The 144,179-nt window shown below is 34.4% G+C and overlaps 6 protein-coding genes and 1 long non-coding RNA gene across 16 annotated transcripts; 5 read left to right on the top strand and 2 right to left on the bottom strand.

The window, feature by feature from the left end:
- Nucleotides 1-17,325: 17,325 nt before the first annotated feature.
- Nucleotides 17,326-23,481, top strand: LOC147403925 (phosphoglycerate mutase-like protein 1). 3 transcript variants are annotated; one of them, XM_086439713.1, is made up of 10 exons: nt 17,326-17,425; nt 18,188-18,249; nt 18,665-18,772; nt 18,909-18,988; nt 19,646-19,808; nt 21,949-22,023; nt 22,174-22,262; nt 22,578-22,697; nt 22,857-22,901; nt 22,994-23,481. In XM_086439713.1, the coding sequence occupies exons 2-10, from the start codon at nt 18,190-18,192 to the stop codon at nt 23,115-23,117; spliced, it is 864 nt and encodes a 287-aa protein (XP_086295839.1). In that variant the 5' UTR covers nt 17,326-17,425; nt 18,188-18,189; the 3' UTR covers nt 23,118-23,481. The 3 variants fall into 3 exon arrangements, with proteins under 3 accessions (XP_086295839.1, XP_086295837.1, XP_086295838.1); XM_086439711.1 differs by lacking the exon at nt 17,326-17,425 and adding an exon at nt 17,467-17,485; XM_086439712.1 differs by lacking the exon at nt 17,326-17,425 and adding an exon at nt 17,552-17,694 and having other exon boundaries at nt 18,139-18,249.
- A 1,411-nt stretch (nt 23,482-24,892) lies between these two features.
- LOC147403924 (putative beta-D-xylosidase 6) lies at nt 24,893-29,418 on the top strand. Its single transcript, XM_086439710.1, has 6 exons — nt 24,893-26,287; nt 26,970-27,136; nt 27,251-27,348; nt 27,439-27,789; nt 28,253-28,669; nt 28,747-29,418. Exons 1-6 carry the CDS (start codon nt 25,379-25,381, stop codon nt 29,340-29,342), a joined length of 2,538 nt encoding a protein of 845 aa, XP_086295836.1. The 5' UTR covers nt 24,893-25,378; the 3' UTR covers nt 29,343-29,418.
- A 6,774-nt stretch (nt 29,419-36,192) lies between these two features.
- LOC147403923 (Octicosapeptide/Phox/Bem1p family protein) lies at nt 36,193-37,982 on the top strand. The gene has a single exon (XM_086439709.1). The coding sequence runs from the start codon at nt 36,360-36,362 to the stop codon at nt 37,803-37,805; it is 1,446 nt and encodes a 481-aa protein (XP_086295835.1). The 5' UTR covers nt 36,193-36,359; the 3' UTR covers nt 37,806-37,982.
- Nucleotides 37,983-43,468: 5,486 nt separating this feature from the next.
- LOC147403922 (DNA polymerase V family) lies at nt 43,469-53,582 on the bottom strand. The gene is made up of 9 exons (XM_086439708.1): nt 53,426-53,582; nt 52,410-53,135; nt 51,371-51,496; nt 51,060-51,257; nt 49,960-50,187; nt 48,740-49,864; nt 47,917-48,210; nt 45,256-45,691; nt 43,469-44,506 (listed from the first exon to the last, which is right to left on the bottom strand). Exons 2-9 carry the CDS (start codon nt 53,091-53,093, stop codon nt 43,665-43,667), a joined length of 3,933 nt encoding a protein of 1,310 aa, XP_086295834.1. The 5' UTR covers nt 53,094-53,135; nt 53,426-53,582; the 3' UTR covers nt 43,469-43,664.
- A 7,051-nt stretch (nt 53,583-60,633) lies between these two features.
- LOC147403921 (nodulation receptor kinase-like) lies at nt 60,634-73,379 on the top strand. The gene is made up of 13 exons (XM_086437586.1): nt 60,634-61,196; nt 62,430-62,908; nt 63,828-63,978; nt 64,339-64,410; nt 65,545-65,616; nt 65,701-65,775; nt 65,877-66,058; nt 70,207-70,433; nt 70,793-70,919; nt 70,998-71,066; nt 71,344-71,533; nt 71,725-71,857; nt 72,805-73,379. Exons 1-13 carry the CDS (start codon nt 60,634-60,636, stop codon nt 73,141-73,143), a joined length of 2,679 nt encoding a protein of 892 aa, XP_086293712.1. The 3' UTR covers nt 73,144-73,379.
- Nucleotides 73,380-87,878: 14,499 nt separating this feature from the next.
- Nucleotides 87,879-122,496, top strand: LOC147403920 (uncharacterized). 7 transcript variants are annotated; one of them, XR_015177656.1, is made up of 6 exons: nt 87,879-88,241; nt 88,687-88,745; nt 90,020-90,078; nt 101,679-101,796; nt 102,515-102,905; nt 120,414-122,496. It is a non-coding gene; the product is annotated as an uncharacterized LOC147403920 (long non-coding RNA). The 7 variants fall into 7 exon arrangements; XR_015177654.1 differs by having other exon boundaries at nt 87,880-88,241; nt 102,151-102,905; XR_015177657.1 differs by having other exon boundaries at nt 87,884-88,241; nt 101,679-102,604; nt 102,739-102,905.
- On the bottom strand, nt 101,917-142,535 carry LOC147403919 (MADS-box transcription factor 23-like). Of its 2 annotated transcripts, none has more exons than XM_086439706.1 (9): nt 142,324-142,535; nt 141,917-142,188; nt 119,554-119,632; nt 109,117-109,178; nt 102,784-102,883; nt 102,639-102,680; nt 102,461-102,544; nt 102,146-102,306; nt 101,917-102,056 (listed from the first exon to the last, which is right to left on the bottom strand). In XM_086439706.1, exons 2-9 carry the CDS (start codon nt 142,096-142,098, stop codon nt 102,041-102,043), a joined length of 726 nt encoding a protein of 241 aa, XP_086295832.1. In that variant the 5' UTR covers nt 142,099-142,188; nt 142,324-142,535; the 3' UTR covers nt 101,917-102,040. The 2 variants fall into 2 exon arrangements, with proteins under 2 accessions (XP_086295832.1, XP_086295831.1); XM_086439705.1 differs by having other exon boundaries at nt 101,923-102,059.
- Nucleotides 142,536-144,179: the final 1,644 nt, after the last annotated feature.

Genomic DNA, 144,179 nt, shown 5'->3' with positions numbered 1-144,179 from the left:
TCAATTCAGCTAATTCAAATAAATAAATAAATAATTCAAGAAAATTCAGAGAATATACAATGTATGGATTTCTTACCAAAACCCATCATCATCTTCAATCCCCCTAAAATTTATATCTTATTCTTGATATTTGAACGTAGAAGAAAGTAAAATTTTTTAAAAGTGAAGGATAAAAACATTATCAAATTCTATGATTAATTCTTTGATTTACTCTATCATTCACTTATTCGAAGAATTTTATGAATTATTTGAAAATTCGGGAGAATTTTGTAACTAAGAACCCGACTGATCCGAATCTTTAAAGGAAAAAAAATTAAAATAAAACAGAAAAAAAGGGGAAAAAAAAGAAAAAGAAAACCTACGCATGTGACAGCTAGACCTAGTTGACCTAAGATCTACGGTAGTCGAGAAGGAGGAGTACTGTAACATGTTTTCTTCATGAATGATGACAAGACCACGAGAATACGGGGCTCAAACCCAAAACCGCGGCTGTCACCAACCAACTCTTACCCGACAATAGCGGTTTTTCTAAATTAAAAAGGCGGATTTCCGTACACAACCCACAGTTCTTTTCATAAACCGCTTTTCAATCAGCTTTGTCTGTGTTTGTTAGAAATAGGGTTAAAAGTGTTTCTGTTCAAATCTGTCTTTTTCTTTTCTTTATAGAAGAACACAGTCACACACAATCACAGAGAGAGAGAGAGAGAGACAGAGAGAGAGAGAGAGAGAGAGAGAGATTAGGGTTTAGAGGCTGTGAATAATTTGACACGTGAGAGAAGAGCGAATATTATCGACGTTTACGGTAGATAAGCATGCATGCTGTCTTGTCTTTTAAGTTTGGACGGTTGAGTTTTAACCTTAGAAACAGAATTACTCTCTCTCTCTCTCTCTCTCAAAACCCTAACTTCACTCTCCTCACGTACGCAGACACACAACATACATGTGATCTGATGAATCAAATCCAGTTGTACGTCCAGATGAGCGACGTATGAACTAGGGTAAGAGTCGGGAAATTTGCAACAACAATGAAAGTGAAAGACAAGATGTTTTGAAACTTAAATTTAAAAAAATATATATGAAAATGAGTCTATTTATTTATTTTTGATAAAATTACGTAAAACTTTAAATTTTTAATGGTTTATTTACTTATGCAATTATACAAATAATGGTGAAAAGAGTGCGGGCATTGCACGTGCCCCGAGACTAGTCCCCGGACAAGACCATGATTTATGAATTGGACAAAGCACAAATATGGGTCCAGTCCATTGTCTATAAGGATACACGATTATCAAAAGAAAACATGAATAAATTGGTTATATAACCCATATTCAATTTGGATTGGCCAATTTATATTTGTTAAAATTTTTAAAATTTAAAATTTCCTAAACTACTTAAATTTATTTTTATGAAGGTTAACTATTCGAACCGATTTTATCATAGATTCTTATCTATCCACCGTTTTTTAAAACATTGATTGGAGCCTCAATGGAGTCCTTGAAAAGACTAGAGTTGTGACAATGTTACATGATTGCTTAGTATGAAGATAGTGGAGAAAAAAAATTGAAGATGTGGGTTAATAAAATATGTGTAATGATAAATTTATGGATATTTTCCTTGTGTATCCCAAGGAAGAAACCTATGGCTTTGTGCACATGCCACGTCAGATGAGTCATGAATTTTAAGTATCTATTTTCGAGTCAATTAATCACGCCTCATAAAAGATATAGCTCTTGGTATAATTGAATGGCCAAAAACTACTCATCTCAATATTTGAATAGACTAATGATAAGATGATGCGCTGACACAAACACGGTTTGCACGTGGTTGACATGGCAAGTGCACATAACCGTAGTTCTTTTTCCTTGTGTATCCGAAGAAAAAGATTTATGGTTCTATCCACTTCCATGTCAACCGCGTACAGGCCGCTTACATGATTGCGCCTCATTTTATCACGACTTATTTGAATAAGTCAGAAATGATGAAGTTTAACAAGACTGTTTCCTACATTATTGTTTAATTTTCTTTTATTTTTAAATGTAACAAATTTGTTGCTTGAGATCATCAAATCACATTGACTTGACATGTTGCAACTTGCCAAATCAAACTCGTCAGCTAAAAACTGCACTAAGTCCGGTAAGAGATTCGATCCAATTATTCAGTTATGTAAAGTAATTATTTTATCCTATTTAAAATATTTACAAATTTAATATATTCTTATTTGACTCATTCAAATAGACTCACAAGTTATCGACTTCTTGGACATTAAGGTGAGTCAAGTTTTCGAGCTTTAAAACTATGGTTGAACCTGCTTAGGCGGGACTTGATGACAAGTGGGTCCTGATCCCTTACATGTGCGCACGTGCTCATATAGTATTTCTTCTTGCTTTCCAGCTTGAAAACTTTTATATGCTTAGGGTTTAGGGTTTGGAGTTAATTGAATAATTTATACACAGGTATGCCTTAATTAGAATTTGCATATCTTGTGAAGATTGCACTGTAACCTAACCACGGCCTCTGAAGCAACAAGGCATGTTCATGATGTTATATTCAAAATGTAAAGAAATGTGACTTCAACTTGGGTGGGAAGGTTAGGCTTCATATGTCTTAATCTTCTCAATGATTGTAGGCTATATATAATCTTTTCTAAAGAAAATGTCTCCTAAAATAAAAGGAAACAAAACAACCACAACAACTGCAAAATCCCATCCAAATTATGGTTCGGGTCTTTATTAGGTCTATTGATAGAGATCGATCATTTATTATCAAAAGCCTTATTTAATTTCTCTATCTACTCAGTTGTCCATGGCACCTCCTCAAAAAATAGAAAAAAAGGAGAGACTATGATAAATTGACTTGCAAAAACTGACGCTCTCGACGTGACAGTGCACAAAACCATAGATTTTTTTCCTTGTGTGATCCGAGGAAAAAGACCTATGGTTTTGTACACTGCCACGCCAAAAGCGTAAGTTTTGCCCGTTAGTTTATAAATCCTGACTCAAAAGAAAAACTAGGTAGCACATGGAACATATTTTCTAATAGGATGAGATCAATCCACAATAATGGGTTAAGTAAAGAAAAGGCAAGGTAGCAGTGAAAGAAAAAGTTTCAAATCACAAGCAATTCCTTTTCCAACATTTCTATCTTTATTTTTTTGATGGGTAATCTGGATTTGCATCATTAACATTTCTATTCTAAGTTATTCAAAATTAAATCTAATTTTGTGAGTGTGGAACCCTAGATCTACTGATGTATATGATGGAAAAAACAAGAAAAAAAAATCGAGAAACAAAAGATTTACGAGATCCGACATGATTGGCTACGCCCATAGACAATGATGTGATTCTTTCACTATTAATTTCATGAACACCATGTTTTAAAACCTCTCAATCTCACTTCCTCTAAGAAAATTTAAAATCCCTCTAATAAATATCCTGAAACTAGTTGACTATGAATTTATAACTCATACAAAAGATGAATTTTTCCTAGGGAAAAAGTTATAAAACTGAAGGAAAAAAAATTACCCCAAAAGACAAGGTAGGATCTTGGAATCACTCGTGGTGAACAGTTCCCACCAAGATCTTAATTCAAGACATCTAATCCAAAAAATGTACCCATAATCTTCCAAACTATACTTAATTGGAAAGGAATCACAACCAACCCATTATCTTTCCCAAGTTTGCTCGTTTGATCCAAGCTTACCTACCAATAAAATTTAAAACAAGCATAATCTTCTCAACGATATTATCTCTATTGAAAAATATATGATAAGAGAAAATTTAAACTTAATCTTTTAAAGATTATAAATTAATAGTGAGAAAGAACACAACAATATATGAAAGGTCATTATGTCTTCAAAGATCCTACTTGCTAAACAAATTTGTACTTAATTTATCCAAGATTCACAAAATTTCTTAAACATGTCTCCTAAATTTTAGCTTTGTAATCCAATACAAAGATACTAATGTGAATCATGTGAAGATATCATAATGTTAAACATTTACATAAGATATTTGAACTCGGCTTATATAGATGTGAACAACTAGTAAATTGCTCGTTAAGCCTGATTGCGTGTGATTATACATTGGGTTTTTAGTCAAACTAAGGTGGGGGCACTATGAACAATTGAAAATTAAAATAATGTTGAGATTTAGGGTTGATTAGGGAGCTATTATAAGTTTTGTGGTTGATTTTAAGCGAGGTTAGCTTAGAAAAAAATATAATTAATGTATTCCCACCTGTGACCTGTCTGGCAAAGGTAACTAAATGAAGCATCACAACCACATATGTGACGCGATTAGGTGATAGTCGGTTTGACGATGGCGTGTTCAAGTTCTTTTTTCTTTTAATTTCTATTTTGTTAAGGTAGATTTCAAACTTCAAAGTCCATTTCTTCTTCTTTGCTTTCAAGTGGTGTCATAGAGGTTATGAAATTTTCTTGTCCAACTCTTAAGACTTCTATAGAATGCTAAGATCATTCGTGAGAGAATGATGTGGATAGAGGTAGTTAGAAAAGATAATTGTGGATATGATTCAAGATAAGGTAGAAATGATGCATGGCAGGATAACTAGACTTTGGCAAACCCATGTAATTTCTATATGAATAATAATGCTGAAGTGGCCTCATGATTGGACCTCATATGGCACAGCCTGACATGAAAGTGTATGGGAACCATATATACTTTTCTCGAGATACAAGTGAAATAGCATCTATGATTTCTATCAACTTTCACGTCAAGATGTGCGATATGAGATTGAATCTTGAGGTCACCTCAGCACGACGCTTTCTATTTAACCATTGTTTACTACTTTTTTATTAACCATTGTAATTTCTATATTAACCAGTGTTTACTACGCTTTATCACATGATTTATAATGTGATGTAGACTGACGGAAGATCGTTATATATTATCTTATTTTTGGGAACCTTGTTCAACTAGTTATCCAACATTTATTGTTAGAAACATCTATTTTTATTAGTGTTGTTTAGTGTATAGTACATTTCACATGATTTATAGTGCTTCATATTTTGTGCCTAGTATTCTATTGGTGTGATTATATTGGAGAGCTGGTATTGGCACCCCAACTTTTACTCATTACACCCTAATTTCTTAAATTATTTGTTACACCCCAATTAAAAATTAAAACACATTATTCAAACATTACTAAGATTTGGATCAAGTTATTAATCAATATTACAAAACATTATAACATTCATTCAAATAATTTCAGTGGTGGTTTACAATTAGGATTAGGGCTCACATAAAATCCTAAACCTAAAAAATAGATATCTAAAAAAACAAGAGAGAGAGAGAGAGAGAGAAAATTGGCACCCCAACTTTTACTTATTTTCGGCCATTCACTTTTTTTCAAATTGGAGTGTAATAAGTAAAAGTTGGGGTGCCAATAGCAGCTGTGGTATATTGCTAGAAGGTACTATACTTTTGGAGTAACTTTTTACTCAATTTTATAAAATTTCATAATATTTTTTTCCTCTTAGGAGCAATTTCATCCTTTTTACAATCTATTTATTCATAGAAAACTCATTTTAGGCACAAAATAAATGCCTAGTGGGAGATAAATTGTAATTACCTTCTTTCAGACTTGTAAAATGAGGGGCTTCTCCCTCTCTTGTACATTATTTGCATTCTAATACACACATACCATTTAGCAATATATATATATAATTTTTTTTTCTACACTATATATAAACTACAAAATATGACCCAATTTATTATTTGGGCTTTAGCATGCATGTCATTTATTTCTAAGGTGTTTCTTGATCTACCCAATAAATCAAGCAACCCACCTCCACACACCATTAAAAAAATGAAAAAGAATCTTTTCTAAGAATATTTTGTGGCTAAGCATAAGATGTCAAGGTACTGTTGCAGGCCATGCCCTAGAAGGAAGGGCAGTAGCAAACATGTTTCAAATCACGATCAATTCTTTTTTCAACGATTCAAATCATTTAGACTTACACGCACCTAATCTAACAATAATCTTCAAAAAAAAGTTATAACTAATTGAAACTAAACCATAACCTATCCATTATATTTCCTAAATTTGTGGGTTCAATCGGTGCTTACCTACCAATAAAAATGAAAACAAGCATAATTTTCTTTAACACGCCTCCAATTTAGGAACTAGATTTTTTCAAATCTCGAGGGTAGAGTGAAAGTTAAAAAAAAATCAAAATCAAAATCTTTAAAGCTTAAATACGATATAGATTTCTTCTAAATAATTTCGATAAAGTTTCTCCTAAAAATTGGACTTGTGAAAAAACTTTACTTATATAAACATACCTGTATAATCAAAATACATATATCCAACTGCATTCTAATTATCATATTATAGCAAATATATATCATTCAAAAAAATTATAATTATAATTACAACCCAAAAGTGTACATATATCAAATACACATCTCACATCAATTGATAGTTATCCACGTCATAAACACTAACTCACACTCTCTAAACATATATATATATATAAAAGAATACACAACACATATGATACTAATATATATATAATATATATATATATATATTATATATATATATATATATAAGAAAATCTAAAAATATACAAAAATAGTTCTACTAAACTCTAATCTTAATAAAAATAGTGTGCATCATCCTGATCCTACGATCCCTCTAAATAATGTTTTCCATCAGAAATAGACATCTCGATAGATGAGATATCTAAAATATTTTGTTGGTAAGATGAGTAATAGGAAAATTACTCAATAGTAATCTTACATTTTAAATTAATAGTCCTAACATGAATGAATAAATAAACTAATCTATTATAAATAATGCATATTTTTAAATAAGTAAACAAAAATAAATAACACTCAAAATAGACTAATCTTTAATAAAATAGTAACAAAATACCTCCATCTTATAATAATATAAAAAAATATAAACATGTCATAAAAATATCAATCCTGATGATACATTTGATAAAAATGACGAGATATATGGTTGATACAAAAGTATCGATCTGTATATTGATGTTTTGGTACTTAATTAGTGTAGACCTCACCATTAGTTCTGATTTTATGGTCAGTCTAATAATTTATCATAATTGGTTAATCGTATTTTTCAATTCAGATTAACCATTGATCCCTAATGAAAATCAATCATTTAACTATTATAGACTGTAAATGATTGTTTGACAAGTCAACTTCATCGTATTTACGTAGTATGCATGTGTCTTCAATCAATCTAGTTATCCACAATCATTTTTACATTATAATTTATTATTTTTTAATAAATATGAGATATGAATTTCTCGAATAATAGGTACAATGATATTCTCAAGTGGTATCTCATACTATCAAAGAGAATATCAAACTCTTATTATTCTGAATTAATTGATTACTTCTAGAAAGAGCTACTGATTAATCTTATAGGCATTTAATAGATAACAAAAATTATAATTATATTTTTTTAAAATTTATATAAAATAAATTTACAAATGTGACGACATTCTTAGGTATTCTTGAATTATAAACATGTAGCAATATATTGAAAACAGTAAACATGTAAGTACATCATCTCACGATTATCATCTTAATTGCATCTCATGCTTTATTACACAGTGCTTAAAAGACTTTAAACTTAAAAATTCCTCGATACAAGTACATGCAGTCGAGAATCTCATTCTCGATTCTAACCAATTGAGAATCTCATTATCGATTCTAAGTAATCGAAAATTTCATTCTCATTTTAAATTTAAACTTAAAAATTTTATTTTTTTAATAGATTATCACTCAATGAAAATACATTTTCAAAATAAGACGTCTTAACAATTTTTATTTGTTAAATAAATTTATTCTTTTAATACACTCACCCAAATTCATTTATTTTTATTTCACAATATTAAAATATCAAAGAAAAGATATAAAACAAATTATTTTACAATTCGATGTATGAATTTTAAATTTAAATCGTAATAAATTTAAAATTAACTATCAAAAAGTAAATAAAATAGATTTCATTAAAAACTATACGACGTATTTGAAATTATAAGTTTTCTACCTTCACAACTAAATTTTACGCATCCCTACGATATAAAAATAATTTTTCTAACTAATTTTTTCAATGATTCGACAATATATTTTGGTGATTAAGTAGATCTTGACTTCGTAGATATTTTATTTTTTAGATCTAGATTTTAATTCATATCTAAAACACGTTTAAATCTCGATCAAATGTAACGTACACAAATCCACTATCAAAATTCACTCATCTCTGTTTCTATTTCTCTCTCGTGAGAAATGAATGACTATCAAATAAGATTTTAATATATAATAATATTTATATTGATATTAATTACACCTCACCCATTTAACACTTTGCTAATTTTAAATCAATCCCTCTTATATAAATAATTATATTTAAATATAATTTTTATTAAAATGATTTATTTTAATATTTTAATAATATAAAATTAATATTTTTTTCATATATATATATATATTTTTTTCGTTATGTTTGTTACATTATACCAATTTGAATTGTATATCTCAAAATTTTAAAATTCTTTACCGATCTTTTTATTGACCAAAATACCATTTACGCCCTAAGTTTTCTTAAACAAATTAATATTTTCATAACTTATCATATTAAATTTGGATTTAAGTGTGTTTACAGTCTATATTATTTTTTTCGATACTTTTGAATTCAACGATAACATATGTTTAACCAAAAGAGCTTCATATAAAATTTTAAGTTTTATCTACTTTGATTAAATATTTTAATTCTTCGATCATAATCATGATAAGTTTTTTCGAATTGTACATTTCATTTATCTAATTCCCCTTCTAGAAAATTCTTATTTTAGATTGATAGTATCACAATTTAATTTTAATATTTTTATTCTAAATTAAATAGGAAAATAAGTCAATATAACTGACTTAATTCATCGATATACATAATAAAATTTCATGGCATTACATTCTTAATGATGCAAGCTCTAAAATAATAGAAAAATTAATCTTAATCTTTTCAAAGATTGTAAATTTATAGTATAAAAGAATTAATATGATGACATTTCATCATAAAAAAATATTTACTTAATTTTCCCAAGATTAAATTCATAATGTTAGTAGATATTTGTACTAAAATAAAGTAGTCTTGAACTCCCATTAGACTTTAAACCTACAATAATTTTCTTGAACATGTCTCCGAAAGCTAGTCATTTTTATAATCCAATTTAAAGATATTGTGAACACGATATAATGTTAAACATCAATTTATGATAGTTGAACTTGGTTCATACAGATGTAAACACTTAGACCTTGCTTGCTACAACTGATAGCGAGTGATTATACATTGGGTTTTGGTCTAACTATGGTGGGGGCACAATGAACAATTAGAAAATGAAAAATAATTTTGAAATCTAGGGTTGATTAATTAAGGAGCAATTTTCAAGCTTAGTGGTTGATTTCAAGGGGAGTTATAGCAGAAAAAATATATATGTAAAGTAGTCTCATATGTTCGGCTTGCGATACTAACTATTGTGGGAGCATCACGACAATAAAACGTGATGCGGTTAGGTGATGGTCGGTTTGACGATGGCATGCTCATGGTACATTGCCTGATAAATTTTATTAATTAGATTCAATGAGCTGTCTAATATTATTAAAAGTACCTAATAATATTCATTGAAGGGAGTTCATAGATTGTTTAGAGTATATTTCTATAATTTGTTTGGATTTCACTAATTAATTCAAATTGAATTATCAATATTGAAAAAAGATTTTTAAAAAATAATTAATTGTATGGGTTTTTATTTTAAGTATAATTAATTTTATTGGAAATCTCTTTCCTTCTCTAGAGGCTTATGTTCTTGGTGTTCATATCATGAGTACAAGTGATATCATCAAGATTACATGTTCTGTTATTTTATTTTTCCTCTCAAACTGAGATCATAAATGGTGAAATAGGATTTAAGTCATCGGCCTCAATAGTAGGATAAGGTGTTGTACATTGGAGAACTAGACATTGGAAAATTCCTATAGAAATTTCAAATTAACCATTGGTTACTACCTTCAATAGAGCAATCTATATTGTGATGTAGACCATCAGAATATAGAAAAGATTTCCTTATCCAATATTTGGACATTTTTTCAACTATTTATCCTAAATTTTTACTATTTTAAACATCTTAATTCTTCTTAGTGTTGAATTAGACTACACTCCAAAGTTTTTGGTTGCCAAACCCTTAAATTGTTGTCTACTAAAAGCAACCCTTTATGTTTTTATCCAAATTCTGGTAACGTTCATACTTCTTTGTTCCTTCTTATGCAGACTCAAACAAATTAAATTAACAATAACATACTAGATTTAAAAAATCATACTTTATTACAAATCTAATTAAGTTCAATGTCAAAGCCTAGTTATCTAAAAACTTGTAGGTTTTATAGTGGATTTGTTTTCAGCGAAAAGTGACATTACTTAGCCAAATTCTATGAATTTTCATGATTCATGAATGAACCTTTCTAGCAAGCATAGTAAGACACTAATATATATATATATATATATATATATATATATATATATATATATATATAATATTGACTAAAAAATCATTGGCCATTGCCTTTAAAATCATATAGTTTTAATCAACTAGAAGCAAGAAACCCTAGACTTATATATGTGTCCCTTAGATCATAAACAATTTGAATGATTGCAGAGAAAATGTTTTCTTGAGTAAATCAACTTCTCGAAAAAAATTAACTTTTTCGGAAATGCTTTTTTGGGTGAGGAAAATATAAAAAAGAAATGGGACTGGTTTTAGTTTTTCAGTCTTGTTAATGTGTGTCCGAAAGTACAATGAATACAATTTGGAAATTGGATTTTATACTGAAAATGCCCTTAAAAAATTATTTTTGCCAAAATATCCTTGAATTCTACTTTCCAAAGTGTATTTATTGCACCTTAATAAGTTCCCTAAGGCACACGTTAACTAAACCCTTAGATTTTTGGGGGGATGGGGTAATCACGAGAGAATAATGTGTGCCCTTAGTGCCTTGAGGGCACACGTAAAAGTGCAATAAATACACTTTGGAAATTGGAATCTTAAGGTATTTTGGTAAAAAAATAACTTTTGTGAGGGCATTTTTAATACAAAATCCAATTTTCAAAGTGTATTTATTGCACTTTAACGTGTGCGGGCACACCTTAACAAGACCCCTACTATTATAACGAGAGAAGCACTGTAGAAGTGGTTCAACATTAAAACTTGAGTAGCCATAAATGTTCCCACTTTTATATTTAAAGTTAATATAATTAGGGTCATTTTTGTAATTTAAAAAAAAATCCAAGAAAATTGCAACCTACGGGCTGTACAATGTATGCTACTTATTTCTCAAAATTACAAAACTAACCTTTTACAATGTAATCTTCGAAAATCCTTTAATCAACATTTTAAATTACAAATAAACCCCTATGATACATGTGCATTTGCACATTCCACCTTCTAGTTCTCTATAACGAGAAAATCATTTTCCTAAGGGATAGGTTAGAGAATATTTCTGAGCCAAGATATTAAAATTGTTTTCTTAGAGAAGATTATTTCTTCAAAAAATGTCATAAATCTGCAAATCGTATAGGATAATAGGTCTTAAGTGCAATTACACTCTGTGGGCTGGATTAATGGGTCATGTTTTGGTGGGCTCATATCAAGAAGCCCCAAATGTCTGTGTTTGTGTGTTGGTGGCACAAGGCGTCGTTCCTTACTCCTTGAGCAAGAAACCCAATACATGTCCTTGATTCCTAGAATTTCTATAAGGATTTTGTTAACGTGTGCCCTTAGGGCACAATAACTACACTTTGGAAATTGGATTTTGTACCGAAAATGCCCTTAAAAATTTTATATTTTACTAAAATATCCTCAGATTCCAATTTCCAAAGTGTATTTATTGCATTTTAACATGTGCCCTTAGGGCACACGTTAACAAGACCCCAAAACATGGGCTTTCTAAGAAAATGTTTTTTCGATCATTGATTGCATTTAGGAAAATGTCAAAAAGGAAGTTGTTTTACTTTCAGGAAAAGATAGGAAAATTGTTTTCTCTGATAAGATTATTTCTTCAAAAAAAAATGCTCAATCATACTTCTTTAAATCACATTTTTCCAGAAAAACCATTTTTATTTGCAATGATAGAGAGCAGAGACCTGCACTGAAATTAAACTTTCTTGTGGGCCAGTGATTGTCTTCTATTGTGTTAATGGGTTAGATTTGAATGGGTTATACAAAGAAGGCCAAAATTCTTGCTATGGCCCGGTAAACTAGACTTCTTTAGGCCAAAAGGCCTTGATCCTTCCTCCCATGCCAATCAGAGCCCAAATACATTAGGACCATGACCAATCAATTATTTTTCAATGGGTTTTTAATGGGCTGGGCTAAGCCCATTCCATTAGTGCTTTGAGTTTGTTTTGGCTTTAAATCTTTGAAAATTGTATAGGTCTCGATTATTCTTTGAGTTTCTTAACGAAATTATGTTATTTTGAAGAAATTGAATTTTTATACATGAATTTCTTTGATTTCAAATATTTTTATTTTTATTTTTTCCATCAAATGGATGAAGAGCCTTGGATTTGGGATCTTTAGGTGCAAAAATCTCTGGCCTTTGCCAGTTGAATGATTCTATTGAGACACCAACTTTTTCTTATAAGACACTAAAGTTGGAATTGAATGGTTTCAATGGGTGAGATCATAGTCTTTTTTGTTTTCTTTTTTTTCATCATCTCATCGATGACTAAAAACCAGTGAAAGAGAGAACGATAGATGACTGAAAGGCAGAAATAGAAGTGGAAACATATAGTGGGAAAGTGATAGAAAGTAGGGCAAGGTGATAAAGATTTATTTTTGGAATTTTCTTCTTTGACATCAACTCTTGGCAACGCGGGAGCCAGAATTTTTGGTCAATGAGAGCTAAGTGATAACGATGGTTGACTGATAATCTTGGTTTATTTCTACGTGAATGTTGATTTCATAATAATAGAAGACGGTTGACCAATAATCTCCGTAAGAGTAACAAAAGATTCCCACTAAAATGTAAATGACTTGTAAAAAAACAAAAAACAAAAAACACTTGGCTTAGATTTACTATTTCAAAATTTTATTTTCTTCAACATTAAATTTCCAAAATTAAGAAAGGCTTTTTAGGGTTTTTTTCTTTTTTTCTTTTCTTTGAAGATGCTAGATTTTGGCAAGAAACTCAAAGACATCATTTTTTTTTTTTTAATGTTCCCCAAAATTTTCCTGACCTTTTAACGAATTTTTTAAATTAATTGAATTAAATATCCTTCTAATAACTACCAAATCTGAACTTATTAATTTGTTTATTTATACTAAATAGCGGTTGAAGGTGAGGTTCCCAAGTCATTGTTCGTTAGCTTGGGAATATGAGGCCAATGGATGCGTGTCATCAGTTTGCAAAAATTAATAAATGGAACATCTCTAATATCGATCAAAACATGGCCGGCTAAATAACCAATTCTTTCTTTAACGTTCAATGGGATCTCTACAAGGGATGCAAATTTAGGGGTATCACTAATATCCGTCGAAACATGGGGGCTGCATTGACCTTTTTTTTTGTAGCAAGAAATTGAATAGAGGTTGAAAGCAAATGTCCTCAAGTCATTTTTCATTAGTACGGGTCTCAAATGATCGAGGCCAAGGGCTTCAGTTTGAAAAGCACAAGGGTCTATCTAATATCAATCAAAACATTATTTATAAGGAAAATGTTGGAAGGATACAAGGTATTTATTGCGATTCTCACAAGTTTGACGTGGGATGTGCATATAACCATAGATATATTTTCTCGTGATACGAGTAAAAACCATCTACGATTATGTATGCATGTCCACATCAGAATTGTGAGAATCACAGTAAATCCTGTGTTACCCCAGCACAACTCTATGCTCATGCATGTTGGTCTGTTTGAAAAATACAAAGGGGTATTTCTATTATCTTCAAACCATGAGGGACTAATTCACCAAATGCATATTTTTTTCTAAAAGTTCAATGGGGGCTATAGGGTCTCTCAAATATTAAAAACATGCGGGGGCTAAATCACCCTGTTTTTTTTGTTTTTTTATTCTTTTAAAAGAGATTCTATTGGCACATCAACTTTTGCTAATGCCACCCCAATTTATATTAAATCACTAATGAATTAGCACACATCTTGGGGTGGGTTAGCAAAAGTTGGTGTGGCAAAGGAAGTTCTCTTTTCTATAAAGTTAAATGGAGCCCATGGCCATAGACATGTCAGTCAATTTAAAAAAAAACAAATCCAAGGGGCGGTGCTAGTAAGGAGTTGGTGGGGGGGGCAATTAACCCACACCCCTATATTTTCAACTAATTACATGTCCCATTTTGTCCCCACTCCCTTACCTCTCTCCCCATTTGCCTCCACACCTTCACCTCCCTCCAATTTTTGCCCCCATAAAACTTTGAGACACCCCCATATTTTCAACTAATTACATGCCTCATTTGTCCCCATTCACTCACCTCTCTCCACATTTGCCCTTACACCCTCACCTCCATCCAATTTTTGCCCCCACAGAATTTTGAGACATCCCTATATTTTCAACTAATTACATATCCCATTTGTCCCCACTCTCTCACCTCTTCAATTTTTTGTTGATGCCATTGCCTCTTGACCGGGACTTCTCAAATATTAATTGAAAATGACCTAAATATTATTTTCATCAACTTCTAACTAAAAATCTCTTAATTTCTCCCTAAAGTCACTCATCTTCACTATACAACTAACCATAGTTTGCCCCTACTATAGGAAAATCCTAGCTCTACCCCTGTCTCTATTTTATTAATGTTTTATAAGCTTCACCAGAATACTTTTTTAATTAGTTGGATAATTCGAATCGAACCACACATCCAAAAATGCATTTAATGTCTTGGATTATAAGCCACAAATCCACCTATAGACAATTACATCACTTTCATTTTCATTTTATTGTTTTTGAAAACGCTAGATTCTAACTCCTCCATCAAACAAACAATTGAGATAAGATGAATAACGAATATTTCCTAAAAATCAATATTGATCACCTAGGAACCAATACAATTTTTTTTTCTAGGGGTACATTTTTCTTGAAAACCTATATCATCCCAACCGTCTGTTTGACGGAGAGCCTTAACGTGAGGCTAAATTTTTATTTGAAAATACAAATAACATGCCCCATTTGTCCCCACTTCCTCATCTCTTTAATTTTTTGTTAGATGATATTGCCTCTTGACTAGGGCTTGTCAAATATTAATTGGAAATGACCTAGATATCATTTTCTTTAACTTCTAACTAAAAACCTCTTAATTTCTCCCTTAAACCATTTATCTTAACTATACAACTAACCATTGTTTGCCCCCATTACAAGAAAATCCTGGTTCTGCGCCTTGGTATTTCTAATATCATCAAAATATGAGGACTAAATCACCATTTTTGTCAAAAAGTTCAATGGGGTATAGTCCTTACTTCAATATGAGCTAGTATCCACCTCTAAGTCTTCGAGCTTCTTCTTTTAGAATTTCTTAAAAAGTGAAAAAAAAAATTAAGAGAGAGAGAGAATGATGGAATTAGGAGAGAGGCTCTCAAAGAGGGATAAAGAGATGTCAATCATGGTGGCCAAGACCTCCCTTCAAAATAGGAGAGGTCTTGAATTCAAGGCCCCCTCATTAGTCACCCATAGAGATTTTTCATTGCTTACTTAGTATGTGTGGTTTCTTGAATATTGCATGTAATTTGGAGATTTGAGTGAGATATGGTGCTTTAAGAGACCAATTGCCTATAGGTCTGGAATCTCGTTATTAAAAAAAAAAAAATCACAAGTCCTATGACCTCTGATTTTCAACCTAGAAAACCTTTAAATAAGGTGTTTCAGACTGTGGAGAAAAGGAGAAAGAGAGAAAGAGAGAAGAGAATGTGAATAGCATGGTAACAAAGTTTGAATTTGATAATTATTCAATAAAGGTTGAATTCCACTACTTTGAAAAAAAATCGTAAAATAAATAAAATAGACAAAATTTTGAAAATTAAATAAAAAATATTTTTTGAATTTCTTACTAAAATCCATCATTTTTCAACCTCTCTAAAAGTCATGTCTTCCTCTTGATGTTTGAAAGTCAGAAAGAAAAAGAAAAAAAAAAATTTTAACGTGAAAGGTAAAAATGTTGTCATGTTCCATGACTGAAGAATCGTTAATTAATTTGTGAATTCACCAATTTAATCGACTTATCCCTAATTCCGAAAATTTTATGATATTAAAATTTCGGAGAATTTTGTCTATGGTGAATATGGATGAGAGAGAGATTAGTAGAGGTAGATATATTATGTGTTAATCAAAATCTGGTGTGATGTGTATTTAATGTATTACAAGAGAAAAGTGGTGTGCCAATAGAAATTATTTATTAATATGTGACCGCTTCTTCCTCTTCTCGCATAGAAGTCCCCCACAGTCGGCGGGCCATCGTATCACCCGTTTATAAAATAAATAAATAAATTCGCCCTCAAGAAATATGATAAGGTGCAACTTTGATGGATAAAATTTGATGATTTTCATCATCAAATCTCGACACGTTGAATACTTTTTATAGAAGGGCCAATAAAGTCATAAATTCAAGATACAGCAACCTACATGAGATAACGGTAGATATTATTCGCTAAATACAACTACGTGACAGTGAAGTATCCGAATCCAATGCTTCAGAAGTTGGTCGCAACCCGACTCTTGATCTTTTGTTTTATACCACGTGGCAGCCTTATTGGAATTCTACGATTAGACACCACGACAATTGAGTGTGTCAACAGTTGTCAGCAACAAAATTATGACACGTGAACCACCATCTTTTAACTAACAACAGTCAACTAATAATAGTGAAAAAAAAGGGGTCGATGAAGTACTCAAGGGAGTTGGACAGCTACCGAACTCCAGATCTCCATTTCGGACTCATCACATCAATCAGTTAATGTTTTATCATGGACTTAAGATATTCTTGAATCAAATGGCTAAGATTCACCAATAGGGCATAGTTTTGGTGTGTAACTCTGTAAGTAGAACAAAAGGTAAGAGAGTAAAGTTAGATGACAGCTTGGAGTTAGATAGGTACCTCACTTTCTGTATCGCGGGATACTCATAAGACACAAGTGACAAGTCACGTGACGAAACCGGACAAAACTAGGGGAGCTGTATCTGAACCAGCGTACGTTAGCGAGAATGTGAACGTGGCATTTTGACCTAAAATAACGCCCACATAATGTGACCTGTTTCGTTTCCATTAACGACTATTCACGAGACGTAACAGTACGCCTTCGTCTCCTTCTTGTTCGCGAAAACCACTATTTTTGTTCTACTTTTTTTTCCTCTCTCTCGCTCCCTCTCTAAATATCTGGTAAAAGTCTCTCAAAATCTTTAAAAAACATTCATTCGATGGCTTCTTCTTTGGATTTTTGTGTGTAAATTTTCTTATTTCGATGATAAATCATGAATAATTATCGTTTCTGTTGTGGATTAGAGTTTATTTCATAACCTTAATTCTGATTTTTTAGTGATAGAATGATTCAAATCTTGCCATTGTTATTTTTTTTTAATATGTTTTTTAACTGCTTTATAATTCTGAATGTGTTGATAATGGTAGATTTATCTTCGTGTATGCGTATTGGATTACAATCTTGAAGTTATCATCTTGAATTCGGAATTATTTCTGGAAGTTTTTTTCACTATTGTTTTACTCGACTTGATCGAGATTTTGTCATTTAGATTAAAGTTATTTAGTAGGATTTGTCGTTTAGAGAGAGAAATTCATAATATGTTTCCATGAATTTGTACCTAATATTTCATTTTTCTCACTGTGTTTCTTTTGTGTTTCATCATTGAATCTCGTTAGATAATAGGGATTAGTGCTTGATTTGTATGAAAATGATTTAATATTGGGATTTAATGTGATCCATGTGCAATTAAATTTTTGAATCAGGAAGAAAATTAGGCATAGATAAGTTAATTTTGGTTAGATTTATTAATATGTCGTCGTCCTAGATTTTTGGAAGAAAAAAAAAACCTGTTTCGATACCCTGTATGTAGGCATCTTAACTTGTGATGTTTTGTTGATTATTTTAATTTTGAATCTTAACTTTTCTTCTTGGTCCATTGGCAGATATGGGTGTTACTTCAACTCCAACTCTTATTCCGATGCATCGTTGCAAAACTTTGCATTTGGTTTGTATTAAACTGTTATTTATTCATTTTTAATATGACCGTTTACATACTTTGCGTATTCGATTTAGAGGATATTCAAAATTTCCATCATCCTGTTCATTCTTTCCAACTTTCAAATGCATTTTGGTCATAAAAACTAGGGTAAATTACCATTTCGTGTGCTGAATATAGGAAAATTCCCATTCCAGTACACTGTTCATTTTAATTCCCAGAACATGCCTTTTAGAGTGATCGTCACATTTAAAATATAAATAGCAGCAATCTCGCTACCTTTTATAAGCAAGATCGTTACATTAAAATCTCTGCAATCTCACTAAGCATGTTTTCGGAATTAAAATGAACAGTGTACTTGAACGGGAATTTTAACAAAAGTTGCACATGTTTTCAGATTTTTATCTAAAAACTATACATACAGGTGAGGCACGCTCAAGGGATTCACAATGTAGAAGGAGAGAAGGACCATAAAGCATACTTATCTGCAGAACTTTTTGATGCACACCTTACTCCTCTAGGCTGGCAGCAGGTAATAGCCAGTCCTCTATGATCTCATGCATTATCTTTATTAGAAAAGCTGGATGATGCATCTTTATGCCTTTACATATATTTGTTCTTCATATGAAAGGAAAATGCTTCAATAAGATTTTGTGGTAATGCAACAGGTTGATAATTTGCGTAAGCATGTTCATGCATCTGGACTTGCGAAGAAGATTGATTTAGTCATTGCATCTCCTTTACTTAGGTATTAATCTACTAGCATTTTCAGATTCTTGTCTACGGTCTTTTGAGGAATTTCTTGAAGAGTAGGGATCCAGAACGATGTCCCATTCCTATCCAAGATCAGGTGGCACCCCATTTTATGCCATGTGGCATTTTTGGTGACCCATTGACCATATGGATATGTGGTCCATCCCTTGGTTAAACTACACACAAAAGATCAGTTTGATTGGTGATGTGCATCCATTGATAATAGCATTGTCTTAAGAATTATTTATAATTGTTGGATTTAAAATCTTTTTCAAGAGCTTAGATCTAGTGGATACAAGTTATCAAACACTATGATTTTTGGTATGTAGGTTCACCAAGGGATGGACCACATATACAGTCAAATGGGTCCCGAAAATGCCACATGACATAAAATGCGGTGCCACCTGACCTTGGTGAGGAACAGGACACTGTTCTGGATCCCTACTCTTTCTTGAAATGCAGTTTTGACAGGTTTCTAAGTTAATAAGACTTTAAAAAACATTAAAATAATAATAATATCAGATGAACCTGTATTCATACAGCAAGTCCACTATTCAGCTTCATGGAGGAATTATTGTCAAAGAACATAGTCCATTTATTTATTATCAAAAGTTCTCTAATTTGTGTATTCTTATTTGCTCTTGTGTTGCAGGACTATGCAAACAGCAGTTGGAGTATTTGGTGGTGAAGATTATGTAGATGGGATGGATATAACCCCACTTATGGTGGAAAATGCAGGGAGTAGTAACCATCCTGCTATTTCAAGTTTAAACAGCCCACCTTTTATAACAGTGGAGCTTTGTCGAGAACATTTGGTATGTCTTGTGGTGTATTGTTTAAATTTATTTAATTGGAGTTATTCATTTTACGTAATTCAAAAAGTATTCCTTATATTCTAGACAATTTTCTCTCCTCTTGGAGAAGTGAGGTTTTTTTTTCTGTTTTTTTTTTTTTTTTTCTTTTCCTCCCTTCAATGAATGAAAAATATCATTCTTACAGGTCATTCTTTTTTCCATTCTTCATTTAGCCTTGCGCGATTTAGTTATTTGTAGGTCGTGAGTTCAATACCCAGTATAAGCATTAATTCCTCAGAGACCACCTAAGAGGGCGCACCCTCACTTACCTGGTGCGTGTGATATGTGGGCGTTGCACGTGCCCCAGGGCTAATCCCTGGGCAAGACCATGGTCTATGGACTGGGCAAAGCCCAGATACCGGCCCGTTTCCCTGTCTACAGGGATACCCGGTTTTCAAAAAATAAAAATTATCTGCCTAACCACACATGTACATGCATGAACGGATAATAGAATGATTAGGGAAACATGGTTTTGGAACCTCTCAAGGCTTTTCCTTGTTGAGGATCCACAAACATTACCCACCTCAAAAAGTACTTAATAATCATGTTTCTGGATAATTCTTAGTCTTGCAATCATTCCCTCTTGGGCCCTTCCTTATTTAGTTTAGCAATTTCTAAGAGAAGAGTAGCCAAGTTTGTTTTTTCATAGTTCAAGGACATCTTTCAATTGTGTTTTTTTGTTCCTTACCATGGGAGTTACCTCAAAGTGGAGGCAAACTTTTGGAGTGCAGCTAGCATCCCAAACAAATGAAACGGAAAATTTACCAAGAGTGACTGCAATAAGATTGGCTATGCTTTATAGGTGAATGTTAAGCAATCCAATAACTTTGGTGGAGTCTCTCCTGCTAAGCACAAGTGAAAGGTGTTGAGCGTTCTCTTCCTCCCTGAGTATCAGTAATAAGCAAGATCATTCGTTACCAAATGTTTGACTTCTTTGGCACACAAACATGTTCATAGAGTGAGCACGATAGAGATGAGCTGAGATGGATGAGTGAAAATGCTAAGCAAGGAAAAATTAGAAATGGTCGCATTCTTGAAATTGTAGGAATACCATCAATAGGTGATAAAATAAGGGAACATCATTTTAGATGGTTTAGAAATGCGCAAAGAAGTGTTGAGATGGATGAGTGGAAAGGTTAAGTCAGATAAAACTAGAAATGGACACATTCTTGAAATTGTAGGAGAACCGTCAATAGGTGATAAAATAAGGGAAATCATTTAATATGGTTTAGTAATGCACAAAGAAGACTAATAACCTTTGTCACACAATTCATTGTTTTTTTTTTCTTTTTCTTTTTTGAAAATTCAGAAAAAAAAAACTGTCTAAAAGGGGACCAGCCAAAAAAACCAGCGATTTATTAGGTAAGTTGAAAAAGAGTTAACTTAATCACTGATTTTTGGGGGAAAATTTGAGCTTTTTTTTTGCCTACCCCTCCACCGGAAAATTTCCTGAATTTTTTTTTCAAAACTTTCCGAATTTATCCCAATAAACCAAACTGACTCATTGCTGAATCCAAATTTATTACTTTGCCGACAACAATTCCAATTAGATGGAACATGCAAGTTGATGCGTCGAAAAGAGTGGTAGGAAGAAAAGGATGGGGGTTGAGGTTCTAAGAATGGACATGAACATACTTAAAATAACATGGGACATTGATTTAAACAATATTGTAGTGAAGAATAGGATATGTTCAGCCGACCTTGACATTTGGGAAAAGGCTTTAACATTTAGTGATTGGTCCAAATTTTTTTGAGTTGCTTAATCTACTTTTAGATAGTTTATATGTTAATATGATCCATTGTTTGACTTAGTTTCTGAAGACAATGGTATTTGATTGTAAAATTGCTAGCAACTTCTTATGTGCTCTGAAGCATTGCAAATACTTGCTGTGCCTCTCTTGCACACTTAACTGAACACCAAATTGGAAACTGTTTGAGCTTTTACTAAGCTTAGCACATATTTCCTTCACCTACATCCACTTTCTTAAGGAATAGAAGAAAAAAAAATTGGTACATAGAGGTTTACCAATTCTGATTTGTTTATTACATTTGAAAAGACTTACATATTCTCTTTTAATGTGTGTATATGTTTTAACTGCAGGGAGTTCACCCATGTGATAAGAGGAGAAGCGTTGGCGAATATCGGTCTCTTTTTCCTGCAATTGATTTTTCCTTGGTAAGTAACTAATGATATGTAGTACATAACATGTGGACAAACACTGCTTATTAACTAATTTTATATGAATGTTATATTTTGGCCACTGAAGTACGGTTCTAGTTAAGATTGTGGGAAGTGATTTTCGATTAATGTTTGATTTCTGTTCAGATGGAAAATGACGAGGACATTTTGTGGAAGGCTGACATTAGAGAGGCAAATGAAGACGTTGCAGCTAGGGGGATGAAGTTTATTAACTGGTGAATGCCTTTCTTGCCCATCTAACATAAATTTGAAAGCAGCTTATATTGTTAAAATAGGAAGTAATGTGTTGGCGTCATCATAATTTACGACTTATCCCAATTATTTAGGGTTGGCAACATGAATTGGATTTCTCCATTATATTCTGTCTAGGCATGTTTATTATTGGAAATTGTGTTTAATAATTTCTGACCCTTGAAAACATTAAAGCACACAAACTCAAATACTGCGTAGACACTGCAAATGCAATTACCTTGGTTTTTTTACTGTGCAAACAAGACCTTAGAAACTTCAGTTTCCTTCCTTTAATCCAGGTTATGGACACGGAAAGAGAAGGAGATTGCAATTGTTACTCATAGCGGATTCTTGTTTCATACTCTAGCAGCATTTGGAAAGGACTTGCATCCATTGATGAAGGAAGAAATCTGTAAACAGTACGTGTTTCAGTGATATATTCTGTTTTGGTTATCCGAAAAATAGCTGATTTAGTTGTTAAAGAATAGCTTTGCTTTGAACACACGCAGATAGCTGCCTTAGCTGTAATCCTTGATAATTAATCAATAGTTTCTGCCTTTTCTACCCTTTGACTGCAGCTTTGCTAATTGTGAGCTCCGTTCAGTGGTGATCGTCGACAAAAAGTGAGCATCTCTAGCAAGACCTCCATGGATTTTATTTACTGTGTTTTCTTGTTTATTCAGAATGCTGAATTTGATTTTACTGTGAACTGCAGTGTGATGGGGTCCGACTCCTCAACAACTAACTATCCAGGAAAGATTCCTCGTGGGCTCGATCTTCCTAGCGATGCAGCACATGAGAAGCACCCGAAAATAGGGGTATCAAATTCATCTGCATAGGTGGTGATAGGCAAATTGAAACAATTTTGAATTCTGTTCCTCAAATATTATTCTTGGGAAGTGGCTTGTTCAGATATCCACTTCATTTCATATACGTTCTGTTGTTTTATGAGGGACGTTCCAAGGTATTTTTTATAATATGATAGTTAGGTGGTTCAAAGAGGGGTAAGTGTCGGATTCTTTCTGGGGATGAAGTCGATGAGATACATTCTCTCAGCCCAATTAAATTTAACTTCACATAATTGCTGTTGGTGGTGGTATAAATGTTCTACTTATGGCTTATTATTTGTCTGCACAGCAAAACGATGCCTTTTTGCAAGAGCATCGCTTCTTAAATAATATTTAGTTTTTATATTGTGAAAAAGGCTTCTCTTTTGGCTCTTAGTTCTTGATTTATTATGGCTGCAGCCTCGACTTTGAAGGTTCTCTCAGTTTTGCTAGCTGTCGTTGAATGTGTCCATATATATATATATATAGGGACCGGATCAAGGGACATATGTAAAAACAATGTAACATTAATAAATTTTCAAAATATGAGTTAGAAGTTTCGGATTGAACTGATTTTTTGTGAGGATGATCTCTATGATGGGAAGATCATCCGGAAAAAAAAAATCAGTCCAATCTGAAACTTCTAATCCCATTAAAAGAGATTTAGAATGTGGACCATTGATTTTTTGTCAATAATTTATAAATCACTTTTGATGGATTTAGAAGTTTCAGATTGAGTTGATTTTTTTTTGTGAGGATGATCTTCTCATCGTAGTGACCATCCTCGTAAAAAATTAGCTCAATCCAAAACCTCTAACTCAAATTTTGAAAAACCATTGTTTTTACCTATGTTTTTACATAGGTTCAGTAGTCCTAAAGTTTGTCAAACATTTTTCAAAACATGGGTTATAAGTTTTGAAATGAGTTAATTTTTTGTGAGGATGATCTCTATGACGAGGAGATCGTCCTCACCAAAAATCAGCTTATTCCAAAATTTCTAATCCCATCAAAACTAATTTACAAAAGTTGGACGGTTCACGATTTTTCAATTTGTAAATTAGGGTTAGAAATTTCAAAATGAGCTGATTTTTGGAGAGGATGATCTCCTCATCATAGAGACCATCCTCACAAAAAATCAACTCATTCCAAAGTTTCTAACCCATGTTTTGAAAAATGTTTGCACAATGTTTGGCAAACTTTAGGGTTGTTGAACCGCTCCCTATATATATATTTCTTATCACACTTAGTGCCAGGATGAGGAATTTATAGTTACAACTGCTTTCATTTGAATTGGAATTGAATCTTTTTCAAGGAAATCATTTTCCCTATGGTTTGTAGGATTGTGCATGGAAAATAGGTAGAAAAATGAATTTTCTGGGAAAATGCAATTTTCAAGTGTATAATTCTACAGTTTTCTTAAAGAACCATTTTCCCCACCGTTCGATTTTATTGTAAAACCGGTTTTACTGCATTTTTTTCAAAAATAGTTTCAACCTAAGGTATTCGTTCATATTTTCATGGTCCAGACCCGATCCAATATGGTCAATAGGGTGATGTAGAGTCATTTTTATTGATCAGGATCAAATAATCAGGTCAATCAAATCCATTGATTCCTCTATTTAGACTTTCATTCGAGGGGGAGGGAAGGTAGGGAGTAGGGCGCCTCGAGAGGAATGATTCGTTGATCCGATCATCTAATTCGATCGAGCGGATGATTCGTTCCCCCAACAACACCGTCCCGGGCCCGGGAGAGAGAGAGGAAGGAGTGGGTGGGAGCCTGCCCAGGGCCGAGCTAGTAGGTCGAGGATTGGACTCTAAGGAAAAGGCTTTCATTGAATGAATACCAACTGGCTCTGATCGAATACCCACTGGAAGCCGAGCCATTAGCCATTAGCCATCCGTAAAAGGATAAGAGACAAGAAGGAGAATGCTGAAGTGGACGGCTGGACAGCCAAATTTAAATTTTACTGAAGATGAGGGTATATTTGTAATTATACAGTTATCCACATTTTTAGGGTTCCTGCGTTTCTTCCAGTCTTTATGTAACACAAGGCCTAAAGAGAGAAGACAACCTATTAGTAGCCCCACCACTACCTGAACTCATCATGAAATCTTAAACCAGTTGTGTCTTTTGGCCCAAATTGATCTCAACCAGTCATTAACAAACTCCCCGATTAGGGACGATTGGTTTTGATGATCTAACAGAAGGTGAGATCCTGGCCCACCAATTGTCAGATATCAGAAACCATCAAAGGTCCAAAAGTGAATGGCATATGGGTGAGAAATACAACAGTATAGTAGGGAATAATGTCCCTCCTTCTATAAGGACATTATCAGACCAATTGAAAGAAACTTATGCCAGAGTCCACAATCTTCACTCTTTACTGAAAGAAATATCCCAACTAACTCTGAAAGATCAAACCTTTCAGATGTCTACCCAATTAAGATTCTTCCTTCAACTTCTCATAGTTTTCTTCTCCATCTCACGAGCAATAACAACAAACCCATATCCCCAATACCCATGTAAGCCTCCTCATCACAATTCCTACACCTTTTGCAACACCTCACTACCCATCTCAACCAGAGCTCAATCCCTCATCTCTCTCCTCACCCTCCCTGAAAAGATCAATCAACTCTCCAATAATGCCTCACCCATCTCAAGACTCGCCATCCCGGCTTATGAATGGTGGTCCGAATCGCTCCACGGAATTGCCACCAATGGTCCTGGTGTCTCCTTTAATGGAACAGTTCCATCCGCCACTAGCTTCCCTCAAGTACTACTTACCGCGGCTTCTTTCAATAGAAGTCTATGGTTCTCAATTGCTTCGGCAATTGCGGTGGAAGCTAGGGCAATGTACAATGTGGGTCAAGCTGGATTGACATTTTGGGCTCCATCTATCAATATATTTAGGGACCCAAGATGGGGGAGAGGTCAAGAGACACCAGGTGAAGATCCGATGGTCGTGTCCACTTATGCGATCGAGTATGTGAGGGGTTTCCAAGGAGAGAATTGGAGTGGTGGTGGTGGGGGTAGCGTTGGTGGATTAGAAGGGAAAAGAGTATTGGAGGGGTCTAGGGGTAGTGGTGATGGAAAATTGATGCTTTCTGCCTGTTGTAAACATTTCATCGGTTACGATTTGGAGAGTTGGGAGAATTTCACTCGATATACCTTCAATGCAGTGGTAAGAACTCTTACTAGAACAATTCTTAATTGAAAATTGTCTGTTTTGATCAAAAATTGCCTTTTTTGATGATGAGCAAGAAATAGGGCTGCAACTTGAGTGGACCAAATCCGAACCTGATGAGTTGAACCTGACCTTGGGTCAGGTTTGGGCATAGTTGGCTAGGGTTGGGGCTTGAGTCGGGGCAAAAAAAATTTGACCGACTCAAATCAGGTTGGGTTTGGGCATAGGCATTGGGGTTGCCCGAACCCGAAGCTAATATGATTATAATTTAAAATATTTTTAAACATCTTTGTTTCTTCTCATTCACAATTCACATTTGGTACTTTAGTTAATCATCGTCATCCTCTTCTTTACATTTGCTTATGATTTCATGTATAGAACTTTGAAATATATTTTAAGACAAATCATAGGAAATTTTATATATTTTTTTTACATAACACTTATGTTTATGTAAGTCATCATCATTTTTAAATTATCTAGTATTAATAAGGAATGAACCAAGCTGACTAGGGTTGGGGTCAGGTTGAGAATTTCATGCCCAAGGACAGGTTGGGTGCGGGCACGGGTTGGTGTTTTTCAAGTGTAGGTTGGTGAGGGTTGATCCCCAACCTGCCCAAGTTGCCGCCCTATCAAGTACCATTGGGTCTGAATTCTCAAGCAAACTTGCCATAATTTTCAGATTTCAGAGCAAGATTTGCAGGATACTTATCAGCCACCATTCCGTAGTTGCATCCAAGAAGGTAAAGCAAGTTGTTTGATGTGTTCCTACAATGAGATAAACGGAGTACCCGCGTGCGCAAATCAGGATCTCCTTAAGCAAGTTCGAACCAATTGGGGATTCAAAGGGTGAGTAATCTAGAGAGTAATTCCATGCTCAATGGTAAGCTCGTAATCTAGCTGCCATATCTACTAAATTGTGAATAAGATATCATGATTGTAGTGTAAATGGCATACTTACAGATATATAACGTCGGATTGTGATGCCGTAGCAACAATTTACGAGTATCAAGCGTACGTAAAGTCCCCCGAAGATGCAGTTTCCGTTGCTCTTAAAGCAGGTTGAGTTATTCTGCTTGATTAAATAGAGTGTCTTTTTGTCCTGTATATTTCATTGGCTTAAAATTGAAAAACTGAAAATCTATCCACAGGAATGGATATCAACTGTGGGACATATTTGCTTCGCCATACTCAGTCGGCAATTGAACTAGGAAAGGTCAAAGAAGAGGAGATAGATCGAGCCCTTTTCAATTTATTTTCAGTTCAATTGCGTCTCGGACTTTTTGATGGAGACCCTTCGATGGGGCAGTTCGGAAAGTTGGGACCTAAGAATGTATGTACTCAAGAACACAAAACACTGGCATTGGAAGCGGCAAGGCAGGGCATTGTACTTTTGAAGAATGACAAGAAGTTTTTACCTCTAAATAAGATCCATGTTACCTCATTAGCCGTTATTGGCCCAATGGGAAATGATACCAGCAAAATGGGTGGTGGATACTCAGGTTTGCTCACTCGTTTTATGTACCATTGTCGCTGATCCAATTTGTGGGAATTTTTTTTTTTTTTGCTCTTATTGTTTGTGGAGCTTGATCGTACTGATCAGGAAGGAGTACTGTTCATCATTTAACATGGTGAAGGTTATAGGGGAGCCAGCTGCCCCGAAGGTGGGAGTTCGGCCCTCGAAAAAAAAAAATTAAGGGTATTTTCGCAATTTCACTGGTATTATGTAAAACCCTAGTTAGGTTTTCCTGGGGGTATACATGTCTATTTTCGGTGAAAGGGTGTAATATGGAACTGGTGAGTTTTCTCTTCATAGTGGAATCGGTGTAATCCATGGACGTACATCAATCTTGAGGGAATCATGTAAAATCTATGTGTGATTGCATTTTTGTTTTTCTTCTCATTGTCCGTTGCTTCATTTTTTTCTTGACACTCAAGTGGTGTAGCTGTTTCTAAACTATGTAGGTATTCCTTGCCATCCAAAGAGCTTTTTCAAGGGATTTCAGACATACATAAAGAAGACATCCCATTCTGCGGGTTGTGTTGATGTACCATGTACTTCAACCGATGGGTTCACAGAAGCTGTTAGGATTGCCAGAAAGGCTGATGTTGTCGTTGTTGTTGTTGGGTTGGACTTATCTCAGGAAACCGAAGATCTTGATCGGTTGAGCCTACTTTTGCCCGGTAAACAAATGGACCTAATCTCTGCTGTTTCTATTGTAAGCAAAAGGCCCCTAGTACTTGTCCTTACAGGCGGAGGACCGCTTGATGTCTCGTTCGCTAAAGAAGACCCACGAATTGCAAGTATTCTCTGGGTTGGATACCCAGGTGAGGCTGGTGGGGAAGCACTCACGGAAGTAATCTTCGGAGAATTCAATCCAGGTTAGTAACCCAAGTCAAATACTACTTTGGTCCTCTTAGGGAAATATTTGATGTATAATTTATTTGTATGGAAACAGGTGGGAGGTTACCCATGACTTGGTATCCTGAATCGTACACGAATGTGCCAATGAACGACATGAATATGCGCTCTAATCTCTCACATGGTTATCCTGGACGAACTTATCGATTTTACACCGGGGATCGGGTTTATGGATTTGGTTATGGCTTGAGTTATACTAATTATACCTACAAATTCTTATCGGCACCCGACAAAATAAGTTTGTTGGATTCTAACACTAAGGCCGGTTCCAATAACATTTTAAACCTGAGAAGGGAACTTGATTATATCGGTGTTGATGAGGTATTATCTTGCGATGCTTTGAAATTTTACACACATATTTCTGTGATCAATAATGGGAACATGGACGGAAGCCATGTCGTGATGTTGTTCTCTAGACTCCCGAAATTTTTCAAAGGTGCTCCACAGAAACAATTGATTGGATTCGCTCGTGTTCATACCGAATCATACAGAAGTACTGAAACCAGCTTTTTAGTAGAACCATGTAAGCACCTTAGCATCGTAAATGAACGTGGAATTCGGGTTTTACCCTTGGGAAATCACATTCTAATGTTGGAAAATTTGGAGCATTTTGTTTCCATTGAAACCCAATAAGACAATTTAAGTTCCTTAAAAGTGTAATTGTTTTGTACTCATTCAAAATTACATGATTGGCTATCAGTAACTCCAATACTGTTCTTTGAAGTATCGAGGAGCATTGTATTAAGGTGAATGAGATACACCGTATCATTATGCATGGCTTGAGAGACCCAATCAAGGTGAAAGATTGATTTTGATTTTTCTTCCCATATGTATAGAAAAGAAGAATCAAAATTTTGCTTCTAAAGAATCCCATTGTTACAATATTGTTTGTTCCTACATCTTTATAGTGGATTTATAAATTATTCTTTGGAAAATTATTTTAGACTTGTCCAACTAAAGACCTTATCCATCACAACTGAAACCCTACATGCAAACATGATCTGTTTTGCAATTTTGTCGAGAATCTAAATATTCCATTCTTTAATCATTTTGAGTGATTTATTTTCCAACAAACTACACCATAAAAGTTGTTTGGTTCTGAAATTTGAAGAGATATAAATGAGTGAATATGGCATCTCTATATAACAAATATATCAATAAGTTATTATATCTTATTTCATATGTTGAGAAATATACTTTAGTTCATCCTTGTTATATGGGTGGCAACATAAGGGAAGAATAGAATAAAATCCTCTGTGGTCTCGCGAAGAACTCTAGTTCTACGAATTTCTCGGGGAATGTTTCGTCACATCAAAAAAAGGAGCTCCTCTATCTAGGAGCGCTTTTTTCGACCTTAAGCTAATTTGGGAGGGAGATAAATGTGATGGAAAGGAGACTTGAGAGTAAGGTCTTGTTTGAGAGATTCTCTAAAAGAAAGAGAAATTTGAGAAGTTATGAGAAATTCAATGATAATTGAGAAAAAAAAAGTATCTTAAAAAAGATATTTGAGCAGTGATAGAGATTTGTTGGGAAAGATAAGTTTCTCCAGGGGGAAAAAAAAAGTCGACTAAAGTTTTAGAGAGGTAGCTAGAAAGGGGAATCCCAATTCCCTTTCACACTGTTTGTAGCATACGCCAACCTACTTAACGATTTGCTTTTTCTAATTACTAGCCAATCCACACTCCTGACGTGACAAGTTTGGGAGCCACAGATCTTTAAGCCTTGGGATACACATTTTTATGGGAATGTGCAGTTGTGTATCCCGAGATTTACAGATTTGCGGCTCTGAACTTGTCACGCTAGGAGAGTCGATTGAGTGTGCCACATGGGGTGGTCAGATTATCACGATTCATTCATTAATGGAATGAGATCGATAGACTCATAGAAAGGGAACTCATATGTTCCCTCACAATCTGGCCCAACCATGTAAACATGAAATCCAACAATTGGGGTACGAGATGTATCTCAAGAATGCATTACCTATCTCTAAGATTTATGATTGGAATGGATTTTGTGTGTCATGGTTGGGATTGTGAGTGAACATATGTCTTCTCCTTCCATGAGTCTAAAAAAACAAGATACATGTCAATCTCCAGTATTTAAAAAGAGGGATGATGAGAACTCACATCATCCACCTTTCTTGAGTATTTCTTGTACGTTTTTCTCCTTTATTTTCTTAGTGACCCGTGAGTGGTGTTCTAATATAGTTAGTACCGCAAGTTCATACACCTCCATTGCTTTTATGAACCGGTAACATAGTAAGTTAATTTTATGTCTTCAAATCACACTTCGACATTCAAGCCAGTTTTTTATTAGACAGAATTTTGGTTTAGAATGGTGGGAATTGTATACCAGACTCTTGACCAACCTTCTTTTTGAAAATATTTTTTAGGCGATGACAAGGCCAATAACAAATCACATTGGTCCTCCCATGTTCAATGATTGTGCAATGATGATTTTTTTTATTTTTTGGGGAATAGAAGGGAACATATTTTGGTGTTTGTCCTTCTCAACGATGTTAAGAGAAGATGATCTACTAGTCGTGTCTCGTGTGGTTATTTGAACTTAGGAAGTTTTGGCAACTACTCATCGCTCTTGCCTTCTAAACTTGAGGAGATGAATTTAAGTGGTCTTCAGTAATTGAGGAGTCATGCATGGGATGTCAATAGCTTTTCGTGGACACGTATGTCTAGTTATTGTATACACTTTTTATACTCTTACAACAATGATAAAGTGCAACTCACAAATATCATTACGATACAACAACAACAAAACCTTATCGCAAGGCATGGGATCACTAATAATGTTCCTCATTCCATTTTATCAAAGGTTAAGTCTTTTGGGCCTTCTCTCGCTCTTTTAATATCTTCAACTTCAGTATTTCTTATAATTAGGATTGTAATTGGCTTTTGTTAATATGTTCAAATCATCTTAGTCAACTTTTTCTTAATTTATCACTTATTAGAGTTAGTCCTACATTCTTATGAATGCGCTTATTTCTAATATTTATATATCTTTGCCAGTCTTCCCATTCATCCATCTCAACATCTTGATCATTGCTATTCAATTTATTAACATGAACTTTCTTAACTGCCTCTCGTTAAGGTCTTATAATTATTAAAATTTTATTTTGATTGGGATATTTCTATTACATTGTAATTATAAAACACATTATTACAATGGACCTGCATAATCTCTATCAATAATCATTCACCACTACTCTTCAAAATCGGCTCTTATCAATACATTGAAGTTTTATTTAACCTCAAAGTAGCTTTACAATGTGTCAAAACCAACTAAGTTATGGGAGCCATAGTTTTGTCGTATATGGGTTAAAAGTTTTGGGACAATCTTATCTTTTGTGAAGATGATCTCAATGGTGAGAAGTTCATCATCACAAAAATCAACTCGTTCTGAAACTTCTGATCCCATCAAAAGTGGTTTACTAGTTGAAGAATTGTGGACTATCGAATTTTACCGTTAATTTGTAAACCACTTTTGATTAGGTTGAAAGTTTCAGATTATGTTCATTTTTTTGTAAAGATGATCTCCTCACCATAAAGATCATCCTCACAAAAAATCAGTCTATTCTAAAATTTCTAACTCACATAGGACAAAGCGTTGGCTCCCTAACGTTGACTGTCAAATATATATATATATATATATATATATATGTAGGATATGTTCTGCAGCCCACCTTAGGGAAACCATGTTGGGAATTGATTTTCGTGCCAAAACTATTCTCAAATTATTTTGAGAAACATTTTCCTAACTTGGTAAAGGTTTGAGCTTTACCACCTCAGCAATCCAACACCGAAACCATCTAACTTCTAAGTTGCTTTGCAAAACTCATATCCAAAACAAACAAACAAAAATCAAATTTTCTTTTAATTTGATCCAAAGTTTTAAAAATGGATGATTACCAAACTTCTACATAACTCTCAAACTTAATATTGAAATTCAACGGTGAAAAACAATTCTTTTTCTGAGATTTTTTTTTTTTTCAAAGTTCATAGAATCTTATTCTCTACAACCCTGAAGCATTGGATCCTTGCTACCTTAGTAAGGCTAGTCAGACGCAATTATTTTCACCAAAATATTCTTAAATATTTATTTTCAAGGTATATTTAATGAACCTCAGCGTGTCCACTAAAAGCACAAGTTAACAAAACTCTTTTAAATATACATGTTACATGTGAAGACTACCCAGGTACAGTGATAATATATAAGATACTGTGGGCGTTCGATTCCAGGCTGTAAATTTCATGCATGAAGAAGCTGATGAGCGTCCCATGTTCGACCATGTTCATGTTGTTGCGAATTTCAAGAGAACAAATATCAGATCTAGTTGTCTCTCTGAACCTTACAGTGGTAGAAATAAATAAAGGACAGAACATTTAACTGTTTAACCCCCTCCCAAGAAAAACATTTACTATTTAAAACAAAACTAAGCATAAATTATTCCCTAATCCCTATAAAAAAAAAAGTAAAAAAGTGAGTGAAAGACTGACTAAAATCTATTTAGTTAACAGCTCACACACACCCCAACAATCATTCAAAGTAGGGATCTTATACTTCATGGAGTTAGATAGCTAAACAACACAAGGTTTTCTTTACAAGAGACATGGCACCCTTTATCGATGATCCCATGATCCATTAAATGTTAATGATTATCTCATCCTTTGATTGACCTACACGTATAGACCAAAAATCAAAAGCGAAGGCTCTCGAGTTCAAATCAACATTAGGTGCCATCTCTAGGGATTTATTTAAAAAATTAACTAGAACAATGATTTTCTGACGCTCCCCTCTAGCACACACCCATTGATGTGTCATGTGCTAGAATCATAAATTCTTTTTCATACAATTACACATATTTATGGAGATGTACTGTTATGTATCCCGAGAGAAAAATCTATGAATCCAGACCATGCCACTCTAGGGGGTGTCAGAAAATCACGACTCAATTAACTATTATGAGGAGACGGGACTCCACATACCTCAAGGAATAGTTGGGCACTCTAAGAGAACTAGATACTGTTATTAAAAAAAAAGTTACTCATAAAACATCAAACTAGTGTGTATTTGTTAATCTATGCCTTAAATCACCAGTATGATTGATTGATAGATTGAAAATACAAGAAATAACAAATTTTTCTTTTTTCAATATTATAGGGTATACTCACACCCTTTAGAGTGGGACAACTCTTAAGAACGTACGTTTCAACTCCACTAAAAATTTTCAATATACAATAAAGAAAATTAGGAAATCAACTAATAACAAACACACAATCAGGGGAATAAATCTTTGTGGCTAGTTTTAATGTCGAAAGAACCCCCTAGGGTAAATGTGTGTTACCCAATGCCTTGGCATGAATGCCACCGACATTTGCGATGAAGTGGGCCTAGAGGAGTGTGAAACTTGTTGACTAATGGATATTTGGAATAAGATAGATACTAAACTCCGCAGAACACATGATCTTAATTCGTAGAAGAAGAAAAATCGTCAAAAATATCATGATTCCTACGCAGACAATCAATCAGGTGGTGGTGGACCCCAACGTCTCTAGCTTGTTGTATTTCCTAGCAAATTCCTACGCTAACCGTCACGCGGATATTTCTCATTTCCAACTCCATAATTGCCCCTCCCTTTTAGTATTTATTACACTTACACATGTGTTTCACTCTTTAGCAACTTGTCGTTCTTACTTGTTATTTACATGTCAGCACTACCACTTTCCAAGCGGGATCCAGCACGAAAGGGGTCTTTTTGTCATTTTCTCTAAAGAAAAAAAAAAGTTGTCATTTGAAAGCATATACACACCCATAATGATCTTCTTTTAATCAGAACCGTTGAAAATAATATTATTTAGTAGGCCCAAAAAATAATATGCTAGTAAGGAGACGTTGGGGGGTAATTACCCTCCCCTCCCCCCTCACTCAACTTTTTTTCGACATTTTAAATACCCTTGAATTTATGTTTAAATTTGAGATACCCTGCATTTTGATCTGTTGACATATCTCGTTTGACCTTGTTGCCCTCACTCCCCTGTTTTCCTCCAATTTTTGCCCCTTCCCCCTCCAGTTAACTATAAATTTGCCCTCACTAAAAGAAAATCCTGACTCCGCTCTTGCCGCGTGGCATGTTTCAACTATGGTATCATTACATCTTCGTCTTTAAGTCTTTGATGTCATACTCAAGAGTCGGGGCCACTATATTGGTTGATTTTTCGGTGTGCAAATTCTCTATCGAGTTATGATGTTAGTGATACATCATGATTGACATCATTGTCATCAATCAATATGGCTGCTAAGTTGTAGATTCACCATGAGGTGGCACTAGCATTCATAGACTAGTGCTTTGAGTAGATTCTTGCAACTTGACTTTTGACTTTTTGTGAAACTCTTTCGTTACTACGTGAATTACCACATCAGAAATCCAACACCAACCCTCTAAGTTTCATTCAAAATTTTAGATTAAAAGAAAAAATAATAATTTATTTTAAATTAGATCCAAGATTTTGAAAATGGATGGTTACTAAATTTCCACATAATTCCCAAACCTAAAAGTGAAGACATTGTGATGATCAAATTCAAATCACTTGTTAACTCTTTAAAAAATTTATTTGATATGATTTGATTTCATATTTTTTTTTTAGGCTAATGTATAATTTTTTTAAATAGAGTCATGTGAAGTCAACTTATAAATTATTAAATAACATTAACTCGATTATCATGAGATAAAAAAGAAAAATTATCTTTTGAAAAATACGTTTACTAATTTTATATTTGATATTTTGTGTCTTTCACTTATCTTAGGATACCATTGTTTGTTTTGTACATGATTTTAAAACTCGTTCTCACCCAAATTAACTTGGTATCAAAGTTGAACGAGACCTACTCACAAGTCACTTTTTTTATCGAGATTTAATAGTTCTCTAATTTTTTGATTTTTTGAACGAGACATCTCAAGTGTATCGAAAACTCATCCAAGACAACTTGATATCAGACTTGGACAAGACGAGATCCGAAAATAAAACCATGATTTTGTGGCAATCTATTTAAATGAATGGATCCAGTCACCTTTTAATTTGTGGGAATTGCGGTGACCTCAAGAGTGGACCTCACATCGCACATCCTGGAGTACTAGATCCGGACTTTGTCCTTGTGCTTTGCATCAATTGGTCGATACTGTACAAACACATCAAATTGCAGTAAATAGTATGACTGAATCCAGAACACATATACATCAAATGATAAACGCATCTTATCACCACCTAACATCTATAAAATGCTACATGTAACAGCAAATCAAAATCCCCACAAGCCTCAGTGCTCTGCCACGTCATTTACAAGTGGACCCAGTCCTTGAATCCCAGTCAATCCCTATATTCCACGCTAACTCATCACCCTCCACCATTCAGTCAATTAATGTGGGTCCCACTCCCACGCCTTCCTTCCTATAAACCGAAACAAAGCTAAGATTTCCCTTACTCTCCGCCTCCTCTCTCTCTATCCTCCTGACTCCTGAGTCTGCCCCTCTCCATCTCTCTAAACATGGCTCTCCAGTCTAAATCTCTGAAACCCTAAAAAGAAAACCAACACAAACTCTATCCCTAATTTTAGCCCTAAAAAGCTTCAACTTCGCAGATGGAGAACTATTCCTACTCATCTTACCCTGATTCGCATGATTCCTCACCAAGATCTCGAGAGATCGACGAAAACGCTTCGTGGGATGAACCTCCATCGAATTACAAGGTCAAATTCATGTGCAGTTATGGCGGAAAGATCCTCCCTAGACCTCATGATAACCAGCTTACATACGTTGGTGGAGATACGAAGATCCTGTCCGTTGATCGCACTATCAGATTCTCTGGAATCATCGCTAAGCTTTCCTCACTCAGCGATTACGAAGTTTGCTTCAAGTATCAATTACCAGGTGAAGATCTCGATGCTTTGATCTCTGTTACTAACGATGAAGATCTGGAACACATGATGATCGAATACGATCGTCTCCATCGTGGATCGGCGAAACCGGCGAGACTCCGTTTGTTTCTGTTCCCGGCGAGCAATTCGGCGCAGACGAGTTTCTCTGAGGACGATTCGAAGGCGAATCAGCAATGGTTCGTGGACGCTTTGAATTCGGTTCCGAGTCAGTCTCTAGATGCGTCTTCTCCGCCTGCAACGGCTGCAGCATCAAATCCAGATTTTCTCTTCGGTTTGGATAAAGGAGTAGGAGTCGCAGTCGCGCCGCCACCGCCGCCGATACCTCAGGTTGTGAAACTTCAAGATCCGGCGATTGAATCTTCGGTTCCGGAGCCACAGGTGAAAATTCCGTCCGGATCGGATTCCGGTAGGGATGAACGGCATATAGTAGGAGAACAGGTGGTTTCTCCGGCGGAGATCCAGAGACAGATCCATGAGTTGCAGAGATTGCAGATCGCGAACCAAGAACAAGCTATGTTCCATAGAAAGAACGAAGAAGCTTTAGGTAGGGGTTTTCCTGGAGATTACTATGTGCAGAAGATGCCTGAGAAGGCACCACCGGCGGCTGTTCCGGTACCCCAAACGATGGCGGTTCCGACAGCTTACTGGCAAGATAGGCACGTGACTACTGGAGGATATCATGTTGCGGCTACCGGAACAGAGCAACAGATGTATATGATGCCTCCACCGACAGGTATGTATCAGACACCGACGAATGTGAACGTGCGACCGGTTACCGGTCAAGTAGGTCAAGGTTACTATCAAATGCAGAGAATGGTACCGGATGTTTACCGGGATCAGTCGATGTACAGCATGGGCCCACCACCACCGCCACAACAACAACAACAGCAACCACCACCACCAATACCACAACCCCAACAACATCAACCACAGCCGACGAAGGTAATGGGAGGGATGCAAATGGCGGAGACGGGATATGCGCAGGTGGCGTACGATAGCACAGGGAGGCAGGTTTACTACACTGCTGCGCCGCCAGGTGGAGTGGTGCCATCTTCTTATCCAACGGTGACGGTTCAAGGTGGTGTGGATGCTAGACAATCAGGGCCATTAAAAAATCAAGAGAGTAAGGTTGGGAAGCCTACCCTTTAATTTAAATTTCGTTTTAACAATAATAAATAATAATTTTATATAAACTAAAACTGGACTGATTTAGTGCATGTTTGCTATTATAAAGAGGTTGTGGTTTAGTTTTCAGTATATGTGTATATGGTGGTGGTGGTGGTCTGGAAACTAGTGATATATATGTAGTATTATTTTATATTATAAGTATGTGATTTTTTTTTTATTTTAGAATAATTGGGCCAGAGTGGTAGATATATTCAAATATAGTGCTCAACCGAAGTAAATGAAATGGAATTGGTGCCCTATGCATTTTGTACAGCTCGGTGGTACTCTAGACTCGCCCATCTTTCATTGGGCCCACTTACATCAATTCGATTGGATTATTAGGCATTATACCAAAAGTTTCCAACGATTTTAGGTTGGCCTTATCCCAAATATTTGAGTTTCTCCGTTCTCCTGTGGTTGGAGTCAAGCCCCTTCTTCTTTTTTTTGTTATTGTACTATGTGAGATTCATTAAAGACATAAGAATGAAATAAAGAAATGTAAAAATAGTTGGGGGCATACATCAAACGTTAGGTGTCTTAACGTAGAGCGTTAGTGAGAATTTATACATTTTATTGATGTCCAAGTCCTGAGGTAGAGTCAGGATTTTCATGTAGTTAGAAGTTAAACTATAGTTAATGGTAAGGTTGAAGAGTTAAAAAAAATATTCAAAGGATTTTGGTTAGGGAGGTGACGGAGGGAGGGCAAATGGGCTTGTAACTAGTTGAAAATATAGCCCCCCCCCCGGTGAGATTTTTTCTTTCATATTATAAACACAGCAAAATTGTATTAAAAAACAGAGAAAAGTCGTTAAGATGGCCACCATACAAACAAGACAAAACACAACAGAACTAACAAATCCAAATTGACAATCTCAATTCAAGCACAACAGATCCCATCTATACACAAAATCTTTAAAATAAAATAAAAAATCTACTGAATTTGGAAAACATATTACTACTACACAAGAACATGAAGCCCAGATTTGGAAAACATATTACTACCTAAGGAGCTCATCAAGATTTGGCTTGCCACTAGGCCAACCTTGGGATTAACACCTCGAGAACCTATTATATGGAATACTTGCAATTTTTATCTGAAGTTATGCCACCTGAATGAGCGGTCTAAAATTCAATTTGGAAAAGTAATAATTATTTGATTATTCACCTGTTTGATCAAATTAAAGAAAATTTAAAAATTGTTCTAGTTGATAATGAGATCGGTCATACTTTATGGAAAGTTGATTTGAGGTAGTTTGAAATGTACCTCAAAGAAAGATCAATACGATTGCCGAAAATGAATCCTTAAATGAAATGATTTATAGAAGATTCTTATAGCAGACCCTAATATTATGTTAAACTAATAAAATATACAAAGTAATAAAGACTTTCAAAAAAATATATGACATTTTCAAAAATTAGCAAATATTATCTCCATCCCTAAAGTTAGGACTCAAATGGATTGGTTACATTCAACAAAAAGACAAGTCATGTCAAGTGCTCGCTAGCTTAATTGATAAAAGACTTTAGGTATTGATATTAAATACTTGGATTCAAATCCTGGTAGAGTAGAACTCATTATATATTTTTCAAATATCACATATGTGTATACATATTTCAAATAATATAAGAAATAGTTTTGAACAAAATTAAATAGAGACCAATCCCAAATCTCTAGGATTGAATTTTGATGATGAAGACTACGAGGACGATTCCCATACAAATCTTAGTGACGTTGTACCAATGAATCTAGGGTTAAAATCATTACATGATGATATCTTCGTCAGGTCCATTATCACATCGGTCCAAACCAAACCTATAAATTATAAACAGATCTAAAGGTGAGCCATCCAATTTTAAATACTAGAATGACTTTGTTCACTCATTCAACAACTCTAATATCTAACTCTGTTGAACGTTAAAATGTCCAATTAACAGCTGTGATGAGAAGATATTTCCTAGAGAGTAATTTTGAGCCATTCATTGGACATAAATGTCTATTAAACATCGTTGACTTTAAAAAATATAGATTAGGATGAATCAAGGATGATGAACGTCAGATCTATCATACAAAATTCATGAGAACCAGAAGTCTCACTCAATAGAGAGGGAGAGAGAGAGAGAAAAACAGACTCAAACTTGATGAGGAAAAGGATAAAATGAGATTAAAATAATGAAAAATTCATGGAACAGTTGTACAACAGTCTTTGTCATTTATGTCAAGTGGGCCTCACCCAAATATGAAGATATGCTTTGTATACCACGCACCCAAGAACCAACCATTTTAAAGGTATGATAGGTAGTTTTCACGGGGGTGTCATTCGTCAATTTGGTGAATTGGACCCCACCTTGCACCAATGGTAGCCTTGCACGTAGGCCTGTCAACGGATATGTATCCAATCGGATATTATTATATTCGAATTCGAATCTGAAAAAAAATAATACTATCCGAATTCGAATTCGAATCCGATCGGATATCCCTAACAAACATTCGAATTCGAATCCGAAAAATATATCGGATATCTGATTATATCCGATTCGAAAAAAAATCCCGCAAAATACCATCGTCTTCGATTAGTCAGAGTTCGCACAGTCAAAACCCCCGAAAAATCACTCCGACTGGTTCGGAGAGAAAGAGCGAGAGAGAGAGAGAGTGTGTGTGTGTGTGTGTGTGAGTGAATATGTACCTGTAATCTCGTCTGCCAGAGAAGATGTGTCGGAGTTCGCACAGTCGAAACTCCAAACCCTCAGATTTCCTCCTAAAAAATCACGACTGGTTCGAATCAGATCGGAGAGAGAGCGAGAGAGAGAGAGAGAGGTACCTGATGCTCGCCGGCCGGAGAAGAGAGTGTTGCGAAGTTCGATCGAAATTCATCGATCCGAATCCGTCACTGGTTCGTCTCGTATTCTCTAGTTAGAGAAGATAAAATTCAAAAGAAAACATTTCATTGTATAACACGAATACGCATCACCATATATACATGTGTAAAACTTTTGTTGTAAAACATAAATACATCATATATATATTATGTCGGAATGGATATTATCGAAGTGGATATCGCGATATCCGAATTCGTATTCGAAATGCATTCGAATTTTCAAATGACATCCGAATTTGAATCCGAAATCCAAAAATTTCGGATGATATCCGATTTTTTGAATTCAAATTCGGATTTCGACTATCCATTGACACCCCTACTTGCACGAACAATGGAAGGAATGCATTAGGTCAATTTTTATTTTTTTATTTTTTTAGCTTTTTATCTTCATTTTCCGATTTTTTTTTTCTTCCATTAACAACATGACACATGTAGATGATCGAGGTCATTTATAAGTGTCATTTTGTTATTGAGACAAAATAAATGGAGCCAATCCATAAAATAGGAGTGTTTGTCCCGGATTTGGGATTGTAAATCTAAATCATCATCATCATCATCATCTTCAAAGTCTTAGTCTGCCTTCTCCAAACATGACTTATGATCAACATTTTATTCCGAGGAACAAAATAAAATTTCTTATTAGCAAGATTTTAGAACTTGGCCCGGAGGTTTGGACTCTCCTAAGATATCTTGATCTTGGCCTGAGATGGATAAGAAAATCCTTATGGCTCGATTTGAATTAGTCTAACTCATTCTTCGACTTGACCATGGTCTTACATAACCTGTATTGACTCGATACCTACAATTATTTTTAGTCGAAGTTGGCCTAGACATAATCTCTTCTCTTTCTTTTCCAATCAACTCAGGCCCCTATCACGGTCCTAAAATTATTGGTAGTAAGAAAAGATACATATCTTGACAATAATAGAATTGAATGTTCAAAAATAATTCATATTGATAATCTATATAGTCGAAAAGAATAAATAATTGATGATGACAATGATCATGATGATTCATCATTGTGGTTTTCATCATTATATCTACGTTTGACTCTTATATTTTTTATTTTTTTAAATGTAAGAAAAACTATGAAAATAATTAACCATTATTTTCAATGGATCCAAAGTTTTCAATTGGAATCTTATTGAAACCAAAAAAAAATATAAATAAAATAATTCCTCTCAATTTGTGGGGTCGATCACATATATGATAAAGAGACGTTTTATCGTAATAAACGTCCTTTCATGACACTGAGATGTTGTAGTGAGAACAAATATGAAGACACTTAAATCTATATAAGACATGATTTTAGACATAATTGACTGGACGAATAAGATTTGATATCATTTTTTTTTCCTCTTGGCACGCTTTGTTTGAAGAGGAGTGAAATTGTGGAATCCAAAGCATTTATTCATTTTCTTTAAACACACATGTCAATTTTACAAAACATGAATATTGAGTCTCACTATTGTTCACATAACAATAATTGTATGGTGACCATTGATGAAAGTTATAGCAAGAGCACTACACCTGTCTTGATCTTATTGGCCTGGGGTCAGAGACGACAATGATGGGTTTAAAGATTAATAGAGAACTCAGAAAAAAAAAAAAAAAATCCTACAATTTCCATTTAACCCATTCTCTTTTTGTACATGTTTCAGTGAAAATTACCATGGTTTAAAATCTCGTATTAATATTTTGATTTTATCAAACTCAGAAAAAAAAAAAAATCCTACAATTTCCATTTAACCCATTCTCTTTTTGTACATGTTTCAGTGAAAATTACCATGGTTTAAAATCTCGTATTAATATTTTGATTTTATCAAAAATTAAAACGATACCGAAACATTATAAAACATTAGGACATTAAAAATTAAATTTTTAAAGAAGACCCAAGTCAAGGGCCATGTCATAAATTTCAAAACACAGGAGTTTCTCAAATATTTTTTGATTGAAATATTCAGGTATTTGAGGTCTCCTCCAATGCTTTACAAGCAAAATAATAAAAAAAAACTAGTCTGAAACAATCAATGTTTCGATTCAGTCATCATTTCGTCTTGATAGGTTGAAAAACCTATATGTATTGTACGATACACCAAAACGAGACAAAATTTTAAATCATGAAAATTACTATTCATTTCAAGAAATATTTTTATGAAAGTGCATATAGGCCGGATTAACAAAATTTTGAAATATAAAAAATTTAATATTTTGATTGGATAACAGGAAACTAGACTTAAATGTTATATATTGTAATATTTTAGATATAGTGAGGTACTTATGTCGTCTTATGTTGATGATTCCTAAGAAAAAAAAGGTATATTAATATAAATATACATATAAGATTGTCCATGTCTTGCACCAACACATAACAGAATGTAGCCAATATTCATTTCTATAATACATATGGTTATTTTATTGTTTTTAAGAACTTAGAAGTATTGTTCTAATAGTTATTTTGTCGTTTCTTACATTTTCAAAGAAAAATTTACTTTATATTTCTATCATTTCCACAACATTTCTATAAAAATTATATTAATTTATACATCCAAAAGTGTACGTTAATTTTGTCTTTCATAACCGCCCCCCTGAATAAAAATTTCCTTCAAACAAAACTCACATTATTGTTCAGGCTCACAAGAGGACCATTCAAAAGAATCTTAAAGCTTATGATGTTACAAGATCTGGAAATATAAATTTCTCAAGGATTTGATCCACAAGTGTACAAAGCAATTGAGCTTTCTGACCAGATTTACCTGCATCAGTTGAAAAAACTGAAACCCTTGCTAATAATGTTAGGTGGTAGATTTTTTTTGTATTGAAACGATCCTTGAGATGCGTGAAATCTCCAAGAAAATAACATAAATAGGAATAAATTCACAATATTATCAAAAAATATTCTCCATTATCGAGCCATACACCATTCCGCACAATGGGTATATCAGCATTCCGTGAACTCTTTAGACTACCGCTCTAGCTTCTTGAAAGGAAGAAATAGGTCACCCAATTGAGATTCACAAGCGTCATAAGCTTCCTTGCTCAAAGCCTTCAGAAATTCTTTAATCAGATTAAGCATCGAAATTACCCTAAAGGTATGACCACAGAACTTACGCACTTGAGCCCGCCATGATTGCTTCTTTGGCATGTTGATTACCAGCTTCCATACTAGATCGGCAAGTGATGGCATATGAGCTTTCAAGAGCTTTGACATTGCAACCTTGTCGTTTCCATTTGACTTCAATATTCCATCGACCAACTCAAGCGCATTGATTCGCCGAAACTCTGACTTCGCACTCCCACATTTCTCCAAAAGGAAGTTAAAGAGCTGATTCCCAATCCATGGTTGTCGTTGGAAGACCTCTTTTATGAATCCAGGTTTAAGCCGTGACTTCTTACTATCAAAGTAGTCCACCAACACACACAGGAAGACATCTGAAACCTTTTGTAGTTCGAGCTCATCGAAATTTCTTGCATGAATGACCTTCAAAATCCAGTATGCGGATTGTTGTGCAAGAGAAGTAACCAGTTTTTGTCGGGCAATAGAGGCCAACTGCTTTTTCTTTGATGGGTTGGAAGCAGATTTCTTTTTCTTGAATGGTTTCGAGGCCAATTTTAAACTCTTCTTTAACAAAGATTCAAGAGTTGAGAATTGAATCTCTCTGTCCTTTGGATACTCCTTTGCCTTGAATATTTTCTTTTGCAAAATACCCCAGATACGCTGTCGAAGCTGCTCACTACCCTCTGTTGTATGTGGGTTCACAAATGCCTGAGCTAAGTAGGAGTACACTGTCAAAACCTGGGGCTTACCTGTGTAAAATATTAGACAACCAAGGGCAAATCAACAATTGGAGCAAACTTTGTTTTTTTTTTTTTAAAGGGAAAAAAAAGATAAATATAAAAATACAATATATATTAAAATGATAAAAAATATAATATATACAATACATTAAAATATAATATATTTTTGAGTAAAAATAATACCATTAAAACCCAGAACATCAAGATTTGATCATTAAACAACATTTATAAGCCAAATTACAAGCAACCATAAGCCTATAAAAATTAACTAATTGTTAACAGAACACGTGTTTCTTTCTTTCTTTCTTCTTCCTTTAAAAATGTGTTCAAAAAATAAAAACACGTTTAAAACGTAAAAAACCTGTGTTTAAACGTAAAAATGTATTTTCTTTGGAAAAAAAAAAAACAGGTTTTCTTTTTATTGTTTTCAATCATTATAGTTTCAAAACATGTTTAAAACAAGACTTTTCAACAAAAAAAAAAAAATGAGTTTTTTGTTACGCTGTTGGGAACTACCCAGTGCTGGGTGCCATCTAGGAGATCTCCAATTCGCAGATCATAATAGATAAGGTGGGTTTGAAATTATTGAGGTTTAATCAGATTTGGCTAAGATCTCCAAGATGGAACACATCAGATGGTAGGCTCCATCCTCAGGCATACAAGACATATGTAAGCATATGCAGTTGGAGACAAACCTTAATGTCTGTAACCAAAATTAAAATTGCTCAAAGCAAAATTCATGAAAAATTATTACTTGCCTGGGTTTTCATGTAGGTAGATTTCCAACAGTGAGAGGACACGAAGTTTGAAGAGAACAAGCTGGGAATGAGCAGTTTCACCCCCAGCCTGATTCTTCCGCTCCTTGAAAATCCGAGCAAGATAAGAATCCATCCGAAACATTGCATCGTCATCCATTCCTCCATCAGAATCATCGGAACCTTCTGCACGTTCTTCATCAGCTGCCTCACTTTCAACAATTGCTTCAGAGTCATCTGCCTCATCATCACTGGCACCGGTCTCAATTGACTCAGCTTCATCAGTTTCCTCATCTTCAATACCCAGAAAATCTTCGTCATCGTCATCATCATCACTGTCTGTAGCCTGATGTCTTGCAGGTTTAAGATCTTTTTTTATTACCCGTAACATACGTAGCAGTCCTGCATCTGTAATGTCATTGCAGAAACACTTGAAAACCTACACAAGCAAATAAAAACGAACAAATTTTACACTTTTTACTCACATAGGTCATATTCAAATCATAAATATTGTTACCTAAAACATATTCCCATTTCACATATTACTCTTAATTCTCGACATCATCCTCATTTTTTTATTGGTAAAAGCAAGTCCCTACAAAAACTAGTCATTTTTTTTTTACGATGTACCAATGAGTCCAACCTTTACCAAATTGGAAGGAACTCAAGATCCCAAGCACTAATCTAGTAAAGACATCGGTACAAAAACTTGTGTCCTTAATGTGCATACATTGACCAATCAAGGCTTTTCCTTGAAGCGAGAAAAAAATTACATTGAAGGAAACTGAAGCCACGAAGGAGATCAAATCCCAACAACTTTCCTCCCAAAATCTAACTTTAGTGCTCATTTCTACATTGAATAAAATGACTCGTTTAAAATTGGCTTAAGGTGATTAACACAATTCCTCCCCAAAACCTATTTCATAGGAAGAAGAAATATGTTTAGGAGCCAACCCGAATTGGCTATCAAACACTGTTATCCGTAAACTCTCCTTCTCACCTACATATTGTGGTTCACAAACCTTGTTCCATTCAAAAAGATAGAATTTCCTAATATGGTCATCATCTAGCCACTTAAGTTTCTCCCATCCAACTGGTCGGCCACAAGCATCAGAATAAGGAATAGATGGAAAGTAAATGGAGAGAATAAGGGTGCTTTTGGCAACAATACTCCCTCCACAACCTTCCAAGATGCTAATCTTCTGTGAGAACATTCTATAACCGGATCCCAATTCACCTCCACCTATGCTAACCCTTCCAGGTGAAGGCCTAAATAAGAGGCTGATCCCACCCTGTCCAAAAATAGGACTTTTCTTGCAGTGGATTTGAAGACAAGAGACAACTTCAAAACATCTATGGTAATCTTATGAACAACTCCAGTGCACAAACCTCAGATCATACCATCTATCGACGAATTAAAAGTAAATGTAGTTCAACCCAAGGTTTAAAATCTCATTTTGGTGAAATATTTTGGATAGGAGAAAAATCAAAACAGTCTCAACCGAAACATTTTGAGACAATCCAAAACATGTAATGCCTCAGGATCAATGTTTTGTTCCGGTCTCGAAAACAGCACAAAACTATGAACCATTATTGGATTCACATCTCCTACTAGGAAATCTTAGACGATAGCTACCTCCACAGATTTGCTAGTTATCCTACTTAAAGTCTTCCACTACAATAAACAAGTCATGTTCCCATAAAAAATTAGATTCATCCATTGAATTCTCTCGCCTTTCTTTTTCTTATTAATTTCTTAAACTTCTTTTATGGACATTCTTAAGAGTAAAGTGGACATTATCATCCTATGGAACAATGTAGCCATCTCATTGTCTAACACGTACCGGCAAACATTAAAAATCAATGATGCCTATCTATTTGTGGTGTGACCATAGTCACAAAAATCTGTGACTCATTGAAAAAGTCAGGATTAAATTGTGAAATTTTATTTTTCCTTCACCAATGTAGTCACCATTTAATAGCGACTTTTTCATTAAGTCTTGACTCTAATGAATTTCACGATTAAATCACAAACTTTGTGATTAAATAATAAAACTAAAAGATTTCCTTGATGCACTAGTAAAAGAAGATGACCACTGATAAAGTGTAAGATAATGAGGATGCAAATGAAGATGACATTAATTTTGGTCAATTGATGAATCTTAACTTGCACTCATTGTAATATTTTCATATTTTGAACAATATAAACCTTGATATAGGGGTTGGTGTTTTGTTAGTGTAATTTAACATGGTATTTGATTATATAGTATGAGAACAACACCTAGTAGAAACAATTGCATGGTCCTAACCCTAGCTCGATTATTTCCAATTGTTTCCCAATTTTACCAAGGAGTAGCCTTTCTAGCCAGTAAGGACAGTGAGGCAAGAATCCCTTAGCTTTTAGTGATCCAGTAGCTGGAAAGCTAGCAGCAGTCTCAACTAGAGCAACGGGCAGATCCGCGTCTGTGTTGATTTTAGGGACTTAACTTAAACATGACGACTTATTCCCGAACCCAACTTGGTGACTATGGTTATGACAATAGCTGATATAGTTGCAATATTTCTATCCTTGCAACAGAGAGACTTTGTATACTAAAACGGGTATATTTGGATCTTTTAGAACTAAAGCAAGAGATCCTTGTCATGGCCTATTTTGGCACTCACCTGCTCAACAGAAGAACGCACAGAAGGAGAGGATTGAGGCAATAATGACAGAAGGGTGTCCACAAGAACATCCATCAATTCTGGTGTCCCACCACCATCCAATTCATCATCATCATCCTCTGAAGAGTCAAGAAGATCAGGAGTAGAAAATGCTTTCTTGCAACATATAATTAGTTCATAGGCCGCTTCATAGAATTCCTCAGGCCGAAGGAGGACTTGTAGCAGTATCTGGATGAGCAAGTAACGCAGTGCATGCAGTTTATTCGCATCAGTTCCAGGCCCCATATTCCTTTCCTGCAGTATTCAACATAATTCATAAATGGTTTTTTGCTTGTCTGGATGAAATAGCATATTATTAAATAATAAACAAATAAAATATAACATAATATAAAAGGAGAGCTGATATTGGCACCCCAACTTTTACTTATTACACCCTAATTAAGAATAAAAAATAAAGGTAAATGGTTGAGAATAAGTAAAAGTTGGGGTGCCAATAGAAGCTCTCTCTCGGTTTTTTTTTTTTTTTGCTATAGTTCTAATTTTTTTGCATTTAAGGTTTTATATGAGCCTAATCATAATTATAAATAACTATTGAAATTGTTGGAACCAATCTTATATTGTTTTGTAATGTAGAGATAATAATTTGAGCCAAACCTTTGTAATGTTTGAATGGTGTGTTTTAATCTTTAATTGGGTTGTGATAAATAATTTAATAAACTGGGGTGTAATAAGTAAAAGTTGAGGTGCCAAAATATGTTCTCTATAAAAAGCCAAATCCAAAAAATGTAAATGGGCCCACAGAGCTATGCTTCAAAAAGATTACCTCACGGGAAAGTCGAGTTTCCATTGCTTGCAACTTCTTGAATGCCTTCTCGTCCTCACTGCTCAAGGACCTAAAAAGTGAAATCGATGGAATGTTGCATAATGTGCCAAGGAACCGCATGAAGTAAGATCCAAGATCATTCGGTTCAAGACCACTTGACAAAGAAGCTGACCCCTCAGCTTTCTGAGCATTTGCCAGTAGTAACTGCAACTGCTCGATGCACATGCAGCATAACGAGCTTGATGTAGCTGCCTTAGGCCATTTAAATTTCTCTTGCAACTCAAATGATGTCACTTCGGTGCCAAGAGATGCAGAAAACAAACCTTGAACCGCTAGAAACTTCAATATTTCTATCTGCACCCGAAACTTTGCTTCTGGATCCAGTTTCAGATCCTTCAAAACACGAGGGAGGGAATCTATAACCCAACTTTTCAGAAAATCTGGACTCCCTGTTGTTCCTATAGAATCTTTGTCCTCTATTGAACCCATCTCCGAATTATCATCCGTTGTCTGGCTCTGGTCCGATGGTTCGTCTGTTGCACGCTCTTCATCTACAAACATGCTCACCAAGTTTTGGACAAATAGGATGCAACCCGATGCCGTATTAAACTCACCCACCAAATCTTTGACCGTTTTTGTCCATGTAATGCAATCAAATCTCCCACCGCTGTGTTTCTGTAGGGCTACAATGACTGCAACTCGTCGGTCATCGTCATTCCTGACCCAATTAGTTAATTCCTTTAGAAAATATTGAGCAGCCTTGTATAGCCATGAGTCCTTAGTTGAGAGGATATCCATCAAGCAGTGGACTAGCTTGTGAGAAAGGACGGTCTGGACACAGGACACAGGTATCCTTGGGAGGAGAAGAAGTAAAATGTCAAAAGCCAAGTGTTTGCGATCATGGGAAGAGAGGAGAAGAGATCCTTCAACAACAATCTCGTAGAAAGAGTGAAGGTTCTTCGCAATATCTTCCTCGGAAGAGTTATACTTGCGGCTTTTCTTGACCTTTTTATTGGAACTCAAACCCCACGTTGCATCTTCCTCTTGTGTTGTGACATTTGGTAAGAGAATATTTATCAGAACAGGCCAGATGCCATGAACCCGAGGCTGACAGAAGGTTGATTCCTGCAATTTGTAGAACAAGCATCAAGATTAAAGAATGTTAATGATCTCCCATCCATGCAACATATGCAGGACAAGAAAGGATGTAAGAATAATACCTTAAAGCAAGTAATAAGAGAGGATAGATGCTCGGTGGTAAACATCTTGTTAGGGGAAAAAGGATATGGTAAGAGTTTGCCAAACGTTTCATTGTCCATAGAAATTTTCTCTCGCATCCTCATGGCTAGAAGTAATGCATCTGGGTTGCCAACTTCAGTGGCTCCTTGGAACCACTCATGCATGCCAGGAGCCTCAAGAACATGACTTGACAAGGCTTCAATGGGTAACTGCAAAACGAGAAGCAGAAGCATCAGTTCTAACTTCTAAGTAGACAAAAGCATATTGAACAAATAAACAAAAGAAGGGTAGTGTGTAACTCTGAAGCAGTGCAAGTTCAAAACAAATTAATGATTTATGTTGTGTCAACAACAGAGTCCATGTTCAAGAACAGAAGAGTAGAAAGAAACATTATATCCTGCATTTTTTAAAGGTAAAATATAAGAAAAATAAAAAACTATTCCTTCTTGTTACTTCGCCTTCAAGGTTAGCTGAATTTTAGGATTCCAAATTAAGGAGAGATAACAATGCCACAGGCCGAAGATCAAAACCCCACATTCACGCAAATCTATCAAAAATAAGACTTAGCCGTCGCCACTTTGCAATATTTACATTTCTATTCTTGGTTTGTTACATTATTGGTTTATGGCCTTTGTTAAGGAGTTCAAAGGTGTATTTTTTGAGGATTTAGTGGGAAGTTGGGCCTGAGTGTGTTGTCTTGATGGCCCACAGTTAAAGAGCTTTAAGTGCATCACCCACCCGGTCACCTCAACTGGCTTGCTTCGTTTTTTTTAATAAAATTGATTTACTTATCAAAAAAAAAAAACTTTGTAACTCCATAGCAAGATCTGCACTTTTTGCTATTTGCTCCATGATTTATGCAATAATTGTATAGCAAACACGAGAATGCAAAGTAAAATAACATGAAGGAAATTATTGGAGCAAACTGCAGTGACTTCATGCCACAATAAGAACTAAGAAGAGGGCAGATGATATTTCTCTTCATAGCGACTCTAGCAACCAATGCCCTGGAAAAAGACAATGCAAAGACCACCCAAAACAAAATTCATCTCTCATTAAGCAGAGCAGACAATGAATATACCTTGTCAACCAAGTCCAAAATAACTGAGACAGCAGGCTCTTGCAAGTATCGCTTCTTGGATGCAAGGGAAATAACAAGGCTAGTGAACTCCTTGAGGTGAGGAGTATTCTTATCCGAAATCCATTCTTCAGCTATTCGCCCAGATCTTGCAAGAGCACCATAAGCGAATAGGCGACCCAAAAGACAATCTCGGGCTTCCTGTAATTCCATTAAATAAAAATAAAAAATAAAAAACAGCAGAAATATATCACATGCAGAGGAGAGTATACTGACAATTTGTATTGCATAGCAAGAAAGAGTTTTGTCATTACCTGACCCTTCATTGAGGAAGAGACCTCTAATAAATCAACTATCAGCTTCATCAAAGAGTCCACTTTGATGCAACGAATTGTACCAACTACAATAGTCAAGCCCAATGCAAACCCTTGTCTTGCACACTACACAAACAATACAAGATTGCCCAACATGCCATAAGTTAGCTTCTGACAACGCAAAATAAGTGCCTAATACTATGATCGTTCAGCATGGAAGAAATGAAGCATATACACTACCCCACATAAATCATTGGGCTTAGACTCATAGCTCAGCAGTTTGAAAGATTGCAAAACAACTTTGAGGTCGTGGGCTCAAGTCTAGTGTACCCGTCAAAAAATAAATAAATAAAATCTTCCACACAAAGAAGAAACTAAGAAATATATTACATAGTAAACTAGTGCACCTAGACCTAGTAAAAGCAAAATGCATCACTGAAGGAATTGAATACCCTATGACCTACCTTCAAGGAAAAATCCGTATCGTGACTGAAAGGTTCTTCCACACTTTTATCATGAGCGTGACAGATCACCTACCAATTAATATCACTCCCCTTTACATAGATCTACCCAAAACTATTCTTCTATTGGTATCTACTAAAAAACATTTTCGTTTGGTATTGCTATGACCTATGAATGGAGGATCAGCAAACACAAGAAAAGAAGATTCACGATTTACAAAATATTTGAAGATTGCAATCTATATTAAATTGAATCCTATATCAGAAGATAGGACCAAATACATTCATTCCCAAACTCCATAATTTCATAAATGGCCCCAACATTCTCATCAGAAATTCCTCTAGACTTAATTTGGATTTTGGACCACTAAAACTCATAAGGTTTTAAAACACCTCAAGAGTTGTATTCAACCTATTGTTCTCACACACACACTGAAAGTCACATCCGAAAAGGGATCCAACAGTTTAAAAAAACTTCCAATATTGAAAAAGATACAAGGAAACACCATACATGATCATGAAAACAGATCCATATCAATATGATTCAAAAATTGAATTAATAAACCAACCTAACATACCTCTCTTGAGGAAGAAACTCCACGAATAAGTCGACGAATAGCATATCTCAAAGAGGGAGCACAGTTATTCAAACCATCATCCTTCTCAGCTTCCAACTGCAACCCACCCTCATCAGCTCCGATCTTACCAATCTTCTCTAATGCCTTCTGAACATCTCTTAGTTCAATTACCAATGCTTCAGCTGCGGCTTCTCTAGTCGAGGAATCAGAAGACGCCAAATCCTTAAACACACTTATATGAAACTCGGGCAGACTAGGAACACTACTTGACGAAGAAGCCAACCGTGCCTGTGACACATCAGCATTGGACCCTTCACCCAACTGTTGAACTTTGGGTTCCTTTATACTTTCAGAATTATTTTGGTGTCTCTCTTTATCTAATGCTTTCCTCTTCTTCCTTCTCTCCATGGGCTTGATCGAATCAGGGAGCATAGGAGTGGGCTCACCCCCATCCTCCAACTCTTCCTCTCTTTTCACGTTTTTCGATTTTTTTGGAGGTTTTGAGAGAACGGGCTCAATCAAATTAATGAGGGCAGAAGTGGGTTCGCCCCCATCTTCCAATTCTTCCACTCTTTTCTCCTTTTTCGATTTTTTCGGATGTTTTGAGACAACTTTATCAACTTGGGTATCAATCGAATCCTCGAATTCATCTACAGAATCTGAACCTCTCTTCTTACTACCCATGGAAACGTTCAATTCTTCCCGTCAACCCTCTGTACGCTTAATCTATCAATAAACCAAAAACAATTTTTCGACGTGTAAGATAAATTCAAGTATTAAAAATCAAGTCTTGCATCATCATTCGATCTCAATAATATAAATTAAACATTCTAATATCATTGGATATCAACAACTTATAAAATCGAATAGGGCATTGTAGAACATATGTGAAAAACGAATAAAAATCGAAAGCAAACCAATTACTGGAACTAATTAATAATTTCTAAATAAAATTAGAGAGATGAATAAGAAGGCAAAAAGAAACGATTATGTTCTTGTGCAAAGGAGTAGCGCACCTGAAAAAATGGAGTTCAAATCAAAGAAATATGGATTTATTTCTAGGTTGATAATAGCTACTTCGTATTGGTTTCTAGGGTTTGAAGAAGCTCAAGTTAGTTTTGGTTTCAGTCTCTTTTAACTTAAAATTGAAAGAAGAAACACTACGGGAAGAGATAGTCCGATGTTTAGGGTTTATGACCGGATTGAATTACGGAACTGCCCCTGCAATATAAGCTGTCACCAGCATAGTGCAAAATTCGGATTCGGTAATTATTCGGTGCGGTTTAATTCGGAAAAAAATTCCTAAATGCGGGCAAAATTTCGGAGATTATATAAAATGTCTTATAGGATTTCTTCCCAAAGTTTATCATCATATCTCTCTCTCTCCAAATCCTAACTTCTTTGATGTTTGAATGTTGAAAAAATTAAAATTTTGCTAGGGAAGGATAAAAGTATTTTCATATTCCATGATTAATCGAGGTATCGTAAATTTGTCAGATTAATAGGCTAATTCCTAATTTGAAAATTTTGGAGAATTTTGTGCCTATGGTCCTAGTTGGTAGGGTGTTAATGGGTATAAGATATATAATGAGAGAAGTGTCATCTTTTCTCACATAAATAAAAGGAAATTTATATTGGCACACTAATTTTTACTTACGATACAACAATTCTTTAGAAATGAAACATTTGTATTACGAGTGTCGGTTCCAGTTCAGTTCTTAAGAAAATTATAACCATAATCATAATATTATATTTTTTGTTTTGATTCTGGTCGATTTCGGATTCGATTCTAAAATAAATGAAATCAGAACTACTGTAAAACTTCTAAAAAATAACATATTATCTACAAAGTGTCAACTTAATAATTATGTGTTCTATTAAAAATATGATTTCAATTATTTTTTTTCTAAAATTAAAATACATTTTCTTTACAAGTAATAAACTTTAAGAAGAGATGACCAATTTTAAGCTCCAATATCTAGTTTATATGAAAAAATGAAGAACTTTATATAATATATATTGATTTTAAAATATAGGAAAACTTTAAATCATGTATCAGTAAAAATAAATGACAAAATGAATCGATTCTGAATACCCACTGATACCCATCATACAGAACCTTATGATTCCATATTAGACCTAACTCTAATCAATTCCAATAAAAAAAAATGAATCAGAACCGAGGTCTTTTATTTCGATTCTCAATAAATAGGTACCCATTGACAATCCTAATTTATACTCTGTTGAGAGAAAGATTGGTGTGTTATATTTAGAAGTTGTCTGTTAATAAAAGATCTCAAATAAAGACTTTAAAATACCCAAAATACCCATTCTCACCTATATTAACTTAACTAAATTTATTAATGAAGATCTAGTTGTGATGGTGAACAACAAGTAAGGAACAACATACCTATAATTTCAAAGATTTAGATGTGACTTCTAATTTATCTTGACAATCTGTGACAATAAATGAAAAAAATGAAGAACATACTAATAATTTTGAAGATTTATATATAACTTTTAATTTGAATGTATATCTTGTTATTATAACATGCATTTCAATATTTCTTCAAGATCTGTTTAGTGATGAAGTCATCATTTTAAAAATAAGTAAAGCGATGAGTTTATTGCTTTGTACACATGTACAAAGCAAAGAGATCATCGCTTTGTTGATTTTAAAGCAGTGAGCCACTACAAGAATATACTCAAAATCATTTTACATTTGTCCCTACTACAATATATTTGTCTCCCTCCCTCTACCCTTATTCCTTCTTTCTTAAGTGTTTATTTTCTTGTATATTCTAAGAAACCCTTTCCAAGAAATTTTAGAATATGATTTTTGTTTTGTTTGGGTTGAGAGAAATGAAGAGAAAATAAACTCACTAAAAGAAAATAAATGAAAGAGAAAGCAAAGAAATCTAGTTTCTTTCCATCTTGTCCAGCCTAACAATAGAAAAAAAAAAAAAATGGTAGAGTTGTATTTTCAATGCTCTTATTAGTTATAAGCTTTTCTTTTCTCTCCATTTCTCCCGATTTGAAAAGGAAAAAAATTGGTTATTTTTTCTCTCCTCACATAACAATACAAACAAGAGAAATGGAGAGAAATTCAATTTTTTTTCTTTTCTTTCCATTTATCTTAATCCTAACACGTTGTTACTGCCTTTTTTTTTCATCTTATTTAATTACTAATGCATAATTTCATTATGCATGAGTTATAAATAAAAGTTAGCGCGCCGATAAAAATTAAGTTTTGATGCATAACATACTTTCATCTATGTAAGATGAGGATATCTTTAGTTTTATAAGGAGATAAGATGGAGTGGAAGATTTTTGACACAAATTTTTTTTTTCTTTTGAAAATGTTCTCATATTAAGTCTAAGCTTTTCATAGATAGGGTCGTTCTTTGCTCACAACTAGATAGGAAAATACTTGTAGTTTTCTTAAGAAAATCTATTCAAATCCTTACAAAAAAATAAAATAAATAAAAGAAAAAGAAAAATACTCATCTCTAGAGAATCTATGTCTTTTTCCTCGATAGCAGACTTAATGGAGAACCTCAAACATCATTTGAAGTTAGAAAAGTCCAATAGAAAAATTAATGTAAACTTAGAAGCTTCTTTTTATATCTTAAAACCTAGGGAGCTCTTAGGTTCATTTAAAGTTGGACACAACCAATGATATTATGACAAGAGAAAGAGAAAAAAAACCCAATTTCACAGTTGCACACGTGACATGATCCTATTGGATTTGGATGCTTTTAAGTTTTCAGGAGCTTCTGTCAGCACACCAACTTTTACTTATAGCACACACCTATCTAAAGCCATTTAATTTTTGAAGAATTAGTGTGCTGTTAGCAAACGTTGGTACGCCAATATAATATGTCAAAATTAAACAATGAAAACCTTTGCTTAGCCAAAGACCTACCAACACAACCACTCAATTAAATTTAGTAAAAAAAAATTACTTATTCTATTTTCTCGAGATACAAATTAGAAAATCAACGATTCTCTATACACTGCCAAGTCAGCTTAGTGTCGAACCCAGTGTCCAACACAGGCACTCAAGCATTTATTATCCAGCAAATTAATAATTAGAGTACCTATTTTCAAATAATGGAGTTAGGTTTATGTGTGATATTAGTTTAAAACTACAATCGTCCAAATAATTTGGTATTATAACTTCATCTGATTGGATGTCTTCCTAAGGGAATCTTAATTTAGTTGATTCCAAGAATACCCTTGATCTTGGTCTTTTCCTATGAACTAATTAAAAATGACCTCAATGTCCTCCTCCTCATCACCACCACCGTCATCATCATTGTCAAAATAAGAACTAGAACAAATAGATATCATAATCGTTGTAAATAATGTGTCCTGATTCTAGATATAATGATACTCAAAACAAGAGTAGAAAGCTTTCGGAATTATGATATATAATAGTTCAATTTTTGTGTACATTGACTCACAGAGAATCCAACAATCGGGATAAAATATGTATTTACACACCTTAGGATAAATCTTGTCCATGAATTTTGTGTTTTAATCATAGGGATTGTGTCTTTTTAATATGAATCATATTCTCGTAAGATCACGAATCCTAACCTTAATCAGAATAAACATGTAGTTGTAACCAAACACCTTGTGTAACACATCTTTAGATCGTTGATTTAAGGCTTTCTAGCATTTTATATATTTTGGGCCCACCTAACCAAGCTCACCTAATCCACTAATATAATAAAATCAATAATAAAAAATTAGTCGTAAAAAATAAAAATAATGTTATCGTCATTAAAGCTCTTCAACAACCAATCTAAAAATCGAATATTCCAATATTAGTCTCCTCAACATCTAATTTCGTATTATTTGAAAATAAACTATACCACTAAATTTAATCTCTAACCTACTTAGTTTCTTTAATTGACTAGGGACCAGATTGAAATACCAACGGCAGCAATCCTAAGCTTGTAATGTTGGAAGCATTTGCATTTAATAATATAAAAGGAGACAAATTTTCTCTTGGAATCTATTTGATATTAGCGAATACTTTTTCAAGGGAATTGAATTCCAAGAAAAAATGGTTATGAGAAAGTGAGTTTGATGCATTGGAAAATGATTTTTTCCATTTGATTACACCTAGAAAAATGTCAAAAAGAGAGTTGATTTGGAGTTTTGGGATGGGAATAATTGCGAGAAAATAACATCAAGAAGAGGGAAAATCATTTTCGTAAAAGGTGGGGTGGAAAAACATTTTCCTTTTGAGGAAAAATACGCAATCATACACTTGAAAATCACACTTTTACAAGGATTAATATCATTTTTATACTCAATCATGAATAAACCCAAAGGGTCTTTAGGATTGCAAGGAATTCATTTTCAAGGAAAAATGAATTTCATCACAAAAATGATCATGGAAAAATGAATTCCTCAAGTGGATTGCACTTGGATAAACTTAAAAAAGAGAGTTGGTTTTTTTCTTTTTCTTTTTTCCTTTGAAGGCGAGCTAAGTGGGAGAGCATAACATATGGTGGTATAAAAATCGTTTTCCGAGAGGGGTAGGAAAATATTTTCTTTCCTATGGTGGAAATCACTTTGGATGAAAAATAAAACACATGAAAGTCCCTTTTTCCAAAGAAATCACTTTCCCACTCATTTTTTCATACTCAGTCATAAAAAACTTCTACAAGTAGTATCTTGGGCCGGCCCATAAGACGTTGAAGAAAGCGTGTTGATAAAAATTGGATGGCTGAAATTGAACATAACCATCATCTGACGGTTGTAATTAAACATGATGTGACGTCACAACATTCGATCAATCCTAGAAACCGCTTCATTTTGCCTCGGTGTGAACAGGCATTACGGGTGGTTGACTTAGCACTAAATGATTGTTTGTTTGACTCAGTGATAAACATACCGTTGTCCAATCAGGAGCCACCTTTTAGATGACCAACAAGTCAACTTAGTTCACTTTTCACTTTGTGTGAATTTGATTGGGATAAAACATTTGATGATGATTGTATTTAAATATTTAGATCATTTCAATGGCTGGACATCGAGATGACTCATTCCAAGTCAATTGGGTTTGTTGTACTAAATTTGTGGGTTTGGTGTCTCAAATTTTGTTACTCCCTTCTTATTCTATTTTGTAATTGAAAATGAGTTTATATCTGTTTTCATAAATTTTATTCATGTTCTGTTTTCTCTTACTCTTGTAGAGTTTTCAACTTGAATATTTCTTTCAACTAGTATTATAATCGACTTTTGTTGAATATATCCAAATTATATAAAGTGCTGATTATACGTGGCAACTCAATCGACTTACTTGACGTGACAGGCTTGGAAACCGTAGATGTGTTCTCCCTGGAATACATAACTACGGGTCCCTATAAAAAGGTGCAGTTTTGTATCTCAAGGAGTGTATATTTACGGTTTTCGAGTTTGTCACGTCAAGTAAGTCGATTGAGTATGTCACGTGCCTAAGTCAGATTATCATGACTCAATTATTTATCTTAGTCAACATTCTCTTGGTTGATCGTCTATTCCCACATTTTTCCAAAAACATTTGTTTTTTTCATTTTGAAATGTATTGAATTGATTGGGAATCAATTATGCGTTGATTCTATCCGATAAAATGCGAGAAAATATATTATTTCAAATCAGATTTGATCCAATTTGGACCCAATCTAATTGTTATAAGATCATGTTAGGATCCTAATATTGAGATTTCGATACAAACTCAATCCAACAAGAATCTGTTCCGATTCTTATCAGATTGGTTCCGAGTCTGAGCGATCCCTAGCCAATTGGTCCCAAATCAACCCTACTAATTTAATCAGGACCCAAACATTATTGACGAATTTTTTACCCCGTTCATTCGTATTATTGACGAATGACGAATATTTTACTTGTTCAATCATACTATACGCTATAGGATTTGCAGTCATTGTTTGTATCGCTTTGAAATGCTAAGCCATGGAAGTTTACTGGATACCGAGGTTTCCATGATGTTGCCTCCATAGTAACAGACAAGGAGAGGGACGAAACATGAAGTGTTTCTCCAACCCCCATTATTTTAAATAATATTATATTTAAATTAAAAAATTATATTAATTAAACAAAAACTATAGGACTCAATAATCAAATTCCAGTTGTCTCTCTTCCTCTTCCTTTGCTTCTGCAATCCCCACATAGACGAAGTCAACCCCATTTCACTTATAGCTACTCCATTTCGTTAATCGATCCAAACGATACAATTTTTATTGATCTGTTATGGAAGAATTTGGTGAAACTGAGATTGGGTTATGGAAATCAGTTAAAGTGGTAGTTATTGATAATTGAGATATTGGCTTGGCTTTGATTCCAATGGGGCGACATCGGTATAAGATAAGAGGATGATGGGATTAATTATCGACACAAGGATTGTAGGATGTGGTCTCCTTAGTAGCCTCTTATTTATAATTCTCTTTGTTCAACAAAATTGTGCACAAGAAGGTATGTATACAAAGTATTTTTTGTTGATCAAAATGGATTAATTAACAGATGTGTCTCCCTCCTCTTCCCTCATATTGTGCTCATGTCATGGATATATGTCACGGGTTACGTTGGTCATAACCTGCTTTGAGCTGCCTTGCTGATAAATTTATGATAGTTTGAGAACTTAATATTTGATTTTACGGGTCCTAATGTTTTAGCCAGAATCAAAGTTTTTGGATGGTTACGTTCGTATGTCTGATTTTGTTGAAAAATATGATTTGGTAAGTTTCTATCAGAACATGTATGATTTTTTTTAAATTTTTTTTATGGAGAAAGATCACTAATTTTCCAAGTGATTAGGCTAAGGATTTGACTAATTTTCTTTGTAGCTATCCATAATCGTCTCTTAAATGAACATTTACTTCGATTATCCAAAATAATGAACTTGATTGGTAAGTTAGATCCATCCGATGGGGGTTATTAGAGATAGGGTATTTCGTAAGTGACACAATCCAATCAAACAACTTGGATTGATGAATACCACTTGACCCTTGAAGTAGGAACCTTGATCCTAACTTGTCCCCACCAAAGGACAGAGTTATCCAATCAAATCCTTGAAGAATTGTGTTTCGAGGATAAGGAAATCACATTTGGTGAAATTGCTGCATAAACTATACTAATATATGTTCAAGCCCAAATACCAATTTGTTTTAGGGGTACAAATTTGTATATAGAATTGAATATAAACGTAGAGATGATGTGTTCTATTTTGCAATTTCATGCAGGTTTTGTGAGTTATCATTGTTGTGCTCCATCAAATACAATTGATCTAGACACGAACATAACTTGGAGTTCGGATGGCGATTTGTTCCAAAACAAAGAAGTTTGCAAAAGCGTCTCTATTCCAGTTGTTAACGATAAAAGCTATGAACAAGTTCGAATATTTGGCACTAGTTCTGGAAACAAATGGTGTTATAACTTGACGACAATTAAGGGTCACGATTATCTAATAAGAGGAACGTTCCTTCATGGTCCTATTCTTCGTACCAATTCGGACACGTTCATCTTCAAAGTTTCCATTAGTGCAACAACGTTAGGCAAAGTGAACTCTTTGGTCGATTTTTTCGAAGTAGAGGGCATTTTCAGAGCTACTAAAGGTTATGAGTACTTCTGCTTAGTGAGGGAGGAAGGCAATGCTTACCTTTCAACGCTTGAACTAAGGCCTTTGAATGATTTGGGTTACTTAAATACTGACCCATCTAGTGTTTTAAAGGTTGTTAAAAGAGTGGATGTTGGTAACACAGAAATAGCGATCAGGTATGCTTTTCTGAAGTATTTTCCACCATGTTTATATTGCCACACCAACATTTTTTTTCCCCAATACACTTAATTAACAAAGAAGAAGATAATAATTGGGGTTTTTCCTAAAACGTACGCTATTTCCAAATTCCGGTTTTAGTACACTGTTCATATTAATTCTGAAAGCATGCATGAATCATTTTCCTGTGAGTTCGCTGGAAGGTATTTTTAATTTAAAGTGACGAATTTGCTAGTATTAAAGTGATGAATTCATTGGTATATTTAAAATCAAAATATCCTTAATTTTAAAGTGATGAGTTCTTTAGTATTAAAGTGATGAATTTGCTGGCATTAAAGAGACGAATTCACAGGTAAATTTTAAGACAAAATATCCTTATTTTTTAATGGCAAATTCGTTGGTAATTTGTCAACGAGTTTGTTTGTCACTTTGAATTAAAAATTCCTACCAACGAATTTGTTGAAAAAATTATTCATACATGTTTCAAAGTTAATATGAACAGTGTAATGGACTCGGAATTTCATCATATTCAATGCATGAAATGGTAATTCACCCAAAATAATTTCCAAACATTGAGGGTTCATTAGCAACAATCACACTTGGAGTTTTCGTAAATGCCCTTGAGAAGTTTCCACTATTATATATTTTAGTGAAAAAAACAAATATACTATAGTCATTGTGAAATGACATTTTTGTAAATATTTTTTACAAAAATATCATTGCATAATAGCAAGAAAACCTATTTTTTTTCACTAAAAAATTATAATGAATTGTGTTTAGGGGTATTTATGAAAAATATATGATTGTTGAGCTTGTTAACATCTTCCATAAAGTCTTGGACGCTAGTATTCCCCATGAAACAATTACATATAACAAACTCAGGGAGGATGCAAACACACCAAAAAGGATTCTGAACCGAAAAAAAAAAGGAAGAAAGAGCAGTTGTTGCAGCACTACGATGCCAACCAAACTTCAATTTCAGAATTTCTTCGGCACCCACTCTCATAATTAGTCCTTTTAAGAGCTCTAAGAGTCTTTTCACCTGGGTAGAAAATCAAAGGAAAAGGGTGTGGTAATAAAAAATTGAATGGTTATCTGCACCTCATACACCATATTTAATTTCATTGTTTAATGTGGTAATAAAAAATGGCATGGAGTGGCGATATAAGTTTAGTTTCTATTTACAATAGATGTGTTTATAGTATGTAAGATTGGATAATATGTCATGGCAGGTTTCCCAATGATCAAAATGATCGAATCTGGAAGATCGATGCAAGTTTAAGTGAAAAGTATACTCCAAAATCCAATCCTACCATTGTGATCAAGGGTGCTAAAGCATCTGTACCACTTCAAGTACTAAAGACTGCCTTGACTGATGCGGAACGATTAGAATTCTGGCACGATGACCTTGACGAGGGCGATAACAATTACCAAATTTATCTATATTTTCTAGAGCTCAACGATTCCGTTAAAAGTGGGGAAAGGGTGTTCGACATATATGCAAATGGAGAAAAGAAATCCGATAAATTTGATATATTGGGTGATGGCTCCACCTCTAATTATAGAGAAATTGTTTTGAATGTTAACGCAAATGGGTTTCTTAATGTGACCTTAATCAAGGTCTCAGGTCGAGCAGATTTGGGACCTATTTGCAATGCATATGAAGTATTACAAGTCCGCAAATGGGTTCGAGGGACTCAACAAAAAGATGGTATGTTTCTTGTATTAATTCTTGCATTAAAAGTGTTTGGTAATAGTCACATGTTTGTCCTGAATATATCTAGTTTCCACCCTAGGAGCATGGTTTTAGAACTCGTTTTAACGTCTTGTCTCATCCATGAACAAGACCGAGTTGTCTAGGATGAGATTTTCAAAAATACCTTAGAATTATAACAAACCATGTCTTTGAGATGACATGTTAACTTGTCTTATTGGTGGATGATACTGAGACAACTCGGACGAGATTTAAAACCATGCCTAAAAGGGAAAATGGTTTTAATTTTGAGAGCTTCTATTAACACACCAAATTTTACTTACAGCACACCAATCTTTTTGAAATTAAAGAGTTGTTTACTTATAAATTGGTGTGTTATAAGTAAAAGATGGTTTGCCAATAAAATCTCTCTTAATTTTTCCCTAATTAAAACCATAGCACCATGCCTATTCTTTGTGGGAAAATATTTTATTTTAATTTATAATATGCTTACATACATGCTAAGCTATTTAGATTAATTTTCACCTCTGCTTATAATGTCACAACAATTTTTTATTATAGCACACCAGTAAAAATTTGTATAAACACCAAATAAGGATTTATATTTAGGGTAATTTTTATAATTAAAGAAAGAGGTCTTAATGGGGTGAATGGGCTGGTGTTGGTAGAGAATAATGGCAGAATGGAGTGGTTGATAAAGAAACTTGAACTATTATATCCCTAACTCAGCAACTGAAATTAATTTCACCCATTGGTGTGTTATACTTAACTTGAATGTGGCAATATAAAATGTCAAGAAAAAGCATATTAACCGTCATAATGATTCAGTGCTGCCGGTAGCACAACAAAATTTTATGCATCCCCTTTTAACAGCCGTGGTGGTGGTGGTGGTGGTGGTGGTGGTGTTTTGTTTCAGTGGATGCAATTGTAGAGTTAAGGCAAGAATTGGTGGAGGGAAACCCAAAAAATGAAATATTGGGAGGTTGGTCTGGAGACCCATGTCTTCCTCTTCCTTGGGAACGTCTGCTCTGTGAATCCATTAACCAAGGATCCTTCATCACCAATCTGTAATCTCTCTCTCTCTCTCTCTGCGTGTGTGTGTGTGTGTGTGTGATTGGGTTCATGAGAAAAATGGGCGTTTAGTTCATTGTTTCTGTTATTGAACCCATGTCTTGAATTTTATTAGAAAACAAGTCAATATTAGTGATGAAAATCATGAAATATGATTGGGTTCATGAGAAAAATGGGTGTTTAGTTCCTTATTTTTGTTATTGAACCCATCTCTAGAATTTTATTAGAAAACAAGTCAATATTAGTGATGAAAATCATGAAATGGTTATTTTAGTTTAATTGATGAAATGGGTATTTTGTTTCTAATGAAATCAGTATATAAGTTTATCAATTTGTGCCCTTAATACTCTTTTCAGGGATCTTTCATCAAATGATCTTCAGGGATCACTTCCTCCCATCATCACTGAGCTGACCTACCTGAAGCACTTGTATGATTCACCATGCTACTTTTTTTTTTAAATTTTATTTTCTTTCATTTTGAATTTTTCTTCAAAGTTAATTGAGTTCTGGTTGTGATAAATTACCAACTACTTATGTTTGGTTTACAGGAACTTGAGCTTCAATAGTCTCACGGGGACCATCCCGCAATTCCCAGAGTCTTCGATATTGATATCAATGTAATTTGTTCACTTTAGCTTAATTTCAGTATTACGGAGATTTATTTTTAGTTTTTAATCTCAGCTCTTTGATGTTAATTTTGCAACAAAGAATGTTGTATGTGGAATCTAAGGGAATGGTCTATCAATGAAATACTGAAATATTGTATGCATGACATGTGTGAAGGGGCTAGAATGCATTGTAGATCAATCTAATTCGTTGGTCAATTTCATTATAATGGAGAGTAGGAAAAGTTCAATAGAGGCCGATGATAAGCATAACTACCCAGTTCGGATTCGCTAATTATTAAAGGGGGTGGTGGGGGTGAATTCGTGATAGATATAGAAAAAAATTGGGGATTATTAAACTAATGTTTTTAACCAATAAAATAGGTGCATTATAGAGTTAGGGTCTCAAGAGATGAAGAGAGGTGCATGTTAAGACTTGATTCAGTCGATAATGAAAAAAAATAAAAAATTATTCAATGATTTGCCAATTAATTTGGACAATCTAATTGGGAAACCAGTTATTCGTCAAAATTTTCGTATTTTTTGGAAAAAAATGAAGAGTTCTGTGACAGTGATGATGAGACATGGATTGATCCCATTTGGACTGTAATGCCTCTGATAGACCTAAAGTGTTTGCCTGACTGAAATCTTCAATTTCCTCGAGCTAGAGTTCTTGAACCGAGCAGTGAAATATTCTGCAATATTTTGTAATCGGCATTCAAGATCTTTACTTAAGCTAAAGATTTCCATCTTGATTTTAGTTCTTAATATTTTGTTTTGTTTTTTGTCACTCAGAGTTCCTTGTATATATTATATCTAAGTTTTAAAGTCCTAAATTTCATGAGAAATGTATTCTAATGTAGTAGTCCAAGAACTTAATCAGACTGTTCTTTCGCTAGTAAACTATATTAGCCAATGCAATCAGATCTTATGTTATCGCTTTGTTTCAAACTTCAGGGATGTGAGCCATAATGAACTCATGGGGCCATTTCCAAAGTCTCTTGGCTCTCTTCCACATTTAACAAGATTGTAAGTTCTCATCTTATTTCTCTTCATTCTCTACATAAATGTGTTAACATTTTATATGAATTAAGTATTGGTTTGCTTCTCTAGGGATTTTGGGTGCAATACTAACTTCAAGGACGACCTTCCTTCCAACCTATTGAGACGGTCAAATCTTACCACAGAGTATGAATGCTGTACCCAGAAAATGTTAAACGACACACATTCAATGGAATTTTGATTTTTTTTTATATAAATGTTTTGATATCTTTATTTTCGCATTTCAGCTCTGGAATCTGTGATGGTGAAAGCTCTTCTTCAAGTTTACAAAAACGAATCTTTATAGGAAGTGTTGCGGGTGGGTCTCTTTTATTCACTGTTGTGGTTGGAATTGTCTTTGCATGCTTTTACAGACGACGAATGTTGACTCAAAGAAGATTGAATGGCAGAGAACATCCATTGACAAAGAGTGAGTTCACTCATCATTCCTCCATATCTAAGATTACCAGAAATGTCTTTATGGATCTAACAGAATATTTATATGCATATTGATTTTAGAATCAAGTACAGTTGTGTATTGTTGATTGATGGTTTTGGGATTACGGTTCCGAACCAGTTGATCATAACCTAGAGCTCTAAGATAAGAACATTCCAATATATAAAATATATTGCCTCTGTACTCTCTCCTTTAATAATGACTCGTGCATTGAAATAGCCCTTACTAGTCCGAGCTACGTTATGAAGAGTCATTTGGTAACATGTAGGCCATCCATGACAACCTTGTTGCATAGCCAAGTCTTGTTGACGAATGATGAGGAAAACTTTGGACTAATTTTTTAGAACTATATATGAAAATGGATTAAAAAGGGGAGGAAAAAGTGCCTTTGGTTGTACTTTCTATGACCTTTTGGTAACAAGTGGGTATTCCCAGCCAACATGATTGATCGATATTGAGGGTTGGTCAACTAGAACCTTTGGAGTGCAGGTCTGCAGGGGCTTATGGTTTGAAAGAAACCGTGACACATCTTATGACACTTTGAGATTGTCTTCTTAGTTTAGAAGAAACTAGACCAATGCATATACATCCTCTGGCATTGACCAAGAAGAACCCAAAGTAAACGAAGGTGCCAGCTAGCTTAGTTGGTAAATTATATGGGTGATGACACCAATCCAAAAAAAAAGACAAAAAAAGAACTCCAAAGTTAAAGTGCTTCCAACTTTGTGCATGGGTGGACCTCAATTTCTCCTGTTTGGCTTAAGAAGAAAAATCCCCTTCAATTTATATTGGAAGGTTCCAGAAGATGGAAAGAAAAGCTTTTTTTGATAATTGCTCCTTTTGCGAGCTGGTTCGAGTAAGTAGTAGCGGTGTTTAGTGACGTTGAAGGGTAACATTATAGGTGTTTTCTACCTTTCCGGTCCATCTGAGATATCCGATGGGGCAGAGATTCTTTTGCTGTCCAAGGGCTGTATGGTTTATATTGATTCATTCAAAATCCTTTGGCAGAGGAAGATGACCTTCATGATGTTTAGGCATGAGCATTTTATATATATTTTGGGCTGATATATAGGAATTAGCAAATCTTGTGGATCATTTCTTTATATATTCTCTTTATCAATAAAAATGAAAGGATCTTGATAAACTCACGAAGAAAGATGGGAACTATAAACCCGAACTAGCTCATTTAAGATAGTTAGGAAACAAATCTTGAATCTTCTTTCCAGCAAACTTCCTGGAAAAGATTGTAGACAATGGAGAGGTGACTGTGTCAAAAGGAGGCCAGCGCTTCCATCACTTGCAATTCATTTCTATGGTACTTCATATTGTATGATATTTTTCATAGGTCATTATCATTACCAAAGCATCTTTTACGATGTCCCATGGTTATTCACACACTTCACATTAGTCTCAGATATTTTAGTAAGTATTATTGTCTGCACATATTCTAAAATTATAGATAACCAAAGAATTTACACTCATGGTCTGTGCTTTCATGGGAATTAATCTTGGATGATCTCCTCATATATATATATATGGGTCAGGTTCAAGGGCCATGTGAGAAAACTTTCGGCGGTAAATAAAATTTTAAAATATGGGTTAGAAATTTTAGATTGAGCTGATTTTTTGTGAGGATGATCTCTATGATGGGAAGATCATCCAAAAAAAAAAATCAGCCCAATCTGAAACTTATAACCCCATTAAAAGTGATTTAGAATGTGGACCGTCGATTTTTTTTCAATTTTTATCACTAATTTGTAAATCACTTTTGATGGATTTAGAGGTTTCTGATTGAGCTGATTTTTTGTGAGGATGATCTTCTCATCATAGTGACCATCCTTGCAAAAAATCAGCTCAATCCAAAACCTCTAACCCTTATTTTGAAAAACGAAAGTTTTCTTACATGTTTTCTCACATGGCCCTTGAACCTGACCCTATATATATATATATGGGTCCCGTTCCGCACCCTAAGTTTTACCACACACTTTAACAAACACGTTTTGTCCTACATGGGTTAGAAGTTTCGGAATGGGCTGATTTTTGGTGAGGATGATCTCTATGGTGAGGAGATCATCCTCACCAAAAATCAGCTCATTCCAAAACTTCTAACCCCATCAAAAATAATTTACAAAAAATGGACGGTCCACGATTTTTCAACGTGTAAACATGGGGCTAAACATTTTGGAATGGGCTGATTTTTGGGGAGGATGATCTTCTAATCATAGAGATCATCCTCACCAAAAATCAGCCCATTCCAAAACTTCTAACCCATGTAGGACAAAAAACGTTTGTTAAAGTGTGTGGTAAAACTTAGGGTGCTGAACATTTCCCTATATATATATATATATATATATATATATATATATATAAATAGAGAGATCATATTGCCACGAGTAGATCATCCTCACCAAAAATCAGCTCATTCCAAAACTTCTAACCCCATCAAAAGTGATTTACAAAAACTGGATGGTCCATGATTCTTCAACTTGTAAACTAGGGTAGAAGTTTCGGAATAAGTTGATTTTTGGTGTGGATGATCTCTTCACCGTAGAGATCATCCTCACAAAAAATCAGCCCATTCTGAAGCTTCTAACCCACGTTTTCAAAAATGTTTGGCTCTCTTTAGGGCCTCCGAACGCTCCCCACATATATATATATATATATATGGGTAGCGTTCAATGGCTAACTTTTTGGCAAAACATTTTTCAAAACATGAGTTAGAAGTTTTGGAATGGGCTGATTTTTGGTGAGGATGATCTCTATGGTGAGGTGATCATCCTCGCCAAAAATCAGCCCATTCCAAAACTTCTAACCCATGTTTACAAGTTGAAAAATCGTGGACCGTCCATTTTTTGTAAACTATTTTTGATGGGGTTAGAAGTTTTGGAATGGGCTGATTTTTGGTGATGATGATCTCCTCACCGTAGAGATCATCCTCACCAAAAATCAGCCCATTCCAAAACTTCTAACTCATGTTTTGAAAAATGTTTTGCCAAAAAGTTAGGGCCTGTGTGGATTGACTTTTCTAAGTATTTCTGACTTTTGCGGGGAGTCAGAAGCACTTTAAAGGTGTTTGGATAAATTACTCCTAGAAAGAACTACTTTACTGTGGAGTCATTTTAGTGCTTTTTCACGGAGTACCGATGGTGCTACTTCTCTAAACTACTCTTGCGCGGAGCCACAAAATATTGTCAAAATGACGAGATTAGGACAAGTATGCTCCTCATAAATTTCAAAAATTATAAATCTACCCTCAAAAAAGCAATTGAAATAATATTATATTACTATCCATTGATATGGTGGTAGCCTTTTGGTGTAACATTTGGGACAAGTATACCCCTCATAAATTTTGAAAATTACAAGCATACCCTTAAAAATGCAATTGCAGTAATACTATATTACTATCCATTGATGTGGTGGTAGCTTTTTGGTATAGCATTTGGGACAAGTATGTCCATCATAAATTTTGAAAATTACAAGCATACCCTCAAAAATGCAATTAAATAATATTTTATTATTATCCATTGATGTGGTGGTAGTCTTTTAGTGTAGCATTTGAATTTGAATTTCTAACTCCCCCAATTGCTTACTCAATGATTTATCCATGAGCATTCCAATTATGGTTGAAATTTTCTTATTGGAAAATTGATGTGAACAATTACACACAAATTTACTATCCATTGATGTGGTGAAAGCTTCTTCATATTTTTAGTGGTTGTATATATTTGCTCACAATATTTTCTATTTATTTATAATTGTTGGGTGTTTATATTAGTTTTTATGGATAAAAACAATAACTTTTATTTCTTTTGAAGAATAATTTGTTGAGTTATAATGTTAATAATAGTAACTGATACTTATAAGGGCATTTTGATCATTTAAACAGAATTCAAAATAGTTTCCAAACACAAAACTCTATCAAAAGTACTTCTAACAGTACTTTTCAGAACCTGCATCCTAACACACAACAGTTATCCACTTACTCCAGACAGTACTTAAAAAAGTACTTATGAAAGTACTTATGTTCTAAGTACTTCTGGCTCCTGTATCCACACGGGCAACGGGACCCTATATATATATATATATTTTTTTTTCTCAATCAATTTGCCTGGAAAATGCAGATGCAGTTTTCTCTATACCCAGCATGGACGATCTCAGTTTCAAGTCAATATACATACAGACTTTTAATCTTGAATGTATTGAAACTGCCACCCACAAGTACAAAACCTTGATTGGTGAAGGGGGATTTGGATCTGTTTATCGCGGTACCCTACCCGATGGTGAAGATGTGGCCGTGAAGGTTCGGTCGTCAACTTCAACTCAAGGAACTCGTGAATTTGAGAATGAGGTAAAACATTTTATGTGATATCAATTCCTTTTGTAATATTTTAAATGTGAAAAAGCCAGCTTGATGTTTTCAAAAAAAAAAAGTGATGTAAAACGTTTGAGATGCTTCGTTCTGGATAAGTGATCACATTATCCAAGTTTTATCATAATTTTTGTATCTTTTTTTTAACGTCTTCTGCAACATTTGTTGATTGTGAATTTTTTATTTTTTATTTTTGGGTTGGGGAGGTGCAATGAATGTAATTCTAATTCCCCGTTGTTTAAACCCATCTGAGACTTCAATTTAAAATCATGCGTGCAGTTACAGTCACATGAACCTGTTTATGAAAATGACATTTGTTTTGTTAATTTATTGCACAGCTTAACCTTCTCTCAGCTATACGGCATGAGAATTTGGTTCCCCTTCTAGGCTACTGTTGTGAAAGTGATCAACAAATTCTTGTCTATCCCTTCATGTCCAATGGCTCTCTACAAGATCGCCTCTATGGTACTCTCCACCATGGTTTCAAGATATTTAGCTGATAATTATTGTTATTCTTTGTTATTATGATCTCGTTTTTTGCAGGTGAAGCAATGAAAAGAAAAACTCTAGACTGGCAAACCAGACTCTCCATTGCACTTGGTGCTGCACGAGGCAAGTAACATTGGGATGGAACCACTTCTTTATCGTTTGTTATTTTCCTCCTATATTATTAGTTATCAAGAAAATATAAGAAATGCGGAGAACAAAAATGACGAAATTCATCCTGAAAATCATTATTTCACATGTCAATGGATCCATCTTTTTTTTTTTATATATATATCTTGGAAAGATCAAGGTTGTTGCTGCCAATGAGTTCTCAAATATGGGTATTTTGAAAATTGATTAGAATTAATACAGAAGTTCAATGTTTATTTCCGATGTTATTCAGGTCTATTGTATTTGCACACTTTTGCTGGCCGTTGTGTCATACATAGGGATGTAAAATCAAGCAACATTCTTCTGGATCATAGCATGACTGCCAAGGTGGCAGACTTTGGTTTTTCCAAATATGCCCCTCAAGAAGGTGACAGCTGCGCTTCTTTGGAAGTAAGAGGGACAGCTGGATACTTAGATCCAGAGTAAGTTTGAATATTTATTTTTCTTATCCCAGAATTTGATATTTTAACTGACCAAAATGACCGTACCATGATCAGTTACTTATATGTATAATGACTAAGTGGAATGTTGGTTTAATTAAATATCTAAAACACAACTGAAATCTGGAATTTTAAACCTTAGTTTGAAGCATATCGGATTTGATTCATTGCAGATACTATTCAACCCAGCATTTATCTGCGAAAAGTGACGTCTTCAGCTTTGGTGTGGTGCTTCTTGAAATTATTAGCGGCCGGGAGCCTCTTAACATACATAGACCACGCAATGAATGGAGCTTAGTCGAATGGGTATTGTCCCAATTCAAGTTATCTTTTTTACTGTCTAACATTATCCATCATTTAAGTTATTCAGCAATTCTGGCCCTGTAGTAGATAAATTTTGTTTCAGTACTCATGTTGCGTAACTCTTTTTTAGGTTCATATTAGCCTAAATTAAGGACCTTTTTTAGTTTTCTTGGTCGGGTTAGTGGTTAGCATAAGAAGGGGTTCAAGAGGTTTGAACCTAAGACCTTGGGAACAACCTCCACAAGGTCTTACCACTTAGCTAAGTGGTCCTTCTTACCTAAATTAAGGACCTGATTTCAAGAAACTAAGTTAATCATCCTGTAATTTCAAATCCTGATGGAAGCACTTTGAAAATGGTATTGTAGTAAAGTTCAACTTCTCTCATCCTGTTGAACCATTCAGTTTCTCCATTTTGACTTCTGTCAATTTGTTCAAGAAGGACTAAGAAAACTTTAATTTTGTGTTCTCAAATGATCGAGGACCCTACTTTCTTGTATATGTTGGAGTAAATTGTACTTCCCTTATGAGACGGTACTGGAAATTTGATTTGAAGTAGAATGCTTGTCAATTCAGCATGAACTTCTAACTTAAAAGTCCTTTTAAAAAATTTAAAAGAATATGGAGAGTTCACCCAAAAAATTTACATAGACCATAGAGCTAAGTTATTCAAAAATATAAATTATTGTAGTAGTGTTTAAAATTTAATAAATTAGTATTGGAGGATGGAACACATGGGCCCTCTTTTACAAGCCATCTCTTTTAATAGAGAACACATTAAAATAATTATATTGTAATCTCCATTTTATTAGTCGCAAGAAGAGGTGTTTTAAAGCTGCGGTCTCAGGTTTGAGTCTCTCGATTGCAAGATCTATTAAGTTTTGATATCTTAAATACCTATTACTAATATTCTATGAAAGAAAAATAATAATAATCACATTGTATGTGTGCAGGCCAAACCATTTATTAAAGATTCAAGAATTGAAGACATTGTGGATCCTAGCATAAAGGGTGGTTATCATGCAGAAACAATGTGGAGGGTTGTTGAGGTGGCATTGACATGTATCGAGCCCTTTTCCGCGTACCGACCATCGATGGCAGACATTGTAAGGGAACTGGAGGATGCATTAATTATAGAGAACAATGCATCCGAATACATGAAATCCATCGACAGCTTTGGAGGTTCAAATCGCTTCTCCATAGAGAAGAAGATTCCTCTTCCACCGACTCCCACTCCAACGGAACCATCATCCATCATCTCACAAACCTTGACTCCTCCACAACCAAGATAGGTAGGTGATTAGATAGACAGAGATAGATATATGTTCAAACTTCATCAATTTGCCAATGTGATCGAGCAAGTCCTATTATGAGAAAGAAAATGAGGTAAATCTCCAATTTGATCTGCCATGGAAACTCTACGCTACTTTTTTTTTTGTCATCTAAATTTAACTGAAGAATAACAGCAAATAATACTTTCTTGCTACACTTAATTTATCCTTTGTGCAAAGTAATCCGGCTGCTCCAACATGTCATTTCATATATATAACTCATCCCCATCCTCATAAAAATATCACACTTTGACGATCAAATCGGTAATACTTTTATTAGAGTAATAGGACCCAGGATGAAAGATTGCACACCTTTGCATTTGCATGTGAGAGTGATCCTTTATATAGTAGTAACTGGTCCTGAGTTCTATTGGGTTTCCTTTAATCGAATCATCTCTCCTGGTCGAATTGCAATCATGAAGTAAATCTATGGGATTTGATCCTATCAGGGTTGGTTCAAGACGTGCCATGTTGTCGACATCTGTCACATAGTTATCTTGTCAAATGTTTGTGGATTGGATTGTAGTGGATTTTGTGATGTAAAATTACCATGTACTACTCTTTTGTTATGTACTAGTAATAGAGTTGAGACACATTAAAGGAATTTGCTTAGTTTTGAAGAGTTCTCTACAAGTTTCTTGTTTTCCTTTCTCTTCCAGTGCCCTCTAGAGTCCAAGATGTCATCATGGATGGAAAGTGATGACTACAAAAACGACAACGTTATTGGGATTTGGTTGAAATTAGTTACAAAGAAGGTGAAAGTACCAAAAAGGTCATAGATGAGCCAAAGTTACTGGTCCAGCCATGTTTTTAAAACATCTATCAAAAAAGTCGTTTAGGTACTAATGTATTCAATGGGTGCCCTTTTTGGACAAAAGATCAAATCATTATTTTCATGAATTTGAAGGGGTTACAAATGGGTATATGGTCCTTTTGATAAATATTTCAAAAATGTGTTTGGTTTAGTAATTACAGCAAAATACTGGGCCGTTTTGGTAAAATGCCCTAGAAAGAATTTTTATGGATTTCAATTTGGAACAAAATGAAAATCTATGGCCTATAATCTCTTCCATTTTAAGGTTAAAACTTAAGAGTTATTTGGAAACTTTAGAATTCTTTTTCTTGAAAAACCAGTTGGGAAAATTTTTTATTTTTGTTTTATAGTTTCTTATTGTTGATTTAGAAAATAAGACATTATGGAAAATGGAGTAATTAATTAAATAGAACAAGTAGCAATTTTCCCACCTAAATGAAATTGTGCAGAGAATATGTAATAATCTTTCCACCAAAATGGAAAGTTGAAGACAAAGGAACCTTTCTTACTATTTAATGGGTTGAGAATCAATGTTTCCGGATTTGAGGTTATTTTGATCATTTTCTATTAGTCTCTCATAGAAGATCATGGTCAAACGTTAGAGGGCCATTTTATGTGGTCAATATTCATTTACAGAAGAAAATGAATACAAGAGGAGAGTAGACAAGAAAAGAGAGGTGGTGGGGCCTGGAAACCCCGAAATCTAAGGGACTACTAATAAGTACTCGATTTTGGTTTCTTTCTTACCAGACAAATGATCCAATAAAATACCCACTCGGTTTTGTTGTTGTTGCTGCTTTCTAAGTGTTGATCACTAGAATTAATATAACATGCTCAAAAATAATTAAGGCCTGCCCATATTTCAACACTATCATACCATCACACCATCAATCATGGTCTTAAAAATCATTTATGGACCGAGATGACTCGCTTAAATCATCCCAGTCGTGGAGGCGGCTGCCTAGCAAAAGAATCAACGTAAATTGTCCATCATATTGACTTGTCCGAGATCGAAGAGAGGTTAAGTCTGACTTGCCAACTAGGTAACAAAGTTGAACTTGACTCATTGACCATATTATGTAGCAATTAAGTATAAAGATTTTCTAATTCATCTCTGATAGAATAACTCAAAAATTCACTGTCGAGACATGTGCAAGAATCATAAATTTTTCCCTCAGGATATACAACTGCATATCCCCATAAACATTTGTAATTGTGTATCTTGAGGGAAAAAATCCACGGTTCTTGCATATGTCACGTTAGTGAGTATTTGAGTTATTCAATTAGATTAAGTTAGAAAACCAACACTCTTAAAATCAAGAGAGTTTTTATTGCGGCACCAACTTTTACTAACATCACACTAATCGTGTGCAATTTTTTTGATGTTTCATATAGGAATTGGTGTGCCAATGGTAGCTCTCTAAATTAAATCATATTTACTTATAGTGTTGTTGAAAACATAATAATTTGGTGGGTCCTTTTAGGCCACACATTTAAGTGCAATAAATTCACTTTGAAAATTGAAGTTTGAAGGTATTTTGATATGTATATATAAAAATATATATAATTTTTGTTAAGGGTATTTTCGTTACAAAGGCTTAGAGATTGTAGGTTGTAGCTGAGGACATTTAGGTCATTTTCATAAATGGTAAAGCAATTTGAAAACACGGGGAGGGGGTATCTCAAATATTACTGAATTCCAAATGGGGTATTTCTAAATCACCAAAATAATTTCAAAAACACTATCCTGACTTAGTAAGGCTAGTCGGACTCGGACTAAGGTTCTAAGGTTATAAAAGACATGGCACGCCCATCTCTCTCTCTCTCTCTCTCTCTCAAAATCTTTCTTGTTATACCGTAACGATGGGGAAAGATCTGACACAGCGGCCAAGAACCTCATGTATGACATTTAAATCATGTCTTCCTGTTCATGAAGCAAATTACTCTCGCATTCATGTCTATAGTAGTGGTAGTGGTGGTGGTAGTGGTAGTGATAGTGATAGAAGCAAAATCAAAAGCAAGAGATGGCATAGACTTGTGAGAAGGTTAATGAGATCATCAGAAAGCATCAAGAGTATCTTCTTCAACACCTCCAATAAGAATTTGAAGTTTCGATACGACCCCGTTAGCTACTCCCTCAATTTCGATCAAGGTAGAATCTAGCTGTATCTTCTGTTCTTCTTTGCTACACCAATGAGATCTTGTTAGTAATTAAGTGCAAAATTTTACATCTTAATTTAGTCATCTTTAGGTAAATAATGGTGAAGGCGATCCATCAACTCAATATTTTCGAGGATTTTTATTTTTTATTTTTTTATTTATCGTTATTATGATCATGGAAGTCTTATCCCAAATATTTTTTGATTCGATTTTGTATAGAATCACTTTTTCTATTATTGAAATTAAGTATGTTGTTCATTCATATATGTTCTAATTACTAATTTTGATGAGATGTGAAGAGGGATCGGAGAGGCTTAGAATATTAAATAGAAAAATCATATGGTTAGGCGTATAGTGTTTTAAAAATCAGACCAAGATGATGGACAACCAGTGAGGTCTGATTGGATTTTGTGATGAGATTGTTGAATTAATCAACCACTGGTTTTTCGTGAATTTTATATTTTATAAAAATAAATAATGATAATATGTTTTTAAATAAAATTATATTTCAACCTCTTAGCTTGATTTTCTCCCAAAAATCAATCATCTTTAAGGTCTTTACTTTCTACAATGAATTGTTTTTAATCTATTTTTATTCAATTAATCTTTCTCAACCTCACCTTAACCTTTTCTAAAACGACTTAGGATCCAATTTGGTGTGCCATTCCTATAATAAAGGTAATGTGTCTACATTTTCACGCACTTAAAGCTCTTAACCAAGTTGTGCACGCAACTTGATGTGATTGAACTCCAACAAAAATATGAGACATAAACACTTTGCGTTGTTATAGGAATGGGACACTGTTCTAGATCGCAACTCAAAAAAAAAAAAGCTAGCTTGATTTTTTTGCACTAAGTTCCATCATCTTTAACTTCCCCAACAACGGTTGAGTTTAAGTAAGGACTAAGTCTATAAAGTTTGGAGTTGACTCACCAAGTGGCATACTCAATTGACTCCTTGACATGATAAGTTTGGGAATCGTAGAATTGTATGCCTCGGGATACATAATTGCACTTCCCCACCCAAAAAGTGTATCCCGAGGTGCATATATCTATGGTTCCCAAACTTGTTCACATCAAGGAGTCGATTGAGTATGTCACCTGACGAGTCATATTATCAGGGCTATCTTTTGGGGTTTAGTTAATAAGTCATGGAGGCCTCCTCCCACGCATCAATACATGCCATGTATGCAACAATTCAAGGAATTAATGTCTATAATATCTCATTTAAAAAAAAAATCCTTCTTAAATCTAGCATGTATTGAGATGTGGGAAGAGAATTTCAAGTTGGACTCTTTAAGTTGTTTATTAATATCTTCCTAGTCTTTTGGGTTTGTTAGAGTTCTCTTGCTATATGGAGGGTACCATTGTGTAAATCTCTATTTAATAAGACTAATGATAATCTGATACACAGAACCATAGATCTTTTTCTTCGGGATACAAACTGAGTGAAAATTTTCGAGTCAGAATATCATGACTCATTTAATAAGAGAAAAGAAGAATGAAAACCTGAGATCGGAATATATATATTCCCACCACCATTATGTGTAAATTGGAGGGTCTGAGCTCCCTCTAATCAACCCAATTTTCTTATTTCTTTTGTATTCTCTTCTGTATTTAAGATAAGTAAGGAAAAGAGTGGCATAATAATTGTATCATAATTTGAAGACATTTTCAGTTAAGTCTACTAGAAATGCCTTAATTCAAGGGCAAGGGCGGAGTCAGGATTTTGCCAATGTGGGAGCAACCAAGAGTAGAAATGTTTTTGTGGGACAACTAAGAGTGAAAAAAAAAAAAATAGTTGTGGGAGCAACTAAGATTGGAAAAAATATTGTGAGGGCAATAATGACAGATTTTTTTTATTCACAGTTAAAATCTATCACAATAGCTTACTAATTCATAGACTTTGAAAAATCTTGTGGGGACAAGTGCCCCCACTCTAAAACCGCCCATGCTCAAGGGTGAAACAAAAGAGTATCTCAAATATTAAAAAATAATCAAAATGTGGTAGTGTATGTCTAAATCACCTTTACAATTTTGTAAATAATGTTTTAATTACCTAAAATTCAAAATTTAAATGTCAGCATTTCAATCTTGTTTTCCTCATAAATTCAAACTTGTTGTGTCATAATAGTCAAATTATATATGTAGATGTGAAAGGAGAAAAAACAAGTAGAGTTGGAGTAAAAGAAAAATTAAAGTAGCATTCAATGGTTGTCTGTGGTCGATGTCACACTCATGTATAAACATCACAAACATCTAAGCATTCTACCCCCACACATCTCTTACCCCCCTCCCTCCCTCTGACACACGTCCCCATCATAGAATCGTAAATCATTTGCCCTCGGTATACACAAGAAAAAGATTTGTGATAATACATATCCCAAGGCAAATGATTTACGGTTCTGTGGTGTGTGTGTTGAGGGGGGGGGGGGTGTTCAGAGGGGCGTCAGAAAATCATTACACCTCTTTTAACTTGTCCAAAGTGACTTTGTAAATATGTTAGTTTTCTTCTCTAGATAGAAAACGTTTTTTTTTTTTTTTTAAATGGAGATATTTAAAAAAGAAAATTGAAATATATTAGCAAAATATATATTTTTTCAATAATAATTCAGAAATAAAATAAAGAATTTCATTTTTTATTACATCAACCTGGATAAGTATTTATAGAAAATATTAGATAAATCATAATTTTTAACTCATCTTATATGAAATTATGATTTAGAGAGACGTAGAACACTATATTATAATGCGAATAAAATTCTAAAAACTTTCTTCAAATTCATAGCAGTCATTAATGATTGATGTGAGTTTGATAAAATCTAAATCTTTAAAGTTTGTTGCCTCCATTTCTTAAATAAGAACCCCCTTTCGTCAAACTTGAATCACGGATGAAATGAATGGTTGTAAATGATTTTCCTAGATAAATGATGTATAATATAATAAACTGGATCATCGTCAATTTAGGCTAGATCGAAAGTTGAATGGATTTTTATCAGAAAATAAAATGGACCTCTATGGGCTAAGATACACTTGATCATGTATGATTTTGAGATATTAAGTAGAAAGCTTGATCAATATGGATCCCGAGGCTCTTAACTTATCTTAATCACTTAAGGATTCATAGACTTTTTTGGCCAAGGATGCTTTGATATTTTTCTTAAACATAAGAGAGGACTAGGCTTTGGGCCATACACCAATGGACTATATTTTGGGCTTCATGTATCAATCCACTAAAATCAGTTATTGCAGTCCAATTTATAAATGGAAATACCCAATATGGAATTTTGAGTTCAGAAACCATACCCATGGAAGTATGGATTGAGGCAACGACAACAAAGAGATTCATGCATCCAATGGTAAAGATTGACAATAATCTCAGATCTTCTTAGATGATGGTTCTGCAAACAATTGTAGTACATCAACTCTATATACTAGCAGTCATAGTAGATGAAGGTCTGCCTGTAATGCTCACAAATGGCCCCGTATAACACATTGGGCTTGGTGTGTCCAATGGGCTGTACCATATCAAGTCCAATCTCTTCAAAGAGAAGGCTTTGCAATTTGTAGGAGCATATCCCCACCCATTAATTAAGAGAGCTTCTATTGCCACACCAAATTTTATTAATGCCACACTAATTTATATGTAAATCCCCAAAAGAATTGCACAGAGTTGGTGTGTCAATAGTAACTCTCTTAATTAATTAATCATAAAAAATAAAAAATAAAAAGTAAAAACTAGTAAAAGCATGGCCTAGATAACCAACATGTGGTGGGCCTCACGTAGAAATTTTATTCTTAAAAGTTCAACTGTTTAAGGACTTAATGGGTCTCATGATCCATCCGAAAAAAAAATGTTAGTCAAAAGTGAATTAATTACGGGCTGTTCTATTTGCACCCGCCTCTTAAACTCAGTGCACCCACTTAAAAACATTTTGGGGGTGGAGTGTGTGAAGGTAAGTGGCTGGGTGCACTGAGCGTGAGTAGTGGGCATAAATTGAACGGTCCTAGATTATCAAATTTTATTGCATGCTAGAAAAATAATATGATCGATGACATTATAATAAAAGTAAGGTCTAATAGAATATTATGGCATATTAGAGTTATGGGTAACGTTCAGCAGCCAACGCTTAGAGAGCCAACATTTTGTCCTATATTGGTTAGAAGTTTTGGATTTGACTGACCTTTTGTAAGGGTGTTCTATATGGTGAGGAGATCATCCTCATGAAAAATTAGCTCATTCTGAAACCTCTAACCCCATTAAAAGTGGTTTACAAGTGAAAGAATTATGGATTATCGACTTTTACGCTTACTTTGTAAACTACTTTTGATGGGGTTATAAGTTTTGGATTAGGACGATTTTTTGTGAGGAGAGATCATCCTCACAAAAATCAATCCATTTCGAAACTTCTAACCTATACAACACAAAGTATTGGCTCCCTAACGTTGGTTGTTGAACGAGACTCGGTTGTTATATCTCTTTTTTCTTTCCGTTGGTAGGTAGTGGGTTTCAACCTTGCCCATTTGCCATGTTGGAAGGGTTTAGATCATTTTTCCTTTTCCCTTTGGTAGGTAAGTGTCTTCTTCTAGGGAACAAGAAAAGCAATTAGAGACTTTACCATCCCTAATTTGTGGGAACTTATCATTTTGAGCCATTTTTTTTTTTAAGCTCACCAACTATCAACAGTTGTTGGTATAATTATTTAGGTAAGTTTTGTAGTTTAAACTGAAAATCTTTATAATTATTTCTTAATTAAGTTGTATAGATTTATAACTATCATGAAAATTATAAAAAATAATAATGTATTTTGTTAGAATTATTGAGCCAATCATATTTTAAATGTTTAGGAAAAATGATCATATATTTGATTTCATAATGTTTTTTATGAAAATGATTATCTGGTGCGATCAATTTGATGAATTTATCTTTAGGCCCTTGAGTCCAATGTTAGTTAAGAGGAACGGTAAATGTCCATGTTTGGGAATGGCCCATAGGTCTCCACCTCCACATTTTGAAGTTTTAGTTACCTTTGGATACCAAAACAATTAAAAGATTTAGTAGCTAACTTTGATGATTTAGGGAATAATTTGGATGAAAATCTAGGCCCTCTTCTCTCATCAATAAGAGTTTGATTGACACCCTTATCACACTGAGTCTCTCTTAACAAAATTTAAATCATCAATCACATCTTAACCAATCTATATTGAGAGAGAGAAAAGAAGATGAATTTAACATTGACGGTGAGCTAGGAAGGTTCAGGCACAATGGATATTGTTCAATCTAACTTCAGAACTATTCAATGGACAAACATTGTGACAACGGGTTTTTTTTTCCTATATGGATTAGAAGTTTCAAAGTAGGGCTGACTTTTTGTAAGGATGATCTCCTCATCATAGAGAATATCCTAAAAGAAATCAGCATATTCCAAAACCTCTAACCCCAATTTACAATGTTAAAGGATTGTGAACCATCAATTATTTGTAAACCATGTTTGATGGGGTTACAAGTTTCAGAATGGGTTCATTTTTTGTGAGGATGATTATTACCTCACCATAGAGATTATCCTTAAAAATAAAATAAAAAATCTATTTCAAAACTTCTAACCCATATAGGATAAATATCATCACAATGTTTGTCCCTTGAATAGTCCCAATCAAACTTATTTACAATGGCACAAGTTGTATTTCCAAAATTTTACCATTCATGATGTTAACTATATTTTGTAGACATATGTTGGTTTAATCAATGTGTATAGGCATTAAATAATTTAACATTTATCATGTTGAATTTTGAATTTTAGAATAATGTAAAATCTCACATAACTTACGTATCATGAAAAATAAGACTCTTCTTTGGTGAAAAGATCATTCTCACAAAAATCAGCTCATTCCGAAACTTCTAACCCTAATTTACAAGTTGAAGAATCGCGAACCGTTCAATTTTTGTAAATCACTTTTGATGGGGTTAGAAGTTTCAAAATAGACTGATCTTTTGTGAAGATGATATCCTCATAGGGTGACGTCCGAAGGCCCTATGAAAAGTGGTTTACAGATAATTGATGATCCACAATTCTTCAACTTGTAAATTTGGATTAGACATTTGAAAATGGATTTATTTTTTGTGAAGATGATATTCTCACTAGAGAGATCATCCTCACAAAAAGTCGGCCCATTCTAAAACTATTAACTCATACGTTGAAAATGTTTGACACAATGTTTGGCTCACCCTAGAGCCTCCGAATGCTCATAGGGATGGGTTTAAGAGCCAATAAGATAGTCAAAGTATTTTATCTTATATGGACCAAAAGTTTTTGAATGAGTTGATTTTTTGTGAGAATGATCTTTATAGTAAGGAGATAATCCTTACAAAAAATTAGTCAATTCTAAAATTTCTAATCTCATATGTTTACAAGTTGAAGAATTGTGGACTGTTAATTTCTAACGTTAGTTTGTAAATCATATTTGTGACATTATCCTCACAAAAAATTATTCCATTCCAAAACTTTTAGCCATATAGGACAAAACTTTCACTTCATTTTGACTTCCTAAGTTTTGGATACCGAACACTACCCATATATATAATGTACTTCAAAAAAAATAATATTTGTAAGATAATTATTCTCCTTTTAATATTTTTACTATTATAATCAGAAAGCGAAACAGATGTGGTTCGACACTAAAATTTAGATCTCACAAATGACCTTTCCATGTAAACTTAATATAATCTGAAATCATTTTGGTCAAAAACCAAAAAAATTACAATCATGACCTTGTGCTACCATTAATCAAATTTCAAAATTTTCAAAAATATTTTTTTCATTATATAATCTTCAAAAACCCTATCCTCACAAACCCTTATGATATATTTGTGATTGCACATGCCACCTTCTAATTTAAATAAAATAAATTTTTAATAAACAAAAAGACTTTTCTTAATCTTAAAAAAAAATAAAAAAATAATGGAGGCAATGATATACCTTAACTAACACGTGCGTCCCATTTGGATTAATCCTTTGTCGACATAAATTAATTAAACAACAAAAAAGAAAGAGACTCGTGTGTTCCAATGTGCGCTTTACTATGTGGTGGGGGCAGTGGACCCTTCTTTAACTTAGCTGTAAAAACGCTTAGATGCATCGCCTATCGTGGGTACGATGTCAGAATCTTTCTATATTATAATGTTACTTTGTCATATTCTTAAATTTAAATTCAAACCTTTTTATAATCTACTAATTAAAATAAACCATATTATAACGAAAAGACCTAAAGTTAAACTGCACTTTTCTATGACCTCATGAAAATATCTTCGTCACACGTGACAACTACAGGCTATTTATCAAAATATCTTTGTCACACGTGACAAGTAGAAAATATCTTCTCCTCAGCCAACAAAATATCTTGGTTACACAAACGACAGATTGTTTCAAGATTGTTCTAAAACGCGTTTTTCGATGCAACATGGTTATTGTTAAAAAAAAAAACCGTCTTATTCCTGGTATACCAGGTGCTGGTATACATGTCCAAATGGCCCACTAATTGTTGTCTTGGTTCAAAGGAATGGGCCTACATTACGTATCAATATTCATAGATTTGGATATATCTCATTGATGCTTTTCTTGAGAAAAAGTAATAAAAATTGATAATTATCTTTTACATAATCACTTGGATGTTCTCCATTTTTTCAATGTCTTCTACAATATAGTCAAATATCGTTGAATCGTATAAAATTGATGGCATCTAAAAATAATTATCACTTATTATTTATTCTTAGTCTCAAAAAATTAAATCTATAGAGATAAAATGATGGGAAGAGAAAAACTCGTTAGAGAGAAGAGATGGAGAAGAGGATTTTCATTTCTATACTGTGCAGAGAGAGACTAGTGAGACATAAAAAGAATTGGTTCAAGTTTTGATAAAAGAAAAGATGGATTGATTTTTTTGCAAATTATTTTAAAGTTTGAAAATAAACATGGGATCCAATTGAACACATGAGATCCATCTAAAAGGGGGTTTGTCCGTTGAAATGCATCAGATCCAATGACTTCAGTCCATCATTTTTTTTTTCCTTCATATTTTCGAGTCTGTCCCGTGAACTGTCACCTATATATATATATATATATATATATATATATATATATATAAGTATTAATGAGATATAAATCTTTGATGATTAAATTTTATGTGCATCTTCTAATTTAAAAAATGAATTTGTCCTCATTACATATGCTATCTTCTAATAATAATTTTGTGATATTTAGAAATTAACTATCTATAAATAACAACAAAATCTCCTACTCAGAAAAAAGATAGTTTCTATTGCCAATTTGCCACCCCAACTTTTACTAACGTCACCCTAAGATGTATTATTTGATTATTTACATATGAATTGAGGTGGTGCTAGCAAAATTTGGTGTGGCAATAGAATATCTAAAAAAATATTGATTTGGTGCTAATTTTTGTTTTTTGGTAACGAGGTGATCCCTATGGTAAAGAGCCATCCTTCGGTCTATCGAGTTTGACCTGACTCAACAGAACTAATCCCCGGACTGCACACACCATCCCACCCTGTCACATGAAGCTATTAAATAGTCATCTTTTTGGTGGAGAGACATGTACAAATTTAAAGTCATGATCTGGGAAGCACACCCATATGTTTCTTACCAACTAACCCCCAATGGGTATTTGATGCTAATGTTCCAATGAGGACTTGGACATTCCTTTAATTCGTGAAATGGTCTTCTAAATTAACACACGATCTTGGTCATGTATGTCCAAAGTCCAATAATTAGAACTTATTGTCGAGATAAGTGTAAGAGGATAAACAAAAATCTCAATTATTGGATTTTGTATTTTACAATTAAGATCATATGTATTTTGGTCTCTTGAAATAAAATATCATTGTGAATTTATTTTTAAATATTTCTAATAGTTTGCTTAATTTGTCATATATTGAGTTAAAAAAAACATTATTTTACTCAAATATCCTTCAATTAATTATTTTTAACGCAACAATAGCCATCGGACTTTTCTTCTTTCCAATGAAAAATACTAAACTCAAATTTATGTTTATTTAATGGATAACATTTTCGATCATTATTATTAGTATCAAGTACTATATTCTTCTCACAAATGAGGAGTTAATTTAAGGACAGAATATCAACTACGTGTTCGATTTCCATTCTTTAGATAAAATATAAAATATTAGAAGTTAGGTCCCGATAAAGGACTTTTATTATAATAATAATAATAAAAATAAAAATAGGAGAAAATGAAAGATAACTTTAAATTTCTTGAACCAAGTGAAAACAATGTCTTTAGTCGGTTGGAGTCAGGAAAGCAAATATGAAATCTATGTCGGTACCAATGGTTGAGTGACTAGTATGGCTTTTCTTGTGTTTGATGTGAATTCAACTTTCCAATCTTTTACACGTAGTTATATTTCGAGTCATCTTGTGATCTGTATTACATACGTGCTTGATTTATATTCGTGAAGAAAGGATTTTCGAATGTTCCAGCGCGTGAGACAGGTATGTGTTGCGTGTGTGACGAGAGTTAGCTTACCTACCTTGATAGTGATATCAAGGTGCGTCGGCTAACATTGCCATGCAGCATGAGAATACCTCAATCCATGCCTCTACTCTATGTGATAATTCTAATCGAATACATCATTAAAATTGGCTCATTGGGTCACTGCATTGATCTTAGCTAGATCTGATTAAATTCAAGTGTCCTGATAATATGACTCACCAGATGACATACTCAATTGACTCTCTAACATTGACAAGTTTGAGAATCGTAGAACTTTACGTCTCGGGATATACGATTCCCTCGGGATACACTTTTTTATGAGGAAGTGCAATCGTGTATCCCAAGATGTACATATTTATAGTTCCTGAACTTATCGACGTCAGGGAGTATGCCTACATTTTTAATTTTTAATGTCTTAATATATAGGTTATAACAAACTATAACAAAGACAACAAAGCCTCACTCGGGTGTGCTAATCAAATCATGTTCATTCTTCATTCTATCTAAAGACACTTCCTGTTTTATTAAATGTGAATTCGTATTTTCTTATTCTGTTTCAATCCACATTTGTTTGGATCTTTCTTTTGCACATAGTTCTTCAAAAGCTAGCGCATTTCCATTTTAATTATCCAACTAAAGTTTTTTGGATACCATATTTCCTCAATTTCTCAATTATTATATATAATAGGTTCAAGACAGTAAAATCGATCATTTTAGAGTATCTATAAATCATCAGTTTTAATTAGACATTCATTTTTTATGGGTGTTAGTTTTAAATTTCCACTCAATGAAGTTGATCTTGGTTCTACTTGTACTAAAGCATTGAGACTCTAACAATTCTTTTCATAATTTTAGTTTTATGATGATTCCCTTTCTAGACTCATTAATAAATATTGTATTTGTTAATAACGCACACCAGACTTAGAATTTATTAAAATAGAAATAAAATTATTTTTTACCATTGCCTAATCTCATTAAATTTTGTTGTAATATTATTATTTGTAGATCAATTCTTTAATTAAATATTTAAAATTGACCCTTAGAGTAGATAATATTATTGAAATATACATTCCAATTAATCAATTTTCATTTTAGTCCCCCATTATATAATCTCTCTTGGATCCGCTCATACATTAATGTATTATAGCCTAACTACTTTGACATTTAGGAAATATTTTCTACAGAGTATGTTGGGCACAAAATATTTTCACATTTTTCCCCATAAAATACTTAAGTACAACATATGTATTAATAGTGTATGCATATGAATTGGGAACTCCCAAGAATTGATAAGATGGCCAAGACCACACTTTAGGAAGTGTAGCTCTTGAGTTTGAACCTCTCTTAAGCGTCACACTCAAGGATTTATCCCAAAAATTACCTGGTACGAGTGGAGGGAGGGGATTATAGGTGCCCCAAGGATTAGTCAGATCCTCTAAGAGACTCAAATACTCCATATAAGAAAGTAGATTCATTGTTGGATGTTTGAATTCACTCTAGTACAATGTCAATTACTTAATATTTATCGAAAATCATTGGTTGATAAGTCAAAATGAATAACCCATACATGTGCATTATGAAGATCAATCTTCTCGTATCAAGGGATCTTAAAATAATACAATGAGATTTTGTTAACTCAGCAAATATTTTCAAAATATTGAATAAATCTTCTTGAATCTTGAGTGAGTCAATGTGATGGACGATTTAAATTTATCATGCTTGATAGCATCCAAGATCAAGTCATCTCACTCCTGAACAAGTTTTTAAACCATGGCCACCGTAGAGGATTGAATTTGAGTTTTGACAATTAATTGCAAATTACATTGATAATTCAAAATTTTCAAAGTTAACTAGTCGCAATGATACAACATGATTTATTAAGTGCTTACCAAAATATTGAAATTTACAATGGATTGGATCATAATTGGACACCTTAAAATCAGGTTACTACCAAAATGTTCCTTAAAAAAAAAAAAAAAAATCCATTTCTAGTGGAGCAGTGCAATCTTAAACTCCCACCCAAACACCCCTAGAGACTCTAGGTTAATGACGCATGCAGTGACGATATAAGGTTTATAGTTTATGTATTATATAACAATTTTGCTACCTCATTGGGACGTGGAAAGGCACGCAGAAGCCACCAGCTCGCCACATCCAGAAGGAGGAGGCAAAGGACCAAAATTCGATGATTCGTGGAACCAAATTATTTTTCCACATGGCATTTTCTGGGTGGACTAGGGAGAAGCGATGGACCAAACTTTGTACGAACTCAAGTTTGTTTAATTTCACATATGGCTTGGCCAAGCCGAAAATACAGTTGGATCAGCTAAAGTTTGCTAGCCGATGCCGTGGATCAGCTGCTCCCCGAAACGCAGAAAAGAAAACCTAGAAAAAAGAAAAGCGGTGACTACGTGGAGATCAAGTGGGGGCATCAAGTCCCTTACAAATATTTTAATTCACTGGCTTCGATGTTAGCTCTAGATATTTTCCTTCCCTCCCCCACTCAATCTCTCTCACAGCTTCGTTGTCAACAGTTACGATTCTCTCGTCTCCATAAGTAAGAATCTGATCTCCTCTTCTTCACTGATCTCTTCGTTCTTCTTTAATTCTGATCTAGATCGTCGAATTAATCAGCAATTTTCCTCTTTTCAAGTCTGAATTTGATCTGATTTTTTCTAGATCACTTACGTTCAGATTCTTGCATTAAGCACGTAAACATATTCACATTTCATGTTGTTTTTTGTAAAATTTCGATTAGAGTTCTCTGATTTTACTGTTTAAAGTTCCCGACTCGCCTTTTCGATCTTGAGAAAGGTTTTGTTAGAACGAGACTTGTTTTTGAGATTTCACCATCTTCTGTTGTTCGCATTTCTTGGTTTATGTTTCATTTTTCTTTCTTTCTTAATTTAATGTTTATGATCGTTTTTTTATTTCAGCATTAATTTTAATGTTCATGATCGTTTTGATTTCATTTTTTTCTTTTCTTTTGGAATTCTCTACAGTGAAATCAAGAGAAGAAACATCTGTACTGGATTCTCTTCGATGCTGCTTTAACTTACAGGTGAAGAAGATGAATCTTTTTTTTTTTTTTTTCTGGGCTTTATATACAGTAATTATATAAATAAAACTCAATGCTCTTACTGCTTTGATGATTTTGGCTCATTTGGTAACTTTACCCAACCGTGTTTTTGCTTACTTTTTTGTTAATCTTCTTGTTTTTCTTTCTTTGATGTAATCTGTTTCTATTTTTCTCTATGCAATTATGTTATATTAGTATTTCAATTGATTAAGCCAATGTGAAAGACATATTCATATCAGTTTGTTATTCTGGTTGTACTTATTTTATTTTTTGCTCAAGGTATAGAGTGCATCATCTCTATGTTGCGTGATTTGTATTTCCGTCACATATTGTATTGAATTGTCAGTATATCAGTCCAATATAAATTACTAACTTTGTTTTAATGGGTAGTTTATAGTGGCCTAGGAAGGATAAAAATTGCCTTAGCTTATAAACTAGATATGCACACCCAACATTGCTGAGTCAATCCCAAACTTCTTGCCAATTACCAGCCAGTTGATTGGTGATTGAATTACTTAATGTGTCTGTTTGATTGCCAAGATATCATTAATCAATGTGTTGACTAATGTTAGTTAATAATTATCACATGGGTCAGTTAATAGTGATCATGCGGGACAAGAGGTTTGTTGAGGTTATTGATAGGCTTGTAGGTGCCTTTTATTGGGTTGATTATATGTAAATGCGCTGAGAGCATATTTTCAAGGGTTTATGCACCCACAAATTGTTCATATAGAGACCAAATTTGGGGAGAATTAGAAAATATCGTTGGCCTTTGGGATTTTCCTTGGGGTGTTGGTGGAGAATTATCTGAGGTTGACAATGAGGGCCAAGATTTTGGAGAAGGCCAATCTCTTATGGCTACAATTTTAGTTTCATCCACGCGTATGCCCTCATTGAAGACTATGTAACCCAAGAAAAATACCGAAGACGTGAAAAAGTGGCATTTCTTCAAATTGATGTAAAGATTGTTGGCTTTGAGAACCTCAAAAACAGCCCGTAGATGCAGAAGGTACTTTGAATCATATTTAGAGTAGATTAAGTTCCCGACTTGTCTTTTCGATCTTGAGAAAGGTTTTGTTAGAACGAGACTTGTTTTTGAGATTTCACCATCTTTTGTTGTTCGCATTTCTTGGTTTATGTTTCATTTTTCTTTCTTTCTTAATTTAATGTTTATGATCATTTTTTTATTTCAGCATTAATTTTAATGTTCATGATCGTTTTGATTTCATTTTTTTTTCTTTTGGAATTCTCTACAGTGAAATCAAGAGAAGAAACATCTGTACTGGATTCACTTCGATGCTGCTTTAACTTACAGGTGAAGAAGATGAATCTTTTTTTTTTTTTTTTCTGGGCTTTATATACAGTAATTATATAAATAAAACTCAATGCTCTTACTGCTTTGATGATTTTGGCTCATTTGGTAACTTTACCCAACCGTGTTTTTGCTTACTTTTTTGTTAATCTTCTTGTTTTTCTTTCTTTGATGTAATCTGTTTCTATTTTTCTCTATGCAATTATGTTATATTAGTATTTCAATTGATTAAGCCAATGTGAAAGACATATTCATATCAGTTTGTTATTCTGGTTGTACTTATTTTATTTTTTGCTCAAGGTATAGAGTGCATCATCTCTATGTTGCGTGATTTGTATTTCTGTCACATATTGTATTGAATTGTCAGTATATCAGTCCAATATAAATTACTAACTTTGTTTTAATGGGTAGTTTATAGTGGCCTAGGAAGGATAAAAATTGCCTTAGCTTATAAACTAGATATGCACACCCAACGTTGCTGAGTCAATCCCAAACTTCTTGCCAATTACCAGCCAGTTGATTGGTGATTGAATTACTTAATGTGTCTGTTTGATTGCCAAGATATCATTAATCAATATGTTGACTAATGTTAGTTAATAATTATCATACGGGTCAGTTAATAGTGATCATCCGGGACAAGAGGTTTGTTGAGGTTATTGATAGGCTTGTAGGTGCCTTTTATTGGGTTGATTATATGTAAATGCGCTAAGAGCATATTTTCAAGGGTTTATGCACCCACAAATAGTTCATATAGAGACCAAATTTGGGGAGAATTAGAAAATATCATTGTTCTTTGGAATTTTCCTTGGTGTGTTGGTGGAGAATTATCTGAGGTTGACAATGAGGGCCAAGATTTTGGAGAAGGCCAATCTCTTATGGCTACAATTTTAGTTTCATCCACGTGTATGCCCTCTTTGAAGACTATGTAACCCAAGAAAAATACCGAAGACGTGAAAGAGTGGCATTTATTCAAATTGATGTAAAGATAGTTGGCTTTGAGAACCTCAAAAACAACCCATAGATGCAGAAGGTAATTTGAATCAGATTTGGAGTAGATTAAGATATCATCAAAATAAACTACAACAAACTTACCAATTAAGGGTTGTAGTACTTGGTTCATGAGGCGCATAAAAGTGCTAGACTTATTTGATAAACCAAACGGCATAACTAGCCATTCATACAAGCCATCCTTGGTCTTAAAGGCCGTTTTCATTCATCTCCACGTCAGATCTGTATTCAAGTCAAATTTGGAGAAGATGGTTGAACCTGTTAGGATGTTGAACATGTCATCAAGCCTTGGAATTGGAAAGCGATACCTTATAGTAATTTTGTTCACCGCACGACTATCATTATACATTCTCTATGAACTATTCTTCTTAGGTACCAATAAGGCGCTAGAACTGGGCATGGACTAAGCCTTAGCTGAATGAGACCCTTGGAAAGTAAGGCTTCCACTTGTTCTTTCAATATGTCATTCTCTTTTGGACTCATCTTATAATGGGTCAGATTTTGGAGGCTTGCACTAGGCACCAAATCGATGTGGTGTTGTATATTTTTAATAGGAGGTAATGAATTTGGCAAGTCCGAAGGAAGAACACGAGAAAATTCTTCAAAGAGGGGTTGCATTTGAGGAAGAACTTGAGAGAGGGGGCTGATTGTGGGATGGATTAGGTTGATGAGAGAGGGAGGGGCAGATTGTGGATAGTTAGACCTCCGATTGTTGGTATAAGAAGGACGAGAAGAAGTAGGAGAATCAAGCATAAAGGATTATACTTTTAGGGCATTTTTTATGGTTGCGTACAAGCTTGTGTATTGATGCGTGGCCAATTTCTCTTGAATTCTTCTATTCAGCCCATTGATGAAACGGCCTATAGTTTGGTCTTCATTCTCTTGAAGTTCATTCCTTGAGAGAAGGTGAGAGAAGTCGTCTACATATTCTTGTATACTTTGAGACCCTTGCCTACAATCTTGTAGGTTGATAAACGAGGTTTGGATGTAATCCGGTGGTAAGTATCGTTGCTTAAGCAATTGCTTCATGACTGGCCGTGATTGCACTTGGTGAAAGTCTTGACGTAGTCGATCTCGTTGGAGATGTTCCAACCAAGAGGAGGCGTCCATGGTTAACTTAAAATCCACAAGTTTGACCTTCTTATCCTCCGAAATTTTCTTGTAATCGAAAAATCATTCAACAATGGAGATCCAATTAAGAAAGTCCTCAATGTGCAAGAGCCCATTGAAGGTAGGAATATCCGACTGAAGCCTATAGTAAAAAATCTGCTCTTGTTGCCCATTGTTGCGAGGATGTGGGGGTGCGTTATACACGAACATGAGTTCAACCTCCTCAAAATCATGGAAGAACTAATTTGTGGGTGGGGGATAATGGTCCCGTCTTCCATTGGCTTCGCAATATGGAGGTGGGTAAGTATGGGGAAGGTTAGGGAGAAGTCTATCATGGTCAAAATAGGGATGTTTAATTGGGGAAGGGGTAGTATAAGGATCCGATTCATTTATGTAATCCATCTTTGGGGTGTTATGGTCCTTGAAGGGTCATTGAAGTTATTTGATAGATTTTGGAAAGGTATTTAGAGGATTAGGGTTAGGAGCATTTTGTGGGAGCAAATATGTAGTGAGGGATTTTATTTGAGGGCATAGGAGTGATGCGGTATAGTTAGAAGGTTGAAGGAGGGTGGTGTGGTTTGGGCAAAAACTAAAATTATGGGTAAGGTTTTGATTTTGAAGGAATTTGGATTCTCTAGAAGAGTTTTTAGGGGCTAATTTATGAGGGGAATTGTGGGAGGGACGATGGGAATCCTTTGGGTCTTTATCTCCAAAGTTTTCTTACCTTTCTCCTTCTCAATGGTATTGAGAATCATGCCTTGAACATGGGGCTCCAATATAGCCATAGTTTTGTTGGTGATTCTTTTTTCAAACTTCTCTAATTTGACTTTCAATTGAGCTTATAGATAAGATTCTGTGATAAAATCACCTTCACCAACATCTTTTGTGGATTGTAGTAAGAAATCTGATACCACTTGACATAGCGGAAGTGTTTGAATCAATATATTCGATAGATTGTGTTTAATGGAGCACTCAAAATCAATTTGAATCAATAGATTCAATTGATAAACAAGCAATAGTTTAAAAGAAAATAAAGCATAAAAGTAAAAAGTAATTAAAAGAGAAAAGATAATTGAATTGATTATTGATTGATTTTCGGATTTGGAGTTCCTTATATAGATAACTCCATCATAACAACTTAGAATCCTACTAAAATATTAAAAATTAACATTCCTAACTTATCTATAACATAATACTTACTTTCTAATCCTATTAAAACTCAAATTGGACACTTCTAAGTATTTCTAATAATAATCTAAATTATAAAAACGAATTTAAAACAAATTAGAAACTAACAAGGAATTGTACTCCTAACATAACTATGAAATAGAAGTCCTACTAGAAGTAGAAATAGAAATAGAAATAGAAATCCTAGTAAAACTCTAACTAAGATTGTAGATGTCCTATATCAGAATACTAAATAGTAATATATGTAAAGAAAATAGTTAAGTTAAGCTAATTTATAAATAATTTTTTGTAGTCGAGTATTATAAATTTGAAGTTAGAAAAAATAATAGTACTTGTATTTTTGTAATAAATATAAAATAGAGGCTTTCAATTATTCAAATGCAAAATATTTCTATTTTGCTAAAATATAAAGTAATAATAATTTATATTATTATTTCTTGTAATGGATTAAAACTTGAAATTCGATTGTGTGGACTTGAAATTTATAAATATGCAATGACTATCTTAATTTTTAATTTTTTAATATTAAATTTTATTTAAAAATGTCATGCATGTGAGGCTTATGCCTCGAGGCACTGGCCAGCCTTGCGCCTAAGCGTCTAAAAGCATTGATTCCAGCCATTGGATCTATTGCTGGTATCATGGTATTGAAGGATAAAAAGGTAATTAACATGTCAAATACTTTAAATGTGCTCAAGTGTTCCCCCTCCCTCAGTAAGACCTTACTAATCTTTCCCCCCTCAAGAAAGACATAGAAGAGAAGAAATCCTTTCTTTTCTTCTTTCATGTGGATGACCCTATCTTTTATTGAAAGGTTTTTTGTAGTGGGGGCCTTTGTTGTCCTACGGTGATTAGGGAAAGATTCCAATTTTCGGAGGAACTGGTTAACATCACTTGTAGCCATTTGTAGCTTGCTTCCAAGCCTTGCTCTCTGTCTGTTTGTCTCCGTTTCTCTCTCTCTCTCTCTCTCTCTCTCTCTCTTTTTGTTGCTCATCTCGATCACCCATTGTATTTTTTCTTTTTTGATTTTTATTAAATTTACAATTATCAAAAAAAGATAATGTCTTTTCTCACGTTGGCTTGGGAATTTCAATGTCATTAGATTCTCTTTCGAAAAGAAAGGGGGATCGCAAGTGACAAAATATATGGAGGATTTCAGTGAATTTGTGAGTCAATTTTTTTCTAGACCTTCTAGGGGGTAGTACCTTTACTTGGTTTAACAACTAGGGAAATCCCACTATGCGCACTTGGATAAATGGTTGGTGTTGAGTTAGAGGGAGAACATTTTTTATAAATTTCTTAGCTTGCAATTCCTAGACCCAAACTTAGTCATATTCTCATTGTATTGGGAGCTGGTGAATCACTCAATTCCTTTTCGTTCTAAAACATATGGCTCAAGTATCTAAATTTTGGTAGACTTATTAGCCAAGTGGTGGGGTTCCTTCTCTTGCATAGTTAGAGCTTGGTCAATTTAGATGCAAGTTGAATTTCTTATAGAAAAGCTCAAGTCCTATAATAGATGTATACTTGGTTGGTGGACACAAGGAAATTGAGTTTCTTGATGAAATTGTCGCTCTGAATAGGCAAGAAGAATATGATATGTTAATCCTATGTTGATTACTCTAATTCTAAGATAGTTAATTTGAAGTCATAATTCCAAAGAATTGTGAATCTGAAGAAGATTATTGGAGGTATTAATTCATGGTGGGTGGTTAAAATAAAGGGACCATAGTACAAATTGTTTTCATCGTATAGCCACTCTTCAAAGAATACCTAATCTCATTTCTAGGTTTGCCAATAAGTATAAGTGTAGAACATTTTGTAGGATGAAATCACATTAGGGAAGGTGTGATCATGTTTTACGAAAACTAATATACTACAATTTGTTGAGTGAAACCTTTTTTGGTCAACTTTTGTTTTGACCAAATGAATCCTAATCAAAGTTACTAGTTTGAAAAACCTTTGAGAAGAGGAGGAGATCAATAAAGGGTCAAAGGAGACAAGTTCCCAATTTGGATGGATTCTCTTCAAGTTTTCTTGGGAATTTATTGAAGAGGATCTTTTATTGGGAGTAAATGACTTTTGGGCATACTTTGATTACCAATCCATTAACACCTTTTAGGTCTCGATTCTTAAAGTATGGGGTAGAGAACACTCAGAGCTAAGGCTAATTAGTCTTATTGGGTCAATGTACAACATTATAGCCAAAATAATGCTTGCCTCTAGAATCAAAAGAGGGCGTCCTTTAATTATATCTCTTAAACAATGAGCTTTTTGCAAAAGTTCACAAATTCCACATGCTGTATTGATTGTTATTGAGTGCCTTTATGCAAGAATTCGTCCCGGTAAATTAATTGTCTTCTGTAAGATCAACATGGGGAAAACATATGATGATGTTAATGGGATTTTCTAAAATACATGAGGTCAAAATGGGCTTCTTCACGGTGTGGAGGAGGTGGATCATGAGATGTGTATCCACAATGTCCTTTTCAATAATGACAAATGGGAGCTCGTTTGGTTACCCTCTTTCCCCTTCCTCCTACTTAGGTTTAGTGAGGTCTCCTATGTTGTTTTTGGGTGGTGTTGGGCATAGTTGTTGATCTTTATGAAAGTAAGGTGTATGGTGCCAGGAAGATGTCGGATGTAGAGTTCTTAACAAGCATTTTGGAATGAATGAGCGTGTGTGTGTATGTGTGCGGGGGGGCGTTTTCCGTCAAGCTACCTCGTTCTTCTTTCAAGAGCTGGTTATAAGACCAAGTTTATATGGGATCCTATGATCGAATGTGTTGGTATAATACTAGGGTCATGGAAAACTAATTTCTTCTCCAATGGGTGTAAGTTAACCCTAATCAAGAGTAAACTATCTAGCACCTTATGTACTTCCTACCTCTTCCATCCATCTTTAATTCAATTGAGAAGCAAATTAATAAGTTAATTTGAAAAATATTGTTTGATAATGTTGGATCTTTTTTTGTAGATTGGAAAAATATTTGTTCACTTTAAAGGGGGATTGTTTTGTTCAACATCTGCAGGCCATGAATGTTGTGTTGCTTGGTAGATGAGATTGGGGATTCAAATTGACATGAACAATCTTTAGATGAATGTAATCCCAAAAAATATGGGAGTAGAAATTTGGTTGAGAGAGTGGAGAGGTTAAATCTTTACATGGATGTGGACTATGAAAAGATATCCAAAATATCTTTTTTGATTTTGGGTTGTCTTCAAGAAAGGGATGCCCATCTCTAGTTTTGTAGTTCAATCGGATAACTCGATGACTTGGGATGATGGGTTCATAAGATTTTTTAATTAGGAGATGGGGGAGTTGGTGAAGTTGGTTGGTGAGCTGGCTAATGTGGTTATGCTTCTAGGACTAGCAGTGGTTGGGTGTGGGAGGCATCCAAGGACGAACTATTTTTTGTGCGTTCTTTCTATTGCTCTTTGCTTCATGGACATGAGAGTTTCTTGATGGTGGTTGTTTGAGGGCCGAAAGTTCTATAGAAGATTGTTTTCTTTTTGTGGATTGTAATGTTGAGAAATTTACTTACAATGGACCTTCTAATTTGACAAGGCTTCTGTTTGTCAAATTTCTGCTACATGTGGAAGAAAAAAGGAGAATCGGTGGATCACCTTCTTCTCCATTGCTTGTTTGCTTGTGAGGTGTGAGCATATTTTTTTGGAGTTTCTTGGGCGTTTGGGGGCCGCTTTTTCGTTGTCAAAGAGGATTCTTTGATCTTTCCTTCCATTTGTAGTTTATTGGTGATGTAGGACATTTACAATTCTAGTTAGAGAGTCTTAAGTAGTTTCTTAATTCTTGTAGGATTTGTTTATATTTTCTAGTTCTTGTAGGATTTCTGTTTTCATAGTTACTTTAGGAGTAATATTCCTTGTTAGTTTTTAATTTGTTTTCAAATTTCTATGTTTGTCTATATTCATTTTTCTTCTTTAGGCTATAATAATTAGAAATGCTCACAATGCAATGGCCTTCTTCTCATTGAGGATTTCCTCGATTGGTTATTTACTGTAGAGTGTTTCTTCGAGTATATGGGGATACCTAAAGTGAAACGAGTCAAGTTGGTTGCCTTCAAACTTATCGGTGCAACCTCATCATGGAGGGATCACCTATAGCGGGATAGACTTCATCAAGGTTTCCGTCAAGTACAATCTTGGTCTGCGATGAAGCAATTGCTCAATCAATGCTATCTTGCTCCGGATTATGTACAAATTTTATTCATCAACCTACAAAATTGTAGGCAAGGTGCTCAAATAGTCCAAGAGTACGAAGACGAGTTTTTAAGGCTCCTCTCACGTATCAGCATCACGAGAACAAAGATCAAACACTTGACCAATTTGTTAATGGGTTGAATAAGAAGATACAAGCGAAGCTTGCTACACATCAATACACCTCCCTTCATGCTGCCATCAACAACGCATTGAAGGTAGAGTCTTTCATGACCAAACCCAAGTCCTTTTCTAAGCCTTCCTACAACAATAATCGTCGAACCAATTACCTCAAATCTGCTCCTCCCTCTTTCGCTTTTATCCATCTCAAAAGTAGACCTAGCACGATCCATCTACACATGCCTACACCTCCCATCCTCTACCTGTACCTCCCAACCAGCCTAAACCTTCATTCCAACTCCAAAACAACACGAATTCCACCCCTTCTTATCCTAATCAAACCGACAGGAACAATCAGACACCCCTCCTAAACCTAAACCCACCAACCCTTATGCACACCCCAAGCTAAACAAGTGCTTAAAGTGTAGAAAATTTGGTCACACCTCCGAGGTGTGCTGTAGTCGACAAGCCATAGTTTCGAAGGCCGAATGTGAACGTTGGGATGATGATAATGTTGGAGATAATGACGGACTTGAGATTTATGATGCCTATGGCGATGATGAAGAAGGAGAACATTTTTCTTGCTTAATTCACAACCTTCTTTTTGTCCAACATGTTGATCTTCCTATAAGGCATAGTTAGTTTCACACCACTTGCAAAATTCAAGGTAAGATATGCCAGTTGATCATTGATAGTGGGAATAACAAGAATATCATCTCGTCGCGTATGGTAAAAGCTCTCAAGCTACCCACAACTCCATACCCTAGACCTTATTCAATAAGGTGGGTCGATGATGAATACCTCAAAGCAAGTTACTCAACAGTGCAACCTTGCATTCAACATAAGTGCATATAACGTTCAGATTTTATGCAACATTGTCTCTATGCACTCTTGCCACATACTTGTAGGCCGACCTTGGCTCCACGAAAAGGATGTCACGTACAGTAGGAAAGTTGTTGACAAACCATTTACCCCAAAAAACTGATTTGATGGGGAAGGCACAAATATGAACTTGGGCTCGATACGTGAGCATGTGACACTTGGGAGTGGAGGTGGATACACAACACTCAACACTCCCCCTCAACCCATAAGGGTGGAAAATTCCTTCGAGGAGATTCGATCCTATGACTTAAACGGATCTAGTGCTCTGATACCATGTTATCAAACCATTTACCCCAAAAGGCTGATTTGATGGGGAAGGTGCAGCTATGAATATAAGAAGGCCATGGGTTGAACTGGGGCACGATATGCGAGCACTTGACACCCGAGAGCAGAGGTGGATAACACAACACTTATTTAAAGCCAACACCTACTCCTTCATGCACAATAAAGTGAAGGTTGTTTTGCATCCCTCATATGTCAAACCAAAGCCTTCTCAACCAGCCAAATACAAACGTGATACAAACAAACATAGGTATTTCAATGTGAAAGGTATCTTTCCCTACTATCTTGACGATGGAGTTTTTTTTTATCTGCGTTGAACTTGGAGACGAGCTCTCTTCAAGAACGGGGCCTGATGTAGGACATCTACAATTTTAGTTAGAGAGTCTTAAGTAGTTTCTTAATTTTAGTAGGATGTGTTTCTATTTTCTAGTTCTAGTAGGGTTTCTATTTTCTAGTTTTAGTAAGATTTCTATTTTCGTAGTTACTTTAGGAGTAGTATTCTTTAGTAGTTTCTAATTTGTTTTCAAGTGTCTTTTTTTGTCTAAATTTGTTTTTATTCTTTAAGGTATAAGTGCTTAGAAGTGTCCAAATTGAGTTATAATAGGTTTAGAAATTTTCTATTATGTTATAGATTGTTTAGGAAAGCTAACTATTTAGTATTTTAGAAGGTATTTAAGTTGTTATGGTAAAGTTATCTATATAGGAGCTTCAAAAACGAAATTCAAGCAATTCAAACATATCTTTATGATTCTCTTTTCTCTCTTAGTTACTTTCTAGCTCTTTGTTTTATTTTCTTTCAACCTATTGCTTGTTTTTCAATTGAATCTATTGATTCACATGCTTCTGCTACTTCAATTGGGGTTATTTGGAAAGAGAGGAATCAATGAATCTTTGAAGAAAAGGAACCTTCTTCTAGTTGTTATCGATTTGATTGCGAGTTTTTGTTTTATTGGTGTAAGATTTTTAAAGAGTTTAGGGATACTTCTTAGGAGATTTTATAGGTAGGTGAGATTGGGTCTGTAGATTAGCTCGTGTAAGTTGTGGTTTTGGTGCTTCTGTTGTTTTCTTGTTGGTCATCTAAACTACTTTAATAATGAGAACGGTTTCCCTCAAAATATGAAATAAACTGTATGAATGTATTAGTGTATCAAGTTCGTGGGGGTTAGTGTGTCTGACTGTACACCCCCTTGCCGCACATTGACACACTTCTGTATCTTTGTTACGTGGATGTGAAGCCATTTTTGCTCACTTGATATGCTAAATGTTTGAACACATGGGCATGCTTGAGTTCCTAAATTAGGAAACACAACTCTCTGTACCAATGACTTGCTGGCAGTCCTACGATGAAAGCTATGTTAGTGCAATGACTATCAAATCTAGGAGTGTCGGCGTGCTTGCACTTACCAAATAAACTGCTATAGTGCTATTAACACCCAACCACTCACTTATGAAAGTACAGAATGTACACAACCTACACATTTGATAGGCTTGTCAAGTATGGGGGAGATTTTTTATTTTTATTTTTATTTCAAACCTTAGTCTCCCATGGTTTCTTAAATTATTGTTAGTTCTTTTGTGAAGGATTTCATATTTTTTTATTGCACTCATGTTTACTTCTCAATCTTATGAAATCATGCCATATATCTTAAATTGGGATATGGTCATTTCCTTAAATTTGATTGATGATGGTCTGCAGTGCACTGGCACAATTAGGTTGATACCCCTTGTAAGACTGCCTGCCTGCCATATAATTCACAAAATCATCTGAGTTTTTATGCTGCTTAATATTGCCGTTAGTTATTGTTATAATCATTATCAGAACCTGAATTTATTCTATTTTAGTGACGATTATATTGCATGAATTCAGGATTTCACAATACTATATGAAGCTTCTTCAAGTACTTCCTTCATAGTTAAAATGATAGTAATAGTGTCTCTAGAAAGTGTAAACTGAAATAGCTCTTTTTCCAATGTTTGAGTATTTTTATCAGCATTCACACTGGTTTAGGTTCTTGTTCTGTCAGAGTCTCTTTGCTGAGATGTCTTGTTCCAATAGGATACTGAAATGAATCATAAGGGTATGCATTGTCTCTTACTGAAACCCTAAATAAGGAATTTAAAATGGTTCACAATCTTTTTTTTAACCCTATATTGCATAACACATAAATGACAAATAACAAATTTGTAGCCTAATCAAGCATTACAAAGATTTCTTTCCTATTGTTTAGTTCCGACCTGGTCGAGAAGTCCCATTTCAACACCTTACCAAGACAGCAAGAGGAATGATATTTTAAACCTTGACCAGTAATATTTCATATTACAGCCTACATGCCCATCTATTTACGTTACAAATACTGTCTAGGTGACTGCTTGCATGGTTGCACGTACTGATACATTTTTGTTACAACACAAGTTAATTTGTGATTTTATCTATAAAAGATCAATCGAGCAGGAACATAGATTGTACATGTTATCATCATATGTAACGTAATTACCTGAAATCCTTTTTGTGTGCTTCATATATTGGAAGAATGTTTTTTGTCTGATTGTCGATTCAAAGTACTTTTCTGTTGCTAAAACTTTAGGTGATGTATCTTTCTCTATTCAGATTTCACAGCTGCGGGCTGGGGTAGGGGGGAACTTGATTACCGAATGCCCTTTTCTTAACCATTTTGTGTCCTGCTTCATGTATTCTTGTTTCTGCAATTGGTTTCAGTCAACATTTACAGGGCCCTTTTCCCCTTTCTTTCTATTTTTAGGATGCTTTGATATTTATCACCTTCTATAATTTGCAGATATTGTAGGTACTGGTGTTAATTCTGTGGCAACACATTTCATAAGTATTTGTGTGTGCTCTTTACTATCACAAATACAATTATCAGCATTGCAGTCAATGGTCAATGCAAACACCAGGTACGCAGAGTGGTGCTTTATTTCTATGCAACTTTACATAGATAAGGTTTCATGGATGGGTCACACCAAATCTAAACTTGGTTCCATAGATCAGATCACACCAAATCTAAATGTTTTTGTGCTGATTGCATTTTGTCTAACTCATATACCACATCTTTATGCAAGAGGCATAATGTTGCAACTGTGGAACATTGCATGGAAGTGTATCAAGTGACATCTGTTCATAGTTCATTGATCCACACCACTAATGCAGTTGTAGTCTGCTGCAATTTCCAAGGAAATATATTTAGAATTAATATTAAAATGGAATTTTTTGTACTCGTAAATGGATTTGAAAGAGACAAATTACCCCAGCTTTGTAGCTCTTGCCGTAGCTGGTGGATCATAGTTTTGTTGCTGTGGCTGGCTTAGCTGGAGATGGATGGGCACATGCAAGTCCTCTCTGATGCTAAAACCATTTGGAACTAGCGAGTTTCTGTTTGCTCCATTCACACCCGTTGTTCCATAAACCTGAGACCCGAAACTTTACGCTTAGGTTGATCTATGAAATGACTCAACTCTTTATGGTGGATTTAACTATTGAAAACTGTAAGTGTATGAATATGCGGGCATCTATTTTTTCCTATGTATATTGGAAGTTTGTGTTAGTTGTCCAAACCAATACCTTTTTATACAATTCCATGTTTTCTTGACGAATGAGGTTTACCTTCTTATACAGTTCCATATTTTCTTGATGAATGAGGTTCCCCTGCAAAGAAGACAATGTAAATTAGCCACTTGAAGTGCATCACTTGTAGACCAAAAAAATGTGAGATAAATAGTAGTCATTTTTTTGAGAAGACCTTGCAATTTAGTTCTTCTATTTTATCAGTTAAAATTTGATCCTGCAGAAGTCAAAAACCAGGTTATAGTTCATGAATGTGGTTTATATGGAGGTTTCAGGATCATCAAATAGTAAACATTGCATGAGGGCTAAAGGCTTCAGACCTTCTTCACACGGACACTACGCAGACTCATTTCCAATTGGTTCTCCAAATCTTGTAGATCTTTGACATTCAAACCTGAAAGCTCTTCTCCCATCAATTGCCTGCAATTATCACCATGAAAATGTAGGATACACTTTCTAGTCCTTTGGATGTGTATTTCAAACATTTACAATAGTTAGTTTAAGTTAATATGAGATACGAGAGATCATTTCTTCCATTGTTTTCATTTTCTTTTGCTAAAAATGATGAAATATATTTTTAGGTCCATAAACTACTAGTTTTATTTGTTAGTGGTATGATAAATATGGTCTAGGCAACACACTCTGGATATGAGCTCGACTGGGCATCTAATTTTTCATTGGAAAATACAGATAAAAAAACCCTTCATTAAAAAAACAGTAAATAATTTAGAAGAACTTCCGAATTTCTATATTTTTAAGTATAAAAATCTACTATTTTGGAAAACATGTCCAAAATCTATTTCTTATTTTATGTTTCTTCAATGTGACTTGCTTCAATTCCAGTTTCGTCCCCTCATTTAGATCTTGTATTCCTGTGGCTTGGATTCCTTGAGCACTTTACTACCCCTGCCTCCATTTTCCCAATTGGTGCTTTAGCTAATGTATCAATGGGTCTGTATACTCTGACTTCCTTTGCATCACCTTACACAAAGTTGTTGATGCAGTCTCCAGCAGTGTGACACAGACGTTACAGACAGATAATATCTTTAGTGCTACACCTTACACTGATAGATTGCATCTTGAATTTTTTTCCCACTGAACTGGAGGAGTGTCACCTTCAGAAGTTTAACTATTCACTAGTCATGTATGGGTTTGAGTATCTACTCATGTTGATGTTATCCCTTTTGACGTCAAAGACGTCTCATTGAATGGTGGAATACATGGGCAAGAGCATGTTTGTGTACACCATTTCCACCCCGCTCATGTTGCCAGCAATTTTTAAACTAACACACTATCATTCAGTGTATTGCTTTATTTATAAGCTGAAAAATTGATGTGTATGTTCTATTTCACACTTGGTGAGCTGATGGAACGAGACATCTTGAGCAAGATGAATGATATATTGAAAATAACTATATGCAAAGATACTTTGCACTAAACTATTTTTGATGCTTTATTAAGATAGAAAATATTTTGTTTGATGAAATGATACTGTTTTCAACCATTAAAATAATACTACTTTTAGTCATTATCATTTAAATATATATATATATATATATATATATATATAAAATAGTCATTCCCTTATGTATTGTTCTGATACCTTACTAGTATGAGACATCTTGATTGGGACATTCGGAGGATGAATGATGCTTTGAACCGTAGGTGTGATTTACTAGAAGGATCATTGATACGATTCAATACACAAAGATACATATTAATACACTAATCTACACTTATGTAACCAAGAGGCGATTAAGTGTATCAGTGCCTGCACAGGTAAGAAGTGTTAGATATGTTGGTCTCCTAACCCAATATGTTAACATGATCACAAAGATTTATTTCACGTGGGGGAGGCATTTTTTGCAAACCTTAGTTCATATTTTGTATACAATGTAACTGGGGTTGTTTGGCTTGGAAAGGTGGTGGACATTTAACTGAGTTTACCTTTCCATAGGAGTGTCATGAGAGGTTGGCTTAGAAGGAGGTGGTTGAGAAAGGATCACCAATTTTTTATTTTTTTTGATAGATAACGAAATTTATTGATAAAGTGATCGAGAAGACCAACTAGAAAGGATACAAAGAGGACTTAAGAACTAGTACTAGTAATACAACAAACCCAATCCCAATGAGAGACAAAATCCAAAAAGAAGATCCTCCCCTAAACTCCACGTAAACTTTGGACCAAAAGAAAAGGCATGAGAGGACTGGCAATATCACCTTTGAGACTTGCACACCTTTATCTTCAAGGATCACTGAATCAACGTCAAAAGTTTTGAGTGTTGGATTATCCACCTCCGCTCCTAGGTGTTACGTGCCCATGTATCGTGCCCAAGTTCAACCTATGACCCTCTTATATTCGTAGTTGCGCCTTTCCCAACAAATCGATCTTTTGAGTTAAATGGTTTGTCAATATGGTATTAGAGCGTCAGGCTCGTATAGGTCACAGGTTTGAGTCTCCTTGAGGGATTTTTCTACCCTTATGAGTGAGGGGGAGTGTTGAGTGTTGTATTATCCGCCTCCGCTCTCGGGTGTTACGTGTTGATATAGTGTGCCCCAGTTTGACCCATGACTCTCTTATATTCATAGTTGTGCCTTCCTCATCAGATTGGTCTTTTGGGGTAAATGGTTTGTCAACTTGGTATCAGACCGCTAAGTTCGTATAGGTCATGGGTTCGAGTCTTCTCGAGGGATTTTCCACCCTTGTGGGTGAGGGGGACTGTTGTATTATCCGCCTACGCTCCTGGGTGTTACATGCTCATGTATTGTGCCCCAATTCGACTCATAACCCTCTTATATTTGTAGTTGTACGTTCCCCATCATATTGGTTTTTTGGGGTAAATGGTTTGTCAACAAAAAGTAGGCGTTTAAAGTGAGAGACTATTTCTTAGGGGATTTCGTCAGGGGAAAACTTTATGGTTGATGTTCCTAGTGGATATCAATTGTATTGGTGTGGAAAATGTTGATTCATATATGTGAGAGGTGGAGGACTGAAATAGGAAGACACTCCTATCTAATATCTCCATCAAGTTGTAAATAGGTTAGTTATTCTAGGTTTTTGTTTACTCTTCCATCTTCCAATGGGATTACATGCGGGTTTGACATCCTTGAACAAAGTTTCCAGGAAATGTTAAGTTATGGTGGAACTCCTTTTCTTTTGATGGAAGACTAGGAGTTCAATTTCGATGCAAATTGAAAGCCTTAAAAGAAAAAAGAGTACTGTTAGCAAGATGGAGGAGAAGAAAAAAGGCAATATTGTGGAGACAGTAGGATGGGAAGGAATAATTGACTGGGCAATCCATGGAGGATAGGGCAATTGGATTCAACTTCAAACTGGAATTTTAGAAATTGGACATGATTTACAAAAGTTGAAGGTGAGGTGGTTGAGAAAGGTAGACAATAACTTATTTTTTTTTTCATAGAATGGCTAGTTTTCATTGGAGAACAATGGGATATCGCATTTGAACATAAATGGGGTAGCTTTGGATGACGAGGAAAACAACAGGGACGGTGTGGAGGTTATTATAAAAAGTTATACATGGACCCCTTATTAGTTTGTCCGACCCTGGGCAATCTTTACTTCAATTGTATATCATAAGATCAACGGGTAGGCTTGGAGAGAGGCCAATCAAGGAAAAGATGAGGTTGTTGGCATGAGCAAGAACAAGGCACCAGGGCTCGATTTCTTGATGGAGTTTTTCAAAGTGTGTAGGGATATTATCATAGGGACCTTATGAAGATGATCAAAGACTTTCACAATGGAGGCTTCTTAGATTATGGCTTGAACATCACCTTTGTTGCGCTAATTCTGAAGAGGATAGGGCTGGGGAGATCTTTGATCTTCAGCCAATCAGTCTTGTTGGGGCTACATACAAGATCATTTCAAAGGTATTGGCTAATTGGTTGAAATTGGTGATACCTTTAGGGATTAGCGTAGCGCAAGGGGCTTTTATTAAGGGTAAACAAATATTATATGATTTCTAATTGCCAATCAACACATTGACTTGAGGATTCGAAAATGGATACCTGGGGTTGTGTGAAAGTTAGACCTTGAAAAGACTTATAAGCATGCTAAGTGGGAATTCTTTATACATCTTGATGAGGATGGGAAATGGGCATAAGTGGAATGAGTGGATCATGAAAAGTGTCAATTTGGCATCTTTTTCTATTATAGTAAATAGGAATCCAATAGGCTTCTTTAGGAGTTTGAGAGAACTAGAAAAGGAGATCTATTATCGCTCCTGTTTTTTAAACATTTTGGTTGAAGCTTTGGGAAGGCTTATGAGAAAGGCGGTGGAGAACAGGGATTTAGAGGATTGATTTATATATAAAAAAATATTTACAGGTTTCTAGGTGGGGGATGAGGGACCGAGTGTTTCCCACTTTCAGTTTGTAGATGTTGCATTGTTTTTCCTTAACGCATCCATAGACCATGTCAGATATTTTGTGAGGGCAGTTGTGATTTTTTGAATTAGTATTGGGCTTGTCCATTAACTTGAGCAAGACTAAGCTATGGGAATGGGAATAGTTGCAAAAATAGATATCTTGGCAGGGATTTTGGTTTGAAAATTGGAAACTCTTCTGTATACTTACCTCGGTCTTTCCCTAGTGGCTCTATATAAACCAAAGCTACATGGGGACCCCATCATTGAGATGGGTATGTGTCTCAGGTTGTGGAAAGGTAGGTACCCATCAAAAGGTGGGAATTGACCCTGATAAAAGTACCCTTGTCAACAACCCAATCTACTTCCTATCCTTATTCACTATTCCTAAGAGCATGGACTTGAGATTGGATAAATTGATTAGGGATTTTCATTGGTGTGAAGAACAAGTACGCGCAAGTTCCACTTATCCAGTGGAAAGCTATCTATTTTCCCAAGGAACACGGAGGATTGGGAGTTCGCAATTTCAAAGAAATGAAAGTAACATTGTTGGGCAATGGTGGAAATTTGGGATGGAACATCAATGTTTGTGAGTATAGGGTGGGGTGAGGTAGTAAAATTCAATTTTGGGAGGACAACTGGTGTGATACATTATCCCTACATAAACAGTTTTCTAACCTTTATTCCATTTCATCCAAGAAACACTTGTTGATTCAGATGTTCACGAGGAATTTGGGGAGGTATCTTGGGACTTGGGGATTAAAAGAAACATTAATGACTAGGAAATACCTTTAGTTGTTGATCTCATGGCTCGATTGTTCAAGGATACCATATCCCCAATGAAAGAGGACCGACTAATCTGGGTTGTCCCTAAGGATAAGATATTTTCTTCTGAGTCTTTTTACAAATCCCTACTGCAGCTTTTGGGTCAGTTGAAATTTCAATCTCCGACAATTTAGAGAATAAAATTCCCAAAACAATCGCCTATTCGTTTGTCTACGATTGCTAACAAAAATGTACCATTGATAATTTTATAAAATGTGGCTCAATATTAATTAATGTTTGCTCAATGTATAAATCTTCCTGTGAGACTGTTACCATCTCCCAATTCACATTGCATTTTTTGTGTGGTCTCATTTCTTCTCATCGTATCATTATTCTTAGTGTTTCCCTCCATCAATTATTTTGTTGTTTGAAAGTTGGCATGCCAAGCATTTCGAGGGACAACAAGGATTCTCCAACATGTTCTACCTTTTGTGGTTTGTTGGGGTCTCTGGAAGGAAATAAACTACTGAGTCTTTGGTGGGAAGGAGCAAGCGCCTAAGAAACTTATCATTAGCATCGTTGGAATTTTATTTTATTTTTGGTTTAAGTTATGAGGAGTTTAAGGGTGTCTTCTTGAAGATCTATTCTTACAGGCTTCAATTTATAAGTTAGAGAACTAGAAGTCTACCATAGTGCTAATAATGTACTTCGACGGTCATCTTGACAATTGATTTCTTGATCTTATTTCAATATACTATACCTTTCAAAAAAAAAAAAAAAAAAAAATATTGCCGCAGGAATTTTTTTACAGCTTCACTGATAATCAATGGCAATTGAATTTATAATTTAGCCTACCATGAATGAGTAAACGATACAACTGTAAGAATGATGATGAGACTTAAAAGATGTAACAATCTCAACATTAGCGTTAGCAATATCTGGTATGGAGGGACATTGTAATGAGCCTATCTGAAAAATTCTTGATGAGGTCCTCAAATGTCTTAATAATTTGTTTCTGGAGAAGTTGGGTATATCACTTATGGGCTTCGATATTGGACTCTGATGATGAGTAATTTCCCTCTTGCTACACCACCTTCAAAGGGTTTGTCTGAGTATGGCACTTGTTTGATTTTTTTTACTTTTGCAATAAAATTAATTCTTCCACTTTTATGATAGTCTCAAGTTGATTTATTATAAAATATGTTTTTTTTTTAAATGCTTTCAATATTTATGACTTAAATTTTTTAGGAAAAGAAATTGTGTGAACAAACTGTAAATTCTTACAATAGTGACTACCATACTACAAAAAGGAGATGATATTTGGTTATCATGTATAAAAGTAACGAATGTAATTCTTGAGGAAAAGAACTTATGAGAACCAATAGTAAATTCTCACAATATTGAAACCATAGAACAAAATGTGGATTATATTTGGTTTGGCATAAAAAGAAAAAGAAAAGAAAAGTAAAATAATGATGCTGCAAATTCAGAGGCAGAAGATTTTACCGATTGTGTTCTTGCAAGTTCTGCAATTGTTGCCTCAAGCTTGCTGCCTCCTTTTGCCAGAACTAGCAAGTACAAGACATAAAGTCAAGTCTACAAGACATATGCTGACACTGTTAACCAATATGATTAAATGGAGATGAGATACTATTCTGATTCTTAATTATTTCCAATGTCACCCAAGAGCAATAACTGCTTTAACCTTTGAAAGTCAACTATGCAGAGCTTCTTGATTTGAGATCACATGTAGAAGTTTGAAAGTTTAACATCCTAAACTATTTAAAGTAGCAATCGGAACTAATAATGCATATGTTAGACTACTTACTACTGTACATTTATAATTACTTTCTTTATTATTTATTTATGTAATTTCTTGTCGTATATGTACTATATTAATTGTGCAGCTTTTCTTAATTTCTGTTCATTATAATGTCATTGGTTACATGACCTTATAACAGGATGTTTGAAGAACTTCTCTAAATTGATTCAGTAGTGATTCAAGTTTTATGACTCTGCCTATGCATTATGGTACAAAAGGTGCAAACTTCAGTCTTGAAAACAGTGACACATGTAACAAATTATTAAGTAACATTACATGGCTGGTTAATCAATAATTTCATTTTGCACTACACATGAACAAACCAAAAAAGTTGGACCACGACAAATCAGGGTATAAAGTTTCATACTATCTCCAATGTTTCGGCTGAGACATTCTGGTTTTGGCTGAAACTGGAATGAAAGATCGACCCCGAAACATTCAATATTTTGGGAATTATTTGGGTTGTCTTGGTTTTTCTTCTAACCGAGCATTGCCTGGTGATGAGATTTTAAATCTTGTCACCAATGGCTAGTAGATTATCGAGTTTTAAATCCTACTATGGTAAAATAAAATATACCAATAGCTAGTAGATTGTCGAGTTTTAATTTCCTGCTATGGTAAAATAAAATAAATTCACCATTAAAAAAATAGGTTTCTTGTCAGTGTTATTTATTTTGTTTCACAAAAACATTGTGCTATTTGTCTCATTTTACCTAGGATGACCTATTGGTGGTGATTGATGATTTCTATGCCGAAGGATTCCTGGATTTCTATTCTAACAACACTTTTTTTTACCCTTTTCCCAAAAAATCTGGAGCAGAAGACGTTGCGGATTTTAGATCAATTAATTTGGTAGGTTCAAGGTACAAATTGTTCTCAAAGATGTTAGTATCTAGACTCTAGATGGTGATCCTCGCTATTATTGGGCCCACTATCACAAAATTCGACTAATTTTTCTGAAAGTTCAAAAAAATTCATTGAATAAAGGACCACCCAATTTAATCACCGAACCTAAAAAGCCCCCCCTTGACCCCATGTAAGAGCTTCGAGGGTATTTTTTTTGAAACCATCCCAACTCTGAACGCCGCATCTTTCCATCTACCCTGTATTGTTTTTGTTTCAAGGTTTATTTGTATTTTTTGCAACCTTGATTTTTCCCTGAAAATCTATCATCTTCAGCATTCATTCTCCTTCTTCATATTAAACATTCCATTATTTTTCATTTCCAAAATAAGAATCTTGATTTTTCCCAATACTCATCGTCTTTGACCTCTAGTGGAAATTTTTTACCCTTCAACCTCAAGCTTTTATCTTTTTCAACCTTCAAATCTCAAGAACAAGATAGAGTTTTTAGGGAATTTGGAGTTGATGGGTTTTTTGGAAGAAGCCCATAAACATCATTTGTATGTCTTTTTCTGGAGGAACTTTCCTGAATTTATCTGAATAAATTGAATTGACTCCCCACTGAATATTGCTGAATGCAAACCTGATTACCATGGTTGGGTCTGACCAAGGAAAATTCCTCAAGGGTCAACAAAAGTTTGATGGGGGCTTTGATAGTGAATGAATGCATCGAATCTAGATTGAGATTGGAAGTCACTAGAGAGGTGTCCAAGATTGACTTGGAAAAGCAATATTTGAGAGTTTCTGAGTTACTTATTAGGATGGATGGGATTTGGTATATGGTGGTTCCACTGGTTTATGAAATGTATCTCATCCTTATCCTTCTTGATATTAGTTAACAGAAGTCCTACATGTTGTTTTTGTAGCTCAAGAGGTCTTAGACAAGGTGATCCGTTATCCCCCTTATCTTGGTTAGAACAACTTTTGGTAGATGAATGTTGAAGGTGCTTGCCAATAGAGATATCACAGCCTTCAATGTTATTAGAGGTGGCCTTATGGCTTCTCACATGCAATTTGTGGATGATGTTTTGGTCTTCCTAGATGCCTCAGTTGAGTAGATTAGGCTTTTCAATGGGTTTTTGTGTTTTTCTAAAAGGCAAACTACGGATTAAGGATAAATATGCTCAAGAGCAAAGTCTTTGCGTGGGGCTAGTCCCTAATATCTAGTCGATAGCGGTAAGTTCAGGACGTTGATTGGGGAAGTTCCCCACTTATTATCTTAGTCCCCCCCTTGGTGCATCATAGATCAATTCTTCTAACTAGGACCTTGATATTGGGAAAGTGGAAAGAAAGTTAGGATCCTAGAAAGCTAGATATCTTTCCAAAGGGGGTGAGATGACTCTAATCAAGAGAAACTTTTCAAGTATTCTTCTCTTTTGTCTCTATTCTCAGCTCCTAAGAGTATTGAGTTGTGGTTAGATAAGCTAATTAACAATTACTGTGGAGACAAAGATGGTAACCACAAGTTCCACTTGTTGAAAAGGAAATTTCATCTCTCTTTAGAAGAATGGTGTCCTAATTTTTCGAAAATTCAAGCAGATGAATTCAGCCCTTTTGTGTATGAAGATTTGGCAGAAAGCTAGGTTGTCTGTGGAGAAGAGTGATTTCATCTGAGTATGAGGAGGGATTTTGTGGTTAGGGAAGTAGAGAGGTTTGGTTGTCTTCGGATATTGCATGTGGAAAGGCATTGTCAAAATTCTTCTTGAATTTGTAAGGGATAAGCCTTCAAAGTTGATAGAGGGTATAGGATTCGGTTTGGGAGGATCGCTACTGTGGTACAAGCCCATTTCAAGATTAGTTCCCGACATTGTATTCCATATTTTCTAAAAAGAGGTTATTGATTCGAAATTTCATGGTTAGAAATGGGGCTGAGTTGTCATGGGACTATGGATTTAGAAGAAATCAGAGTGATTGGGAGGTTCAACCGATTGAGGATCTCATCAATTGGATCTATCTCATTCCTTAAGCCCATATGTTTTGGACTGTAAAGTGTGGGCATGTAGTTGAGATGGTTATAACTATATCAAATCTTTCTATAATTCCCTAGTCTCTAACTCTACTCCAATGTCCCTGCATGTTGCTATTAGGGTGTAAAGTTCCGTTACGGTGGTTTTCTGTATATGGTCTGCAGCCTTAAATAAGATTCTAACTTCTTATCGTATTATTTCCAGGGGCATTATTCATGTTAACTTTTGTTGTATGTGAAAGTCTAGTGTTGAGTCAGTTAATCACCTACTTTTTGACTAAAATTTTGCTCGTGAGATAATTATTCCATACTTCTTGATTCTTTCCTAGTTTTGTTTTTCCTTGTTTCAAAGTTGGCAGATATCAGCTTTCTTCAGAAAAGGAAGGAATCTTGTCGAGACTGACTTTTCTCCATGCATGTTAGGCCATGTGGAAGGAAAGAAACAATAGAGTTTTCATAGGGAAAGACCATCTCCCACCCTCGGATTCCATTATTAAAGTAGTAGGTTATTTGTATCTCTGGTGCAAAATCTTTAAAGAATTGAAAGGGTTGTTTTTTGAAGACCTTTTATTCAGATGGGAAGTTGTTTGTATTGAGTGAGGAGGTGTTGTATTGTCCTTATTTGTTGGTGAGGCAGGCCTTCTCGGCCTCCTCTCCCTTTCTCCGATAAACGTTCACCTATCAAAAGAATAAAAGTTCAATATTCTTAGTGGCTCTACAACCTCATAAACTTTTTTTATTTTTTAAAGTCTTGAGCTGACTGCATCATTCAATTTAACTGTTAAGGACATCATGATTTTTGTTAACAGTTGAAGCAAACTCTCGGCCACAAATGTATCATTATCAAGGAGTAGAATTTAAATTTAAGATATTACGGAAAACTGTTGACAGTAGCCAAGCATATAAAGTGTGTGTTTCTACGAACTCCTATCCTATAATCCTGTTGGTAATGTCTTTTTGCAGCTTCTATCACTCATAAATAGAAAGGAAACATGACACCAAAGAAAAAAAGGATGTTAAAAAGGTTCTAATTCCGCTTTTGGGGATAAAACTTACCAGCAATCATAATTCTAGCAGCGTTCAAAGCTCCAAGCTCCCCCAGACCCCTCATCACCTCTTTTTCTTCTTGAACCGGAAAGCTAGTTCTAGTAGATATTCCTGAAAACACTTCAGCATCGTCCCACATTTCGAGGAAATGCCCTGATAATGGTTGATGTGGGCCATCTTGCAGCCTCATTTTCTTCTCAAACACAGAGATTAGTTTTAGAAGTGGTGCTCTGATACTAAGAATCAGTTCCCCACCTTTAGGAAATTTTTGTTTGGGATATGTTGAACTTGTTTCTTTGAGGTTGGAAATCCGTTGTGTTCATTTTTATGGTTCCCCACTGAATACATATTTCCCAGTGGTGTGAGGGTGCATCCTTGAGAGGATTCGGTTAATGAGGCGTAAATTGATTTTACCATTACTGAGGAAAACTGGTTCACTGCCATCCCATACCTGTAGATTATCATATAATCGACTTGGCCTGCACATGTACTAGATCCAGCTCACTTCCATGTCTTGCCAACACATATTTGTGTCAAAGTTTTCTTTAACATCCGGCCTCCTATTAGGACGAAAGAAAAAAAGAGGAATCCTATGTTATCTTATGGTGATTTGCCATTCCCTGAGGTTATAGACCCCTACATTCTGTCTGTAATCTGTGCATCGCTTGTAGGGCTGTCAACGGATGCCTATCGGTTCGGATACAGCAATATCCGAATTCGAATTCGAATGCGACGGATGTTCTAAAAGTCTATCCGAATTCGAATCCGATTATCTTATCGGATATCGGATAATATCCGATTAGAGTTTGAATAATTTGTATATTAAAAAAAAACATAATTTTTCCTTATCCAACTGATTTTTCATTTTTAAAATTTTTTATTATTATATATTATATTATTTATATAATAAATAAAATAAAATAAAATAATATATATTATATTATTTATATAAAGAATTAATCAAATAAAATAATATATATCATATATTATTTCGAATCAGATATTATCGGATTCGAAATGTTAATATCCGAATCCGATAAGGATTCAAATATATAAAACCATCCGAATTCGAATCTGATATTCGAAATTTTTGGATAATATCCGATTTTTCGAATTTGAATTCGAATCGGATTAGAATTTTCGACTATCCATTGACACCCCTAATCGCTTGTGAACCTGGAATATAATCAATACTCCTTGCTATATCAATTCTCCACCGTTTGTTGGATCATGCCTTAATTTGCAATATTCTAGCAATCCGATTCAGTCAAGACAAACGAACTATCTTATAATGGAATAAGTCAAACACTGGGCGGCAGTCTGAAGCAAACAACGTAAATGGGACTGATTCTGCTGCACATGTATTTATTTTGGGACTTCTGCTTATTGCTCTGCATGTGCAATACACAAGCATGTTAGATCTTGGTCTTGACTGATTCAAAACAACAGAACTTTGGAAGCAAGATGACAGGTTTTGAAGTTCATCTGGCATTATATTTTTAGTACCCTTTATTCCTGCTCTTATAAAATGCTCTTATGTTGATATCATTGATCAAGCTTCATAATGAAAAATCTGCAAAACCAATCTATATGGAAACTGAGCAATTCATGGTATGGAACCACATTCCATTATTATTCAACCTATATTTGTTCCACAATTGACAAGAGTGTAAATATTAAATCCCTTGGTAGCCGGTGTCCCCAATTTCTCAGATCAACTTTGAAGTATAATGTTGACTTGACATCAATACTCCAAAATGTATCTCGGTGTTAATCAAGAAGACCAACACACATTAGGGTATGACAAACATTGGCAGTTTCTCCAATTTTTCAGTTCAACTTCGAAGTATAATGTTTCCGTGGCATCACTACTCCAAAATGTATTTTGGGGTCAATCAAGAAGCCCAAACACATTAGGGTATATATGACAAACATCGGTAGCACTTCTGAGAAACCATGTTAGTCATAATTCATAAGAGTTACTATGCAAGCATGCAGAGAACATTGGATGGAGATCAAAGATAGAAACACAAGATCTTGCCACGCAAGATATCATTTAGCTTGTGCAACTTATCCTTGAAAAGTACGAGTTACGTTATGCTTCCTAGGAGTCGCGAAAGGTTGTTTTGAAAGGCACATCTTTAACAACTTCAAATTGGAAATGGAATTTGACTTGAAACATTATTCATTAAAATGCCCTTTTTGTTTTCAATTTTCAACATAAAAAATCGTCAATGAATAGTAAAAAAGTAGCCTGTAGTTAGAAAGGTTGCTGCAGTACTTATCAAGAAAAAGGAAAAGAAAAGTATCTCTGTAATAGTTAGAACTATTAACATATTTTGGATGAAGCAAATTACACAAACTAGGACCCCTAGTTTGTGTATTCTTTTACAGTTTCTTATATTGTTGTTGGATAACCTTGCAAATTTAATTTGTTAAAAAACCTGAAAATCAGCATCTATTCCTTTTCGCAAGTCTTGGGTTTGGCAACTTGTTTTGTCTGAACAATGTTGTTCAGTTCTTCAAAGTCTCAATGATCATCTCATCCAAACTTCAACCTTTTAGCGATTCCTCTGGTGTATCACATTAGGTAGCTTTTGTAGGGTTAAGTAGGCATCTGGTAAGATGGTTCTCACGTTCAGGATACCTTTATGTTTATGTATAGATATCCCTCATTCATGTTTGAGCATTGTCATAGTTGTGCTAGCAATGGCCTCTACTGGTTATTCCATTGATCTTTTGTATCCTTTGTTCCTCCACTCAAATGATTTCTCTTTGTCTGAACAATCTGGATTTTGGCTGCTAGGGAATTTCAGTTCACATTATCGCTAAATGTGAACCTGAAATATTTATTTAGTTATATTAAGGTTACATCACTATGTGATCATAATTTATGATGGTGGATCACTATCATCAGTGGGAGAATTAAGAATAAAACAGGTACTTCAGAGCTTTGTCTAGTATGACCTAACAACTCATTTGTGTTTTAAGATGGGAAGAAGTATTTCATCCATCCATCTTGAATCTTAGGTTATGTTTTTTATGTTAGCCAAGCAGCAGAAAAATATAAAAACTAAGCTATTTTAGAACCAGACATGTTTAGGAATATGTAAATTTGATGGATTTTGTTGCCCCAGGTAGACGATTCTTGGAACAGTAAGCAAGCTAATATGGATGAATGAGCTAAACTCCCAAACAAATGTCAATGTTATCAAAGGTGTTGGCAGAACAGTATGCTAGAATATTGCAATGCTAGGTTTTGTGTACTTGGTAGGAGAAGTGATTTTATTAAATCAATAAATAAAGCCTTTTTCCCAAATTTGTTGGTCAACAGTATTATAACCTGAAACCTTGTTCCGGAGACAAACTGGTAGGGTTTTCTTCTGTTTGTGACCACTAATTGGAAATGGTATTTAAGCATTTTTTACTCGAGAGCAAAGTATTACTTCGATGTTTTTTATTGGGTTGTGGAAAAAATGAATTTCTTTTGTGTCAAAGACTTCTTTGTTACTGTCCCAAAGCCTTTGATATTTTGACTAGATGTATGGAAACATATTAGCAAGACGTGAGTGGTCAAGATTTGGTACGTATATCTTGTAAAGGTGAACGAACCAGTTCAAGGCTACACACTTTTTTTCCAAACCACCTTGAATAAAAGGTGAACGAACCCCATTCATGATAGAATAGCTGTGAAATAGACTAATGAAAGCCACCCAAACAAGTCAAAATATGTTTGATTTCTCTCCATTCTTTGATGTTTATTGCAGTAACTTTTTTTGGACATGCCATTTTGATATCTATCAAGTAGAGCTTATAAATGTGACAAGCTTTTTCACCAAAATTTATTGACGTATTCTAATATTTGGCTCATTTTTCCTTACTCTTGGCCTAAAAACTTTAGTTATTGAGGAGATATGGGAATTTTTTTCCTAATGTATATGTTTTTCTTTGTTCTACCTTTCCACATTAGAACATACCCAAAAAAGGGATTTGACTAATTAAATGGCATGACGAGCAAGGACCCCTTTGCTTTTGCTGGGGCACCCCAGACCTCCACCTGGCTTAGCTAACTCTTCAAAATTTAGCTTTCACAACCAGGACTGGGGATTACATTTATTTTAATCTCCCTCCCTCTCTTTATCTCTCCCTGCCAAGTTTGTATTTGCATTGCCAGCATTGACATTGGCTGTGTCTGAGGAAAAAATTTCATGTTGACATCATCTTATATATTCAAAATTTTCTTTTGCTTGACATGTCCACCATGATTTGATAATTTATGTTGCACACCCAAGGCTTATGTATCTATAACTTTCCTCAAAAAATGGACCAAGGGAAGACTGGGAATTCTTTCTAAATTGCAGTTCCCTAAATTCCTCAAAATCCACAAACTTTTTTGTGGTTTATAAATGTCTCTCAAAACACCAAGGGTTCTTCTTTACTTCCTAATCCTTTTGGATCAATCAAATCTGAAATTTGGTCAAGCTTAATCTAATGAAAGGATCCCTTTTCCTTGAGGTTTGGTTGCTAATAATCCTTGTCTCACTGCCTGCCAAGTGACGTTGATTGACAAATCCTGCGCCAGTTTCCTGCTTTCAATCCTTTAAGTTTGATACGCAGACACCACAGAAATCTGCTACTCGAGAGAAATTCTATAGATGTCTTGTGTATATATAGGCATACATGCATTGAAGAAGACACAGTTGTTGAACTCATCTGGGTGCATTAATATAGTTCATCAAAATCATTTAGCCAAGAGATTGACACAATACCTACATATGATTTCCTCAACCAACTAACAAGTGCAATTTGGTTAAACATTGTTTGAAGTCAGCAGAATCAAAGTTGATTGTTTTCATTTTGGCATTGGTTTGTAACACGAATGGAGCAACAGAAACAAGTACACTAGTTAATGACTTGCATCATAGTCATCAAGTCGGAGTATGGCTCTAAAACAAGGGGAAACTTTGGAAAAAGAGGAAAAAAAAAGTGAAAAAACAATAATATGTTTCATAGCATGTATAATACATTAGACATTATATTTTCGAGCAAAAAAACAAATCATGGAATATCTATGCATACTTCCTCACATAATTATATATATCTTCTGAGCAAAAAAACACACAATTGAAAACATAACAATCATAACATACAGACATTATCATCAAATCCCACATTAAACTACAGTCATGAATCACCAAGTCCTATATTATGTATCAAATCCTACAATAAACAACATTCATGAATCAAATCACAAGCAAACCACAGGCAGACAAAAAGTTTGTTTAAAAAAAATATTAAAAAATGTATTTAAAACATTATAATGTTTAGAATAATAAAACATTGCATTTTTACTCATTTTATTCGCTAGAGATAAGAAACGCGTTTTAAACATGACTTTCTAGAAAAAAAATGCTTTTTCTTTTGTGACCGACTTGCGTAGATCATGAATAGTGTTTTGATAGAAGTGATCCATGCCTTAATTTCCATTAAGTGCACAAGGTCATGATGACATTTGAAAACAATTTATAAGTAAAGTTTGAAGCAGTATTGATATTTTAGATATTTGAATTCATATGTCACAATATGTTCTTGTATCCTTCTCATCTTGAACATGATGGTTCCATTAAGTGCACAAGGTCATGATGACATTTGAAAACAATTTATAAGTAAGGTTTGAAGCAGTATTGATATTTTAGATATTTGAATTCATATGTCACAATATGTTCTTGTAGCCTTCTCATCTTGAACATGATGGCAGGAGGGTTGTATCAGATTTCCCAACTCCATGTTAGGTAATAATCAAACCAGTAGTATTCATATAGAACATTGGTAGACACACAGGAATATATTATTTCCATAAATTCAAAGTAAAAAATAGATTAACATCACTTTTAAAAAGTTTGATATTTACTAGTATTTCCTGGCAGTACCAAAGGTCTTTTCTTCTGGAAGAGCATGTGGCCAAGTCATAAATTATTTAGAAGAAAAAATTTGTTCTCAAATTTTCTTTTTTGTCAACAACCTTGGATGGTCAAACTTAGATTTCAGAATTCTAAATTGTTAAACTTATTGGTTGTAATTTCTAAGCTGTCATTCAGTAAAAGTTGAGGAAAAGAGAATAGAGCAAAATCATTTGTCAAATGCCTTTCTTATCGCCGGAAACAAATTTCAGAAGAAAACTGAGGAGCAGTTATTGAAAAAATACCTTGACTTCTGAAGTTGGATTCAATAGTTGATGATGTTCCTCTTTTGATTTGTTATATCGATCGATTACAGATTTCATGCTGTCAATAATAAAGGTACACACTATTAGCTTTATTATGTTTATTATATCCCGAATATTACATTACACGGGAACTTGTAAGTTTCATGGAATCGTAATAAAGACAATAAGTAATGAAAAAAAGATCAAAATATCCAAATAGATCTATTCAAGCCTTTTACTCTACACTCAGCGGTAGCATACTGGTTCCTGCTTCTGCATTCATAAAAAATAGTGTTTCATGTAAGAAGTTGACAATTACCTCCTATTAGGGAAGCAATAGTTCCGTGATGGTACATGAATGTGAAATAGACACTTAAATATAGTTTCCACTTTTGCTGACCTTTCAACTTTTTGTCTTTTACTGTTCCCTCTCGAAAGGTTGGATTTGATTGCTATTTTCAGCTAAGATTTATCCTTGGAGTTTTTTTGTAACGATTGAATTTCCAAATCCTATGACTCATTTTGTTATGTTTCTCAAATTTCAACTATGTTTCATTCGCACTAAAACCTGTCTAAACATTGTTTACCTGCTTCAAACAAGTTGAGACCCGATGGATATTTTGAATCGTTATTATTGATGTGAGTAGACGTTGATCTCCACATGTTTATTACAGCACAATCCAATGGAACTCACATCTCACATCAACCTTCTCTCTATTCGTTGGTAAATAAAAACTATCTAATACAATGGAATCACATTAATTTGTAGTCTTAATCGTGATGTTTGTTATTCTGTCTTGTAGAAAAGAGCATGTTCTTTAGCACTAAATACAATCACAGGGTTTGCTTCACATTTTCAGATCTAGACCTTCGCCAGTATGCATAAACTTCATATGACTTGGTCCCTAACATACAATTTCTCATGGAAGTATAAATGCACTGAGAGTACTAATGTTTCTGCTATCTTGCCTCCCCAATCCCATTGTGAACTCGATTCTTCTTACCACCAATCATCATATAATCGTCTCACTTGTTTAGCTTTCTAATCCTTGAATTTTTGCCTTCAACGTGCCTCCTCATGGCCACCAACCTCTGAAATTTTGCCTTGAGATTGATCCTGGAAACTTCTCTTTCAGAAGAGAGACATCTGATTCCTTTATTTATTTTTTATTTTTTAGTCCAAGCTTTCAATCTCCTCTAACAACTCTTTTTTCTTGTTCTCCTTTCTACCCTGTGAAATGACTCATGTTTCACCTTTTCAACTTCTCTTGTATGGCCTTTAGTTTGCACCCTATAGACCACACCAGTCCTACCCAAAAAAAAAAACAATCTCACTCCACCATTCCTGGATCATCTCCTTACTGTCTTGATGCAAGATCCACATGTTCTCGAATTGAAATGAAATAGACCTACTCCTTGACCTGGCCTCAAGAATGACGGGGTAGTGATCTGATGCTGGGTTAGGGACTGTCAATTGATAAATTGAGGTGAAGTACTCCTCCCAATCAGAAGAAACTAAGAGTCTATCCAATCTATTGAGGAAGGATTATCAAACCCTGCAAATTTCTCTATGTTCAAGGTAACATTACATTCCCCTTTCTTCTCATATGAGAATTGGATGACATTAAAAAATGTATCCTCTGCTTTTATTTATTTTTAAATATTAAAATGATGATATTACTGTCAAATGGAATGTAATATCCTGAAAAAGAAAATAAATAAGGGTATAAAATTTAGATATCTGGAATTTGGGGTCACATGGAAAGCCATCAACATGTTAGACTGTTGAACACAAAAACAAAACCCATTGGCCATGAAGATACATAGGATCTGGATTGATGTGTTTGGAGTTGTGCAGAAGGGTTGAAGGCCGATTCTGTAATTGGCAAGGTAAAATGTTCATAAAAGAGTTTAATAGGATTGATGGTGTCAATTACACGAGCACAATTGAAAAATCAATGAAACAAAAGTAAGAGCGAGTAGGCACAATGGAATAAGTTGTTGAGCAATACCGATTTTGTATGCTATCCAGGGAAAGACTGTCATAATTAATGATGAAAGGTGGAAAGCTGGTTTAAGGTAATTTATTATCTTAGTGCCATGGTTTCATTTTTCAACACAACTTACATTTTTTATATGTATTAGAATACCCAAAAAATGAATAGTGATGTGAGAAGGGGCTTAGAGTTTTTCCATGAAATTAGACAACATTTTCAGTACATCCTGCGATCTTATGTGGACCCCCTCACAGTCAACACACTTCTAACATTGCTTGATTACAATAGATAACCTGGATGATGATATGCTCGATTTGGTTCTTGAGTCCCAACCATCACCAGGGATGTCTCCCATGGGAGTCAATGTTGAGGATTATGAGCCAGTTATGGCTAAGAGCAATACTGCACTTGGTGATGGAGACAGAGGTTATTGCAGAACCATATAAGTGCTGTCAGAAGCTATGTTGTGTTTCATTATTAGGCAGACAACTCGATGGTCTATTATGTGATGTTAAAAAAAAAAAAGCACAGCAAAAAGTCAACGTTATGTTGAAATTGCCAGCATTAAGGAATGCATTGACTTGTTTGCTTTTGAAGAAAAGATGTAGAGAAGTATTTATTGCTCTATGCTAGCTTGAGGTAACTATGTTTTTCATTGGAGTATCAGATGGAGCTTTCTACCAGGGGTCGATAATAGTTGTCTTCTCATGGGTCTGGACATGTTCTATTCTCTATCAGTCATTGATGGCTGACTTGTATGAGCCACATGTAGTGACATTGAAAATTTTATTTTATTCCCATGGTTGTCATTTATATGATGGGAATGACTTTTATTGGGCATGTTAGTTATAAATTTGCCTGCATGAGAATAATTATTTACGTATCAGTAATATTTTAGTTGTTTTTTATTTAGTACGTATTCAATGCTAATAAATTCAGATTATTACATGGATTCTGACAATGAGTTCTACACAATGGTGCTTAGTCACGATTCACAACCAATAATACTCAAATTAGATAGAACAGTTTCAGACTTCTTGTCAGTATATACCGCTTTATAGTTGTGGATTGGATTTGTAATATGTTTTTGTTCTAAAGAATTGTTGATTTTGATGTAATTCATGTATTTCACTTGTTTTTACTAAATAATACACCACAATCTTTTGGGTCTAAATTTATTTAAGTTTGTATCTCATTAATCAATTGTTTGTATGACAGATAAATAGTTTTTATGGCACAAGTCAACCCATCACTTCGTTGTTCATACGCAAGAAGTTGCTGGAAAATGTGCAATTTACACCGTGATGGTAACGAGGGTTGATCTGTTCACAAAATAAATAAATTTTAAAAAGAAAAAATAGAGGAAAAAATGGATTGAAGAAGATTAAAAGAGAAGATGATAGATTTTCTTTGAAATCACGCCAAGGGTTTTAAGGACATCACATCATATAGATTCTAATCTCTGGATAACTTTAAAACCTCTTAACTTTTTCTTATTGTGTTGCATATATATTGAATAATAAAAGGTTTACAATCTATTTATAAAAAGAAAAAGAAAAGTAAACTTGTAATTGACTCAAACTACTTAAATTTATCCACCAAGATTCTTAATTAAAACAAACTAGTGCTCCTAAAATTGGGTTGGTCGATCCACACCCTTTATGGGCGGTATGACTGATTTGTGGGGCTCACAATGATAATGTAAATCCAATTAAGTTGTTGGCCCACTGATAAGTATATAAAATATAATAATTAAAAAATAAAAATAAAATAGGTGCATAACTAGAGCTCAATAACTAAAATAAAAAAAAAGAACACTATAATTATGCTATGGCTCAAATAGGATAGACCCATGATTCTTAATGTCCCCATCAATTATCCCTAGCTTGAAGAGACTCGACCTCGTGGTGTTAAAGCATGGTATTCCTCATAGATCCATAGGTTAATTTGGGTGGAGCAGCCCCTTGGAATTATACCAAAAATATCAAATACTTTACTCAACATGATCGTTCTCTGAACCTCAATAAAAACCAGTAAACTTTTATTCAAGTCTAATGTTCCGTAATCTGCCTCTAAAAGTAATATAGTCTTCGTAGCTATCATAAGAACCTAGGGTTTGATACCAAATATGATGCATGACAAAGTAAGACTAGACATCGAAAATAAATTTGGGAGATAATACATGAGTGCACGTAATAGATTTTGCCGAGTTCTGAATAATATTGAGTGCTAGATAGGATTTGAAAGTTGAATGGTTTAAAAGGTTTAAGGTTTAGGTTTGAAGGGTTAAGTTGTAAAGCGTAAAAAGTTTTGCAATGGGGTGTTGTAATTAAGTTTAAAGATATGAAATAAGATAAGGAGTGTGAGTGAAAACGGAGAGTTCACGTTGATAGTTGGTAAAAAAATAGGTATTTGAATGACCTAACTAACGAGAGGTACCAACTCTTTAACTCACCAACTATCGGATTTTTTGGCATATTTCAACATTCACCATAAGAGATGAAAGGTAGGAACACTCGCATGTGAGTTGCATATTGCACAAGGAGTCCAATGCTCTGTCCATCGTCTCGATGGAGTAAACAATCAACCCAACATATCTCTCTCTCTCTCTCTCTCTCTATATATATATATATATATATATATATGGAAAATGTTCGGCACCCTACTATTTGCCCTACGTGTTTTGTCCTACATGGAATGTCACTCACTAACCACTTTGACACTCTTTGAGATGGATGTGACACCAAGCACTCGTAGTTATCCTCTTAACTTCTTGTAACTCCTCTCACACTTGTATGGTGCAACACTTGCCATGTAGGACAAGTAGTTGTAACTATAGGATGACAAGGCAAGACACTTGTCATTCATTCCCTACTTGTAATTCTCTATAAATAATCATTGTAGTAGAATAGATAAATAGATAAATTAATAAAAGAAAAGGAAAGGTCATTCTCTCTTTATTAAAAGCATCTCATCATGTTCTTATGGTATTAGAGCCATGACTGGCTCGGATCTTACGATCAGGTTGGTAACACTCTTGAATTCTAACTCCATATTGATTCTTGTAGAATTCCATTTAAATAGAGTATCTGAGTACAAGTTAGTTACTTAACTACCCTAACTACATCAATATGATTCAGTGTATCTTGATATACCGAAATACAATGCAACATAACTATTACATAATATAATTCTAATTATACCAAGATAATGATTGATGCTTGATTAGATTCCTTAATAGAACAATACATAATCTAATACTCTGTATCCTCTTGCAATCATTTGTTTCTTTGGAAAAGGAACGTACGATTGGTTACAAAAAATCAATGTCCTTGATGTCATGACTTAGTTGTTGTCAACAAAATTGATCATATTCCTTAGTGATCACAACTTGTTTATGAATCTTGATGCAAATTGCATCTCGTTGGTTAAAAAGAAGAGTTTCTCTTGATTATTGCCTCTATGAGAGAGAGAGTAAACATATATGCCCATGTGTGATATGGACAAAGAGCACAGCATGCACTCTACTCAAATGGCCTCTATGGGCCTGTACAAGAGGTTGAGCTCATCTTGAGCCAATTAGCTTTGGGCCTAGAGAATGGGCCAACAATATATTTTTTTTATTGCAATGGAGATAGAGATCATTGAACTTGAGAAGGCTAACAAGGTTTGAGTGAGGATCTTCAAACCAACGATGGAATTATAAAGGACAAACATGACGGGCTTCGTGAGTGAAAGACTTTGGTGAGATGAGTCCAAACCAAGGTGACTTGGCCAGCCAAATTATTGCACCCGTTTGCAGTTTTTTTTTTTTTTAATTTAAATATATGCTATTTTTTAGAAGATTAGGAGAATAATGAGAGGAATTTGTTTGAGAAACAGGTTTGCCCATCAAATAAAATAAAAAATAGAGAGAGGAGGAAGAGAAAGGAAAGAAAACCAAATTTTCACTTGATAAAACTAACCAATACAAGAAAAGGAGAGATTTAGACAGAGAGAGAGAAACAGTTTCATTTAACAAAATAGAACAAGATGATGGTAAGAAGAAGATGGAGATCTAAAGCCTAAAGGTAGTGAGACCATTTGTTGATTGGATTGAGTAACAGATTTGATCCAACAAAACTATATGGCTCCTTGATAGTGATGATGTATTGAAGAGAAATAAATAGGTATGAGAAACAAGGGAAACTGTGAGAAATAAGAGATGATATACTATAAGAAAGTTCGATTTGAATGACATGGTTTTGAAGTCGAGCATGGCCGACCTAATTGCAAGATTAGTGCCAGCCATGGCTCTGATACCACGAAAACAAACAAGATTAAATGAAAAACCCATATCAAATTGATCTCTAGTGGAATTTCATAAAAATTTAGAAACTAAGAACGAGTAAGTTACTTAACTACCCTAACTGCATAAATATGATTCGGTGTATCTCGATATATCGAAATACAATGCAACATAACTACTACAATTACATCTTATAATTCTAATTACATCAAGATAATGATTGATGCTTCACGAAATACCTTAATATAACAATACATAATCTAGTGTCTTTCGTTGTCAACGTATAGTTATAACTACTTGTTCTATACATGATGACAAGTGTCTTGCCTTGTCATCTTATAGTTACAACTACTTGTCCTACATGGCAAGTGTTACACCATACAAGTGTGGGAGGAGTTACAAGAAGTTAGGGAGTAACTACAAGTGCTTAGGTGTCACATTCTTCATCTCAAGAGTGTCCAAGTGGTTAGTATTAGGCTAACGAGAAGAGGAGAGTAAGTGGTGGTGGTGGAGATGAGAAAGGCATTGGGCACTTCAAAGTTTAAAGAAGATGATGATGAAATGGATTTGTGTTCAATCTAGAAATAATGATTTGCCCCTCTTTGATTTCATGTTCTAAATTTTTTGTAGTAGATAAACTAGAGAGAGAATCACCTCCTTGTGTTACAATTTACAAGTTTTTACCCATGTTTCTCTTTAATTTAGTTGAGTCAACTCCTTTCTATCAGGAGAGAATCAGTTGTTGAGTCAATTCCTGGATTTCAAGAGAGGTTGTTGAGTTTGTAACTCACTCCTTCTATTGAGGAGAAGAGTAGGAATCGGTTGAGTCATTTAGTTCATAAATTTTGAACCTCTTACAGAGAAGAGGTAGAAAATAATAACTAACTAATCTATTTTCTGTTTTGTATTTCGAATTCTATTGAGTTATTAATATAATAGCAACAGTTCCTATCATTTTGGTATCAGAGCATTGATCTTGTGACCATGGCAGCAACTAAACCACCACCACCTGGCTTCGCAAATCCAGTTCCCAATTAGATCATTGAGTTTAGAGACGAAATTAAAACCAACTAGAGAGAGATTGTCGATTTAAGCGCTAAAGTGGTAGAACTCACGGAAGTTGTTATCGCAATCCAGACCAATTTCAACATCCCAAATTTCCTTCACAAGTTGATCCTATTCTTCAAATGCCCAGACAATCACCACGCCAAAATCAACCTACCTTCAACGGCTTTCAAGGACGACTCCTATGGTTGGATTTTCCTACTTTCGACGGCACTGACCTAGAAGGTTTGGTTTTTTAAGCACAACAATTCCAATGACTGAATGGTGTTCTTGAAAAACATATGGTGGACATAGCAGCAACTCACCTACTTGGTGATGCCATTCCTTGGTACCAGTGGCTGGCGAAAACTAAGGGGCAACCAATTTGGATCGAGTTCAGCAGAGCCTTGTCCTTTCAGTTTGATTCGACAGAAGATGATGACCTTGAAGGGTCGTTAGCTGAACTACACCAAACAACTACTGTCAGAGACTACCAAGCCAAGTTTGAACGACTTGCAAATCGAAGTCTTGTCTTACCGGAGCCCTTTCTTATTCGTTGTTTCATTTCTGGCTTATATTAGGATATTCGAGCTAGTGTGAATTTGACGAATCCTTCCACATTGATACATGCATACACAATAGCTAAACAACAAAAAGAGACCACCAATGTTATAGTCTATATTGTATCTAAATGATAGTCCAATAGGACGCCTTTCAACCGAACATCACACCTTCAAACACTTCCACCACCATTTCCAAATCCACCATCTAAGTGGACAACTCCTAATCTTTCCACTTCAACTACCATCCCATTAGGAGTCCGATGTCTTATCGTTGCTGAATAGCAAGATAAAAGGGCCAAAAACCTTTATTTCAATTGTGATGAGCAGTACCACCCTGGTCATCGATGTAAAAAGTCCCAATTGCTGCTACTGGATGCTGATGATAGAACTGCTCCTATTGAAACATCTAAAGGTGACAATGAAGAGGAGCTACCTATGGACATCTCTCTTCATGCCTTGTGTGGTTCCAAACATTCAAAACAATTTGCCTCTTGGGACAAATCAAACGACACTCTTTAATGATTTTGGTTGATTCTGGTGCAAACCACAACTTCCTTCATCCTAAGATTGCAAAATGTTGTGGATTAAAGATAACATACTCAAAACCTATATCTGTTACAATGGCCAATGGTTTTAAAGAACGAAGTCCTGGGCGTTGCAATCATGTGATGTTAACATTACAAGGACATACATTTTATCCAGATTTTTTCTTACTACCGATATGTGGTTATGATACTGTGCTTGGAGCTGAATTGTTACAATCACTTGGAATTATCTCTTGGGACTTCTCAACCAAATGAAGATGATGTTCTATCAAGACAAGCAGCAAATCCTTCTGACTGGACTAAACCTTTTTGTTGGTACAGTTAAAGACTCATGTGAGTTTCACCAACTCATGTTACAACAAAGGTTGGGGTTTTACGTCCATCTCATACACCTACAACCTACCCCACAACAGATTCATGATCCCAAGGTGTCTTTTTTGCTTCAACAATACACAACTATATTTGAGCAACCGCGTGGATTACCTCAAGTAGAAGGCAAGATCACCAAATACCATTATTACCAGGTAGCACACCACCAAATGTGAGATCGTATCAATACCCGCATTTCCAAGAAAATGAAATTGAAAAATTAGTTCAAGAAATGCGTGATTCGGGTATTATTCGGCCTAGTACAAGTTCATTTTCATCTTCTGTTCTTTTTGTAAAAAAGAAAGATGGAAATTGGTGGATATGTGTGGATTACTGTGCTCTCAATAAATTCATGATAAAGGATAAATATCCAATACCAGTTATCAACGAACTGTTAGATTAGCTACATGGAGCTGCGGTGTTCTCAAAGCTAGATTTGCGATCTGGTTACCGCCAGATAAGGGTGACTGAAGCTGATATCCCAAAAATTGCTTTTTGTACTCATGAAGGCTATTATGAGTTTCTTGTAATGCTTTTTGGACTACCCAATGCACCAGCAACATTTCAAGGCTTGAGGAATGAGGTTTTTCGACCTTTTTTTTCGTTGATTTGTATTGGTATTTTTTTATGACATTCTTGTCTACAGCAAAAAACTTGAAGGAGCATTTGGATTATCTCAATCAGGTATTTTAATCATTACATAAGCATAAATTATTTGTAAAAAAAAAAAAAAAAATGCGCGTTTGCATAATCATCAGTGGAGTACCTTGGCCATATAATTTTAGCCACAAAAGTACAGGTGGACCCTTATAAAATTGAAGCCATGAAGCATTGGCCTAAACCATCTACTCTCAAGGCATTGCGGGGTTTTTTGAGATTCACTGGGTACTATAAAAAGTTTGTCAAGGATCATGCCAAGATCGTTGTACCTTTAACTCATATGCTACAAAAGGATTCATTCAGTTGGTCACTCAAGGCGGAAGTAGCTTTTGAAACTTTCAAAGAAGCTCTGTTTACTAGTCCGACATTAGCATTACCATACTTCTCAAAAGAGTTTATCATCGAATGTGATGCATCAAGAGCTGGTATTGGTGCGGTACTTACATAAAAGGGTCAACCATTGGCTTATTTTAGTAAAGCCTTGGCTGAAAAACACATGAAGCTTTCGATCTATGACAAGGAAATGCTTGCAATAGTTTTTGCCATATCAAAATGACGTCCTTATCTATTAGAAATACATTTTAAGGTTATTATTGACCATCGCACATTGAAGTATTTCATGGAACAAAGATTAACTACGATGGAACAAAAAAAATGGCTTACAAAACTCTTTGGGTATGACTACGAAATAATCTACAGACAAGGCAAATAAAATAATGCTACTGATGCCTTTTCATACATACAACAAGAATCGAAGTTGCTGACCATATTCACTATGTTTTTCACCTCCATTTAAGAAATTCTTGATGAATGTTCCAAAGATGATAGCTTAAACAAAGTTGTTCAACAGGTGCTCCAAAACTTTTATTCAGTTCCACACTACTTTGTACAAAATGACATCCTTCGTTACAAAAGGAGGATAATACTTCCATCATCCTTACCATGGTGCACCAAAATCCTACAAGAATTTCATACTTGTCCAATTGGGGTCATTTGGGGTTCCTTCCTACTTACAAAATAATTTCTATAAATTTTTATTGGAAAGGACTCAAGCAAGCAACAAAGAAGTTTGTGGCTGAATGTGATATTTGCTAGTGTACTAAAGTCGAAACAATGGCTCCGTCCGATTTATTGCAACCCTTGCCTATTCCGTTCGAAGTTTGGGTTGACATATCTATTGATTTTATCGATGGTTTTCCAATTTCAAATTGTATGTCTTCAATCATGATGGTGGTTGATCGATTAAGTAAGTATGCACACTTTTCACCATTATCCCATCTTTACACAACATCAAGTGGCAAAAATATTTGTTCGCGACATCGCCAAATTACATGGCATGCCAAGGTCAATTGTTAATGATCAAGACCCGATTTTCATAAGTCAATTTTGGGATGCCTTCTTCAAAATGCAAAGAATAAAGTTATGTAAGAGCTCGACATATCATTTACAATCTGATGGTCAAACTGAAGTTGTAAACCATTCTGTGGAACAATATTTGAGATGTTTTGCAAGCCACCATCCTCAACAATGGACAAAGTGGTTACCTTGGGTAGAATTTTGGTACAACACCTTGTACCATAACTCGTTTAAAATGTCTACCTTCCAAGTCATCTATGGTTGCACTTCACCAAGAATTGATACATATATTCCAGGTAAGGCAAATGTTCATATGGCTGATACAACACTCCAAGATCAGGACAAGCTACTTCAAATGTTAAAAGAGAACCTCCTCTCAACTCAAAATCAAATGAAAATGCAAGTCGACAAACATCGCACAGAACGAATATTTGACGTAGGCGATTGGGTATTTCTTAAACTCCAGCCATAACGTTAACACTCATTGCGAAAGCATAATGATTACAAGCTTGCCACACACTTTTATGGGCCATTCCAAGTCATTAGTCGCATTGGCCATGTGGCATACAAGCTTGCGCTCCCAACAGATTCAAGAATCCACCCAAATTTTCACGTATCTCTACTCAAAAGACGGGTGGGCAACTCCGTCAGTATAAGCCAAACCATTCCTCCCATGGTTGATGTAGAAGCACAGGGGTGGCAATCGAAAAAAATCTTGGATCATGGCATCTTCAAACACCACAATAAAGCAATTACCAAGCTACTTATCCAGTGGACATGTCAATCAATAGAAGATGCAACTTAAGAAGTCTATGACGAGTTTGTAGCCCGTTTTCCAAAATTCACGACTTGAAGACAAGTCGATTATACCACAAGGGTGTAATGTTACGATCTACAAGTTTTCCCCCACGTTTCTCTTTAGTTTAGTTGAGTCAATTAGGAGAGAATAAGTTTTTGAGTCAGTTCATAGATTTCAGGAGAAGTTGTTAAGTTAATAACTCACTCATTCTATTGAGGAGAAGAGTAGGACTCAATTGAGCCATTTAGTTTATAAATTCTGAACCTCTTACAGAGAAGAGGCAAAGAAGAATAACTAGCTAATCTATTTTCTGTTTTGTATTTAAAATTCTATTGAGTTATTAATATAATAACAACAATTCCTATCACCTTGGTTCCACTTCTAAACTTGTTGATGCAGATATGAGAGAGAGAGAGAGAGAGAGAGAGAGAGAGAGAGAGAGAGAGAGAGAGAGATGTGTTATATCTTTGCAAGCCAATTTTTAGGGTTTGAAAGTATTTTTTTAAAAATCTCATATAGCATCAAATTCCATTTTTGAATGGTTAGTTTTATTGATTTATGGTGGATTGAGGATAATTTTTTTTTTGGATAAATGTTCATTGACAACCAAGCATATAAAGTTATAATTAACTCTCATCATCAACTTTTAAGAGTTGGACTTTCACTCATCATAAATTCTCACTTTTCAAATAAACCCTAGGTTTGATTGAGTGAGAGTTTGAATGTTGTGGATTGAGGTGTGGGTTTTAGATTTATGCTTTTTAGGATTTTGGATAGGTTTTAAATGTAGTTGGATTAGTTTAGGTAGTTTCTTGTGGCCCAATAATGGTTTGATTGGGTGGTTGATGATTTTGGATAGGTTTAGGTTCTCTAAAGATGGTGTGGTTAGATTTAGATGTAAGGAGATTTAGTTGTAGGGTTGAAAGAAAGTTTGGCTAATATAGATGATGTTAACAATTACTGCACCAACCTTCCAAGATGGTATTGCGGGCCTCTCTCTCTCACATACATACACCCAAAATAAAAAAATCACACTTTTCAATTACTGGAGAACTTCAAAACATGTAGCTTTTTTTCCATTGCATATGTATTGAATAATAAAATATTTACAATCTATATAATAAAACACAACGGTAGGTGATCTTACTCTTCTATAGTTTTGTGAGGGATAAATGTCCCACTCCAACTACAGTAGAGTATAATCCACATTACATAATTTATTGATTTTCCTTTTCACCCCCTTCAACTTTATTGTCTTTTTCGTTTTCTCTCCCCCCCCCCTCTCTCCTTTCAACATCTCTTTCAAATTTTACTATCTTTTTTATTTTATCCTCTTTTAAAATAATACCCCTCTAACTTTGATTTACTATCTTTCCTCTTTAACCTGAGAGAGGATGCCCATGCCCTTATACTCCCTTTCTTAATAATACCTTTCAAATTTGATTATTTTCCTCTTTTACCCTCTTAACCCCAATGAATTTTTAATAATATATCTTCAATTTTATTATTTTTCTATTTTTACCCCCTTAAGCCCAAAGAGAACATTAGGGGTAAACTATAGTCTATTTATAAAGAGAAAAGGAAGCTACTTCTGAAAGGACTCAAACTAGTGTTCCTAAAATTGTGTTGGCCGATCCACTATACAATTGGTGGTACGATTAGTTTGTGGGATCCACAATAATAATTGAAATCTAATTAAGTTGTTGGCCCATTGATAAGTAAATAGAAATAAGACACGAAAACTCCTAAAACAAGCCTATAACTAATATTTTTAAAATGGGACTAGACCACCTAGTTTGACCAGGATGGACCAGACCCGCTAGTTTCTATAGCTCAAGTCAAATAAAAAACATCCAATTTTAGAAAAACCAATTGGTTTGCTTGATTCTATTGGTTCAACCAATTTAACCAACGACCCGACGGGCTTGTGAAAGGACTGATCCAATTTTTCAGATACTTTTTAAAATGAACCTTAATAATTTAATGAATATTTGAGACGCCCCTTGTGTTGTGAAATTGATGATATGTCTCTTTGAATTAAGGTCTTCTCTTATAAACTAATGAAAAATGATCAAACTTAGTAAGGTTATAATTAATGGACCAAAATGGATTGCCACATTGGAAAATTAACTATACAACTCCCTATAATTCATGGTTAGACCAAATTTAAATTTAAAAAATAATAATTTTTTTTTGGCTTGATGCATGTTATGAAAATGGATGACCTTTAAACTCTTAAATTTCAAATCCAAATCCAAAGTGAAAATTTTTCTTTTTAATTTTTTTTTAAAGTTCTTAAAATTTTACAATCTACATCTTGTGGCATTGACCATGTTTTTAAGTTGAAGTTAACTGATATTGGAACGAAACAAAAAGAAAAAATTAATTACTTAATATTTTATTTTTAGATGGGAAGCTTCATTGATGAAATATGGTTGGAGGCTTATTAATTTTGTTAGCTTATTTCTGTCTTATTCTTTCCTTCCTTGTATTTGCGGGTAGTCTCTTGCCTTGTTTTTCCTTTTGGTTTTTCCCCCAAGTTAATGAAATCCTTTTACTATAAAAAACTATTGTCTTTTAAACTTTCTAACATCTCCGAAGGCATCTATTCCTCTGCAACTCCTCAGGAGTTCCATCACTCCCATAATTCCTAATGGTTGATTCCCCAACTAAGTATCTCTGTAATTTTCTTTGAGTCCACATGTCATGTTGGATGGATGTCACTATCAAACTTTAATGAAAATGGTCACCACCATATTGTTATTGCTGTTGTTGCATGGCCCAACGCACTTTTTAAAGAATCTTTGTGAATGTTTGAAGTTTTTTTGTCGTTTTGGAATTGGACAGTTTAGGTCGAGACGTTGAGTGACATTGCTGTCATCTCCTCTGTGCCACAAGGGATATGTACTTTTGGGACTACTAAACAAGGAATGTCCTACCCTTTGATGTATCCCAACGTTAACAATCAGCCACGTTTGGAATTATTGGATTTTTTTATTTTAATATTTTTACCATGGGCATGTAATCATCCATGGGCCTTCCAAGGAGGCCCACAATACTAAACAAGCAGTTGTCAAATGTCTAAAAATCATCCATCAGATTGGTATCTTAGTCTACTTAGGGATGGGGCAGATATTCATGTGTGAACCAATAGAGAATGTTACAAGGTAAAAGTGTCATTTCATTTTACAAAAAGAATGTTTTTCATAAATTTTACTCTCTTTTAAATAATAAAAAAAAAGGTTTGAATCCTAATAGTTTAACTCAGTTTTGGTGGGAAATGAACTTTCAAAACTCCCTCGTTAGTTTTTTCATCTTTTTTACCTTGAAAGTTTATTTTCACATAAGGTGTACATGGGTCGGGTCGGGTCATGTTGAGGTAAGGGTATTCTAAAAATTTACCCAACCTGAACCAGACACATTTATTAAATAGATAATCTGACTTGACCTGTGTAATGTTCAATAAAATTCAAATCTGAAGTGGAACCAATATGTTTCATTTCCACCTCAAAAAATAATGATGTGAATTTAAGTTTTGATGTATATTTGTAAAACTAAAACTAACACAAGAGAGAGAGAAGAAGGCATGTGTATTCTAAAAAAAAGTTGTCCAAAAAACTTGATATGTATATGTGTGATGTTGTGCATCAAATAGTTCTACCAAGTAAAAAAAATGACAGAAATTATAAGAGAGAGAGAGAGAGAGAGAGAGAGAGAGAGAGAGAGAGAGAGAGAGAGAGAGAGAGAAGGAGACATAAAGGTATCTATCCCTCGTGTGATGTTCTTCTTCTTCTTCTTAAATTGTAGAGATGAAGAAGACGAGAAACAATCATATAGCCAACCAGATCCGCAACCAAGAAATAAGGATTTAGGGTTTTTGGCCATCATATTAGTTTTTAGAGAGGATTTCCTAAACTAAAACCCTAACCCTTAAATATTTGATAAATATCTAAAGCACCCTCTTCATTTTAAAATGTTGAAGAAGAAAAAAAAAACATATTATGAAAATATGTATGAAAAAAGTCTTATGAAATTCTATTAAAAAATGGTTAATTTTAAAAATCCTTAAATAATTGTTAATATTTCAGATATCTCTTATGTTTCAGTAGTTAAATGAGTTATACACGAGTCAGGTTGTATGTGGGTTAACATGATACAATGACTAAATTAGTCAAAACGAGTTAAGTGGGTTGATGTTCCTAACCTAGACACGACTTACTTAATAATCGAAATAGATAGATTGGCATGATTATGATCCAAACACAAATATGCTCAACTCAAAACTACTAACTTTGTTTTTTTTTCGAGTCGTGTTCACAACTCGTGTTAAGATTGTCACCTCTACACTTTCACTGTCGATTTCATAGTTGTTAATGTTGGGCTTTGTGGAGCCTAGTTATATTTTGATCCGGTTGACGACCCGACCTGACCCGAATAATGTTTGCGTGGTATTTTGATGGGATATTTTCTGAGGCTTAATCCATGGAGTGGAGGCTTGGGCCGATTTCAAAAATTTTTGGGGCCTGTTTTGTAACCCATTGTGTATCTTGTGCGCAGTATATAAAAGCCGTTTTTGGTGATTAGGGTTTTTTTTAAGGTTTTGGTTGTCGTCTTTGAGACTAGAGCCGCACTTTTGTAATTCTTCTCGAAATAGTGAAATCTCTACAACTCCGTGGACGTAGGCAAATAGTCGAACCACGTAAATACTGTCTTGTGCGTGTGATTGTTTTCTTTTTCGACGTGTGTGTTTTTCTTCTATTTCTTGTTTCTCACAAGTTTGGAATTTCGGGTTGAATTCCTTACAGTTAACTCTCTTTAATTATTTAAGAGATAAACTAGACTATGGTGGTAAATGATAGAACCACTTTGCATAGTACACTTTGGCGCATATTAGACGAATGATAATGATAAATGCATAAACCACCAGATGGGTGGCCGAGTGGTAGCACTTCGAAATCAAGGGGTGTACTCCCCCTGTGATCTCAAGTTCAATTCCCACCGGCTACTAATATTAGTGGCCACGAACTGCAGGATTAAAATCCTGTTTCGCAAGCCTTGTTCGGGGAGGAGGGAATAGTTGGTGTGCGCAAACTGGCCCAGATATCCTTTAAAAAAAAAAAAAAATGATAAATGCATAAATTTTTACCCCTAATTTATTATGATTATTTAGCATTGATTTGATTAATTGGACTTAAGTTTACTTTTAATTTTTTGTAGGTGTGAAAGAGGGAAAAGAATTGTTAGAAACAAATTTCTAAAAGAAGAGGATTTAACAAAAGGGCAGAGGAGGACAAATAAAAGGAAGGGCCAAAGAAGAATTTTTTTTTTTTTTCAAAATGAGAGAAAATTCTCTTTCTTACATACCACACAAATTCCTCATTCTAATTTTTTTTTTCAAAAAAGATTTTTTACATCTCTCTAATTTTTCTTCTAGTTTTATATATTTTATTATTATGAATTTTATTCAATAATTTTTATAATTTATTCTATGGAGATTGTTGGCTAAAACTCTAAGTAGGGCTTAGTATGAAGTTTGAAGATTTGTAATTTTATTTCGTTCAACAATATGTATAATTTTTATAGTTGTGAATTAATTTGAAGGTAAGTTATTTATTTTGATTAAATTCTATATTTATAAAAAAAGTTGAATTTTTTTAAATCATCACATTGAATGCTTGAAAATTTTCTTTATTTTATTGTTGATGAATATTACATTGATTTTATAGAAAAAAAATTATGTGATATGTTATATATGACAACTTTAGATTTTTTAAAATACTTTAACAAATAGATTATTTGATTTAATTGATATATCATCTAGTTAGGTAGAATTTTTATTAATTTGACACCAACTGAGAAAAAAGTTGATCAAAAATAAAATTATGAATTTTTTAGTAAATCTCCGATGCCTTAGCACTTTTTAATTTTTGTTATAAAATACCCCACCCCTCCCCCCCCCCCCCCCCCCCCGATTTTTTTTTTTTTTTTTTTGCTTTATACAAAAGTGTAAAAAAAAATACAATCTTTTCAAGTAGTTTAGGTCAATATTCTTTTACCCCACATGTGTTTTCTACTCACTTTTGGCACAATCCTTGTGGGTCAACCTTGGACTCCTTAGTTTTATTACTTCACCACACACCTTGCACTTGAGGCTATTAATCTACATTGTTTGAGTTGTAACAACGAACTCTACACTTTGCATAATTTTTTATTTACTAGTTGTTTGAATAGAAGCCTATATGGTGGTGGTGCGAGATAGCAAACATATGTGTGTGCACCATGGGCACCAAAGACACATAGGCGTGTGCACTCCTAATACAGTATCACGAGTTAATCAGATGGTTCAATCTTATAAGGTAATTCCTAAGGCAAGGGTGTAGGTATGTGGCGATGAAAACCATGGTGCGCGTACGCCTAGGCATGGGTAGAGACTTGACCATTGGCACAATATATGAAAAGGTGCAGTATTCAATTTGATCCATTGGTCATAGGGAAAGGGTGCAAGGTTTCATGTTGGAAGTTGATATTCACATTGAAAGAGTATGACTTTCCATCATTGTCGTAGATCTTGATAACTATCGAATAGATTGATTAGGGCCCTTGACTACAGAATCCAAAAGGTTGCGAACATCCACAAAAGATGTATTCTAGCATTTAAATAGTTGTATTTGGGATAGATCATGAGATCATAAGGAGATTGAAAATTCCAACTTTCTAAGCTTTTGAATTGTACTATTGTGTTATAAACCTAATTCTCTGAAACCAGTGTTGAGCATTTCTTCACATCCATTTTGTGAATCTTCTACAACAATCCAAGTTCAATAGATTGTTCAATTTGCAACCGGACTTCATTGTATCTCGAAGTCAAACTTACTACTAACTCGTTGCATAGTGAGTGCAAATATCATCCTAAAGACAATGATGTTCATTGTACCTTAAAGTGATTATCGGATAAACGTTGTTTCTATAATATTCTGCCTAGCTCTTCTAATTTTGAGCAACCCACCATCACTAAAATGTATAAGATAGCTTGGGGGTTACCACAAGAATAAAAAAAGAAAAGAAAAAGTAAATAAACGTAGGCAGCTTGGTTGAATTCCTCCTTGTTTGCTCTAGCAGAGGTAACCTTTGAGATAAAAGAAATCAAGAATTCCCATCTCAAGTGGGGGTGTGCTTCTCATTTTCCCAATGCGGAACCAAAGTCTGAAAAAAAAGTCCTTACAACATAAACAAATCTAATTTTAAACTGTTTTGTTTTTTAGCGATATCTCTTTCGAAAATGTAAATTTGGAAGAATTAGTAAGTTGAAGATTCTAAAGAACAAGAAGAAGATAAAAATGAATCAGGATTGGACATTGAATTATCAGAAGGTAAAAAGACTTCGATGACAATGACATATAATGCCATGGAGAAAATATGAGAGAGACTATTTTATGATATATCTAAGGCAATGACATATAATGCCATGGAGAAAATATGAGAGAGAGTATTTTTATGATATATCTAAAATCTAGAAGATGGTATCGGCTAATCCATTTAGATGTTCAGCGGGCATAAGTTGGGTGAAATTAGTTTATTTAAAAAAAGAATTCAATTGTTTAACATTATATGAGTAAATATTAAACAATTAGTGATTGGAAACTGCGAGGATTGCAAATGGGTATTATATAATTAATAACATTACAAGTGGGTCATGGTGATGACTATTATTACCTAAAAACTAGATAAGGCTCCAAAGTTATTATAATCTTCTTTTTAGTGTGGATCTAATAAAAGGGCGTGGCCTACTTCCTTATTTCAATATAAAATTTAATAAGTACTGTTTTGCTCTCGCAATGTGAAAAGGGCGGCTCACACTATTCCTTGGCTTACGAGCTGTCCTTAAAGAGAAGGATCTTAAGGGATATTTATCCAACTTTCTATACTTAGAAAACTTGGAAAAATTAACTTGTGCGTACGACCCACAGACAAAGATGCCTTTGTCCTAATACCAAACAACAGTAGTACCAACCTACACCAATCACCTTCAACTTCGGAAATCCAATAGAAGAAAAAGTAGGAATCATTCTTTTACAATAATAGACATTCTAAGATGGGTCCCGTTCAGCACCCTAAGCTTTATCTTACATGGGTTAGAAGTTTTGGAATTGGCTGATTTTTGGTGAGGATGATCTCTATGGTGAGGAGATCATCCTCACCAAAAATCAGCTCATTCCAAAACTTCTAACCCCATCAAAAATGATTTACAAAAAATGGACGGTCCACGATTTTTCAACGTGTAAACATGGGGCTAAACATTTTGGAATGGGCTGATTTTTGGGGAGGATGATCTTCTAATCATAGAGATCATCCTTACCAAAAATCAGCCCATTCCAAAACTTCTAACCCATGTAGGACAAAAAACGTTTGTTAAAGTGTGTGGTAAAACTTAGGGTGCTGAACATTTCCCTTCTAAGATAATACTAAAGAAACATCTTATGTCACAATTCTCATACCCACTACACTCCTATAAAGATATATTTTTTTTACTAAAAAGAGAAAAAGAGAGGAAAACATTGAATATACTTAGTACTGATTTCGATTTCTCCTCTTTCTTTGTTCTATAAAGAGGCATTTTTCTTCTTTTCAGCTTGTTGGAGCTTGAGTTTGAGGGGAGGGGGGGGGGGGGGAATAAAAGGACAATTAGGAACTGTACAAAAGTAGTATCCTAGCTTCTATACGCAATTGGTTCATGTCCATATATAACTCACTTGTATGACTAAATGCACATATGTCCTCAACTTTTAGGTATTGGATAGACCTATATATCTATATCATTATTATAATGAGAGAAGGGTTGGTATTGTTGAAGCAAATCAACATTAATGGTTTTTTTTTAAATTATGAAAGTATCCTTGGATCTTATCTTAATTTATGTCATAGGCCAACCTATACACACTTTTAATTAAAATGATCTTAACATAATACAATATCCTTGCGCTTATTAAGAACTTTTTTTTTTTTTTTGGAAAAAGAAGTAAAGAGAGAAGGTTGGGTGTTGCTTATGCAAATCCACATTATCTATAATCTTTTAATTACGAAAGTGCCTCGGTATCTTATCTATATCTTAAGCCAACATATGCATAATTTTCACTAAAATGCCATTATAACATAATGTAAAAAATATATCTTTACATTTAGGATCTTTTTATATAAATAAGAGGTAAATAAGCCTTACCATTTATTACTCGTTCTCTTTTAGCATTTTCTCTACTTCTTTCTCTCTGATTTCTTCCTCTTTGATTACATTTAACATATTCAATTACTTCCTAATTTCACCTAATCCAACAATGTCATCAATAGACGATGTTAAGTTGACAATATATATATATATATATATATATATATATTGTAGTAGTCATTGAAGCTTCTAATGTTTTGTTGCATTTCAATACTCTCTCCCTCATTCATTCTTGAAAATAAAATTTTAATTTTTAATTTTTATAATTAAAAAATTACATTTGTATTACATTATATGAGAACTAGTTATAAAGCTAGACTATCTAATTAACATTAATAAATTTTAAATTAATTAAAAATATAATTCTAGCCTTACATAAGTTCTAATTTTTCTATCATGAGCAAACGCACTTGCCCCCCACTAGTATATAAGAGGAAGCAAGAAATAAAAGGGCGCCAAACATTTCAAAAAATAAAATAAAGGCAAGTGCAAAATATTCTCTCTAGGTATAAATGATGAATATAAGGCTACCTCTGCCCACATACAATAACATCCCAACTAAATCCCAAAACCTCAAAAATGAACACCAACAAGTTCAATAAAAATGGAAGACTCGGTGTATAGAGAAACTTCAATCTTCATATTTCCCTCAAGATTATCATTCTTGTTTTAGCACATTGGCCTATTTATTACACCCTTTCAGATTATATGATGTCTATCTATGGTCATAGTATTAAATTAAATTAATTTCTGTATTTTTTTAGCTTTTGAATCTAAGATATAATAATCTGATACAATTAAGGATACAAAGAAAGAAGATAGTCCTATTTTTGATCCAACAAAAGGACAGGATGGAGAAAAAAAAAATCACTTATGTAATAAGAACTTGGATACATCTTTCCTCACATAGAAGTATAACAAATTATGTAATAATAGGTAACAACATTTATATTTATATAACATAATGTTCAATTGCTGTCCATTTGTTTTCATTTTGAGTCCATGATCTCTGACAATGTACTCATCATGTAGATGACGATCAAGTGCAAGAATGTGGGACCAACAAAGAGGAGAAACAAATTTACATTAAAAAAAAGTCACAAAACTATAGTTCATGTTAGCATAGTAACATCACTCAATGCTTGTTATCTGTCTCATAGTAAACCTAAATCCCTAACACACAAAATACTAAACTTCTAATTCTATCATATTTAATAAACAAAAATATCAGATCTTTTTTTTTTTTAGGTAAAAATAAATAAATAAAAATAGAGCTATTGAACAATAATAAGAAACAGTTTCAAATAAAAAACAACAAAAAGATATTATTTTTTTCCTCAAAAAGGCTCATATAGAGAAGAATCATTATTTATTTATCATTTTTTACCCAAAAAAGGCGATCCAAGCGATTTCTGAGCTTCAACAAGTTAAGATTTAGGTATTAAAGCTATAAAAAAATTAAAAAAAATTAAAAAAAAATCAAGAAATAATATGGAGAGAAAGTAATGGAATTCTATCTGACCTTGTGCTTGAGAAATCATAGAGCTTTCCTGTACTGGAGAAGATCATCAAACCTACTTCCGCGTCACACAGGATCGCCAATTCCTTCGCCTTCTTCAACAATCCACTCCTTCGCTTCGAGAAGGTCACTTGCCTGCTCGTTGAATTATCGATCCTACGGATCACAATCTTTCCTCTCCCCATCTCTACTTCGTGAGATTCTAGGGTTTCTCCTTTGATTTCAAAGAGAGATCCAAATCGAGATCGAGATCGAGAGAGATCAAAGTTTAAGATCTGAAGAGAGAAATTAGAGAACAATACGAGAAAATTAGATAAAACGAGAGAATAATTGGTGAAGAATTAGAAGAAATGAGGATTAAAAACGAGAGATCGTAGAATAAAAAAGAGGAAATTTGAAGAAAATCTTACTTTTTTTGTGCAGCTATAACGGAGGACAAGAAGAGACGAGCTTCGTTTCTTTCAGTCTCAGATATGTTTCAGTTCTGATGCCTTTATTTTTTCCTTGTATCACCTGCTTTATAAGGAAAGTTTTAATTGGCTGTTTTTGGGAGATCAAACCACCTATTTTTAGAAAACCAGAGTTGTTTTATACTTCGAAACCGTTTAGTGGTTTTACTGTGGAGTCCCTAACGGGGAGGTCGTATCAGAGGAAGTCCACTGCACGAATTTAATAGTGTGGGTATTTTGATTGCGCCGCCTGTCGTATAAATCATCGACACGTAGATGACGCATACGGTTTATCGTACTACTGGTTCTGCGGTCCCCCCCTTTTTTAGAGTTTAGTCCTTGTGTTGCCCTTAACTTTTCAAAATGGCGAATGTATCCCTCCCTAGTGGATCAAGTAAACTGATCCGTCAGGGATCCACACATATATATATCTATATATATATATATATGGGTCAGGTTCAAGGGCCATGTGAGAAAACATGTAAGAAAACTTTCGGCGGTAAATAAAATTTTAAAATATGGGTTAGAAATTTTAGATTGAGCTGATTTTTTGTGAGGATGATCTCTATGATGGGAAGATCATCCAAAAAAAAAAAATCAGCCCAATCTGAAACTTCTAACCCCATTAAAAGTGATTTAGAATGTGGACCGTCGATTTTTTTTCAATTTTTATCACTAATTTGTAAATCACTTTTGATGGATTTAGAGGTTTCTGATTGAGCTGATTTTTTGTGAGGATGATCTTCTCATCATAGTGACCATCCTTGCAAAAAATCAGCTCAATCCAAAACCTCTAACCCTTATTTTGAAAAACGAAAGTTTTCTTACATGTTTTCTCACATGGCCCTTGAACCTGACCCTATATATATATATATATATATATATAAATTCTTTTTTTTTTTTTTTTTCTATGGAAAGCCCTTGAAAAATTCTTTTTCAATTGTACATTGGACTCATATTAGACATCGAGTCAAATTTTATTGCTGATAAGATAATTCTTTTCAAAATATTTAGTGGCTCTATGATTCATAATTTATTATAAGGGGGCGGTTCACCAGCTCTAAAGTTTGCCAAACATTTTTCAAAACATGGGTTAGAAATTTTTGAATGAACTGATTTTTTGTAAGAATGATCTCTATGATGAGGAGATCATCTTCACCAAAAATCAACGTATTCCAAAACTTCTAACCCCATTGAAAGTGATTTACAAAATTAAACGGTCCACGATTCTTCAACTTGTAAACTAGAGTTAGAAGTTTCAAAATGAGCTGATTTTTGGTGAGGATGATCTCTTCACCGTAGAGATCATCCTTACAAAAAATCAGTCATCCTCACAAAAAATTTGCCTATTCCAAAACTTCTAACCCCATCAAAAGTAATTTACAAAAAATGTTTGGCAAACTTTAAGGCTGCCGAACCGCTCCCTTATTATAATTATAGAAGTAATTTCTCATATTCAAGAATATACAATTTTGTTTATGTTATTTATAGATTATGAAATATTAACTAAAGAGATTAGAGAGGGAGAAATGTTTAATAAAAATTAATATATAGTTTAGAAATACTACTTTCCTCTTAAATCTATCAATTATATAAAGATGAAAAATTGATCGAGGAAGATGATTCTTATAAGATTAGAACTTAATGGTTAAAATGGAGGTGTACTTTTGAAGTACTATAAGATCAATCCATCCGGATTAGATTAAAATAAATTTTTTTGGTAAGATGATAGTAATATTAATTATGCTTTTATGAAACTTGATGTTAGCAACCAAGAAATATTATGCTGATGAATTAAGTGTAATTGAGACGAGAAC

Source organism: Akebia trifoliata, chromosome 4, assembly GCF_017979445.1.
Source record: "Akebia trifoliata isolate Shusen 1 chromosome 4, ASM1797944v1, whole genome shotgun sequence".
In the NCBI taxonomy this organism is placed as follows: Eukaryota; Viridiplantae; Streptophyta; class Magnoliopsida; order Ranunculales; family Lardizabalaceae; genus Akebia; species Akebia trifoliata.
Note: the sequence above shows the minus strand (reverse complement) of the source record. Positions and strands in the feature narration are given on the sequence as shown.

What these genes read in the sequence shown, in the direction of transcription:
- LOC147403925 (XM_086439713.1), top strand. Translation starts at nt 18,190, where the DNA reads ATGGGTGTTACTTCAACTCCAACTCTTATTCCGATGCATCGTTGCAAA. An exon ending in CTCCTCTAGGCTGGCAGCAG is followed by an intron (nt 18,773 to 18,908) that starts GTAATAGCCAGT and finishes GTAATGCAACAG; the next exon opens with GTTGATAATTTGCGTAAGCA. An exon ending in CTGCAATTGATTTTTCCTTG is followed by an intron (nt 22,024 to 22,173) that starts GTAAGTAACTAA and finishes ATTTCTGTTCAG; the next exon opens with ATGGAAAATGACGAGGACAT.
- LOC147403924 (XM_086439710.1), top strand. Translation starts at nt 25,379, where the DNA reads ATGGGTGAGAAATACAACAGTATAGTAGGGAATAATGTCCCTCCTTCT. An exon ending in ACCAATTGGGGATTCAAAGG is followed by an intron (nt 27,137 to 27,250) that starts GTGAGTAATCTA and finishes GCATACTTACAG; the next exon opens with ATATATAACGTCGGATTGTG. An exon ending in TTCCGTTGCTCTTAAAGCAG is followed by an intron (nt 27,349 to 27,438) that starts GTTGAGTTATTC and finishes ATCTATCCACAG; the next exon opens with GAATGGATATCAACTGTGGG.
- LOC147403923 (XM_086439709.1), top strand. Translation starts at nt 36,360, where the DNA reads ATGGAGAACTATTCCTACTCATCTTACCCTGATTCGCATGATTCCTCA.
- LOC147403922 (XM_086439708.1), bottom strand. Translation starts at nt 53,093, where the DNA reads ATGGGTAGTAAGAAGAGAGGTTCAGATTCTGTAGATGAATTCGAGGAT. An exon ending in TTTTGGACTTGGTTGACAAG is followed by an intron (nt 50,188 to 51,059) that starts GTATATTCATTG and finishes CTCGTTTTGCAG; the next exon opens with TTACCCATTGAAGCCTTGTC. An exon ending in AAACTCGACTTTCCCGTGAG is followed by an intron (nt 48,211 to 48,739) that starts GTAATCTTTTTG and finishes TGAATACTGCAG; the next exon opens with GAAAGGAATATGGGGCCTGG.
- LOC147403921 (XM_086437586.1), top strand. Translation starts at nt 60,634, where the DNA reads ATGATGTGTTCTATTTTGCAATTTCATGCAGGTTTTGTGAGTTATCAT. An exon ending in CTTCCACATTTAACAAGATT is followed by an intron (nt 65,617 to 65,700) that starts GTAAGTTCTCAT and finishes TTGCTTCTCTAG; the next exon opens with GGATTTTGGGTGCAATACTA. An exon ending in AATGGAGCTTAGTCGAATGG is followed by an intron (nt 71,858 to 72,804) that starts GTATTGTCCCAA and finishes GTATGTGTGCAG; the next exon opens with GCCAAACCATTTATTAAAGA.
- LOC147403919 (XM_086439705.1), bottom strand. Translation starts at nt 142,098, where the DNA reads ATGGGGAGAGGAAAGATTGTGATCCGTAGGATCGATAATTCAACGAGC. An exon ending in AACTTGCAAGAACACAATCG is followed by an intron (nt 102,884 to 109,116) that starts GTAAAATCTTCT and finishes TGATAATTGCAG; the next exon opens with GCAATTGATGGGAGAAGAGC. An exon ending in GTAGTGTCCGTGTGAAGAAG is followed by an intron (nt 102,681 to 102,783) that starts GTCTGAAGCCTT and finishes TGACTTCTGCAG; the next exon opens with GATCAAATTTTAACTGATAA.